The sequence below is a fragment of the Pongo pygmaeus genome, chromosome 2 (assembly GCF_028885625.2).
Source record: "Pongo pygmaeus isolate AG05252 chromosome 2, NHGRI_mPonPyg2-v2.0_pri, whole genome shotgun sequence".
Classification (NCBI taxonomy): Eukaryota; Metazoa; Chordata; class Mammalia; order Primates; family Hominidae; genus Pongo; species Pongo pygmaeus.
Genome location: NC_085930.1, coordinates 174,808,160 through 174,952,338, shown reverse-complemented (window position 1 = coordinate 174,952,338; position 144,179 = coordinate 174,808,160). Strand labels below are relative to the sequence as shown.

At 34.1% G+C, this 144,179-nt stretch overlaps 1 protein-coding gene and 1 long non-coding RNA gene across 7 annotated transcripts; one reads left to right on the top strand and one right to left on the bottom strand.

Annotated features, from left to right (window-relative positions):
* Positions 1-39,979: 39,979 nt before the first annotated feature.
* On the top strand, positions 39,980-108,744 carry BCHE (butyrylcholinesterase). 3 transcript variants are annotated; one of them, XM_054482534.2, is made up of 4 exons: positions 39,980-40,131; positions 46,397-47,921; positions 94,922-95,088; positions 107,715-108,744. In XM_054482534.2, the coding sequence occupies exons 1-4, from the start codon at positions 40,017-40,019 to the stop codon at positions 107,837-107,839; spliced, it is 1,932 nt and encodes a 643-aa protein (XP_054338509.2). In that variant the 5' UTR covers positions 39,980-40,016; the 3' UTR covers positions 107,840-108,744. The 3 variants fall into 3 exon arrangements, with proteins under 3 accessions (XP_054338509.2, XP_063518462.1, XP_063518463.1); XM_063662392.1 differs by lacking the exon at positions 107,715-108,744 and adding an exon at positions 102,503-103,855 and having other exon boundaries at positions 39,996-40,131; XM_063662393.1 differs by lacking the exons at positions 94,922-95,088; positions 107,715-108,744 and adding an exon at positions 78,025-79,081 and having other exon boundaries at positions 39,996-40,131.
* Positions 96,267-133,685, bottom strand: LOC129033667 (uncharacterized). 4 transcript variants are annotated; one of them, XR_008501648.2, is made up of 5 exons: positions 133,481-133,685; positions 130,577-130,627; positions 128,510-128,610; positions 109,507-109,634; positions 96,267-96,328 (listed from the first exon to the last, which is right to left on the bottom strand). It is a non-coding gene; the product is annotated as an uncharacterized LOC129033667 (long non-coding RNA). The 4 variants fall into 4 exon arrangements; XR_008501647.2 differs by having other exon boundaries at positions 109,507-109,612; XR_008501650.2 differs by having other exon boundaries at positions 109,507-109,588.
* Positions 133,686-144,179: the final 10,494 nt, after the last annotated feature.

Genomic DNA, 144,179 nt, shown 5'->3' with positions numbered 1-144,179 from the left:
AGTTCAGTAGAGATGATAAAAGGTGCACACAGAGAGCTGCAATACAGACAAGATTTGAAGAGGCTATGTGCTGTATAAAAGTTACAAAGAAAATGGTTTCAAACACTCCATTGTGACCGTCTTTGCAGGCATGTGAAGACATACAGCCGAGATAATGTAGGGATGTGTACAGGGTATCAATTTGCAGTAAGTTTTGGAGTTTTTTAATTCCAAAAATTTTGGAAATTTGCTGACAAAATGTTATTTTAAGTACTGCTGCATTATATAGATGCAGAGAAAGAGAAATAGTTAATATGTCAATGATGTATTCTTAAAGATCTAAAACTCAAATTCCTAAGTAATGACTCAGCCTTCACAATTACGACTTTTTAACATATGGATCGTTACTGACTTCATCTTATTTGATATGACAATTTTCTTTACATTCTGTGACAGCATTTGGCATTGTGGTTTTATTCAGAATGTATAACTCAAATATCTGACATCTTAATTTGGGGACATCTGTCAGTCTAAGCTAAAACTGATCATTGAATTTTTAGCAATAAAATATTTACAGCTTATAAGTGATAGAATGTAAAATAATCTCTGAAATAATTTAATCATTTTCTATAAATTATGTATTCATGTCATAAACAATATGCTATGTCAGCATGGACAGTACATAATAAACCTCTTTTTCTTATACATATTTACTACACAATAAAATGTATTACCCACAATTTTGTGTTGCAAGAATATACTTTTCCTCTTGTTGAATTGCAAGCAATTTTTTATCCTTCTTTAGTGAAACAAGATAAAATGGACCTTCCTCTTGGCTAATTCCCAACCATTCTATACTTCTATTACTATATGTACAATGTTTGATCCACAAATAAATATCTTGTGAATATTGCCAATAATATTTCTATGATTTTTTTCACCAACTCTCAAAACAGCACATTGTTGAAATTAACAATAGTAATGGTTGACAAAAATGCCATTAGGGATTCTCAAATAAATCAGAGGTTAAGAGTCTTTTAATTAACTACACGTCTCCTTTTCTTCCCATTTTCAGATCACTGCTTCAGTCAGCCACTTTTACTGACAGGAATGCGTTTTATTCCTTAGTTGTTTCATGTAGAGGGATAGTCAAATGACTGAGAATCATTGCATTATTATACATTAAACAGAATTTCATATTTAGTAAAAATAAGTCATTCTCTTCTGATGCCATAATATTTAGGCAATTTTCATAGACAAGAAAAGTCTACACAAATTATTTTTTTCCCATTCCAAAAGCTGGTCATATGGATGAAATAATCCTTTTTATTCATTCTTGGCCTTCGAAGTTACACTAAGCTCTTAGGAAAATGTAGATGCTGGAATTGTGTATTAAGAATTGAGTATGGTCAAAATATAATTATTGAATTAACATTGGACATACACATAGAAGGCATAGTGTGAGAACAAAATCTGCATTTTCCACTGACAATGATGTAAATGTTTCATGGCCCATATTTGGAGAAATATTGTCATGGAAGCTGCATAGGTCTTTGGATTAATACTGTTTGGTTTTGGACCCTGAGTCCGCCACTTTTTCAGATAAGCCAACTCAGGCATTACTTATTTAGTGTTGCTAAGTCTCAGTTAATTCAACTGCAAGCCAGGAATAATATGCTTTCTATTTCACAGAGTCGCAGTGAGGATGCATTGAGGCTATGCATGCAAAGCATTTGGCCCAGAGACTGGTACTAGGAAAGACTGATTAAGTTCTCTCGTCATCATCATCACCATCATCATAGGATCATCATGGTAAAACTCCATATTAAAAATATTTAAGGTATGAGAGATACAGCAGACCATGGCGGACAGCAAGCAGGACTAGATTGCAGCTCCAGACAGAGCAGTATGCAGAGGCTTGCATTGTGAATTTTAGCTCCAGATTGACTGCAAGAACAAACCAGCAACCCAGAGAGGACCCACAGACCCTCTGAAGGAAGCAGACTGCTCCTGCAAGACCAGGGAGACACCGCAAATACTGTGAGTGCCCCAACTGCAGAAGTGGGAAAGAGAGACCCTCCTTTCCTGAACACACACCCCCACCGGAGAAGTTAAAGGTCTGTTTACTGGAGACATTCCTGACTTTACCTGGAGCTGAGTCAAATTAGAGAGCCGAGCTGACTGAAATACAGGGGTGAAGGAGGCAGCAGGGTGGCCCTGGGAGTTCACTGAATCCCCATGGCCCATTCCTGCCTGCCTGGCACCACAGGGATCCATCAGGAGGGTGGCCAGAGGAGCAGGGGGTAAAACCATACTGGGAGAAGGACTTCCGCACCTGAACTTTGTAACAATTTGAGCAAGGAGAGAAGCCTCCTGGCCAGAACGCAGGGGAGGGTGCGAATCTGGCTTGCAGACTTCACAGGTGGGGGAAGAACTGAAGCCCTTTTCTTTTGCAGCTGGGAGGCGGAAAGCCTCGGAAAAGTTTTTAAGCCCACTCTCCGCCTGGAAACAGGCTGTGGGTGGCACCGTGGGAGTGAGACCAGCTCTTCAGTTTGCGTGGGAGCTGGGTGAGGCCTGTGATTGCCGGCTTTTCCCCTCTTCCCCGACAACCTGCATGACTCAGCAGGAGCAGCGGTAATCCTCCTAGGTACACAACTCTGGTGACCTGGGAATGTCACGCCATCCCCACAGCAGCCACAGCAAGACCCGCCCAAGGAGAGTCTGAACTCAGACACACCTAGCCCTGCCCCAACCTGATGGTCCTTCCCTACTCACCCTGGTACTGGAAGACAAAGGACATATAATCTGGGGAGTTCTAGGGCCCTGCGCACTGCTGGTCCCTCTCCACATTACTACAGCTCATGCTTTCTGGAAAGCGCCACCTCTTGGCAGGAGGTCAACCAGCACAAAAATAGAGCATTAAACCACCACAGCTAAGAACCCTCACAGAGCCAGCACCCTCTGCCACCCCCACCAGAACAGGTGCTGGTATCCATGGCTGAGAAACCCATAGACAGTTCACATCACAGGACTCTGTGCAGAAATCCCCAGCACCAGCCAGGAGCTGGGTAGGCTTGCTGGGTGGCTAGACCCAGAAGAGAGACAACAATCACTGCAGTTTGACTCACAGGAAGCCGCATCCATAGGAAAAGGAGGAGAGCACAACATCAAGGGGACACCCTATGAGACAAAAAAATCTGAACAACAGCCTTCAGCCCTAGACCTTCCCTCTGACAGAGCTACCCGAATGGGAAGGAACCAGAAAACCAACCTTGGTAATATGATAAAATAAGGATCATCAACACCCCCCAGAAATCACTCTAGTTCACCAGCAATGGATCTGAACCAAGAAGAAATCCCTGACATACCTGAAAAAGAATTCAGGAGGTTAGTTATTACGCTAATCAGGGAGGGACCAGAGAAAGGTGAAGCCCAGTGCAAGTAAATCCAAAAAATGATACAAGAAGTTAAGGGAGAAATAGTCAATGAAATAGATAGCTTAAAGAAAAAACAATCAACAATTCAGGAACCTTTGGACACAATTTTAGAAATGCAAAGCTTTGGAAAGTCTCAGCAATAGAATTGAACAAGTAGAAGAAAGAAATTCAGAGCTTGAAGACAAGGTTTTTGAACTAACCCAATCCAACAAAGACAAAGAAAAAAGAATAAGAAAATACGAACAAAGCCTCCAAGAAGTTTGGGATTATGTTAAATGACCATACCTAAGAATATTCGGTGTTTCTGAGGAAGAAGAGAATTCTAAAAGCTTGGAAAACATATTTTGGAGAATAATAAAGGAAAACTTCCCAGGTCTTGTGAGAGACCTAGATAGCCAAACACAAGAAGCACAAAGAACACCTGGGAAATTCATCACAAAAAGATCTTCAGCTAGGCACATTGTCATCTGGTTATCCAAAGTTAGGAAGAAGGAAAGAATCTTAAGAGCTGTAAGACAGAAGCACCAGGTAACCTATAAAGGAAAACCTATCAGATTAACAGCAGACTTCTCAGCAGAAACCCTCCAAGTTAGAAGGGATTGGGGCCCTATCTTCAACCACCTCAAACAAAACAATCTTCAGCCAATAATTTTGTATCCAGCAAAACTAAGTATCATATATAAAGGAAAGATACAGTCATTTTCAGACAAATGAAAACAGAGAATTCTCCATTTCCAAGCCACCACTACGAGAACTGCTAAAAGGAGCTCTAAATCTTCAAACAAATCCTGGAAACATCAAAACAGAATCTCTTTAAAGCATAAAGCACACAGGATCTATAAAACAAAGATACAAGTTAAAAGGCAAAAGCAAAAAAACAAAAAAACAAACAAACAAAAAAAACAATGAAGGCAACAAAAAGCATGATGAATGCAACGGTACCCCAAATTTCAATACTAACATTGACTATAAATGGCCTAAATGCTCCACTTAAAAGATACAGAACTGTAGAATAGTTAAGAACTCACCAACCAACTAGCTGCTGCTTTCAGGAGGCTCACCTAACACATAAGGACTCACATAAACTTAAAGTAAGGGAGTAGAAAAAGGCATTTCATGCAATTGGATACTGAAAGTGAAGAAGGGGTAGCTATTCTTATATCAGGCAAAACAAACTTTAAAACAACAGTGGTTAAAAGAGACAAAGAGGGACATTACATAATGGTGAAAGGCCTTGTCCAACAGCAAAATATCACAATCCTAAACATATATGCACCTAACACTGGAGCTCCCAAATTTATAAAACAATTACTAACAGACCTAAGGAATGAGATAGACAGCAACACAAAAATAGAGGGGGATTTCAATACTCCACTGACAGCATTAGAGAGGGCATCAAGACAGAAAGTCAACAATAACAACAAAAAAACAATGGATTTAAACTATACCTTGGAAGAAATGGACTTAACAGATATGTACAGAACACTTCATCCAACACCCGCAGAATGCTCATTCTATTCAACAGCCCATGGAACCTTCTCCAAGATATTCCATGTGACAGGCCATAAAATAAGCCTCAATAAATTTAAGAAATGTGAAATTATATCAAGCATTCTCTCACACCACAGTGGAATAAAACTGGAAATCAAATCCAAAAGCAACCCTCAAAACTATGAAAATACATGGAAATTAAGTAACCTGCTCTTGCATAAGCATTGGGTCAAAAACAAAATCAAGATGGAAATTAAAAAATTATTTGAGCTGAATGACAATAATGACAAAACCTATCAACACGTCTGGGATATAGCTAAGGCAGTGCTAAAAGGAAAGTTCATAGCTTTAAATGCCTACATCAAAAAGTCTGAAAGAGCAAAAACAGACAATCTAAGGTCACACCTCAAGGAACTAGAGAAACAAGAAGAAACCAAACCCAAATCCAGCAGAAGAAAGGAAATAATCAAGATCAGAGCAGAGAGAAACAAAATTGAAACAAACAAACAAACAAACAAAACAGTACAAAAGATAAATGAAACAAAAAGCTGGTTCTTTGAAAAGAAAAATAAGATTACTAGACCATTAGCAAGATTAACCAAGAAAAAATAGAGAAAATCCAAATAACCTCACTGAGATATGAAACAGGGGATATTACAACTGACACCACTGAAATACAAAAGATCATTCAAGGCTACTATGAACACCTTTACACACATAAACTAGAAAATCTAGAAGAGATGGATAAATTCCTGGAAAAATACAATCCTCCTAGCTTAAATCAGAAAGAATTAGATACCCTGAACAGCCGAATAGCAACCAGCGAGATTGAAATGGTAATTAAAAAATTACCACCACAGAAAAGTCCAGTACCAGACAGATTCACAGCAGAATTCTACCAGAAATTCAAAGAATTGGTACCAATTTTTTTTGACAATATTCCCCAAGAGAGAGAAAGAAGGAACCCTCCCTAATTCATTCTGTGAAGCCACCATCACCTAAATACCAAAACCAGGAAAAGACACAACCGAAAAAGAAAAATATAGACTGATATCCTTGATGAACATAGATGCTAAAAACATTAACAAAATAATAGCTAACTGAATCCAATAACATATCAAAAAGATAATCCACCATGGTCAAGTGAGTTTCATACCAAGGATGCAGGGATGCTTTAACATACACAAATAATTGTGATTCAACACATCAACAGATTAAAAACAAAAATCACACAATCATCTCAATAGATGCAGAAAAATCATTCAACAAAATCCAGCATCGCTTTATGATCAAAACCCTCAGCAAAATCGGCATACAAGGGTTATACCTTAATGTAATAAAAGCCATCTATTACAAACCCACGGCCAAAAAAGTACTGAATGGGGAAAAGTTAAAAGCATTCCCCCTGAGAATGGGAACAAGGCAAGGATGCCCTCTGTCACCACTCCTCTTCAATGTAGTACTGCAAGCCTTAGCCAGAGCAATCAGACAAGAGAAAGAGATAAACGGCATCCAAATCAGTAAAGAGAAAGTCAAACTGTCCCTGTTTGTTGATGATATGTTTATTTACGTTGAAAACCCTAAGGACTCCTCCAGAAAACTCCTAGAATGGATAAAAGAATTCAGCAAAGTTTCCAGATATGAGATTAATGTACACAAATCAGTAGCTCTTCTATACACCAACAGTGACCAAGCAGTGAATCAAATCAAGAACTCAACCCCTTTTATAATAGCTGCAAAAAAAATAATACTTAGGAATATTCAAAACAAAGGAGTCAAAAGACCTCTACAAGGAAAACTACAAAACACTGCTAAAATAAATCACAGATGACACAAACAAATGGAAACACATCCCATTCTCATGGATGGGTAGAATCAATATTGTGAAAATGACCATACTGCCAAAAGCAATCTACAAATTAAATGGACTCCCCATCAAAATACCACCATCATTCCTCACAAAGTTAGAAAAAACAATTCCAAAATTCATATAGAACCAAAAAAGAGCCCACATAGCCAAAGCAAGACTATGCAAAAAGAACAAATCTGAAGGCATCACACTACCTGATTTCAAACTATACTATAAGGCGACGGTCACCAAAACAGCATGGTACTGGTATAAAAATAGGCACATAGACCAATGGAACAGAATGGAGAACCCAGAAAAAAATCCAAATACTTACAGCCAACTGATCTTTGATGAAGGAAACAAAAACATGGAGAAAGGACACCCTTTTCAACAAATGATGCTGGGATAATTGGCTGGCCACATGTAGGAGAATGAAACTGGATCCTCATCTCTCACCTTGTACAAAAAATCAACTCAAGATGGATGAAGGACTTAAACCTAAGACCTGAAACTATAAAAATTCTAGAAGATAACATTAGAAAAACCCTTCTAGACAATGGCTTAGGCAAGGATTTCATGACCAAAAACCCAAAAGCAATTGCAATAAAAACAAGATAAATAGCTGGGACTTAATTAAACTAAAGAGCTTTTGCAAGGCAAAGGGAAGAGTCAGCAGAGTAAACAGACAACCCACAGAGAGGAAGAAAATCTTCACAATCTATAAATCTGACAGAGGACTAATATCCAGAATCTACAACAAACTCAAACAAATCAGTAAGAAAAAAAAAATCAATCCTGTTGAAAAGTGAGCTAAGGATATGAATAGACAATTCTCAAAAGAAGATATACAAATGGCCAACAAACATATGAAAAAAATGCTCAACATCACTAATGATCAGGGAAATGCAAATCAAAACGACAGTGCAATACCAGTTTACGCCTGTAAGAATGGCATAATCAAAAAATCAAAAAACAGTAGATGTTGGTGTGGATGGTTCTACACTGCTGGTGGAAATGTAAACTAGTACAGCCACTTTGAAAAACAGTGTGGAGATTCCTTAAAGAACTAAAAGTAGAACTACCATTTGATCCAGCAATCCCACTACTGAGTATCTACCCCAGAAAAAGAAGTCATTATTCAAAAAAGATACTTGCATACGCATGTTTATAGCAGCACAATTCACAATAGCAAAATCATGGAACCAACCCAAATGTCCATCAATCAACCAGTGGATAAAGAAACTCTGTTATGTATATATGATGGAATACTACTCAGCCATAAAAGGAATGAATTAACATTTGCAATGATCTGGATGAGATTACAGGCTATTATTCTAAGTGAAGTAATTCAGGAATGGAAAACTAAACATTGTATATTCTCACTGAAATGTGGGAGCTAAGTTATGAGACTCAAAGGCATAAGAATGATACAACGGACTTTGGGGACTTGTGGGGAAGAGTGGGAGGGGGCAAGGGATAAAACAACAAATATGGTGCAGCGTACACTCCTTGGTGATGGGTCCACCAGGTTCTCACAAATCTCCACTAAAGAACTTACTCATGTAACCAAATACCACCTATAACCCAATAACTTAGGGAAAAATATTTTTTTTAAAAAAAGATAAGAAATTTCTCTTAATGTTTTACTATTTATTTGATAATATACTATTTAAAATTTATTTAAATTTTCATAGTATTTACAATTACACTTGCTTTATTTGAGTTTTGTTTGGGGTAGATTATTTTGTTTCCCTAAGACATGAAATCTTTAAAGCTATTTTACTAAAGCAATTTGCATTTGATAGTTACAGAAGGCAGGTAAATGCCTAGGCAGAGAGAGGAGTACCTGGTGAAACCCCAGTCCAAGACAAAGACTGTTTAAAGCCTGAAAGCCAAGCTAAAAGTTAAATCCTCAGACCTGATTGAGAATTTGTCCTCCTGTTTGGCATGCTTTCCTCTGATTGATTTCCACCCTTCATCTATTTTACATATACCTGTCTTTTCCTAATTGGTTTTCTACACTGTCACACTCACCTTTGAGTGGCGTTTTCACTTTAGCCTTTTTGCATATTCACAAACCAACCAGCATGCACTCCCCATCCCGGGCCTATAAGAGCCCAGATTCTACCAGTAGAGAGAAGATGACCTGACTTTGGAGAAGAGACAACCTGACTTCGATGAAGACAATCTGCCCTTCCTATCCCCTCTCCAGCTCCCCTCTCCACTGAGAGCCATTTTCATTGCTCAGAAAATTCTCCACCTTCACCATCCTTCAACCATCCATGTGACCTTCTTCTTGGACACTGGATAAGAGCTTGGGACCCATTAAGTCTGGGTACACAGAAAGGCTGTCACACCGGCCCTTTTCCTTTTTCCTATGGAGGGTAGCCACCTCACATGATGGGGCAAGGGGTCAACTGAGCTGCTAACACATTGCTGTCCATGGATGGCAGAACTAAGGGAGCACTGCAACACCACCTCCGGGGCTTCGGTGTCGTGGGCACCCTCACTTGGGTGCCACTGCATTCCCCCAGAGGTTACATGCCTGGTCTGGCTGGGGTACCCACGCAGAGCTTGTTCCTATATTGGTGCCTGGATCCCACACCTGCTCAACTCATGTGCTTCCTCCTGTGAGAGGTTGAGCCCACAGGCCGGGTAGGGAGATGCCCCTCCAGGGAGTTCAGTGAAGGGGCTGAGAAAAATCCTCCATCACATTTTTATAAATGTTGCAGATTGCTAAGCCATTTTAGGAGAGGAAAAAAAATTAAATTATAACTGTCTGGAAAAATCCAGCTGAAATATCTAATGAGTGAGCAACTTATCTTTGTAAATAAATTTATATTTCCTTTCCTATGATAAAAGTAAACACTCCAAGGCTGGTAGAAGCTCTTCTACAAAAAGGACCCACATGTATAGCTCTTTACTCTCCTGCTATGCCACACATGAGGCCATTGAAAATTTAAAGAGGTACTCTGATTACTTAACTAAACTGTCTATGTCCAGCAATTCTGTCTAACAATAAGGAAAAAGCTATCTGAAACACCTAACTTAAACATAGGTCTTAGGGGAAATCTTTTGCCTTCAAATCAACAATGGGCAAATCGATGTTTAAGATTGATGTTTCATCCAGGGATATTGAAAGTAGGTGTTGTATTGCTTCTAGGGGTTTATTTGATTAAATGTTCTAGATATTCCACCCATTTTTTTTCACTCTTAGAGCATTTATTTTCACAACACATTCTCAGAAGTTAACACTCTTAAGGCAGAAGTAAGACATACACCCTCAGTTTCCCATGTGATTTGTGTGAAGGATGCTTTCTGAACTATACCCAACCCTGGAAATCCTGATATCCTTCTAAATTGGGTTTTCCACTACTTATATTTTTATCCTATGTCCTCAAAAATCATATTCTTTAAAGGACACTAGAGGCATCCTGAGGTGATGGAACAGCTTGATTGCCTGTTGGTTTTATGGTATATACATTGGTCAAAACTTATTAAACTATACAATTAAGATTATGCATAAATGCCCCATAAATAAATCTTCTTCAATTGAAAAAACCACATGGGTTGTGTTGGTATTGTTTATTTGCATTTTACGATAGACTTTTGCACTTGCCATTTATTTTTTATTAACAGAGACATAAAAATGTGCTCAATTCTTCTAGGTAAATCAAAAGGAATTAAGCTTGAAGTCTGGAATATGTAGCATCATTTTCACCTAGTAGCAGTATATTACTATTGCAAGATTGAGATTGACAAGAAATTTCAGCACAAAGCTGAAAACAGTGAAAAATCATGGTTTCACAATGATATAGCCATCTTTTAATCACTAGGGTTTCAGATTTCTTGTATTATCTCGGGACCAACGTCTGCTTTAATCTACAAAGAGTGTCTAGAGTTTAAAGAGGTCTAATAAACATTTTACATCACCCGAATGTTTCTAACAGATTGAGAAAAAAGGCAAAAAAGTACAAAATGTCAGTTTTATAAGCCTATCTTGATTGATAGAGTTAAGTGAGATCATGTGGGCTTGGTATCTGCTGAGCTTCCATCCAGGCCTGGCAGAACTCACCTGGGGAAGAGTTTAAGTCTGAAGAGCAAGTGCTCCTGTTTTGTTTTCTGTTTTACACTGGTTTGAGATGGAGATGGAAGAAGAAATAAAATCCCCGGTGTTTATATTGTTTGGTAGATTAGCTCTGTCAAATAGAAAAATGCATACCAACAGATTTTGTCCAATAACCAGGTAATTGCTTACATCTGTGTGGATAAAAGTAAGAAGTGGAGAAAGGGAGAAGTGTTTAGGGCACATTAAAATCCAAAGGATGGAGGTGGGTCATTTCCCATTTAAAAATAATTAGAAGTCGTATACTGAAAATATGTGAAATTAGAATATGATTTTAGGCATCACTGCCCTCTGTCCCTGACTTACATTATACAGATCACTATCATCAGATTTTAGTGACCTGCAAATACATCAAAATTGTCCTTTGCCGACTTAGATTTTGTTTTATGTTCATATACTACAAAAACATCAATATAAAAAATAAAATTTTAAAGCACATTCCTCAGGTACTGCTTAGTTAAAAGGCAAAGGTATTTGTCAATCCCTGAAATTTATTTCCCAGATCATATTCCAGCAGTATCACCTGCTGGAATTAGGGGCAAATGCAAGGCCAGGAGATTTCTGTATGTTTGATAGGATTATTATAGCTTGGAGGTCAGAAAGAGTAGGAACTGAAATCAGTCACAGAGGAGGACACTGAAGCCTGCTTATAGGTGCAGCATCTTACCAACAAAATTTCCAGGCCTCCTGTTACCTGTCCAAACACTCCAATAGCTTCTTATTTCACTCAGAGTAAAAGCCAAAGTTTTGTTTATGTCCTAGAAGGTCCTACATGATAAGGTCTTTCCTTACTTGTCTCTTCTCATCTATAACTACATACCCCTTGTTCAGTCTCCTCAGAAAACTTACCTCCTTTTTATTTCTCAGACACAGCAGATGTGACTCCATCTCAGGACACATCTGTACAGCTTATGCCTTCACTTTCTTCAATAATTTGTTTAAATGTCACTCTCTCAGTGAAGTCTATTTTATAGTTAACTCAATGCTTCTGAAACCCCTTGCCCTATTAGTTGTTTTCCATGGGACTTATCAACTGTCATTATTTAATGTACATATTTATTATATAAGAGTCTGATTCCCTTGACTAAAATACTAGACTCCACAAAAGAAAATGTTTCCATCTCTTTTATTGACTGCTATATTTGATGAATGAATGAGTAGCCTCACATTGGATGACTAAAGCAGAGGGCATTCAGGATTTCTTGATGCTGTAGGACACATCTTCTGTCTACCACAGTCTGTTACACTCCTGACACGTGCAGCCAGCTCACCACGTGGCAAGCATTATCTTCAAGAACAACCTCTTTCTTAGGGATTTTCCCAGAATAATACTCCAAAGACCTTGCTGCTTAGCTGTCTCTTTGATCCTTAACTATATGCCTCAGGACCGAACCTCAGTTTCGGTCCCTTCATGTTGATGTTGCTTTGGACTACCACTGAACTGCTCGCCCTTCCATCTAAGTCTCTCTATTGCATCCTTGCTCACCATTCATCCAGAATCACCTTCGCCATCCTTCCCAATGGAGAAGGAGCAGCCTGCAGCCTGCTTCACAAACATTTACATCTTTAAAATATGCAGCCCTCAGGGTATTAATTTGTCCCCTAGAATTTTGTACTTATAGCCAAGTCTGCATTTTTAAAAATATTCCAGATAAAATATGTAGAACATAAAGAGAAGAGTCTCCCTCCACTCCTGCCATTTCCTTCATTTTATCGTCTTATTTTCTCTGTTCGTCAGTTGATTTTCCTCTGCTTTCTGTTGAGTTACTTTCTGCTTGCCTTGGGGTCTCTCTTCCCAGACAGTATCCTGTGGGCCTATTTCCCATGCCATGCCTTTCTGTATTTGAAATTTCGGAAGCAGGTGTGGCGTGCAGGCATCTGAAACACATCATCTGCCAACTAGGTACACTGGGGAATACCGAGTGAAGGCCAGGGATGAACCTGGGAAGGGGCTTGAAGCCAGGGCTGAACTGACTCATGCTGCTAAGCTGTGTAATGGAAGTCAAAGAGCCAAGAAAAAGAGCCGGATATAAACTTTTCATCATATTGAGGTTTTAATTCTGGGAACAAGAGTGATTTATTTTTAAATACTAGAGTCATCATTTGCTAGTGATGTTAAAACTTCAAAGAAAGTTTTATTTCTGCTGTTTTCATCTAGGGCTGATAAAACCTGTTTTTATTGAATACATACACCCAACAAGCTCGGGTCTTCCTGAGGTTCACACCTTTGTGTAATAATCTCCCTTTGATTGTGGACAGGAGGTGTAACTTGCTTTTAATACATAGAATTTGGCAAAGGAAGGCGAAGGAATGTCACTCCTATGGATATATCATATTATATAAGACTCCATCTTGCTTTCAGACTGGCTCTAGGGACACTCCTTAGTGGCTTGATGAAGTAAACAGACATGTTAGGAAACCCAACATGACAAGGAAGGTAGACACCTGCCGGAATTGGGGGCAACTTACAACAGCTGTGGGTGATCTCTATCCACTACCCAGCCTGAAGCTGGGGCACTTAGTCATACAATTGTGAAGAAAAATGAATCTTGCCAAAAATTTGAGTGAGCTCGAAAATAGATCCTTTCTCAATCAAGCATCCAGATAAGACTGCAACCCTGGCAGACCTATGCTGCAACCTTATGAGATGCTAGGCACACAAAAAAGCTCAGCCTAACTCAGGCTCCTGACCCATAGAAACTGTGAAGCGATGAATCCTGGTTGTTTTTATCCTTCTATTTTTTTGGTTGGGATAATTTGTCACCAAGCAACAGAGAACTAAGACCTAGTGGCTTCTCGATGACAAAAAAAAAGAAAAAAGAAAAAAAAACATTAAAGGATACTATCATATCAATAGACCCAATAGGAGCCCTGAATTTTATCAGATGAGATCATTTTTCCTACTATTCCAACCACATTTGATTATACTAGGATAGAGCAACTGCCAGTTCCTAAACTAAGAGATGTTTTGACCTTAGTGATCACACTTAAAAATTGAACTGGACCAATTAGATTTTCTTTATGCAGTTGAAACTAAGAAATGTCCTATGTGTCTCACAGGTTTTTAGAAAGAGCATAAAATTTGAGTGTGCACGTGGATGTGTTTACTATAAAGTGCTGCTCTACCCACACATAAGATATTAATATTTCATTTTAGTTATGACTTTCAAAATAAAATGTACCTAAACGTCAGGTGTAGTCAACATAGATTTATAATTATCTCTTCCGGATTGTGTTGATGTTTCCATGTTAGATGGATTTTTTTTAAAAAAACCTTTGGTGATGTATCCATTTATATTATTCAACACTCTCAAGTAAGAGCTTTTTAAATCTTAACTTCTTTTCTGACGGAAGCGAAGACAGCATAGGGCTCCTGAATTTAGTAAAGTGCAAAAGTGTGCTAGTAGCAAAATGGTGTAGAAGGTACAGAAAAATAAATTTGTTAAATCATTTGAAATGTTTGGAGCAGTGCCTGGGACAAAGGAAGTGCTTGATATATGTTAGCCATGATTATTTTCATTGTGTTTATCACTCATTACCAGTGTCATTATTAGATATTTGGTGGGTGGGGATAGAGTTGAGTAAGAAGCAGTCCTCAATATTAAAGAGCTTGATAGGAAAGGCATAGTATTTTTTACAAAAAAACCAAGTGGTGTGTGGTAAAGTTTACTTCAAAAAAGGTTATAAATAAATACTGAACTCAGGTCAATGATATGCATGCCAAAGTATTTAGGGATAAAGTGTACTGAGGTCTGCAAATGACTTTGAAATGTATCAAAAAACTAAGATAGATTGATAAGTGGATGGATGGATAGCTATGGGATAAAACCAATATAGCAAAATGGTAATTGTAGAATCTAGGTGGTAGATATTAGGGTGTTCAGTATATAATTATTTCAACTTTTATATATGTTTGAGCCTTTTCATAATAAAATAGTAAGAATAGCATAAAAAGAAATTTGTAATTTTATTATGGTTTGTCTTGATGGAAATCCAAAATCAATTTACCTTAATAGCTGTCACATAGTGTATCTGATTTATTTATTGTTTTAAAATAGCAATTATTGAGTAGTACCTATTATGGAAGATGACAGGTGCCATTGCTAAAGAGGTGAATATTTTAAAATAAAGAGTGTAATTGGATTGTTTGTAACTCAAAGGTTAAATGCTTGAGGGGATGGATACCCCATTCTCCATGATGTGCTTATTTGACTTTGCATGCCTGTATCAAAACATCTCATGTACCCTATAAATATATACACCCACTATATACCCACAACATTAAAAAAAAAGTTAAAAAGGCAAAAAAGGGGTGAATAGGCACAGTACCTTTTGTCAAATATTTCACACCTATGAAAATATTATATAACCTTAAATATATATGATTCAACCATGATTAAAATTAATGATCCAATTAAAAGCCAAATATTTCAGCAATTAGTAAACAAGTAAATCCAGAAAGAAACTTTGATATTAGATCTAAAACTATAACATTACAGAAGACATTACAGTGGTCCCTCCATGTCAATCTATGTAGAACCCATGGCTATAGAGAACCAACTGTAAAAAACCTGAATATCAGTGGATTTTGGTATCTGCAAGGAGTCCTCGAATGAATCCCCTGAAGATACTGAAAGATGACTATAGTCTTTTTTTATAAAGAAAATAAATATTAGCAAATATCTACATACTAGTTGTCATCGTGAAAATCATCAGGAAGTTGAATTGTTTCAGATAATAAAATTGCTAAAGACCAATCCTAAATGATTAAAAGGTTTCCTTTCATAGTTCCAGAAATGTTTGACTTAAAAATTAGCTGGGCCTGGTGGCAGATGCCTGTAGTCCCAGCTACTCGGGAGGCTGAAGCAGGAGAATGGCGTGAACCCGGGAGGCGGAGCTTGCAGTGAGCCCAGATGGCGCCACAGCACTCCAGCCTGGGCGGCAGCAGAGCAAAACTCCGCCTCAAAAAAAAAAAAAAACAAACAAACTTTGAGGCTGGGCGCAGTGACTCACGCCTGTAATCCCAGAACTTTGGGAGGCCGAGGCGGGCGGATAACGAGGTCAGGAGATCGAGACCATCCTGGCTAACACAGTGAAACCCGGTCTTTACTAAAAATACAAAAAAAATTAGCCGGGCGTGGTGGCGGGCGCCTGTAGTCCCAGCTACTCAGGAGGCTGAGGCAGGAGAATGGCCTGAACCCGGGAGGTGGAGCTTGCAGTGAGCTGAGATTGCGCCACTGCACTCCAGCCTGGGAGACAGAGCGAGACTCCTTCCAAAAAGAAAGAAAAAAAAAAAGAACTTTGAATATATAAATGCTTGTTATAGGGAACTAAATGTGTTGGAATTTTGTTGTAGAAAATAATACTGATTCACTTAAATGAGTAAATTCTGCTACAGGAAGTTGTCTGGATTGAAATATGAAAATACAAACAAGTCACTCTGGGAGCACACAGGAAGGAGCCACCAGAAAATAACTGGAGGAGTAGGTGATGGTTCAGTTTTGTTTTGGAGAATGAGAATGAGTTGAAAATCAGAAAAGAAATAGCAGAAATAAGGACACAGAAGTGCAAAAGAATTTTATAAAGGGCTGATGTGTACCTTTATTGAAATACTTCATGTTAAGTCTATTCAAGAAGGTCCCTTTGAATGTTTGTGGCGCAAACCTCTTAGTTAATTACTTTTACTTAGTTTTAAGGGTCCCTTCTCCTTTCTAAATAGTTCTAAGGTTATGATCCTATTTAAATTTTATAACCAGCATGAAAAATTCTAGAAATTATAGATCCTTATTACCTAGGATCAATATAACATATGAAACTTATTATTTAACCCATACAGACATCTCATTCCATTTAATAGGGGAGTCATATACTCACTATATTTTTAGAATACACTTTGTAATGGCAATTTCATATATACTAAATTCTGTGAAGGGAGAGTGATGTGTAAGAAATACCGTGAAAGGAAATGTATAAATACCCAAAGAGTTCCCTCAGCAATGGAAATAGAACATTGAAAGTGCAATGTAAACACTAGTGTGAATGGGTAATTTTTTGTGTCAGCTTGGCTGGGCCATGGTTTGGTCAAACACTGTTCTGGATGTTTCTGTGAAAATGTTTATTGGATGAGATTAACATTTAAATCACTGGACACCAAGTAAGGCAGATGACCTTCATAATATGAGTGGGCCTCATTCAATCTCACTTGAAGGCCTGAATGGAACAAAGACTGACCTCTCCAGAGCAAGAAGGAATTCTGCCAGTAGACTATCATTGAATTTAGACTGTGTCTCCCCTGAGTCTCCAGCTTGGTGGCCAATCCTGAAAATTTTGGACATTCACTTCCAAAGGTACATGAGTTAATTCCTTAGAATAATTTTTTCTCTCTCTATCTCCGTGTGTGTGTGTGTGTGTGTGTGTGTGTATTCTATCTCCCTGAGTAATACAACTAGTTTTGTAACAGTGAACATTTAATCACTGTGAATAATAATTTCCCATCTCTAAAATAAGGGAGTTGGACTAGCTGACTTCAAATTTGCCTGCATCCAAATTGTCTGTGAACTACAATTTTAGGTCATTTTCTCAACAAACTGTGATATAGCAAAGCTTGGATGCACTGCGTTTTATTTCCAGTGTTAATCACTTATAATATGATCTTTAGTTCTAAAGGACAATAATTGTAATTACAAATAAATTGCAATAGGAAATTTTACATAGAAATTAAATAACCATATGTATTTACTATGTTTCTATGAAAATAAGTTTGTAACTATATGAGACCAGCACAAATGTTTAGAGATGGAATATTTTTCTCCCCAAAATATCACTTTGCTTATTTCTATGCATTTTTTCATGAACTGACCAGAACAACTGATACTTGGTTATCATTTTGGTTAAGAGTTATTTCTTTGATTGGAATTAAATTTATTTTCAAAGGTTTTTCCATGTTTACAACTTTATTTTGCTTTGAAAAGCTAATGATCTATGCAGAATTTTCATGCACATATCATCAAAAACATTTACAAAAAGACACAAAATAATTTATTTTTTCTGATAATCCATCCATGTTGGCAACTACATTTTTTAAGCAGATGGCACTATGATAAATTATCCAATATGTAGGAATCATGGCATGAATCTGGAAACTTTGCACAGATGCTTATAATGAGATGTTCATGATCACATACTACTTGTACATTCAGAGAATAACAGATCCTTCTGTTATGAAAGAAGCTTATGTGGTGAGTTTTTTTAGAAATGTTTAGTGGCACTGCTTTGGTTTAAGGATGATGTATTCCCCAGTGAATATATTTGTTACGTTTGGTGGTTTCAATCTTTAAGGTAAAATATTTCTAAGAGAAGATTTTGATGGAATGTATCAATTTAAAGTTTATTCATTTTTTTTTAAGGAAGCTGAAAATGCCCTGGGCTTAAAGGTGTTGACAAAACACCTTTTGTTTTGTCAACACCTTTAAGCCCAGGGTATTTTCTAGATCTCAATACAATTTTACTCCTTAACCACAGAGCTCTCCAGTCTATCATTTGAGAATAACTGCATTTTCTTACATGGAGAAAATATTACTTCAAGTGAAAAATAAATGGTGATATCAAGATATATGAATTGAGGTGCTATATCAATTCTCTAAATACAGGTTACAGAATAGGTAAAATGAACCACTCAGGAAAAAATAAAAGCTGTTATTCAAAGGAACAAGGCTAATCAAACTGGAGTTGTAAAGGACTTTAGATAATATAAATAGAGAGCTAGTGACTTGGAATCTTGAGTGATAATGCCCAAGGAAGTCAAATAAATCACATATAATACAAATACAAATAACTGGCAGAAACACAGATCATAATGGTATATTTCTCAGTTCTTTAATACTGAGATATTAAATCTCTACCATTTGAATGTCTGAGTCTCAATTCTGACATCAATGTTGTTCCTCTGATTTATGTATGGAGAAAGACACAAAGGTTCTAGCATATTTTAGGTCCTAGCTTATTTATATTACTCTCTGTTCTGTGTGTATGTCTCTCATTTACCACTCTGCTTACAAAAACACACTTTCCAAAAATTCAGTGGAAGAAGATATGAGACCATTTGGAACATGCACAAACATTTCTGAATGTTTTAATTTCATTGTATGCTTTATATTTTGATATTATAAATAACAATTCTCACCTATCTACATATTTATTATATTGGCAGTCATTATTGAACTTTAAGACTACAAACCACAGCTGATGAATTATAATCCAATTTATGTGCAACCTATCTTTCAGTTTTATATTTCAAAACTGAATTACAAACACTTTTTACCCAGGCACATTTGAGAGTTGCTTCAAGTGTGTATAAATTTGAATTTGGTTGATATATAATAAATTTGATGTCTCCATTTTATTAAAATTTCAATATATCTGAAACTTTTATTGAAATAAATGATGACAGCATTAAACACTAAAATTTAATAATTGTGTGATATTTTGATTCTTCTTATGTGGTCCTAGGTTGTCATATTTTTCTCATTAAGAAAAATATAATACACATTTTTTTTAACCATACCTTTGTAAATGTACCAAACAAAACAAATCGATACAAAAATGTGGAAACTTTTTCTTCCTTCAGTTTGTAGTTCGCATTAAATATACTCTGGTTTAGGAAAATTTTTTAAACATACAGGTATATTTATAAGGGTATGAATTAAATAGACATAGAGTGAATGAATAGTTTTCCCTATATTTCCTTTGTTTCTTTTGCTTATGTATTTACTTTTACATTTTTTTTAATTGTTCGGGATTGTATTTAGTAGCTATAAGAAAACAACAAAAGCACTCATGAATAATGAGGCCAACAGTTTTTAAAATGTGATCAGAGATGCCTCCATTTCCCTAAGACCCTTTCAGAGTTTTCATAAAGTCAAACTATTTTCCTAATACTAAGACCTTGTTTACCTTTTCACGTTTATTATCTGAAGAGTGTATAGTGAAGTTTTCCAGAGGCTGCACAACATGTGATATCACAACAGTTTGAACTCAGAAGTGGACATGAGAGTCCAGCTGTCTTTTATTAATGTAGATATTTAAAATAATTTTCAAAAATGTGAAACAACGACACTCTTTTGATTATACTGTTTGCTGATCTGAAAAAGAGTTATTTTATAAAAAAATATATTTATGTTAACACATAAGTTTATTACTGAATTAAATACATTAATCCATAAATATTTTTAATTTTTTTCTATTTTAAGATCTAATACTGTAAATACTAATAGGTATAGTTTATATTTTTAAAATATTTAAAATCCTCAATAATTTTTAAATATATAAAGGTGTCCAAAGTCTCAAAACTTTGAAAACTTCTGTCCTAGATCAATCTACAATTCCTGAGATTATTGCCATTTTCTCTACGAATATAAAAACTTAAAATGACTAGGAGCTCCTGTTTCTTTTTCTCTTATCCTATTCAGTGAAAATATATTAAGAATTTTAATAATCAAATTACTGTACTAAGCACTGGGGCTAAAAGGGTCCATAAAACCCCATGTCTATATCAGAAAAAAACAGTGTCCTGCAGCTAGTATATGCTAATCAATAAAGGGGTGCTACCCGCTTGTGATACTGTAGCATGTTTCAGACACAAAACATTGTTTACTGAATAGTGCTTTCAGTATTTTTACGTCAATTATTTTGCCTTAGCTATTCTTTAGCAGAAATGATAGCACTAAATCAAAGTTACTGCCTTCCTACACCTAAGATCCTAGTGCTTGAGTTGCACAAGTTCCAGTGTGCATCTGGGCAATACATGCTGCCTCAGGGAAACTTAAGATAGCAGGTATATAAAAAGAAAAAAAAGTCCTTACAATATAGGCTTTTTGAGGGTCTATTTTAAAGTCAAAACTTTTGATTTACATAATTTAGCTTTTGTAAGAGAATAAAATTGTATTAATTGGTTTTCACACTGCTGATAAAGACATACCTGAGCCTGGGCGGTATGCAAGGGAAAGAGGTTTAATGGAGAACTGACAGTTCCACATGGCTGGGGAAGCTTCACAACCATGTGGAAAGTGAAAGGCATGTCTCACATGGCGGCAGACAAGAGAAGAAGAAGGCTTGTGCAGGAAAACTCACTGTTAAAATGACCATCAGATGACCACCAGATCTCATAAGACTTACTGTTACAAGAACAGCACAGGAAAGACCTGCTTCCGTGATTCAGTTACCTCCCACTAGGTCCCTTCCACAACATGTAGGAATTCAAGATGAGATTTGGATGAGGACACAGCCAAACCATGTCAAAAATGTTCTCCAAAAGCAAAAGGGAAGTCACTTTAAATGGAAGGACATATGTTTATGTCACATCAATAACTGGAGAAATGATAAAGATGGGAAGCTTAGCCCCTAGAAGATATACCTCATCTGGTCTGAAATAGAGTTTAGAAGAAGACAATGAACCTGCAATAGTGAGTGCTGAAACTTGCAGAGACCATGTGTCAAGAAGCAAATACAGCATCATAAGCCTGGCAAGCATGAGCCCTACCACTCTCACTGAGCACCATGGAAGGCAAGCCAAGGCTTGAAGCATACCAGTTCTCACATAAGCACATGCCTTACATAAGCTGGATTGAGAAGTCATGTAGCTTATGCTTTTTATTGTTGTTTGGCAAGGTCTTCATCAACAATTTCCTGCAGGTTGCCTGTGAATCATCCCATGGAAGTGATTCTCACACATGCTGCAAGATTCTTCTGAGCTTTATTCAAAATTGCCAATGTGGACACTCCAATATTTACTTCTCGCACAATTGTAGGCCTTTTGAACATCGTAAGAGAATTCATGAACTTACAGTGATATACACAGGAAAGACCTTAGTGATTGCACTATGGAGTCCAGTCCCAAATCTGTTATTCATGAGGATATATATCCATATGGCAGACAGAATAATTACCAATCCCTATAATAAAAACCAGAAGCCTAGTTATTTGAGCTCAAGTTCATGATCTTTTAGGAAAACAAACATATATATACATGCACACCAAGGAAGAAACAGGTTTTTCAGGGAAAGTAAGAAAAGAAGAAAAAGAGGGACCTATAAAATAATCTGTAAATCTTCTTTCTTGGACTCTGAACTGTCACCATATTAAGCCTCTTTTCAGGTACAGAATGAACATATCCACAGCAACATCTTAAGCTCAAAGTGTTGTGGCCTAGAGAATATTTGAAAGGGGTGGAATTTATAGGAAAAGACCAGAGCCAGTATGAAGGCCAGAAAGAAAATTTGCAACTGGAAATATGGACACGAAATCACTTTTTCGAGGTCTTGGGAAATCAGAGAAGAATATCACACTGAATTTTGTTATTGTTTAAGATATGAGGACATCTCCATCACTCTTGAGCCAGATGTCATTGTGAGTCACAACAGGATAATGATGCACAATTGCTCAAAGAAAGCTCTGCCTGTGCTGGTGGCAAAGCCACTAATGAAGAAAATGTAAATTCATGGGCCCATCTCAGACCTAAAGAATCAGAAACTCTGAGGATGGAGGTCAGCAGTATTCTTTAATATGCCCATAAAGTAATTCTGAGGCACAATTATTTGAGAACTACAGTTTTAGGGAAATGCATAGTGCCCTCTAGTGTTCACATAGGATAATAAAAGTTAGTTTCCAGATTTTACCTAGCCAAATTTGGAGAGATGGCAAGTGGTAGAACAATCAAGTTTGATAATATTCAGCTTTCAACTTCTAGGATTAAATGGCACACTTACGTAAGAGTAAGTGTCTTTCCCAGGTAGGAAAAGTCTTACTGAGGTAGGATGAAATCGAGATTACATTTTATAGATAAAGCAATAGAATTCTATTCCTAATAACCTCGGTTGTACCCTGGCTTCCATACCTATTGAAATAATGGCATGCTTTGTATTAGAGCAAGGTCAAATACGGCCCAAATAAAGTATTTATTGTTCAATTTTTACTTTTAAGTTAGATGTCTTTTTTAGTTTACAGAAAGATAATAGGCATTGTTAATTTTCCCCCTACATTTTAGAAATTTCATTTCAAACATCTAGACGGAACTTAAAAATCTGAGCATGGCTCTTTGCCAAAGCCAAAGTGCATAGAGGACGTAATAGATAAATGATATCATGGCAGCTTTACTGTGACTTAGAAATGAAATAAATGTTTGAAAAGTGCTAGGAATATAAATATCCAGATATTTAAGTTCTTGAGATCTTTGATAAGGACCCAGGCCCCAAGTCTTGAATTGGGAAAAGATAAAATAAACCCATGGTAGGGAAAGGGGTGAGCTTAAAGAGAAGACCTTATACCTGAGGTACGTGATAACCAAGAAGACTAGAAATAGAGGCCTGACATGCACACGCAGAAGGAATGGCAAAAATGGTGCCACAAAGATCTCACAGCTTGCTTGAGGCATGCAAGAGCTGTAGAAATTCATTTTCTCTTTGGATGTGTGACAATACCAAGAGGACCTGTGACCTGCAAGACACCCCAAGTTAGAATCAGAGAAGAACAGAATCAGGTAAACTTGTGATCTGAGGCTGTTGGGGGCTACAGTCATCCTCAGTGAATGCCGGCCTGATAATCTAGAACCAGTTAGAACCAGGGGGCACTACCTGCAGCCACCACTTCACGACTGACGGCCAGTGCAAAGTTCAGTGAGGACAAGATGATGTGTATGGATAATACCTTTGATAAAGATTAAAATGCTTCACACTGAAGCAAGGCACTGAACTCCAGAAAGTCATGGCAGAAAGAGACCCTTTGAAGCAGAAAATAGCTCTCGTAGTGTGTTTCAACTTTATATTGACAGAATATTTAAGTGAAAACAACTATTTTAAACCAGAAGAGATCAAATTATGTTTAAGAAACAAGTGTAAGATCCACTCCTCTGCCACCACCATCAGCAAGAAAGTGTGTTCTGAGAGACAATGAGTTCAGTTATAGACAATAAATTTACATTTGCAGAGTTAAAATTATAGCTCAACACAGAAGGAGCCGTGATCCATGGACGTGTCTTTTCCAATGGTCTTCTTAGGTCTTCCAAGTAAAGCTCTTCTTGCAGCAAGTGAGGCACTTTGGTAACATTTCATATGAGTAGATCAATTTTCTATCCAAAGCAATATTATGTTTGAACTTAAGTAAATGCACATTCTTTATCAGGAACAATAGTTATCGGCAATTCATGCACTGCATAAAAGCAGCAATAAACTGCATTTGTTGAAATGGAATTTCTGCTATCATACTAGCATCTCTTCAAATGAATTTGAGAAGAAGCTACAACGATCAAGATGGCATATTATTTTTGAAAATCAATAGGACTTATTTACCACAGATAGTTGAGTAACCTGGCATATGTGTTTTTCAGCACTGACATCCATTCCAGGACATCAGATATATTGCACAGCCAAGATTTGAGTGCAAACAATCCAAGATATGCTACATAAAGTGATGCCAAATGTGATAATAAATGCCTTCTACAAAAACAAGGCTTACTCATAAAAGACATTCTTTGTGAACAGATAACTCATGCTGACAGCTTGTGAATTCCAGAATTCTTTAGGCAGTTTTTCTACTGCCTTTCTCTGTAGCCCAAGTTTGTAATGTTAACTGATCAGCACAAAAAGATAGTTAAGAATGCATTTTTAAAACAGAGTTTAGATAATTTGGTGTTTGCAATAGCATACAACAAAAAGATTTAATATATTATCTTCTACATGTGTAGACCGGCACAGAAATCTAAGCAGTAAAAAAAAAGATTCTAGCAAAACATGAATGTGCATATAATTGTTTGTTGCTTTATCCTTGGACAAAAGTTTCCAAAGAATATATGTTTTAAAATGCAGCCATAAATCTACTTAAAGTGCTTCTTTATTCAGGCTTGCAAACATAGCATTGTCTTTGTCAATTTATCTGTCGTCGGTTCTGGTAAGTGACATTGTTCTTGAGTAGTAATCAATTGATGTCTCTGTGCCATCTGGCATTCTGTTGCTAAGCACAGCTGCAACACTGCAAGGTGAAGTGTGAGTGGCAAGAAGCAGGGTTGATGTTCATTACTATGTAACATTCCAGACTACATAGTCAATAAATCCTTTCTGTGCCAGGCTGATGCCATGAACTGCTTTATCTTAACAGGTGATGAAATGCTTTGGTAATTTAAGAAAACATGATGAAAAGTAATCACGCTAATGGGATTTTGAAGATCTGTCTTTGTTTACAGAGTGATCTCACAAAAAGGATACTGTTTTTCTCCTCTTGAATATATATAAATCATTAATATCCATATCATTACACAAAAATATATTACTAAAAACTCTGAGTTCATATTTGTTTTCTGTCACGTAGACATATGTTATAGCATTTCTCATTGACTTCTTTTTACCATCAGTAGGGGTTTATGTAATTGGTCATTAAATATCTTAGAGTGAAAAGCTTGTGTTACTAATAAAAATACAGAGAAAACAGGCATATACCAGAAGTCTCCCAGACAAATGTACTTCAAGTCTTCGATTACAGAAATTGAGCCCCATTAAATATTGTAAAATTTAAGTAAAAACTTAAATTCTGATTAAAGTAGTTCTTAAAACATTGCCAATGATCTGCCTTCAAATTATAATAAATAATCAGCTGTTACTAAGATTGGGTGTGGTATATTAAAATTTTATACAAACCTTCCTCTAAGCAAAAACAGTAAGGTTTTGATTGGAGCCATGATTACTAATGCCTACGTGCACCTATGCATTCCATGAAGTCTCCCTTTGCCATTGTATTTCATGAACACAACCATCGGCATAATCACCTTGGGTAAGTGTCTAACTAATTCAGGAATATCTTTCTGAATTTGATGTTCCAGATTTTCTTTTGCCTTCCTTAGATAAAAGAGATATGCTCAATCTTCAGATAAATTGCTTCAATGAGTGCATCCAGTTGAAATAAAACTGGCTGAGAGAATACCCTGGGGAAAGGTACTGACAAATCCCTGTAATAGATAACCGCCTATAATAGATGAATTAATTCAAAAAATATCCCCAGTGATGAGTAGCATTTTTTAAGTGTGTTTTCTCTTTTTAACGATGAAATTCTTAGAGAAAGAGGCACACTGTACATTGAAAGAAGTTTTAAGAAAAAGAATAGACATATTTTATACTTCGTTAATATAGTCAAGGAAGTACCAAATTTTTATATAGTATATATTATGTGCCAGGAAATTTTCAAGGTGAATTTTATCTTTGTAAATTCACAAAATCAAACAAAATTAGGTCCCTTTTATAAATTTGAATATAGGAGTGTGACATAAGAAAATTAACACATAAGCAACAATGGGGTATTTACTCTAAGTGCATCCCTTTTGTTTTCTGTGACTACCTACCCCAGCCTTTTCAGATGTTTAATTGACCTAAGCACTGAGTACAACTTACACTTAAAATTATGCCTATATTTTTTAGGCAGATGAAAAGGAGGAAAAATAGAAATAGGACTAATCATTATTGGCACTACAATTTGTGCTTTAGGAAACAGAATATGCTTAGCAATAAAAATAAAAATATTGGCTGGGTGCGGTGACTCACACCTGTAATCCCAGCACTTTGGGAGGCCGAGGCAGGTGGATCACCTGAGGTCAGGAGTTCGAGACCAGCCTGGCTAACATGGTGAAAACCTAGCTCTGCTAAAAATACAAAATTAGCTGGGCATGGAGGTATGCACCTGCAATCCCAGCTACTCGAGAGGCTGAGGCAGGAGAATCGCTTGAACCCAGGAGGTGGAGGTTGCAGTGAGCCAAGATCGTGCCACTGCACTCCTGCCTGGGCAACAGAGTGGGACTACATCTCCAAAAAAAATAATAAAATAAAAATATTTTTCTGGTCATATATTTACAAACTATTGCCAATTATTTTAAAGTTAACTAAAGTCATACAAACATACATAGGATATAAACCATATTTTAAAATATATCATAATTCTTTTACATTAACTTTTAGGTACATGGATAAATAAATTGAGCAATATCCATTTTACTTATAAGAAGACACTTTTCCTTAATTAATGAAATTAACGGATGGAACTTTAAAAAATACTACACAATGGTAAATATTAATAGTTTTCTATACTATGCAAATTTTGCCTTTTCCTTGCTAACAAAATACAAATTCTGTTCAGGGTTGCAATATGGCAGACTACAAACACCTTCACTTTTTAGTTTCCTTTCATGGCCATGTACCTCCAGATTCTTTATGTAGGAAAAATAAAACCCATGCTGTCTTAAGCTAATACAAGTTGGTTTTCTGCTGCTTTTGTATAAGCCAAATTCTAATGGATGGATATATTATTAGGTTTTTTTTTTTTAAAAAAATGACATTTCATCTGGAAAAATAAAAAGGTCCAAAGTCAAGAAACAACAGATGTTGGAGAAATTGCAGAGAAAAAGGAACACTTAACACTGTTGGTGGGAGTTTAAATTAGTTCAACCGTTGTGGGAGACAGTGTGGTGATTCCTCAAAGATCTAGAGGCAGAAATACCATTTGACCCACCAATCCCATTACTGTGTTTATACCCAAAAGAATATGAATCATTCTATTATAAAAATATATGCATGTGTATGTTCATTGCAACACTATTCACAGTAGCAAAGACATAGAATCAACCCAAATGCCCATCAATGATAGACTGGATAAAGAAAATGTGGTATATATATACCATGGAGCACCATGCAGCCATAAAAAGGAATGAGATCACGTCCTTTACAGGGACATAAATGGAACTGGACACGATTATTAGCAAACTAAGGCAGGAACAGAAAATCAAACTTCATGGTCTCACTTATAAGTGGGAGCTGAGCAATAAGAACACATGAACATGAACACATTGTGGGGGAACAACACACACTGGGACCTTTTGGGGGAGCAGGGGAAGGGGGAGCATCTGGAAGAATAGCTAATGGGTGCTGGGCTTAATACCTAGGTGATGAGTTGATCTGTGCCACAAACCACTATGGCACACATTTACCTATGTAACAAACATGGACATACTGAGCATGTACCCCAGAAATTAAATAAAGGCTGAAGGAAAAAAGTTCATATTATTTGGTTACAAAAAAAAAAAAAAAAGAAAACCTCAACATAAAACATGCAGATCCAAATATAGTGTAATATATAAAAAAGAAAATATACAGTAGTAGAACACAAAATGGAGTCAACAAATTCATATTTTATAGTATGAAAGTATATAAAGAAGGGAGAATAATGATTAAATTAAGAATATAAAGGTATTTATACCTTTTAGTAACTTTAGTAATTTATAATTATTAAATTTTCTATTTCAAACTAGAGAGGGAAAATAATCACATACTATTATTTTAAATAAAAAACTATAATAGAAGAAAAATACATTAAGATTTAACTGAAATGGAATGGAATAATTTTTCAGAATATATAAATCAAATAAATGAACATTCAAAGAGACTTTAAATAATAAGTATACAATTATTAGAAAAAGAAAATAGCAAATGTGGTTGGGAGTATACAATATGGGGATTTATTCATTCAATAACTATTTAATGAACACCAGAGTTGCACTGTTAGGGCTGAGCACTAGTGGACTATGACTGGACATGGTCCTTCTTCTCATTTTAAAATCCGTAACTATGGGGAAAAAGACAAAACTAATAATGAACGTACAAATAAATTTAAAATTCAAAATTTTCTAAGGGCTATGGTGAGGAGTCAAGAGTCAACAAGTTCAATAAATAGTATAGATATATTACAAATATATTATCTCTCCATATATAGCAACCCTCCAAATATTATATTCATCCAAGCAAATGCATATGCATTGGTAAACAAAACAAAAATTAGTATGTACTTAAAATGTATTAAAAATACATCATGCCATTCCACATGCCAATGTTTTCTCTCAGCCTTTTGGTATTGATGTTTATCTTTGTTCTTTTTTTTTTTTTTTTTTGAGATGGAGTCTTGCTCTGGCGCCCAGGCTGGAGTGCAGTGGTGTGATCTCGGCTCACTGCAAGCTCCGCCTCGCATGTTCACGCCATTCTCCTGCCTCAGCCTCCCGAGTAGCTGGGACTACAGGCACCTGCCACCACGCCTAGGTAAATTTTTTTTTGTATTTTTAGTAGAGACGGAGTTTCACCATGTTAGCCAGGATGGTCTCGATCTCCTGACCTCATGATATGCCCGCCTTGGCCTCCCAAAGTGCTGGGATTACAGGCGTGAGCCACCACACCCGGCCTATCTTTATTCTTGATTATTACATGCTATTCTACTCTAGGACCATGAAAATTTTTCTAGTCATAATCTGGTCCTTCCTAGTATCTTTATATTATTAAAAAATTATAAAAATCTAGACTTTTTGCATGACTTTTGTGTATATGTGCATCAGTTTCATTAGTGTATATGCCTAGAATTTTGATTTTAGGGTTGATATATTCAATAATATTTTTAAAAATTTATACCAACATAAAATTCAGTAACATGTTTTCACATTCCTAGTTCCCTTCTGGGCTAATACTGAGCAATAACAGACATACAATTTGGACAACTTCTATTTGTGTGAATTGGCATCTAATTGTTTTTTAATTTTCATATCATCAGTGATTAGAAAAATTGAGATTTTTCATGTTGATTGGCCACTAGGCTTTCCATTTTGTGGACTGCTTGTTAGATCTTTTTATCATTTTTTTCTTTGAGTTGTCTTCTTATTTTTAATTTCTAGTTCTTTCTACATTGTGAGTATAGTTCTTTCTTGTTATATGCATCTTTCTGTCTTTGTGTATTTTTTAACTTTTTAAGCTTTTCTTAGTAATTTTAGAATTTTAATGATTCCAATTAAATGTTTCTCTATAATGGCCTTTTGTGTCTTATTTAGAAAAATTGCCTTTACCTGAATGCCATTGAAGTAGTCTCATGCTTTTTTAATTTTAAAATTTTGTTTTTCATACATAGGTCTTAAATTCATGCAGAAATATTTTTGTGTATGGTTTATAGTTAAAGCAGAAATTTAATCAAAATGCTTTCTATATAATGAACAATTGTTTCATTTCACTTGTTACATAGGTCATGTTCTAATATCCCTCTAATATACCATATAATATATCCTTATATACAACTGAGGATACAGAATCTCTATTCTCTTCTACAAGGTTATTTATCCTATCCAAATGCAATATACCCAAATGCTATGTAATTTTAATCATTGAAGTGCGTTATTAAATATATCTAATGAGAAAAAATAATTTTTCTTTATTTTTCTTCTCTAAAACTATATTGGCTATTTTGAGCTCATTACTTTTCAAAACTTTTCAAGTGAATTTTCAAGTTTGTTAAAAATTTTGAAGGGAATTTATTTGGAATTGTGTAACAAATAGAGACTGAACATCTAACAGGACTGAGATTTCCCATGTGTGAACAAGATATAGTTTTCTATTGGGGTAGAAGAGGTCATCTGTTGATGTATTTAATAAATATGTAAAATATTTATCATACAAAGTTTACGTTTTGTTATAATTATTCCCAGATACTTGATAGGAATATTTCAAAGAACTCAGTTCTTCTTTTGCTGCTCCCATTGTCATTCTCCCATCTTCTATTTTATTAATTTCTCTTCTCATTACTACAATTTCTAATGTTATATTGTCTCTTGGTTTTCTTTATCATTCTTTTCTTTAGATCTTGCATGGGATTCTTCACTGTTTACAATTTTGTTTCTTTTCCAACAAGCATTTACATCTATCAGTTTTCTTTTAACAATAATATTTATTCAGTTGCAAGTTACCATGGGTTTATATGTAGTGTTTTTGTTATACATTATTTTGTAATATCAATTTGATTCTTCTTTTTTAATCCAGAAATAGTTTATAAGTGATTTTCAACATGTATACTTCTGTGTTTTACAAAGATGTGAAAATTATAAAATATCTATAGGATAAGAGATGGGGTAGGTGATAAATGGAACTTTTGGCAATATCATAACAAGATTTCTGTGCATTACTCCATGTGATTTTTTTCCCCAAAACTTAATGAAATAGGCAAGACAGAAATGCATATTCTCTCTTGAGATCTCGTATTAGTCAGGGTTCTCCAGAGAAAGAGAACCAATAGGATATATAGAGATGGAGAAGATGTAATTTGTTATGGAAACTGGTTTTCATGGTTATGGAGGCTAATTCCCACAATATGCTATCTGCATGCTAGAGAGCCAGGAAAGCTGTTGGTGTAATTCAGTCCAAATCTGAAGGCCAGAGATCCAGAAGAACTGATCAATGTTGGAATTTCCAGTCCAATGTTGAAGGCTTGACAATTGAGTGGGGATGATATATGTCCAAGAATCAAGAACCAGGAGCAGAAGATGAGCAGAGGATGGGCAGAAGATGGATGTCCCAGCTCAAGAAGAGAGAGCAAATTCACTGTTTCTCTCCCTTCTTGTTCTCTAGGTGAGGTCTCAGGGGATTAGATGACACCTGCCCATATTGGTGAGAGCTACTCAGTCTACTGATTCAAATGCTGATCTCCTCTGGACAGACCAAGAAAAAAAAGTTTTCCCAGTTATTAGGGCATTCATTTGCTCAGTTAATTTGACACAATCATCACAGAGCTTTTCATGCCTTTTCTGTGACTACTGATTTAAATTTACAAAGTTAATGTAGACATAGTTTTAACAATTTGTCCATCAAAATCAGTTAGATGTGGTTGTCTATTTGCAGAAGAATACTTTGTGAGGCCTGCAAATAAGTTGTCCCTTCCAGTCATGTTTCTGGGGATTTGTAACACAAATCTTTATGTTTTATGTCATGTTGATCGTTTAAACAGAGCCAAAAATCTGACTTGAGAATGATGATACAGAAAAGGGCTAAAGTACCATTAATTGGGTTTAAGGAGGAAGTCAGAAATAAAACAATTACTTGGAGGCAGTAAATTATACTGATGTTTTTTCATGGCCAGCAAAATAAGCTTCTATGTATTTAGAAATACACCCTGAGTAAATCTCTTTTTTATGATAAAATCATGCTGTGAATATGATCATCAAATAAGAGCAGACTGAAAAACAATGTTAAGATACAGATTGTACTAAGACATATCAAGATTATTATTTGCCTAATTATATTTAGTAATTGCAGTCATATACTAGCAATACAGTGTTTAGCTAAATATCAGATTATTTGGCATTACATTGGTGATCCAAGTCCAAAACAAAGGTGAATCTCAGCACTTCACAATTTCTGCATTGTAGCTTTTGACTCTCGCCAAGAAATAAGATGTAAATTTTGGCATTTACAAAGCTATTCTGAAGTAATAAAACACAGTTTCAAAAAAAATAACAGAAAGACAGATATCTGGGAATATTGCAAAGATCATAAAGGGAAAGAAGACTGAAGACAAACATTGAGGCAGAGAAAAAGGTCTGAGAAGACAGCATCAGATGACCCTGGTTTTGAAGGTGAGACCCTGCTGTGGAGGGTGCCACTGGATGCTCTTCTTTAACTCTCATCTTAGAAATGACTACATGGCTCCAAAATGTGATCTTATGATGATCAAATTTATTTTATAAGAAGTTATTTTTACTTGAACATATTATATGCAAATTAGGAAACTTTTCAAATTATAGAAATGAAGAAATCATATAAAATGGTACAATTTTCTACCTCAGAAACATAACAGCATAACAATTTTATTTTTTTAATTAATTAACATATTTAATATTCAGCCACTTTATTTTATTAAATGAGACTGTACCATTTTATCCCTTGAAGCCCAACTCTGGATACTTTTGTATCCACTGTCTCTGTAGCACATGTACACACACACACACACACACATGCACACACACAGATACACAGAAACACACAAAAACCCACATACACATCTGCTCCAGAACTTTTAAAAAACAGTGTTGGTTTCTCCCAACAAGTTTGAAGATTCTCAGGAGAGATTTACACTTCACCACAAATATCTTTCTAGAAGTCTTTATTATGCTTCTACCTCCCCAAAACTTCTACTCTTACTAGAGTGTTTTCCCAAATTGCTCCTTTTTCTTTAATTTGTTATCTTTAGTCTTCTTCTCAATTTGTTTACTCCATTTCCCCTTAAAATCTCATTGCCTCAGTTTCTTCAAACTCCAACTTCTCTTTTCTTTTTATTCTTTTTTTGAGATGGAGTCTCACTCTGTCTCCCAGGCTGGAGTGCAGTGGTGCAATCTCGGCTCACTGCAAGCTTCGCCTCCCAGGTCCATGTCATTCTCCTGCCTCAGCCTCCAGAGCAGCTGGGACTACAGGCACCCGCCACCACACCCGGCTAATTTTTTGTATTTTTAGTAGAGACGGGGTTTCACCGTGTTAGCCGGGATGGTCTCGATCTCCTGACCTCGTAATCTGCCCGCCTCGGCCTCCCAAAGTGCTGGCTTTTTATTATTCTTAACTTGCTTTGACATGAAGTTTATATCATTTCAATAATGAAAATTTGGCAGCTCCTTCTCTTCCTGATTTTCTTAAATATAAGGTAAAATAAAAATAAATTGGTTCCATGATTTTGTATAAATATCTCTGCCAAATAATCTCAGCATAAAGTCATTTAATTTCTATTCTTCCAAATCTTTCTCTCTCTGTGTGTGTGTGTGTGTGTGTGTGTGTGTGTGTGTGTCTGTCTGTATACACGCATACCACAATGGGATTATATTTTTCCTAATGTTCTGCAGGCCACTTCTTCAAGAATTTTCACCTCAGTTATTTTTTTCTAAGCTAGTACCACCAAATTATTTAAATTTCCAAAATTTATCCCCCAAGAAACCCATTTCTGGTCATGAACCACATACTACATGTGAATATGTCTCTTGCATTTTGCCCAGGCTTTTATAGAACTTTACTTTCATTGTTTTGTTGAAATGACCAAGCCAGAATGTTCCACTTTCAGGAATTGTCTGGGTGCTCCATTGAGATACAATTTGTTTCTTTCATTTATTTTCTTTATTTCATATAAATATAAAGTTGAATTCATATCTTCAATGTGATAATAAAAGACTCAAATTAAAATTTTTAGATAGACTAGGTGATATTGTTTACCTAACATTTTATTGATTCTGCTGTTTGTGACATTAAAATTTACCCTTTGCTTTAGTTATAAAATTTGGATTGTAGCATGTGTGGTTTCTCAAGAATATCACCTATCCAGTTTTCCTTTAATCATACATCTAGTGATCTTAACACCAATTGTTAATTCTTAACTGAATGAGTATGTTCATCAAGGTTTGAAAATTTTTTTCTGCTGTGTTATTCCTTCTACATATATTAGTTGTCTTTCTTCTTTAAATTAGAGTTGTTCCATAATAACAGGGCTTTTCCTCACAAATAGTCTTGTATTCTATTACCAGATTGTTGACTGAATTCACTTATTATATTTACAGCCAGAGAAAAGGGAATGTTCATAGCTCTTACCAGAGCACTAAGGGATAAAGGACATTGGTACTGCAAATAACTGAAATAATTCAGAAAAAATAATTTGTAAATGCACATATTTTATTTTACGTATAAAGGAAGACATAATTGAAAATGGCTTAAAATATTAACACATGGTGAATCTGAGTAAATAGTATATAGAAGTTGTCTGCACTAATTTGAAAATTTCCATAAATTTAAAATTGTACAGAAATAAAAATTACTTTTAAACACCTGAAATATGGGTGGTAATAGTTATAAGCAAATAAATTAAAAATGGTACATTTTTATCAAATGAAATGACAAAAGAGAAGATATGTAATAATAAATTGCATTTTTGAGCATGAGAACAACATACACTTTCCTAGACATCTGGTGAGAGTATAAATTGCTGATGTTTTGTGAAGGTAGTTGGTTGATATGTCTTAGCCATAAAAGCATAGATAATCTTTTGAAGAATTCTGATTTAAGCAATTATTCCACAGAAAATAAGAAATATTTAAAAATATTTATAATTATTAAGTCCATTTTTATGTTACTATTTACAGGACAAATTTAAAATAGGCTTCATATACAATAAAAGCAAGTTAGATAAATTATATTGTACCTATACAAATAATTAATACATAGGCATATAAATGAAGTTAAAAAAATATTTCATAGCATTATTTTGGAAAAACTTAAGATAGGTTATATGAAAGTAGGCTACCAAAGACTATATATGATGTATTTCCAAATTAGCTTGAAGCAAAAGGTACGGTTGTGCATGAGAATAAGGAATAAAAAAAAGAAAAAGCATATATATATATGGTAGCACAAAAATGTCCTCAGTATCCAGGCTCCAGGACTTTTCCTCTTAGTGTATAGTTTGTGAACTTCCTCTATCAGCTTCACAGAGGACAGTAGTATAACGTCGTCCTCATGTCTACTGAAACCAAAGCCCAGGCATGTGGCCTAGAAATATGGATGTTTAAATAGCACTTTGATTAATTTGATAACGTGTTACTTTGCAATTTTTCTGAGAGTGAGACTCCAAGGATAGTCAAGGGTTTGAGAAGAGTAAATTTAAGCCAATTCAGTAAATTAGGCGATAAACAAAGAAGCTTGCTGTTTTTCTCTCTTTTTTTATGTTTTAAAACAATGAGTTTCTCCTTTTTTTGCTCAAGCCCTGAACAACTTAGTTCAGAATTTGTTTACTTACTTTGATTCTGCTGGCTTTGCCAATTCCATGAAAATCCACTTGGCACCACATTTCCTTAGAAGCTGTTGCTTTTTCTTGATTTTATTTCTGTTCTTAGAGTCTAATATTCTAGTGTCTAACCAAATTGTTGTTGTCTCTTTCCAAAACTCCTTTAACCAAACTATCTGTATCTTCATGTAAAAAGCACCACAGACCTCCCATCACTCACTCTCCCTTAACCCCAAAATATCTATGTGTTATCCCTTACAGATGTCACTTCCTGCAAGGCCTTCCATATTAGTTGCCACAACATCACTAAAGAATTTTATTACCTGTGGCGCTGGACCTATTTCTAATATCTATGGAGATATCCACCTTCAAACACCTGCCACATCCAGCTGTGAGGGTCTAGTCCCTGGGCTCTAGAGACATGTTCAGGTTAGTTCTGATTATAAGAACATTTCTCTTTTTTGCCAGAATTGCTGGAAAATTATTTCTATTCAACAGTCTGTGTAGGATTTCAGAAGATTGAATACATATATAAATATATATATACATACACACATACATATCAATATATATACACATATATATCAATATATATATACACACACATATATATATATACACACACACATATATATATACACACACACACATATATGTATATGTACTTTGTCCATGTCATATTCGGTTATTCCAATTCTGGGAAAATAAATTAAGAAAATAATTAAAAGATGCACTCAAATATCAATATACAAAATGCCTATTGTAATAATACATAAAAAAAGTCAGAAACTAACCTCAGTATCTGTATTATTTGGAGCAAGTTACTTAAACCCTTTGTGGCTATATTTTCTCAAATGTAAAATAGGGATAATAATAGTGTTTATTTTAAAGGTACTCATGAGTTTTAAATGAATTCATGTATTCAAAGTGGATAGAATAGTGCTTTCAAATAATATTTATTACCTAACATTATTATTATCATCATATAAGTAACAAGAGATACAATGAACCATAATATGCCCATATGATAGTATATCACACAGTAATCAAAATGTTTTAACGGGAAATTAATATCATAAGATAAAAAGCAAGAAGAATGGTGATAAGCCATTTGACTACCACTATATTTATCTATGTAACTATAACCACATACACATATTTTAAAAAATTAATTGGAATACACAAAATGATCTTTTCATTCTCTGTGATATGTAAAATGTAGAAATATACTTTTCTGGGCTGGATGCAGTGGCTCACACCTGTAATCTCAGCACTTTGGGAGGCCGAGGCGGGTGGAGCACCTGAGGTCAGGAATTCGAGACCAGCCTGGCCAACATAGTGAAATCCTGTGGCTACTAAAAATACAAAAATTAGCCAGATTTGGTGGTGGGTACCTGTAATCTCAGCTACTCAGGAGGCTGAGGCAGGAGAATTGCTTGAACCCAGGAGGCAGAGGTTGCAGTGAGCTAAGATCGTGCCACTGCACTCCAGCCTGGGCGACAAGAGTGAGACTCCATCTCAGGAAAAAAAAAAAATCTATCTATCTATCTATCTATCTATCTATCTATCTATCTATCTATCTATCATCTATCTATCTATCTATCTATCCTTACTTATACTTTTCTTTGTTATCCATATTCATTTCAGAGAATGCAGTGCTATTGTAAAAAAAAAATGAATAAAATTAATATAAGTTTAGAGCACTTTTTGGCATCAGTATGCCTAAGGAAAACTAATGTATAATACAGGATTAATGTTTTTCACACCGTCTCAAATCTTACTGAATGCTGCTATCTAGAAAACAGTGGTAACTGAGTTACAATGGGACCTTAAAAGCAAAAATCCACTGTGACTGGCTAACTGAAAGTGATCACAAAGCCAAGACCATAATGATTGTCCTACCCAAGCTTCAGCATTTATGGTTGCAAAATGTGAGCAGTTTAATGCCGTGTCAAGTGTCTTGTGGTATTTCATCAGTGTCGCTTACAAGGCATACTCAACATTTAACAGCAGGATCATTAACCATCCATGCTGTGATGTAATGGAATAGTACTTCCCTACTAACCCTGAAACAAGCTCACTGTGTGTGACCTACATCCTTCCGCTGGATGTGTGTGAGAAAATGATGACACCACAGAAGCAAAACAGCTGCTGTAAGTTGAGCCACAAGGAAGAAACTCTCAAGACAGGAAGAAGAAAGGCTTTAGAGGTGCATTAAAATAATGAATGAACTAATGTGGCATAGCTGTGAATTCATGTGAGGAAAAGAACTACAGGGACAGTAACAGAAGGTGGTTCTTTGAAGTAAAGACATTGAGCAGAAGAAAAATTGCCAACTTGTGTAATCAGTTGATGTTGCTAGTCAGCCAGTTTAAACATGCGTTAAAGATAAAGATCTGCTTGAAACCAATTATTTTATTGTTTGGCTTCCTGTTTAAAGTTGAAAATGAAATATGTATATATACATATGTGACATATTTTACATAGCAGTGAGTAGATGCAGGAAGCATGTAAAATGCTCTGCTGAATTCACTAACGACACAAAATATTCTTTAATAATTGCCGGGTTTGATAGGCTGACTGTATGCTAGCACAGGAAACAATGCAGTGGACTTGTGTTGGAGAGAAGAATTTTGACATTTGGATTTTTAAAAATCATGTATATTGAACCCATGAACTCTCATGTGGAACATCAGATTTACTATATTTTAAACAGAAATGCCATCACTATAAAAACCATCGCAAATTTGTCAATATACTTCCATTTAAAAAGCCTTTTCCTGCTTTTATTGATTTATTAATTAATTTTTTTTTTGAGACAGGATCTCACACTGTCATCTAGGATGAAGTGCAGTGACATAATCGTGGTTTGCAGCCTTGACCTCCTAGGCTCAGGTGATACTCTTACCTCAGCCACCTCCCAAGTAACTGGGAACGCAGGCGTGCACCACCATGCCTGACCCATTTTCTTGTAGAAATTGAGTTTTGCTATGTTGCCCAGACTTGTCTTGAGCTCCCAGACTGAAGCAACCTGCCCACTTAGGCCTCCCAAAATGTTAGGATTACAGTCATGAACCACTGTGCTCCATCTCCTTTTCCTCCTTTTTAGATAGATTATGTATTCTGTACCTTTTGTGTAACTAACTTGTTATTACATAAACTATATTCTAAATATATTATAAGTTATTGTGATCGTGATATTTATTATTGAATTAATACTGCCTAAGTAGCAATTTTCACAGAAAAGATAATTTTAAAAGACCAAAATGGTTATTCTCTAGGAAGCAGTTGACATGAAATAACAGACTAATACAGATTAAAATTCTGTTTTCCAACAGCTACTAGTGGTAAGAAATATAGTAAGCTTCTGATTTGTAGAAACCTTAGCTTTCTCATCTGATGAGGTGGTTAGTAATATTAACTCATATTTGTTGAAATAATATAAAATATTTAATATAAATTGTCAATTATAGTGACTGGCATAAGGTAGAATTACAACAAATGCCAATTATATTTGTTTGTTTGAAAATTTAACACTCTATTAAAAGGCAAAAAAAAGTGCTCACCTGCAAATATTAATACATGCCTTCTGTTTAGTCCATAGAGAGCCCAAAAGCAAGAGATTTAAAAGTGAAAGCTATCACTTACAGAAGATTAAGAATATATTGCATTGAGAAGATAGGGATTAAGGAGTTCATTAAAGGTTTTTTAAAAAATTATTTTCCTGAACATCATTTCAAGAAAGATAAGCGCCAAAGACATAAATATATTCTCCAGAGCATGTGCACTGCAAGTTGACAAATGTGGCTCTTTTATAGAGTTTGGTGAAGGTTATTCATTTTATTTTTCCTGTCTTGACCAGAAAATTGTGGCTTCTCATCATGTATGACTGCCTGCAGGGTCTTGTGAATAGGAAATTACCAATGCTGAAATTTGTATGACTTAAATAAGTGTTGAAGTGTGGGGGTTGAAAGGAGATACATATCAGAGACATCCATTCAGTTAATAGAACTAAGTTTTTGATTTACATAGCTTATATCTAGAGCATTCTGTTTCTTATTTTCTATTTTACTATCTTCTCTAACTACATAATTAGCACAGATTGAAGCTATAATGGATTTTGATAATAGCACTTCTTTAGAATGATGTATACATCTTTAAATCTTAAGACAAGCATAGGAAATATGTATATTCTTAAAAAAAGGAAATTATTTTTAAAGTTTAGTGTTAAAAGAAACATGCATTTTCTGTTACATTTCAGATTATTTTAGTTAAAGAGCCTTCTATGCTTTTTTCTTCATTCTTAGAAGACTACCTGCGATTGTAAAGCATGAATCCTGTAATACTTCTGTAAATGAATCACTATTGCATTTATACCATTAGCCTCTGAACAGATGTCAGAAAGTAAAGATTGGCTGCCTCTAGATCAAGTTGCTGCTGCCAACTCTCGCGAGCTTTGTCAGTAACAGTTGATTGTTACATTCAGTAACACTGAATGTCAGTGCAGTCCGATTTACAGGCTGGAGCAGAAGCTGCATCCTGCATTTCCCCGAAGTATTACATGATTTTCACTCCTTGCAAACTTTACTATCTTTGTTGCAGAGAATCGGGTAAGTTGCTCTGAATTTACATCTTCGTGTAGAGATCCAAGTTACTGTAAAGCTCATTCTGTGGGATGAGAGTGATCTCTTCACGTGTTTGTTGTGTCCCTTTGGTGCTCTGTGGGGAACAGTTACTGAAGCTCGCAAATGGGACAGAGGAAGTGAGCCAGCAGGCACATGCATCAAATCTTCCTATTATTCAGGGAACGCAGACTTTGTTTATTTAACTGCTGAGAAAATAATGAATTTATTCAACTCTGTATAAAGGACCATAGCACGTGTGGAATCACTGTGATATTCTTAGTGAGTTTCCTAAAAAAAAACATTTCATACTGGCTTACCCTTAAATGCATTGTTTATTGAATCTCTGTGTAATCTTTGATTAGTCTTACTTTTTTTTTCTTTTTAAATGGGATAAAGTTAGTAGTTAACTTATTTTTTCCTGAACAAAATACTTTTCTCAATCAACATTTTGTCACCTAAAACTTTAACAATTGGCAAATGAAAGGTCTGTTTATTTTATGTAAATAAAAACAAAACCTGTTTTCTAATTTGATTTACAGTGATTTATGAACATGTCCCCTTTGCCCTTTTTGTTCCCTTTTTATATGTTTGTTTAAATTGTAGCAAATATTTTACATTTGCTATTATTTTACTATTATAGAAATAGTAAGCAAGTATACTTTCTGCTCATCCTATAATCTTGTAAAACTATTATTTTGATACATCAGTTCCACTTTAACCAGAGAATTAAATATTAAGGATTATAAAATCTATCAATGATTAAAAGTAAACTGAAATGTGATTTCATTGTTTATGATTTCTATTTATTATATACTTTTATTTTATGAGTATGTCTTCTACATTTTTATGAATATATTTCATGATAATAAACTCAATTAGGAGCTCCTGTCACTAGTCTGTGTAATGCCTTCCTTAATATAAACTATCTCATAGTTACAATAAATACAATGACGGTTTACTTATATAAGTAGTTACTTTGTTTAAGGATAAGCATGAGCTTTTAAAGTGTGACTTTAACATTTGAATAAAAATCTTCAGAATTTTCTCTGGATATAAAATAAAGTAGCCTTTTGGATGCCAAATAAATTTCTAATTGGGTTATCAAAGTTCTGTTTTGTTCTCATAATCTTTTGTTGTTGTTGTTTGTTTGTATTGTCCTAGTTTTTTAATTGTAAAAATATGTTTGGGATGTATTCCATATTTCATTTTTATAAAACAGAAGCTAATAATAGCTAAATAAGTCACATCTTATCTATAAATTTGGTTCCTTCTTCGAGTCATTTCTTGATAAGTATAATATATATTTACATTGAATATTATCTTCATTTCGATGGTTTCTTGCCAGCATCTGCTCATTCTTACCAAAATTAGACGGTCCCAGATGTTAAGAGAATTGTAATTGAATAGATAGCAACCTAAGAAAAGATTTAATTTTCAAAGAAGACTCAAGAAATCGCTCTAATAAATGTTCAAATTATTCACACAATGAAGTTTGTAAATGTTCTTCCTAATTGAGGACAGATACACATCGTAAGTTTCTTATATCTAATGTAGTGTCTTCTATATGTATACATGCCTAAAGCATAGCTGAAGAATCCCTGAAAGACAGTGATGTAGTCTATTTATAATCAGACTTCCTCAATTCCCCACTTCACTTAGTCTGCAACAAAACAAGCTTTTTAAGTTTGATATAAAGACGTCGTTGTTCCAATTTCTTCAAATACATTTAAGAGCGCTTGTTCTAGACCATATTAATATTATCTAGATGGCTGTTTCTCTACCATTTTAAGAGGGTTTATTTCCAAGTAGAAATAAATATTTATTTAATTGTAACTTTTTAAAAGATAGGGAAATTATACACAGGGAAAATATTTTGAATATTTGCTTGAACATCTTTTAAAAATTCTTGGCTTGTCCATTATTTTGAAAATCTGATTGATATTCAAGTATCCCAAATAAATAGCTCTTTATACAAATTATTTTATCACACTCACATCTTATAATATAACATTTAGTATTTTTTGTTAAAATCAGCTAGGGAATTTTGATAGTACTTTCAAAATTGAATTAAAAATACAAAAAAAGATTAGTCACCTTTTTTATTTGAAAGTTATTGTTTTAACAGTTTAGCATTTTCAAAAATTGCCAGTAAATTTTCTTAATTCCAAACAAAAACTCAGTTCCTCAAAAACTCAAATTCCTCAAAAACTCAATTCCTCAAAAACTAGAATTGTCTCAATTCCAAACAAAAACTCCTGTCTTTATTTCCAATATTAAATACTATTTTGATAAGCAAATTGATCTAAATTCAGATACATAGCTGTACTTGTGAAAATGTGCCCCATGTTTATGATAATGTTTATGATACTATGTTCTCTCAGAATCATATGAGACAGTATCCAATTGCACCAGAATTTATTAAAAGAAAAATGATCAAACCTGCACGGTTGTGCACATGTACCCTAAAACTTAAAGTATAATAACAATAAAATTAAAAAAAAGAACAACGATAATGTTTTGTTGAATATCCTAATCATTAATAAAAATTTTGAGATATAGACTCAATATTTTTATTATGTTTTCATTTATTTCTCTTTTGATTGCTCAATTACATGATAAACATATTAAAATTTTTAAAGTCTTTTAAGGCAAAACTACAGAGTAGCATGTTAGAATAGATAATACCAGATTATAAAAAGGGCAAAGTGATGCTTATTTAAAAAATAAAGTACTGCAATTAAATATAAAAACATTAGCCTACGATACACTAACAGTGTGTGAACATCTGCATATTTTTATATTAAAGTACACATTAAATAATATGTCATATAACACTCTGCAACAATACATATGAATTGGCATTATATTGTCATTCTTGCAATGAATGCATACTTACAAGGATTGCTTTGATTGTTACCAATTACATTATTTGCAAGTTGATGACTCAGATATCAAGATATCATTATCAAAAAATTAAAGACTTTAATTCATACCATATTGTTATATAACAAGATCTACTCAGCATAAAATATAAATATAAACATAAAATAAATTTTGTATTAAATCAAGTTAAGTGACATGGGAAGATATTACAACCATTTAGATGTTATAGCAACTGTTTAACATAAACAATGAAACATCACATTTCATAATTACACAAAACACAAATACAGTTTTGTAGCAACTGTAGTACTTGCTTTGCAATAATATAAACTGTTTGTAGAACAAGTTTGAAAACTATCAGAGAACAAAATTTACTTCAATTTTGTGTTTGGTTTCTAAAGACAAACTAATATTCAAATAAAATCAAGGAAAAAAATAGATGATTTTTACATTAGACTTAGAACATTGACTGAGCTAGGCAAGAGGGAGAATGGGTACAACCAAGGATGATGCGATTAATTAATTAAATTGCAGCTTAGAACGAACCGCCCAATCAGCTTTGCACCTTATTCACTTTTTCTTCCCAGAGGATGTTTTCAAAAAAGAAAATAAAAAAATCATACTAGCACTTTGTTTTTCTCCAGATGCTCTCCTGCATTTATTAAAGAGAAAGGGATTAGCAGTTATCAGAAAGAAAAACGAACTGAAGCAGTAGTGCCTCTAAAACTTTGATTATGTCTGAAATGTTATTAGTGTCAGGTAACAGGAAACTTTAAGTCATTGTTATATTTTACTTATTTATTTACTGTGATTTATGATACAGTCATACAATACATAATGATGCTTCAATCAATAATGGTGGTCTTATACAATGATAATATAGTATTTTCACTGTACCTTTTCTATGTTTACATACACATACAGTTACCATTTTCTAACAATTGCCTACAGTATTCAGGAACATGTCGTACAGATTTGTAGCGTAGATGCAACAGCCTATACCATATAGCTTAAAGGTGTGGTAGGCTATGGCATCTAAGTTTGCGTGAGTACACTTATAATGTGTGCACAATGATTAAATCACCTAACAATGCATTTCTTAGACTGTATCCCTGTCAATAAATGGCATATGACAGGGATACATTATATAATAATACCTAAATTATATATAATAGCACCTAAATATCATGAATGTAGAAATGCTGCTAAAAATGTATTTTAATTATGTTTTATTGATCTTAGCACACATCTAATTGTACCAAACATAACTGAAAAAATAATCTTGTGGCTTGACTTTTTTAAAACCTTATTATTATATCAGTCATTTTATATGTAAATATATACGCATATACATATGAATATTGTTAGATATAGAAATAGATATATCCATTAAGTATCAAGCCCTGAACCAAATGCTCCAGACCATGGATTAATAAATTCAGATATTTATTGGGACAAAAAATACTTGTAGGTCACTAGATATCCTATGATCATTGGTAAATTAGGCTGATTTGAAATATGATATCCTAGGTTTGGGACATAGGCATTAGAATAGTTATTTATTCTCTTTCTTTGAGAAAATCTAAATTAAATAAACAAAGAAAAAACTAATACAAATGCTTAGTGTTTGTAGGATTCGTTTATTGGTTGTGTAGGTTGGATTACAGCAACCTAATTACAGCATGAGAAAAAATAAAGGGAAGACTTTGTACGTTAATGGATCTTTGTTATTATTATGTGAATGAGAATCAGTATTTGTAATTGACTATTTTAGTCAGGTTTCTTGTATTTATATAAACACATTAGTTCTTTTATGGCCGGGCGCGGTGGCTCATGCCTGTAATCCCAGCCCTTTGGGAGGCCGAGGCAGGCAGATCACTTGAGGTCAGGAGTTTGAGACCAGCCTGGCCAACATGGTAAAACCCCATCTCTACTAAAATACAAAAACTAGCTGGGTGTGGTGGCATACACCTGTAATCCCAGCTACTTGGGAGGCTGAGGCAGAAGAATCACTTGAGCCCAGGAGGCAGAGGTTGCAGTGAGCCGAGATCACACCACTGCACTCTAGCTTGGCGACAGAGTGAGACTCTATCTCAAAAAATAAAAGAGACATTAGTTCTTTTAAATGATATTTGCATCACATTTTGCTGTCCCTCTTTGTCACAGAGTTTCCAAATCTGATTTTTAATTTCTTTATTGAAAAGAAACTCACATCTGCATTATGAATTTCTGATAAAACTTAAATATCTTCTAATAGTCTATGTCATCCATTAAATATTATTTCATAAATGTCAAATACTTATGATTTTGTAGGTCACAAAGATTATTTTTGCTTCTGCCATGTGGCCCAATAGTTTCTAAGCTTTGATCCTCTAATTTCGGTCATTTTTTTCACTATAAAAAATACAAATAATTCTGACTGTGCTAACACATTTAGCTTCACTGGTTGCATATACTTTAATCTGTTAACAAATTGCTATAACAAATATTAATACATATCAAGTAATACTGAGTATAAAATTCCTCTTAAGCCACAATCTTCTCCCAGACATTATAAACTAGCCCCTGGTTCTCTCTGTCGACATTATAAATCTGGTAGAGAGTCCCTCATGTTTATTAAATTTTAGAGAAATTACCTGGAATATATCCTCAGCCTTCACTCTTTATTTTTTCCATAGCCCTTACTAGTGGTAGCATGTTTATTAGTTTTCACAATTTGTAGAATAAATGGTGACTACCATATATTTGTTACTTAATATTCTGTGAATAAATTGTCTAAATTCTCTTCAGTTTGTATAATAGGATTGTATAGAGGAAGATGTCACTTGGCAAAAGGGACTACAGAAAAGACAAGGAAAACAGAAAAGGACAATAATGACAATCTATTGATCCTTAAAAGTTCTTAACCTACTTAACAATTCTGCCAAGAACCAGCCAGCCATGATATTTCAGAGAATATATGAACTTGTATTTTCTCCTCTTACCAAGGCAGAAATTATATCTGATATAGGTAGACTACTGTTTACTGCTTTTTTGGTGGAGCTGTACATATAGTCAGAAGTAACATTAAATTTGACTAGGACAAACATTCTATTTAAAATACTAGCTCTTCCTTACAAAGATTTGACAATAAATATCCCTAAAATAAATATTTTAAATTTTCCATTCCACTATTTTTTTTCTAAATTGAAAACTAAAATATCTCTGTTTTCTATTTTTTCCTATGTAGGCCTTTACAGAAGCAGGTTTATTTGTTTTCATAATTTGTAGAATTACTAACTACTATATTTTAGGTAATTATCATCAATAAAGTATAATATGCTATATGCAGAAGGCTTATAAAACATTATACTTACCTCTCTTTCAGAAATCAATATGCGTAGCAAAGTCACAATCATATGCATCAGATTTCTCTTTTGGTTTCTTTTGCTCTGCATGCTTATTGGGAAGTCACATACTGAAGATGACATCATAATTGCAACAGAGAATGGAAAAGTCAGAGGGATGAACTTGACAGTTCTTGGTGGCACGGTAACAGCCTTTCTTGGAATTCCCTATGCACAGCCACCTCTTGGTAGACTTCGATTCAAAAAGCCACAGTCTCTGACCAAGTGGTCTGATATTTGGAATGCCACAAAATATGCAAATTCTTGCTATCAGAACATAGATCAAAGTTTTCCAGGCTTCCATGGATCAGAGATGTGGAACCCAAACACTGACCTCAGTGAAGACTGTTTATATCTAAATGTATGGATTCCAGCACCTAAACCAAAAAATGCCACTGTATTGATATGGATTTATGGTGGTGGTTTTCAAACTGGAACATCATCTTTACATGTTTATGATGGCAAGTTTCTGGCTCGGGTTGAAAGAGTTATTGTAGTGTCAATGAACTATAGGGTGGGTGCCCTAGGATTCTTAGTTTTACCAGGAAATCCTGAGGCTCCAGGGAACATGGGTTTATTTGATCAACAGTTGGCTCTTCAGTGGGTTCAAAAAAATATAGCAGCCTTTGGTGGAAATCCTAAAAGTGTAACTCTCTTTGGAGAAAGTGCAGGAGCAGCTTCAGTTAGCCTGCATTTGCTTTCTCCTGGAAGCCATTCATTGTTCACCAGAGCCATTCTGCAAAGTGGATCCTCTAATGCCCCTTGGGCGGTAATATCTCTTTATGAAGCTAGGAACAGAACGTTGACTTTAGCTAAATTGACTGGTTGCTCTAGAGAGAATGAGACTGAAATAATCAAGTGTCTTAGAAATAAAGATCCCCAAGAAATTCTTCTGAATGAAGCATTTGTTGTCCCCTATGGGACTCTTTTGTCAGTAAACTTTGGTCCGACCGTGGATGGTGATTTTCTCACTGACATGCCAGACATATTACTTGAACTTGGACAATTTAAAAAAACCCAGATTTTGGTGGGTGTTAATAAAGATGAAGGGACAGCTTTTTTAGTCTATGGTGCTCCTGGCTTCAGCAAAGATAACAATAGTATCATAACTAGAAAAGAATTTCAGGAAGGTTTAAAAATATTTTTTCCAGGAGTGAGTGAGTTTGGAAAGGAATCCATCCTTTTTCATTACACAGACTGGGTAGATGATCAGAGACCTGAAAACTACCGTGAGGCCTTGGATGATGTTGTTGGGGATTATAATATCATATGCCCTGCCTTGGAGTTCACCAAGAAGTTCTCAGAATGGGGAAATAATGCCTTTTTCTACTATTTTGAACACCGATCCTCCAAACTTCCGTGGCCAGAATGGATGGGAGTGATGCATGGCTATGAAATTGAATTTGTCTTTGGTTTACCTCTGGAAAGAAGAGATAATTACACAAAAGCTGAGGAAATTTTGAGTAGATCCCTAGTGAAACGTTGGGCAAATTTTGCAAAATATGGGTAAGTGCTGATTTTTGTCATTGTTCTCTGGCTTGGTTTGATCTGTTTTGCTTAGCTTTGCTTGGTCTCTGGGGTAGACTTTAGTATAAAGACACAGAAATGTTTTAATTATTTGTTCTATTCGTACGAAAGCTGATTTTATTTTTTCTTATGAAGTGCATTTCAACTCCGTGTGTCAGAGTGTTTAAAAGAAATCATCATCATAGAAATTTTATAAAAAATATCTTCTGATTTCATCTCCAAAATATTTCAAAGTATTTCAACAATGTTAGACAAAGTTTTTATAGAAAAAGATGCTTAGTTGGAGAACTAAAATTAATGTGAGAATACTTCTTAACCTGCAAGTTTACAACGTTCACAGATTTACGTCAGAGTAGGACTATTTCTTCCCAAGCTCTTCAGCTTGGTACCATGATACCTGATACATGAAGTAATATATCTCTGCTTAGGAAATTGAAGGGACATGATGGTGATGCAGTTGGCCCTCAGATTACCCAAAATACACAACATTTGCCATTGTATTGTTTGGTTTTTCTTTTTTCCTAATAGGCCTGATCAGATTTGAGGCAGCCTGTGTTTGACTGGGGCCATGAGGGTTTAGCTAAGCTGTTCTCCACCTGAGCAGTCTTATGGCTGACATTAGATAATCAGAGACATTACAAAAAACGTATTTCCCCCATATATTATAAGTATTGTGATATTGTGTCCCCAAGAGTCAGAAAAAATAACCATTTAGAATATATTTTCTAAATGTGTGTGTGTATCTATAGAAAATAAAGTAGTTTTTTTTTTCTCCCACTACATTTGTAAACCAAAATCACATTTTATACATGGGAGTAAATTGCACCAATGTGAATAATTTAAAAAAATAGAAATTTAGAAATTTATTTATACAAGAAGTGTTTACGTCAATCATAAGTTGACGGATGCAGTAATTCAGTCTATCACACTATCTTTTATAACTAAACAAAACGCTGACAGTTACATTATTGCTTTCAGGTGTTCTTTTCCACCCTCCATTTGGAATTCTTTGTATGTCATGTTACTGTATGTATGTTTCTACAATATCAATTGTACAATTCTTTTCAAAATCGTTTAATACTTATTCACTGTGGATAAAGTTATAATTCTTCCACCTAGCATTAAAAGGCCTCTATAATCTTGCTGCAACTCACATTACTCAGTAACACCAGGTTCTGGGTAAGCCAGTTATCTCACTAATACCAAAGATTCTGAGCTTAACTGAAGCTTAGAACTTTCTTCTCGCAGTGTGCCCTGTTTAGAACACCTACTTCTTTCCTCTTTAATGACCAAGTCCTACTTTTTTAAGGTCTTAATCTACTACACATCTCATGCAGCATTTCTTTAATTCCTAGAGTTGCAATTGCTTCAGACCTCTTGTTCACTCTCACAGAAGTTGACTGTAACTTGTCTATTTCCTCTTTCATTGTAAGCTGTTCTTCCTCAACCATACTAAACTACGTTCTTGAAACAGAATCTGTGGTTTTGATTTGATATTCATTGAAGTACTATGATGGGTATGTATCATATTTAACAAATATTTGGCTAATGATTGAACGAGAGCTGGTAAAAGATAGTATGAGTAAAAAATATTATATTGCCTTTTCAAGATATGTGGGTTATTATATTACCTGTAGCTGTAAAATATTTTATTCCTTCTCAACATCAGCATAAATTTCTGCTCAAGGAAAGAAGGATCAGCTTATTTTTAGAGGTATATTAGAATTACTTATATCTCATTCTGCTCTCTCCCTCGAGGCTTTATCCATATTACATCATTTATACATGTTTTTAATTCTTTCTTTAAATTCTAGGAACTGTAAATCATTTAAGGATTTAAGGATGATTTTTGAAATTATTGAAACCTAAAGTTTTCAAAGGACTTCATTTTTTTGCAGTTGCAATCATTAAGGAATTTATATTTTCTCATTTCACAATGGAGAACACAAAGAATCAGATGTGTTAAATGCCTTGTTTATGGCACCCATATAACAGACCGAAGAAGAAAATCTTTGACACTTAATAGGATTATTTAATAATTATTTAGTTAATTATTAATTAATTAATAAGGTTATTTAATATTAACCTTATAATGGGAAATAAATAAAAATTGACATTTTAATAATAATCATACATATATGTTATGGAGATCATAAGCTATAAACAGTTAAACTGTAAAGTAGTGTAGCAATAACAAGATGTTATTTTAGTAATTTTATTTGCAGACGATATTTGCACAGTTGAACAGAGGTAATAACATTATATATTTGTGTTAAGGGTTGATTTGATGTCAAGCATAATGTTAATATCCTGATGTTCATTATCTATTTTCAAAGTATACATGTGAATTAATATAGAAGTTTGAATAATTAAGTGAACTGCAGTGGAAACAAAGTTGATAACTGTTAGGTCTGGAAATCTATCCACGTCTTTCTGACCACAGACTTGATGTCCCAAATCTGTAATTTCCAAGGGCAAAGACTTTCCTCCTAGGCCCCTTTCTTTCTACCCACCAATGACATTTAACAATGTCTGGAAACCTTTTTGAGTGTCAGTACTAGGGATACAGATGATACCAGCAAGGTAAAGGCCCAGCATGCTGCTAAACACCCTGTAATGCACAGGGTGGCACTCCACAATGATATAGTTATTCATTCCAAAATGTAAATAACGCCAAGGTTGAGAAACTCTTCTAGTCTCTACTTCCTCAGAACTTCAAAATGTCTTATTAAGAAAGTAAAAGTAGAATTGGAACTGTAATCATCATTTAGGAAAATGAGTTTTCAAGTTCATGATTCATGAAATGTTTTAATAAATTCTTCTTAATTAGTAAATCTATGTCTACTATTTATAATCTTCATTGAAATATAATGTACATACTGTAAAAATATACATAATAAGCATAAAGATCAGTAAATTTTTACCAATATGTACAACTCCATAAAGATAAAGCATAATTCCATTGCCTCAGAACACAGTCCCCCCACCTCTTTGCAAACAGCCTTCTTACTCCCCATGTCCAGTCAATCACTGATTCTATTTTTATTACAGATTAGTTTTACTTTTTCTAGAGCTTTATATTCATGGTATCATAGCCTATATAATCTTGTGTCTCGCTTCTTTTGCTCAGCATAATAGAGTCGCAATTCATCTGTGTTGTATGTGTAAGTAGTTTATTTGTTATTCACTGCTAAGTACTATTTCCTGTGGATGATTGTACCACTACTTGTTTATCCATTCACTCATATGTTGTTTCCTTTTGGGGATATTATGACTAGCATTCTACAAATACTTTTCTGGAAGACTTTTGTCTTGTAGAAAATCTGTAGAAGATTTTTTTTCTCTTATTTTGAGTAAAAAGTGAGAGGAATTGCAGGAACATATATAAGCACATGCTTATTTTATTTTTTATTTTTTATTTTTATTTATTATTATTATACTTTAGGTATATCTCACAATGCTATCCCTCCCCCCTCCCCCCACCCCACAACAGTCCCCAGAGTGTGATGTTCCCCTTCCTGTGTCCATGTGTTCTCATTGTTCAATTCCCACCTATGAGTGAGAATATGCGGTGTTTGGTTTTTTGTTCTTGCGATAGTTTGCTCAGAATGATGATTTCCAATTTCATCCATGTCCCTACAAAGGACATGAACTCATCATTTTTTATGGCTGCATAGTATTTCATGGTGCATATGTGCCACATTTTCTTAATCCAGTCTATCATTGTTGGACATTTGGGTTGGTTCCAAGTCTTTGCTATTGTGAATAATGCCGCAATAAACATACGTGTGCATGTGTCTTCATAGCAGCATGATTTACAGTCCTTGGGTATATACCCAGTAATGGGATGGCTGGGTCAAATGGTACTTCTAGTTCTAGATCCCTGAGGAATTGCCACACTGAGTTCCACAATGGTTGAATTAGTTTACAGTCCCACCAACAGTGTAAAAGTGTTCCTATTTCTCCACATCCTCTCCAGCACCTGTTGTTTCCTGATTTTTTAATGATTGCCATTCTAACTGGTGTGAGATGGTATCTCATTGTGGTTTTGATTTGCATTTCTCTGATGGCCAGTGATGGTGAGCATTTTTTCATGTGTTTTTTGGCTGCATAAATGTCTTCTTTTGAGAAGTGTCTGTTCATGTCCTTCGCCTACTTTTTGATGGGGTTGTTTGTTTTTTTCTTGTAAATTTGTTTGAGTTCATTGTAGATTCTGGATATCAGCCCTTTGTCAGATGCGTAGGTTGCGAAAATTTTCTCCCATTTTGTAGGTTGCCTGTTCACTCTGATGGTAGTTTCTTTTGCTGTGCAGAAGCTCTTTAGTTTAATGAGATCCCATTTGTCAATTGTGGCTTTTGTTGCCATTGCTTTTGGTGTTTTAGACATGAAGTCCTTGCCCATGCCTATGTCCTGAATGGTAATGCCTAGGTTTTCTTCTAGGGTTTTTATGGTTTTAGGTCTAACATTTAAGTCTTTAATCCATCTTGAATTGATTTTTGTATAAGGTGTAAGGAAGGGATCCAGTTTCAGCTTTCTACATATGGCTAGCCAGTTTTCCCAGCACCATTTATTAAATAGGGAATCCTTTCCCCATTGCTTGTTTTTCTCAGGTTTGTCAAAGATCAGATAGTTGTAGATATGTGCCATTATTTCTGAGGGCTCTGTTCTGTTCCATTGATCTATATCTCTGTTTTGATACCAGTACCATGCTGTTTTGGTTACTGTAGCCTTGGAGTATAGTTTGAAGTCAGGTAGCTTGATGCCTCCAGCTTTGTTCTTTTGGCTTAGGATTGACTTGGAGATGCAGGCTCTTTTTTGGTTCCATATGAACTTTAAAGTAGTTTTTTCCAATTCTGTGAAGAAAGTCATTGGTAGCTTGATGGGGATGGCATTGAATCTGTAAATTACCTTGGGCAGTATGGCCATTTTCATGATATTGATTGTTCCTACCCATGAGCATGGAATGTTCTTCCATTTGTTTGTATCCTCTTTTATTTCATTGAGCAGTGGTTTGTAGTTCTCCTTGAAGAGGTCCTTCACGTCCCTTGTAAGTTGGATTCCTAGGTATTTTATTCTCTTTGAAGCAATTGTGAATGGGAGTTCACTCATGATTTGTCTCTCTGTTTGTCTGTTGTTGGTAAGAATGCTTGTGATTTTTGCACATTGATTTTGTATCCTGAGACTTTGCTGAAGTTGCTTATCAGCTTAAGGAGATTTTGGGCTGAGACAATTGGGTTTTCTAGATATACCATCATGTCGTCTGCGAACAGGGACAATTGACTTCCTCTTTTCTTAATTGAATACCCTTTATTTCCTTCTCCTGCCTAATTGCCCTGGCCAGAACTTCCAACACTATGTTGAATAAGAGTGGTGAGAGAGGGCATCCCTGACTTGTGCCAGTGTTGAAAGGGAATGCTTCCAGTTTTTGCCCATTCAGTATGATATTGGCTGTGGGTTTGTCATAGATAGCTCTTATTATTTTGAGATACGTCCCATCAATACCTAATTTATTGAGAGTTTTTAGCATGAAGGGTTGTTGAATTTTGTCAAAGGCTTTTTCTGCATCTATTGAGATAATCATGTGGTTTTTGTCTTTGGTTCTGTTTAAGCACATGCTTATTTTTTTAAAGAAACTGTTCAACTATTTTCCTTAGTTGAGAATTTTATACTCCCAAAAGCAATGATGTACCAGAGCCCCACTTATTTCACATCTTCAGCATCACTCGCAACTAATCAATGTTCAATTTTAGCTGTTCTTCTGGCTTTGTAATGACATCTCATTGTGCTTTTATTTTGTTTCTCTCTAATGGATATAGATGTGAGACATCTTTTCTTATACTTACTGGTCATTGGTATTTTTTCTATTTTGAAATGTTGAAGTCTTTTGCCAATTTTTAATTGGGTTTATCTCTCATTGACTTGTAAGAATTCCTATACTCATAGGTGGAAATTGAACAATGAGAACACATGGACACAGGAAGGGGAACATCACACATGGGGCCCTGTTGTGGGGTGGGGTGAGAGGGGAGGGATAGCATTAGGAGATATACCTGATGTTAAATGACAAGTTAACGGGTGCAGCACACCAACATGGCACATGTATACATGTGTAACTAACCTGCACATTGTGCACATGTACCCTAAAACTTAAAGTACAATAAGAAAAGATACATATCCTATGTATTTTCAATATTTTCTCCCAGTTTATATCTTACTTTGATTTTTGAAATGTTGAATTTCAATGAATCTCAGCTTATTAATTTATTTCCAGCTTATCCAATAAATATTTCCCTACACCAACATTTGTGAAGACTGTTTTTTTTTCTGTTTTCTTCTTGCTTTATGGTTTTAGCTTTTTAGTTTTGATTCATAATATATTTACTTTCATATCCATGAACTTTTAATGTAGGCATTGAGGTTCATTATTTCCCATATAAATATTCAGACATTACATCATTATTCTTTAGAAAAGACGCTTCTTTACTTACTAAATTACCTAGGCTACTTTCTTGAAAATCAACTGACCATGTATGTGTGGATATGAAGTAGTACATTTTATTCTGTCCTACTAAATGGTCTCATGTCTATTCTTATGCCAGTACTGGAGTGTCTTATATAGTATGTCTACACAGTATTTTTTTAATTGGAGAGTTTAAAGGAGTACACTGTGTTTTCACAAACAAAACTTTCTATTTGTAAAAAAACAGTTATGTCTATGTTAGTTTTGCATTTCCAAATAAAGATTAGAATCAGCTTCTCAGTTTTCACAAAAGCTGATTAGGCATTGAAATTATTGATTAATGTAAAGAGAATGTTCATATTAACATGACTGCTTTTAAATCCATGAATATAGTATACCTTTCCTTTTATTTTGTTATTTTTTAGTTTCTATAAATATTTAAAAGTTTTACATGTACAGTCCTTGGATATATTTAATTAAATTTATCCCTAAGAGTTTTATGTATTTTAAAATTTAGATTTTGCTAAGTATCTAAATATACGCTTGATTTTCTATGTCATGCAACCTTGCTAATTTCACTTATAAAGTTTGGTAGATTTATTAATATTTTTAATTTGGGGGTTAAATAAGCTATTTTCTGTGAATGATGGTAGACAGTTGGCTTCTTCCTTTTCAATATTTATATCTGTTGTTTTCTTGTTGATGATTTTGTTATTGCATTCTCTAGGATTGTTAGCACAATATTAAATAATAGATGTGAGAGCATATAGTTTCAAATCTTAGAGGGAATGAGTTCACCATTTTACTATTGTCTATATTAACTATAGTTTTGCCCTTCATCAAATTTAGGAAATTCTCCTCTATTCCTATTTCTTGAGAGTCTTTATTATAAATAGATATTAAATTGTGACAAACGCTCCTTCTGCTTCTATTGAAAGGACCATCATATTTTTGTTGCTTTGTTTTCTCATTAATTTTGTTAGTGTGGTGAATTATATTAAAACAATCTTGCATTCCTAGCATAAAAACAACTTTATCATAATATAGTGTCATTTTAATAGATTTTTATATTGTTTTCTAATAATATAATTTATTGATGTTTTCCTCTTATTCATGAAAAATGTTAAGTATACAATTTTATTTATTTTAATTTCTTTGTAAAGCTTTCATGTAAGAATAATCTTAGGCTGAGCATGGTGGCTCATGCCTGTAATCCCACCACTTTGGGAAGCAAAGGCAGGAGGATTGCTTGAAGCCCAAAGTTCAAGATTAGCCTGAGCAACAAAGTGAGAGAGTCCATCTCTACATTAGAAAAAAAAAGAAAAAAAAGTTGGTTGGGTATGGTGCCACACACCTGTAGCCTCAGCTACATGGGAGGCTGAGGCAGGAGGATCACTTGAGCCCAGGAATTCATGGCTGTAGTGGACTATGATCATGGCACTGCACTCTAGCCTGGGTGACAGAACAGATCTCATCTCTGAGAAAAAAAAATGTAGTAATCTTCCTTCTGCTTCAAGATTTTTTAGTTTGCAAACCATTGGAATTATTTAAGTCTTTAAATATTTAACATATTTCGTCAATGAAACCACTTAGATCTGGAGTTTTCCTTATGGGAAAATATCTTATTATAAATATAATACTTCATAGGATATAGAGCTATCTAGACATCTATTCCTTCTTGATTCAGTACTGATAGGTTATAGTTTTCAAGGATTATTTTTCCAGTTATTCCATTATCAATTGGCATTCCCCTTTTCTTAACTGTCGTAGGTTTGCATTGCCCATTATCCAGTTTCTGAAATTCATTGCCTTGTTTGTTCTGTCCAGTATTATAATTGTTTATGATGAGAAGGCTAATCTCACCTTATCATGGATGAAGGTGAAGGTCCAAAACTTTCCTCTCCATTGGTATTTTAAGGGCATCTTAACTTTTATAGATCTCATTCAGTTATATAAAACTCATTTTTCAGTTACTTTATACATTATCAAAGAGATATAAGATTTTTAAATTTGATTTCTTAGTAAAATTAAAGGTTATTTTGAGCTAGCACTAAAGGACATGCAAATTTGGTTTCTTCGGTTTCAGTGTTGTAAGATTTCTTACAAAATAGAAGTCATAATATAATTTAGGCCTTTGCTAACTGGAATTGCTACCTATATATATTTTACTTGCTTTTGTTCTTCCTCTAATGCTACCTGTAGAAATAAATTAAAATTTTACCTAAATAGCACACAGGTCTATATGTGCATTATGTCTTTTATATTATAATATATGTGAAAATATCAGTACAACATAATACGTTTACCAATCACCCATCCAAGAAATAACTTGATAGTGAAAAAAATTAAGTTAACCAGAACTTAATGAAATGTTGTCAATACTATCCCAGTGGTACAGAAAATTGGTGAAATTAAACTTGGGTTACAAAACCCCTCCAGCTTCTTTCTACTCTTGCAGATAATCTTTTCTTTATAATATCCTCCCTTGGTGCTATATTCATTCAGAGCTTCTTCAGTGTAAAATCTCAGAGAGAACCATTCACAGTGCAGTTACACAGCCTTCCAGATCATGTGTGATAGCCAATGTAATGTTCCCAGTGTCAATCTTTTTACAGATCCTTTGTATATGTAAACTTAGGCAAGCTACTTAAAATTCCCTGATATTTTTCTCTTATCTGTAAAATGGGAATATAAATATAACTCTCTCATTGCCATTAAAACTTGTCATTGACAGAAAATTGTATTCCACTTCTCTATTTAAAAAAATCAGTTCTTCCTCATGCTCTATTCTCATCTAAGATTAAACTTAGCTTCCGCGCCAAAAAAAGTACAATTGTTTAATTTCCTGACTCAAAACTACTTAATCAATTAAGCTTTCAAACAAATAAAGGTAAACTTCAATATTGAGACAATTTACTTGCTTCTATACTTTTTCATTCATTAATTCATTCATAGCCTCTTATTTATTTATCACTTATTTATTCTGAACCTCTCTGAAATGGTTAATATTTTCTAATGCTTTTTGCCAGGAATAAATGTTCTGACATGTCACTTTTATTTTGTCCTGTTTTGATATCATGAAATCACAAGCTACTTAACAAAGTAGTTTGAAAGTAACATCACAGCACACATGCTGCCATTCTCATATCATAATATTTTATTTTTTATTCCCTTACACTTTAAGGACATTTATCACAGAATGAGCAATTTATTAAACTTGAACAAAAATGTATTAATAAATTTTTCACCACTGAAGTTAACTGATCTGGAAAAAAGTAAATGAGAACAGTTCTTGATTTTTGTAATGGGGGGTGGGTAAGACAATTACACGCTAAGCCAAATGTTGTTAATACACAAGGTATTTTAAAATGATTGGGACAATTTGAAAATAGATATTCATCTTTTTACTAAATTTTAATTGTAATAATCAGAAATTGCAGATTTGACAGATTCCTAAAGGAATCAATTTTGTTTCTGATTTGAGATACACACAGTCACACTGAAGGAAGGGTGGCCATATAGATGTCCATAACATCATTAAAGTACCTGAAATACACTCCATAATTTGTTCTCTAATGCTTTTAATGTAATTTTAATTTAATATTTAGCATTTAATTTGTATATTTTTATATGACGCAATAAAAAATGGACTGAAATAACAGTATTTTAACATCACTTATTTCCCAAATGGGTATATTTTCTTTTTAATTGGAATCATTCCATGTTTTTAAATGACAACAGAAAAACTGGGGAAAGGTCAAAGAAATTATGGGTGGAGAAATCGTGCTACTTCATTCTAAATGTCTGTATAAGAATTTAGCATATATTTATACTTATTATATAGTATTTGTGGAAATCCCTTCACCAAGAAATTAATTTCCAAATTATAATTGAATTTACTTTTTGTTATATTTTTCAACTAATAAATATTATAGAACTTTACCACAATACAGTTCTTAGAGGTCTCTTCAATATATCAAAATAATATCAGTTAAAGATACTCTTAACATGAACAGTGTACTATCACAATGACAAGGTGTGAGGTATATGCATTCTATTATTAGAATTTAAAAGTGCTGAAATGATGAGACTATCTAACATTTTTTAAGTGAGAAAATTGTGTTCCATAGAAGAAAAGTGAATTGCAACTAATAGGTGACAGAACAATGATTAACTGTGACTCAAGGCTATTAACTTTCATTTCCTTGTATTACACATTCGCCAGGCTGCCTTCACCATGAATTCTTAAAAGCAGTCATTAAGTATGCTTACAAAATGCATTTGGTTGCAAACTTGTAATTTTAAGTGTTAGCATGCTTATACCTGCTTGGTTAATGTTATAGAGGTAAGGGCAGAGAACAGACTAAAATTAGACATCATGAGACTTAGAGGCAAGTTTAAGTTTGTGAGACTGTCATCTGACCACCTAGCCCAATTATTATCAGACTTATAATTATATTTTCTGACAGATAATAGTTCACATGGCTTCCAGAGTGAAGAGAAAAATTCTTACCCTCTGATTCTACAATTATTTGTGGTATATTATCATAATTAACCCAATGGAACATTTTCATAGCTTTAAAAGAGAATCAGGGCTTAAATCCCCTTGGATTTATTTTATTGCTATCATAACAGCATCAATGTTCTATCACTTTAAATCTTTTTTTCTCCTTAGAAATTAATTTAGGAGTTACTCAGAAAAGAATAAGGCAAAAATGCACTGTAGTATTCCTGTAACTTACCTTAATTTTAACAGAGAGAATATAAATGTAGGTTTAAAAAAAAATGGATACCCATTAGTGTAATGTATTTGAAAAGAAAGAATTGTGTTATGAGACAATTTAAAGTGTATATAAGATCACTTTCAGAACCATTTCAGAGTGCAGCAATATTTTACAATGAATGACAGTGGAATGAGATAGAGAAATCTGATATCCCCCAAAGGGGCAAATCTATAAAGAGAGCTATAAAACTGAGATATGTTTGATCAAATATTTCAGAATGCTCTCTCGCAGTGCAGCAGAAAAGAACTAATGCACTTTTAGTATAAAATGGCTCATTAAAACATGGAAAATCTCATTTATAGGATCGATTTACTTGGAAATAATCTGATTTGTTTTCTATGTTTCTGCACGTTTTTTAGTTGGAAAAAGTATAACATTCAGGCCACTTGTACATATTAAGTTCAGTCTAATATTAATAAATCTTTTTTTAGAAATCAAAGTAATAATTTCAGGAATGTACACATAGATGTAATGCTTCAAAAGACCTGTCAGAAATAATAGCTTAAATATTGCAAAGTAACAAAACATAGTAAATAAAATGTGAATTTAAATATTTTTCTGTATGGAGTTTTTTTGTTCCACGATCAGATATGACTCAGGCTAATGATTCTCTATTTATTGAATTTAGCAAAAACATAAGAACAGAAACACACCTAAAATATTTTTAAAACTACAAACACAGAAGACAAGGTTAACAGCATAAAATAATGGTAGCAGCAAAACAGATAGAGCCTAAAAAGAAATAAGTATGTTGATTAAAAACTATTTTGTGGTTAAAACTCTTCTCATTTTATAAACAATATAAAAATTAGTGTCACTTACTGGTGAATGCATTTATGAAGGAATGTACTTCCTAGAAAAGAATTGGAATGATAATTTTTTAAATTATAAACATTTTTAAGAGATGTAATACTATGTATTTTAATTACTTTTAATTCTAAAAATGTTGAAATAATCCCAGTTAGAAGTTGAAAACCTAGGCCGGGCACAGTGGCTCATGCCTGTAATCCCAGCACTTTGGGAGGCCGAAAGGGGAGGATCATCAGAGGTCAGGAGTTCGAGATCTGCCTGGCTAATACGGTGAAACCCCGTCTCTACTAAGAATACAAAAATTAGCTGGGTGTGGTGGTGCATGCCTTTAATCCCAGCAACTCGGGAAGCTAAGGCAGGAGAATCGTTTGAACCCAGGAGGCAGAGAATGCAGTGAGCCAAGATTGTGGCACTGCACTCCAGCCTGGGCAACAAGAGCAAAACTCTGTCTCAGGAAAAAAAAAAAAAAAAGTTGAAAACCTAAACACACAGTACTTAAGAATTATTTTTTTTTTTATTTTTTCACCTCCAAAGAAAAGGCCTTGACTTTTAATTGAATTTCCAACATAGCATGATGCATCAAAAGAGCATGGCATTAGAGGAAAATAGCTTGATTTTGAAGCCGTGTTTGCCACATAGTTGCCAAGTTAATTGTTCCCTCTATGTCTCTATTTCTCTAATAAAACCTTCCTCACATGGTTACTGTGAAAACTTGCCTAGTGAATAATACGTATATATGTATTTTATTGTAGATGCAAATAGATCTGGGTATACCTATGGATAAGTCTGTAAGCAACAACTAGATTGGTAATAGGATGGTATTGTTGTTGTCTTCACTAATGTCTCTTCCTCTGCTTCATGATCTTCTTCGTTTTGATAGCTTCCATTTACTAAATGTTTCATTAAGATCCAAGCAAGGGTCTAAATATTCCAGATAGACTTTGCATGTATTCTTTACAACCACTCTGTGTAAAATGCATTAATATCCCTATTTTACAAATAAAGCCACTGATGATTGGAAAGTTTAGGTCATACGACTAACATTTGTTTTTAATTTTTTACTTTTTGTGGGTTAATTTTTCCACCTGCATGTCTTGATTTTAAAATGTTATTTTAAATTATGGTACCTAAAATAATGCTTTAGTAGTCCTAAAATCAGAAAAACCATAGTTAAACATAAGAATATATTGTTGGCAGAAATATGTCTCATCCTCCTTATGAAGTTACCATTCTCATTATAGGAGGTAAACTTTATCCAAAAAGACATTTTATAATTTCTAATTTCAAAATCTATTTATTTATTTTTATAGCTTTATTATATGCTTTGTTTCATATTTTGTAATTATGTATTTATATAAAATGTGAAAAATAAATTTGATCATAACAATTTATCTGTAGCTGTAATTATAAAGCAGTATAAAATTTAATAAAACAAGATGCTTCTGATTCTTCAGCATTCCCTCAGATAGACATTTTTGAATGAAAGTCATGAGATTGTTTTCAAGGTACACTGCTTTTAAAATCACAAGTTATTAAACAATACTTTTCAGTATAAAATAATTATGGCCAGATTGATGAGTTTTAATAAATTATACCTGCTGCTATTTTCCTTCTTTAGATTGTAAGGCCCTTGAGGGTAAAGATTTTCTCTCTGTTCTCCATGCCTCACTGTTTTTTATTTGCTTTGTCATTGTCATCTTTGCCTATTTATGTTGTGTTTACTGCTGCATCCCTATTACCTCAATAATGCTTGATGCATGTGGGCTTTCAAATATATTTGTATCTTATCATGGTGAGAGTTCTGAAAAAACTATAAAACACAGAAGCATAGAGCAAGATGCAGATAGAATGTGTTATCATTTGTAAGGCAGTCACGAAAAGCTTCTGACAAAGTTCTATTAAAATAGAGGGACAGAGTAAATCATGTGAATATCTGGGGAAAAATTTTCCCAGAAGAGAGAACAACCTCTAACACTAAAGTATTTGGGATGTTGCAGGAACAGCAAGAAAGATAGTGAGGCCGGAATAGGTATGTGAAGGGGAAGTGATAAGAGGTAAGGTCAGAGAAGTACAAAGAACCAAGATATATGATTTGAAGCTTGGATGAGTTTCTGAAATCTTTCCTGAGTGAGACATTTAGTTATGAAATATTCAGGAATTTGAGTAGTATATTTTGGCTCAAACATTATAAAGAAATCTCTGACTGGTAGGCATACAAGAATGAAGTGTACAGAAGAACTAGGAGGTTATTACAGCAGTCCAGTTAAGAAATGATCATAGATTAGGTAAAAGTGGGAAAAAATGATCAGAATCAGGTTATACTTTGAAGGAAGGTCTGACAATATTTGCTGAGATATTGGATGTGGAATACGAGAGAATAAATTGAGACAAGGATACTATACTGCAAAATTTTTTATTTGAGCCACCAGAAGAGTAGAGGTAACATTTCCTGAGATATTGACAACTATTGGAGGATGTGGTTGGGAGAGTGAAATCAAAAGTGCTATTTCAGACATTTCATTTAAGGGACCTGTTTTTCCAGAAATATTTAAATTAAATTGTTTAATTTATATTTAAATTTTTATTGTGCCAAGACATCTAAAATTCAAGGGAGAAAAAGGGGCTATAAATTTGGTATCTAAAAGTATGAAGATGGTGTTTAAAGCTATGAGACAGGTTTATTTCACTTAATGGAAGTTTTAGATAAAACAAAGATATAAATTTGGTATCTAAAAGTACGAAGATGGTGTTTAAAGCTATGAGACAGGTTTATTTCACTTACGGAGGTTTTAGATAAAACACATATCTAAGCACCTCAAGGTTAGAGGGTGGGAGGAGGAAGAGAAAACTGTAGAGAGAGAATGGAGTAGCCAAATGAATTGGAAGGCAACTAGGAGAACATGATATCCACTCAAGACTAAATAAAGAGAATATTTCAGGAAAGGAGTATCCGTATAGAATACAGAATGAGTACAAAGAAAATTATGTGAAATTGTGTATGATTGTGGGTTTGGAAATGTGGACATATTGGTAGCAAATATATGGTGTTTTGATGGGATGGTGGGAACTAAAACCTTAACAGAGATGCAAATGAGAATGAGAAGAGAGGAATCAGTAATTGCAATTTGAGGCAACTCTTTCAAAGATCATTACTCTAAAGTGGATCAGGGAAGTCAACTCAGGGGATGGTTGGACAAGAGAGGGTAGAGGTGTTTTTTATTGACTTTGCCTTTTCATGGGGAATATTGCAACATGATTGTGAACTGGTGGGAATGGTATAGCAATTATAGAGATTAATCTGGTTTTGTGTAATCATCATCTCTATCTACTTAATTTTATTTACTTTCTTTATAGAAAACTATCCTTGTAAATACAATGCAAACCACTTGGTTAGAACTTAGATCATCAGTAATTAAGACTACGTGGATCTAAAATAAAAGGAATCAAGAGACAAGTAGCAAAGAGAAAAATAGACAACATCCTAGATATTCTGAACATTAAAAAAGTATGACAAATATTTCTTTGATATGTATTCCATAGAAAAGGTCATATTGAAACCTATTGATTTGTAGTGTGCCCTAAACTTTAAAAGAATTACTCATTGATTTTTTTTTTTTGATGAAAGACAAATCAGAAACAACAATTTTCTAAGAAGGCATAGGCAGAAGGCAAGTAATCTTACAATAGAACTGAGCGGTCACCGTCTAATTGCATGACAAGAAACCGGGGGAAAATAACTTCTCATAAGCAAGCTGGTATAAGTAGTCACAAAATATTGACCCTAGACCACAAAACATGTACGTGCTGCTCTCTGTGTGTCCTTGAACATTCATAGAAGTATTATGTAATGTCTAATAGAAAATTAATCTGTTAAAATATAATGAATATGTTGTAATAAAAATAATTGAGTCCTTAAAGAATATACTTCTTATGTAATATTTAAACAAGAATAATAATTTAGCCTATTGTATTGTCAGGATATTCTAAAGAAAGTACTGACCAGGTAGCCTTTGGAGTCATAATCTTATATCTATAATATTAAAAATTACATCAATTAAATTTATTAATTGCTAACATTTGCTAGCTCCCTGCTCAGGACTTCACTTTCATGGTTATAGCAATTCTCTAAAGAAGTATCATCATCCTCAACAGGTGTTGATAAGGATATGGAGGCTTACAGAGCTGAAGCTACTCAAAATTCCACAGCTATTAGTGAAAACCAGAACTCCAAATTGAACTTTGTGGTGTGATGGAGGAACCCAGATCCATCTTCCCTAAACTTTGCTCCCTCGCTATTAGAATTTTTGCAAACCACTAGGGAAGGAAAAGAGCAAAAATTCAATCTCCTTTGCCCTTAATGTTTTTTTTTTTTTATTTCTAAAATCAAAGTGTTAATACCTATCTCCTTGGCTGTTATGGAAATTTGAGAAACTGTATGTAATTATTCCAGATACATACTATAATTAATATTGCCAGATAAAATATAGGACATTCAGTTAAATGTGAAAATAAGCTAAACCAGGAATATATATATGTAATATACATTATTTTAAATATATAAGTATTACACTAATACTAACATATATTGGTATGAATATAATACTAATACTAATATGTATTATAAATCTAATCCTAATACTAATTTAATTATAAATATTTACTAATCCTAATATATATTATAAATATGATTTATAATTAAACATTAGTATAAATTAAAAATTAGTGTAAGTATAATACTAATTCTAATATATATTAGTATAAATATGATCCGTAAGTCTGATGGGACATAATTATACTAAACATTATTTGTATTTTAGTTGGAATTCACATTTAACTGGGTGTTTTGCTTTGTTTTCACTAAATCTGGTAAACCTAACGGCAAGTTAGGGACTACAGAGACTAGGAAGTAGCCCCAAGGAAAAAAATTTTGACAAAAGCTGAAAAGTATGTCAGACATAAGTTTAGAGAAGTTTAGCAAAGGGCCCAGGGGTTGGTAGACAGAAAAGCAATCAGGCCAGCAAGGGTTGGAGAATGGGGACTCTAGGGACAAGCTGCATTTCTAAGATTTGGCTGAATTCCTGAAGATTGGCTCTCGGCTAGGCAGGGCTCAGCATGCACGTTTCAGGTTTCCAGTAAGGATTAGTGAGCTGAGGAATGTAAGGATTAACATCATAAGAGCAAAAACTAAACTATTAACATTATGATTAAAATAAGCTTGCCTTCTCCTTTAACCTGAATCTCTAAAGCTATAACTATGTATTTGCATTTATTTTATTCTTTTTGGATTTTTCTTTCATTTTATCTTCTTAAAAAATGGAAACATCTGGGGAATAAATATTTCAAAGAAGGTAGTCATAAAAATTTTGAATCACATTAATGAACCCTGAAATAGAGAATGAGAGGAGAATAACATAAACCAGAAAACGTGTTATTTGCAAAACCTTAAACTAACTCTATTTGCAGCACTAGACTGCAATCTCAGATTTCATGTGCAAATTATTTATTACTAAATTTACTACTTACAATAATCTTATATACTTAGTATACAATTAATTCAGATATTGTAATATGAGGAATACTACCTATATTTGTTATAATGAAATCATTGCGGAAGTCAAAGAAACCTAACACTTATGAAAAATTACTAAATTTCTAGAACGTACAAATCCTAATCTTGTTTTCTCCATCAATTTTGGGGTCAGATAATCTGTTAGTTACTCAGACTTACATTAGAGTATGTGTAAATTAAGACTTTTTTTTTAATCTCTACCTTAAATTATAGGTGATAGCTGAACTGGTTGTTTTTTATCTTTTTAAATTTAATTACATTATTTATGTTCCTTTAGTACAGTGCAGATCATTTGTATATAAAGAATAAATAATATTAGAGTCAGATAAATGGCTATCTACTAAATATAAAATTAAACCTTATCTTTATAATTGTCCTTTGTTATCCTTGAAATTTCTACAGAAAATATGCTTTTAACTCATATATTTATTTTTATTGTGTTTCAACATTTTTTCCTTCTTTTCTGGACTAGAAAAGATTTTGAAGTAAAGGAATCAAAATGATAAGTTCAATCACAGTTGTAACACAGTATGCTTGTAATAAACTTTTCAATGAGATTTCAAAAAGAATAAATATTATTTTGTAGATAGCATTGACTTTACAAAATACTGGTAAACCAGAAGTTTGAACATACTTTAGATATAGACACATAATCAAATATCTACAAATGGAAAAGAATAAGATGATGAAAATGCAATATTTAGTAATTTTAGAATGAGAAATTATTTATTTAATAAGGAAGAAAATATAAAAGAGAATAAAATATGATTATTGTAAAATATTAAACGTAATGATTTGATTACTTAATACCTAAGCATAATATAAAAATTAGTACAGCAATAGAAAGATTTCAACTACATATTAAATTATCTTGTAAATTTTATTGGTAAGTAGCCTTATTTAATAGTATGATTCAGAGCACTGTTTATTATAATTTTGCAACTTCTGTTGCTAAATCCACAGTAGTCTCTCATTTTATGATTTTTTTTCTGGTAAAAAAGTTTTAAACAATTATCCTGATAGAAAAAAAAAAGGGACTCTCATGGAATGCTTCAGACCAAAAGTAATGATGATAGAGTAATTAGAAAAATGTAAAAATCCTATTACATTATGAAGGATATTGAACATTTCTAGTAGCTTTCAATGAGGACACAGAGAAAGAGGTATAGAAAAAAATTCTCGTAGAACTAATACTGGTGTAAAGTGCTATGGACCCCAGTCCTTTAATGTCTAGACTGTACTTTCATATCTGAGGGGGCATTTAAGGAAGCACCTCTCCAATACTCACACACAATTAGAGTATATGCATATTCACTGTATTATGCTTTCTTTGAGAGAATATTGAAACCTTTTTCGTTATGAGAAACTACCAGATTAAAATACAGCCCAAATAAATAACAATTATGCCACTGGCAATGAAAAACAAAATGGAAATTTTTATGTAAAACATATAACTCTTTTTTTGTTTTTCTGTTGTTCTACAGTAGTTGAGTTCTAAATACAAATAAGAGATAAATTTTCAAATGAAATAAAGATGTTATTATACAGAAAATTGGAAATGCCCATGCTAAATCCAGTTTAAGCATGAAACAGTCCGTTTGTTTGAAAGTACACTAAAATCATTTTATTGTTTCCTTATGTGTAACATGCAAAATAAATGGTTAGATTATCATGCCAATAAGAACAGATAATGTCTAAAATTATATAGAGAGTATAAATGTTGATAAATACTTGATAAACTATGTGATAAAGATTTGATAAAATACATGATAAACTCTTGTAGTGGGACCTCAAAAAAAAAATCAAAAGACTCATGAGATCCATTTTTCTTCCACTGATAGATTGATTCAAAGAAATAGTTGGATAAGGATATTATAGTATTTTTAGAACTTCCAAACTGTTCGGCTATTGATAAAATTGTATATCGTAGAGTTGGTACTAAAATATTGAGAATGCAAAAACATTTATGTATATAAACTTGTTTATTCCTGATGTAATTCAGGTGGTCCTCTGTCTGTTCTTGAAGGTCAGTATTCACAGTCTTTAGTATACAGCCTTCAGATACTTTGAGCTTGAACTAATCTACACTAAAAGGAATCTCTGGAGATTGAAAGATGAGAAGGACAGAAAGGAACGAAAGGAGGAAAAATAGTCAAAAGACTATATATGGTTTGAAATGGGCTTCTGTATCCAAGTCTTTCTGACACCGAAGCCCATTTCTTTTCACTAGACCACCTAGCCACCTTGTCACTCTAAATTTACTGTTTTGATTATTATTTCTTAATCCTCACTGGGCTCAGTACTTATTATTAATAATATTTCTGTGTTTAGGCTCTAACTCTATGCATTAGGAAGGTAAAACTATGGTTATCTGTGTATACTATCATCTTGCTCAGGAAATATTATTCTAAATTATTATATTGTTTTATTTGAAATTTACAAATTAAAAATATAATACTGAGAACAGAATTCCAAAAATAGAATTTTCTAAGAGCAAATCAAATTAATTTTTTCAGTTCAGTGTTTTTTGGTAGACACAGAGAATTCAGTTATTCCTAGAGCATTACCATTGTCTGTTCATGCAAAACCTCCCTTATGTTTAAAATAATTTTATTATTTTTTCATTTATCACACATTCTTGCATTTCACACACACACACTTACACTGCTCTCTTAGGCACATCTACATACAACTTGTTATCCATCCATGAATATGTAGGTAAGTATGTTTTCACTTTTTTATCAGCCTGGTTTCCTTAGGTATCAAATGGAAATTCAGATAGAAGAAGCCTTAAACCTGCACCTGCATATGTAGAGATCATTTCTAAATTTAACCCTTCTGTCAAGAGTCTAACTGCCTACAAAATGGAGAGATCTAATCTTCAATTTTAAATTCACCTACAATTTTACTTTTTCACTTCTGAGTAAGATAGTTTCAATTGTTGGGTTTTTATATTCTGCAAATTAAAATATAACATTGCTGCTCTTTTCATGACCAATTTTTTAAAATAAAGATTTCTTGCATCTTAAATATCAATTAGGTAATGCAGCTCTACTTTTATTATCACCGTGCAATAAATTTCAGTCAATTTAACTTATAACTCCAATAAGACGTAGAAGAAAAAGGATACTTCACTCCACTACGTATTTTAGTTAGAGTTGTAATATATTAATCTTGAGCCAAATCCTCTGTTCTTAAAAAAGTTCCCCATCAGTTTTATCAGCTGGATATGTCATGGTGTGTCCTTTGAGATGAAAGCACCACACCAGTTCTTCATTTAACCGTATACTAAAGACCAAAATATTTTGAAAGAAAATGAAACAGTAACAGCAAGCTTACCTCAAACACTGCTAAGGAAGCCAATGTTGAAAAACTTACCATTCATTTCAAATGGAGGAACTTAATTCTCCAGATAGCCCCAAAACAGAACTAAAGAACAGAATGCATCCCCACTCCCAGCAGCACTTCGACTAGTGGTGTTTGCTTTCATATTTCCTATCATGTTTATCATGCCTTCAGTAGATGATTTGGCTGGCACAATATCCTAGCCTAGCCTCAGTGTAGAAATCTGGCAATAAAATAACACATCCAAAGATAAAATAAGAACCAATGTTAAGTGATGAATCCATGCAAAGTACTCAGTGAATCTCTTAAAATACGCCTATCTGCACACACAGGAAGGAAATGGATGTGCTGGGACTCTGCATTCTTCTGGAACACCATATGTAATGTCTATTGAGATATTTTGAGTGGGCATAATCTTCCTAGCAGGGATAATATGGATAACTTTCATAGACACTTTCTGTGAACTAGAATCTGCTGCTAGAATATCACAACTTGAACAGAAGAATATCCTTACTTCACACTGGGTGTAACTGAAGATAACACAACTAATACTTGTTATCAGATATTTATATTTAAAAACTCAGCAAAAGATAGCCTATCTGAAACATACTACTTTGTCTACAAAATAAATCTCAACTCTGTAACTGATGTTAAAGAATTATTTTGATGTCTGTCACTTAGTAAGCATGACTAAGAATAGTAATTTTAATAGTAACTTATACTACCAATAATAATAAACATATAAAAGTTTCCTAGGCATGTGGAAAATTCTACTGACCCCTGTAAAATACTAATGAAAGAGTGGAAATAGGAGCATTTTCCCATAAACTATGATAAAATAATTCTTAGCATGATAATACTTTTTAAAAATTTGACCGTTAAAGAAATTTAACTAAGACAATGATGTACTAGACATCCTTAAAGTGAGCTGCTGCTATTACTGTAAGTTTAATCATTATAAAAGCCATGACACTTCTCTTAGAGGATTTGTGTACATTATCATTGGGGAGTCCTATATTATGAAAGCACATAACCCTTGTGTTATGAAAATGCATGGAAATTTGGGTGAATTATTAGAGTAAAATATACCTCACAAACATTTGCCTTATACACCTCTGATAAATTTGTGCAATGGATCTAAAAAGTTATACATGTAGGATTATATAGACATATACATAGTGAAAAATAACATTGTAATGCACATTGGATATAAAAAATTTAAAATCTGCTCATTCATCCTAAATGTTTAGTGCATAATAATAAAAACATTAAAAGTATACCATAAGTAAGTTTTATTCAGAATGCCATACAAAAAAAATACATGAACATTCAAATTTGGCAATAATGTAATGCTTTCACAAAAGCTGAAAACTCTCAAACATGTTTAAAATTTAAACCACATGGAAGTTGGGTTTAGCTATGGTTTTATACTTGGATTTAAATATGTTTGCTTATATTGGCTTAATTTTGCCCATCCAATCCCTCAAGAGGACCACATAAAATACAAATTAACACTTTTGCAATATAGAAACATGAAAGTCCATAACGGTTTTTTTCTTCCATAAGCTAAATACCAAATAACATTATAATATCCATTAAAAATTTAATAATATTTTGAGAAATACATACGGATCATTTACTTTTTAAATAAAGTAAGCATAGTCATTGGCTTTCTTACTTTTTAAACTTAACATAATATATAGAGTCAAAAGGGATAAAAACTGTAAGTATATTACTCCATAATTGATAGTTTTCTTTTTTCTTATGTTTTACTTTCTTAACTTATCCAGAGAGAAAATTGTATTTAGCATTTTTCTGCAGTATATGCCTGTGTTTTGTAGATATGAATGGCTCTTTAGAAGTACATTTATAGCAATCTAGATGTGATTCAAAATTAGTCTTTTTGAGTCTTAGCAGAAATAAAGTAACCACAGTACTTTTTTTTTTTGAAAAGGCTTTTTTTTTGAAAAGACAGGATCTTGCTCTGTCTCCCAGGCTGGGGTGCAGTGGTGCAATCACAGCTCTCACTGCAGCCTCAACCACCCAGAGCTCAAACAATCCTCTCAAAGTGCTGGGATTACAGGAATGAGCCACCTCACCAGATCTATACTCATAGAGTGTAAAATTAAATATCTATTTATTATGTTTATAAAAGACCAAATTGGTATTCAAGTAAAATACATTTTTAAAGATAATCTTACAACATCATAGATTATGTAGCATTTGTTCATAAAAGTGACTAAAGTATTACAAATTAAACATATCAACAGCTACTAAAAGGAATATGACTTTTTTATTATTTTCATATGGTATAGGTATCTGGTATGCAAAAATTAGGTATGTATTTGACATATTAAAATAAATCTTGAAATCTATTTTCCATCAGCATATATAAATTAATGGCTAGAATCTGTCACTGTTTTTCAATAGCTGGAGTTGAAACACTTAGCATTATTTAAAACAAGCAACATCGCGCCTGTAATCCCAGCACTTTGAGAGGCCGAGGCAGGCTGATCACGAGGTCAGGAGATCAAGACCATCCTGACTAACACGGTGAAACCCCGTCTCTACTAAAAAAAATACCAAAAATTAGCCAGGCGTGGTGGCGGGCACCTGTAGTCCCAGCTACTCAGGAGGCTGAGACAGGAGAATGGTGTGAACCCTTGAGGCGGAGTTTGCAGTGAGCTGAGATCGCGCCACTGCACTGCAGCCTGGGTGACAGAACGAGACTCTGTCTCAAAAAACAACAACAGCAACAAAAAAAAAACGAGCAACAATATACTAGGTTGTCAGTTTCCATTAAAGGAAATTCAAATAAACAAATGTTAAGCATAAAATTTTCACTATGAGTAAATAATTTTTGCATTAAAATACGTCAGCCAGGTGTAGTGGCTCATGCCTGTAATCTCAACATTATGGGAGGATCAGTTTGGTGGATCACTTGAGGTCAGGAGTCCAACACCAGCTTGGCCAACATAGTGAGACCCTGTCTCTACTAAAAATATTGTACAAAAAAAAATTGCCAAGGGTGGTGGCATGTTCCTGTAGTCCCAGGTACTCTGGAGGCTGAGGCAAGATAATTACTTGAAACTGGGAGGCAAAGGTTGCAGTGATGAGCCAAGATCATGCCACTGCACTCCAGCCTGGGTGACAGAATGAGACCCTGTCTCAAAAATAAATAAATAAAAATAAATAAATAAATAAATAAATCTCATAATAACATTTCTTTGTCTTTATCTCAATCATTATTAAGTAAATATCTGAGTGTATTATGCCGCTGATGGTAACTGGTTGTTGAAAACAACTATGTTTTAGGTATATTAAAGTATTATTTTATTCTAAATAGGGAGAACTTTATATTTCTTAAGGAAATTTATTAGACAAATAAGGTTCTAGAAAATATGACTTGATATTAAAAATGGCCTTTATCATGAGAGATCGCAGAAAAAGTAAAAATCATATTATGTCAGAAAGGTAGACAAACATTGTAATTCAATTATAATTTACCTCAATCTTCAAGGTTTTTGTACTGAACTTATAAAAAATACCAGTGCAAAAAATTTAAATGAATTAACATGAAGAACTCAGTGAAACATTTTCTTCAGTTTTGTCATCTTTTAGCTCTAAAATTAAAAAGGAAATGAAAATTAGATACCATTTACATTTCCTACTCCACTCCATCAACCCCCCAAAAAAGTAATAATTTCTTAAGGAAAATATGATCGATCATAGTTGTTTTAAAGTTAGAGATTTTGATTGTATTTATTTAACATAACCTCCTAAAGACACGGTGTCATGATTTATAATTGTTTCTATAAGATTATAGTGTTCTGGTCATGCTGTTTTCTTTCTCTAATTTAATAACTGAGTTTTGCATAATCATTCAACACTGTCATAAAGAGAACCAAATATGGCTATTAAACAATTAGAATAATACTTCATTTATGATTTGGCTATTATTTAGGCAGATTTAAAAAACTATATAATTATTATTATAAAGATGTGTTTACACCATTATTTGTGTATCTGATTCTAATCCCTTTTGGTTTTATCCAACATTATGAATGTAAATGATGATCATAAAGTATCTGATATTTCATATTAAATGTTACCTCACATCTGTATGATTTACTATAATCATTTCACAAATATTTATTGAGCACCAACTGTGAGCCAGGCACCGGGCTAGGTGCTATGGAGTCAGTATGAATATATTGTAGAGTAAAATGCAGGCCTACCATCACCGAGGTTACCACTTACTGCTGGCAGATAACAGCAAATAAGCAATTTATCAAACCACATAATGAGAACTATACTATGATTAACTACAGGCTTGGGAAATAAAACATAGGAGAACCTCAGTCCAGTCTTAGAAGCTTATAAAAACCTTTCTCAAAGAAATTAAAAGTTTTGGGGTAAGATGAAACAGTACAGGCAAAGACTGAGAGGTGATAGAGAAAGAGAAAGTAAAAAGGCAGGTGTGAGGAGACATGAATCTGGGGAGCTATGAAGAAACCAGATTGTACATTTGTAAACCAAGCTTGTTTTAGATTACATGCCAAGAGCACCATGTGAAAACTTTTTTTTTTTTTTTTTTTTTTTTTGTGAGGGGAGAATGCTATCAAATTTGAATTTTAGAAAAATCATTTTGTGTGCAGAAGAGAGAATGGCATAGAAGAGAGTAAGAAAGCTGACAGGGAGAATGAGAGGAGACACATTGTCGTTCCAGGGCAGCAATACAAATGGTCTACACTGGGGAGTAACTTTGGGAATGAAAAGACAAGCCAGAGGATGGATTTCAGATGTTCAGGGAACATTATCTATGAGCTCTGGTAATCAGGTAGATATGGAGAGTGTGTGAGAAGGAAGGAAAATCAATTAATGTTATTCAGTTTTCTTACTTAGCAATACCCAGGGCCATTTCATGAGTTAAGAACGTATGTAGGACTGAAAATTAAAGTAAGAAGAAATGTTTTAAAAACTAGAAAAAGAACTGTGTCATTTCTAAAGGCAAAGAAAGTAAGTTTAACAAAAATAAAAGTAAAAGATTGGTAAAGATTAAAAATATGATCTTTATGTTTAATGATTTAGGTTATTGCTATCATCCATCTGTGCTGTGTCTCAGATCTTACAGAATCATATGAAGAGACATGTGTTTCCATCTGCCTATGTGCATATGACTGTGCAAATATCATGCTAAATAATTAAAACATGTAACAAAACATTGTATGCCACTAAGAAACATGTTTTAAAGTCCTTCGGAAACAGGTTTGTGTAACCTAGCAGTAACCTTTAGTAACCTATGCTGAAATCTACACTAGTCAAACTAACACATTTTCTAAGCTTCTAAAGCCCTCAACTCTTCTTTTGCGATTTGCAATCTGGCAGCAAAACTAACTGCAGTTTCAATTTATGAACATGAACACTTCTTTTACCTTTTGGCTTTAACTGATGCCTGACTGATTGTGAAGATTCTATTCCATCTTCACCCCTCTCAAGTGATGACTTTTTTATTCTGCTCTTCATGTACCATAGAGCCATATATATGTATATATATCTACTAAGAGCTCGTTATTGTTTTCAAAACATTATTCCTCCTTCTTCCACAGAATAAACTCTCTTAAAGTAGATTCTACCAGATTATATCAGAGTATACCATTTACATTTTTTTCTTGCTGCATTCATCTGCTTAAAGCCTGCTGAATCTTACTCATCCATTGAAGACGTTTTAGCATCTAGCTTACTTTCTATCTACTAAAAATCTTGTAAACATTTTTAATTATCTCAGTGTTCATACAAATAAACTGTGCAATGCTTTAGCCTTTTTCTCTTAATCTTTCTCACCTGCAAGAATCACAACCTTGTTTATGTTTAAATATGTGATTGCTATCAAACAGCTTAATTAATGTGTCTGGATATAAACATGTATAAACACTATGTGAATAAATTCAAGACCTTTAACTCAGGAGATTCTTTAATGTTGCCTGGCATTAATGTCTCTAGCCAATTTATTCCCTCAACGCTTCTAAAGGATATTTATACCTGTTCTGTCTTCTCAAAACTCAAAAATTTCTTCTCCACTTGCACAGCTACAAACTTGCGTTTTACACACTCACATACAAGAAAACAAAACCCAAAATTAATCAGATCGCAAAATCAATTAACCTATCAAAAACCATGGCCAAGTCCTCTCTACCTCCCTCAAGTTGCAATGTCGATTATGCCAGTGTCCTCCCATCTAGACTTGCCGGTGGGATTCTCTAGAGCCCATCAACGTATGACTATGCAAGAATTTAGTTCTAAAAGTATTTTTCTTCTATTTTTAAAAAATCATTTTTGCCCTCCATTTAATTATTCATGTAGTTTTACTACTGTAAAAAAATATGTAATCTGAAAAAAAGACCTCACATTGTTTAATAGCTACTTTCCCATTTTCATATTCTTCTTGAAGCAAAACTCACTAATAATTTACCTCTACCAATTGCTCACTTTTATCCCCTCATTCTAAATTTAAACTATTTCACTATCCCATTATCTCATTCCAGCTATTCTCATATTGGTCTGTATTTCCATGTTGCCAAGTCACTTAATTATTTCTGAATCGTCTTAGCCTATCATCAGTATTTGATGTGTGTGTAGTCTCTCTCCTCCTTGAAGCATCTGTTTCAGTGGAGTCATGGAAACCCAGAAATCATCAGAGTTTTTTTTTTTTTTCTAACCTTTCTAGGCTTACCATTTTAGTCTCCTTTGTGATTTCTTCTCATGTCAAAATATTGTAACGTACTGCAGCTCAGTCCTTGGACCACTCTTTCCTGTACATGTTTATTCCATGGGTGATATCAGTCAGTTTTACTGCTTTAACTAACATCTGCATACTGATGACTTCCAGTTGTATCTGCAGCCCAGGTCTCTGACTAAACCCCTGTGCCTTATGTACATATCTACTTAAGTATTTAATATGCATTTCAAACTTTATATATTCTTAATTTACTTTTAACATTCTCCTCACATACTTCCCCACTTCAGTTAAAAAAAAAACTTCATTATTTCTCTTGCTTATGCCAAAAAATTCAAGATCAATATTGATCATCATTCTCCACAGCCACTTAATTAGTAAATGCTGTCAACTTGACCTTTAGAAAAATAACCAAACCAGAATTCTCTTTAAGAGTGTACATTGTTTATAATTATTAGGTCCATTACATATTTAGTAATTTAGAATAGTAAGAAATATAGTCTGGGAATTGGATGATATTAACAGATTATTGTTAAATAAATGTATTAAGTGTGACAGTGTTGTTTTGGCTCAGTAAGAATATGACTTTTTAGTTTTTTTTAGAAGTGCATACTAAATTTCTTAGTGTCTGTACTGCAGAATTAAGCAAGTGAATAGAATGAGTTAGAAACTCATTACAACTTCCTACACACTTAAAATTTTCCTTAGCATGTATTTACTTAACTGATTGCTCTTGCTCATCTTTCTCTCTTTCACCAAAATGTAAGCTCTAAAAAGATGGGACTTTTCATTTATTTTGTTTGCAATTATATTCCCAGTACCTACGACATTATTAGGCACACAATAGGTAGTCAATGAATAATTTTTGAATATACGAGTAATTATTTATTATATGGATTCTTCCCACCTTCCCAATCTCTAAATCTTCCCAGAGCTCAGTTCTTAGATCTCTCTTCTTCTCTTTTCCTGTACTCTTCCTTTAAAAAATATCATCCATTGGCCGGAGCAGTGGCTCATGCCTGTAATCCCAGCACTTTGGGAGGCCGGCAGGTGGATCACGAGGTCAGGAGATCGAGACCATCCTGGCTAAAACGGTGAAACCCCGTCTCTACTAAAAATACAAAAAATAAGCCGGGCTTGGTGGTGGGCACCTGTAGTCCTAGCTACTCAGGTGGCTGAGACAGGAGAATGGCGTGAACCCGGGAGGCGGAGCTTGCAGTGAGCCAAGATCGGGTCACTGCACTCCAACCTGGGCGACAAAGCAAGACTGTGTCTCAAAAAAACACAACAAAACAAAACAAAAAATCATTTATTTCTATGACATTAAACATCCTGTAAATGCTCATGAATGTATATCTCTGTAAATGTCTCCATTTACAAGTTACAAAAAAACAAAACAAAACATATTTTCCTATTTTGAAAATTTTTCCCCATTCCACATCAGCAAATTCTATCAGCTTGATCTTCAAAATGGATCTGAACGTAACTTAGGTCTCATTATCTTCAGAACTACAAGCCTAATCTGAGCCACCAAGGTATATTTTCTGGTTTACTACAATAGCCAGTCTCCCTGGTCCTGCCCTTTTCTCTCCATAGTTTATTCTCCTCCCTATGTTGGAGCCATCCTTTAAAAATATAAGCCAGATCTTAGCACTGCCTGGATAATAACTCTTCAGTGATTTTTTATTTTATCTTGAATAAAATCTTAATTTCTTATCATTATCTAAATGGGCCCATATGACAAATTATTTGACAATCTCTGATAAGATTATCTCTCTGCTCACTATACTCCAACTAACTTGGTCTCCTTGATATCACTTACTGCAAATCAATGGATAAATATTCTCTGATAATTTGAATAACTTCATGCAAATTCAACCAGCTTTTAGTAGCAGACTCCGGTTGCAAAGCCGGTGATTCCAAACCATGCAGCATACAGTTCTCACCTCAGAGTGTAATGTGCTATTGGAAACAAGCTGTGGACATTAATGAAATTACAGAACATAAAATGTTTGGGCTGGGGACAGTGAGGGTTAATATAGTTTGGTCCTGCAAAATTGAAGTGGGTAATAGCTAAACATAGGTGTATATGCAGTGTGTGTAATATTATGACTAGACCCCAGCAAGATATTGTGGATGAAAGAATGTGGAGAGACAGATATGAATCACCTTGTATAAGAATAATTAGAGGCAAAAACGGATACATTTGTCAAAATAGTGTATAGAGAACAGAAATTTGGGTAAAGTTATGTTTCGGGAACTCAGAATCTGAATGGTCGTTTGACTTTTTACTTTTTACAACCTTTAAGTAGTAAGGTCTTACTTGTTTCTGTAATACTAGGTCAACATAACAGTAATTTCTTTTTTTCTTTTTTCAGACGGAGTCTTGCTTTGTCGCCCAGGGGTTGGAGCGCAGTGGTGCTATCTCAGCTCACTGCAACCCCGCCTCCCAGGTTCAAACAATTCTCCCTCCTCAGCCTCTCGAGTAGTTGGGATTTCAGGCACCCACCACAACACCTGACTAATGTTTGTATTTTTAGTAGAGATGGGGTTTCTCCATGTTGGCCAGGCTGGTCTCGAACTCCTGACCTCAGGTGATCTGCCCACGTCGCCCTCCCAAAGCGCTGGGATTACAGGTGTGAGTCGCCATACCCGGCCAAAATAACAGTAATTTTAAAGGTAGAAAGGGGACATATATATCTTTATTACAATCTCTGGTTGGAAAATTTTAAAGTCCTGAAAATCAGTCTGGTACCATCTGCTACATGGATGTGTCTACTAATTACCAAAATTTGTCCTCATTCTAATTTTTCTTTCCATTGAGAATCATTGATTTATAGTGTTAAAAGAAAATACTTTGGGAAAACTAAATTTAACAGAGGTTATTTGAGCAAGTAATGATTCATGAATTGGGCAGCACTCAAAAACAGAAGAAGATTCAGAGACCTATTCCCAACAGCTTATGACCGGCTAAAATGGTAGTAGCAAAACAGGTACAGCCTAAAAATAAATAAGTACTTTGATTAAAAACTATTTTGTGGCTAAAACTCTTATCATTGTATAAACAATATAAAAAAATAGTGTGACTTACTGGTAAACGCATGCCTGGAAGAATGCACTTCCTAGAAAAGAATTGGAATGATGATTTTTAAAATTATAAACATTTTTAAAAATGTAATACTATTTATTTTAATTACTTTTAATTAAATTTTTAAAAATGCTTTTTATTACTTTCAAAAAATATTGAAATAATTCAGGTTAGACTTTAAAAACTGAAACACACACTTAAGTATGAATTTCTTGGGTTTTTTCACCTCCAAAGAAAACGCCTTGACTCTTACTTGAATTTCCAACATAACATGATGCACCAAAAAGAGCATGTCACTAGAGGAAAATAGCTGGATTTTGAAGCCATGTTTGGCACATAGTTGCAAAGTTAATTGTTCCCTCTATTTCTCTGTTTCTCTAATAAAACCTGCCTCACATGGTTATTGTGAAAACTTGCCCAGTGAGTAATATGTATATATGTATTTTATTGTAGATGCAAATAGGTCTGGGTGTATGTATGGATGAGTCTGTAAGCAACAGCTAGATTGATAATAGGATGGTATTGTAGCTGTCTTCATTAAAGTCCCTTCCTCTGCTTCATGATCTTCTTCTTCCTTTTGATAGTTTCCATTTATTAAAAGTTTCATTAAGATCCAAGCAGGGTTCTAAGTATTCCACATAGATTTTGCATGTATTCTTTACAAACACTCTGTGTAAAATGCATCAATATCCCTATTTTACAAATAAAGCAACCGATGATTGGAAAGTTTAGGTCACACAACTTTCTTTTAATATTTTAATTTTTGTGGGTTACTTTTTCCACCTGTGTGTCTTGATTGTAAAATATTATTTTAAATTATGGTACCTAAAATAATACCTTAGGAGTCCTAAAATCAGAAAAACAATAGTTAAACATAAGATGAATATACTATTGGCAGGAATACTTCTCATCTTTCTTATAAAGTTACCATGCTCGGTGTAGTAAGTAAACATTATCCAAAAAGACAGTTTTTTAATTTCTAATTTCAAAATCTTTCTATTTATTTATCTTTATAATGTATATTATATGCTTTGTTCCATATTTCATAATGATGTACTTATATAAAATGCAAAAAACAAATTTGATCATAACAATATTCTGTAGCTGTAATTATAAAGCAGTATAAAATTTAATAAAACAAGATGCTTCTGATTCTTCAGCATTCCCTCAGATAGACATTTTTGAATGAAAGTCCTGAGATTGTTTCCAAGGTACACTTAAATTGTAAGTTATTAAATAATAGTTTTCAATGTAAAATAATTATCCTTGCGGTTTTCATCATGGCATATCCGCCTTGGACATAAGAAACAAAATCCTGTGACTGACTTAGCTGCAATTAGCAAGTCATTCAGAAATCACATTCATCACTGTCATTTCAGAAGAGTCTAGAAGGAATTGCTTGTGCTATATTTAGCATGCATGAGAGCTGTAAAGTCCAGTCTGTTCATCTTTCTCATGTTTCTGTTTGTTTGCAAAAGCTAGAAAGCTGTAGCCAAGAAGGGCAGGAAGGAAGGTTGGCTTTCAACACCCTTCTTCAGTTCAGCTGAGAACTCCTTTCTATGACTCAATAGCCAGTTCCAAATTACCACATTTTAAAAAAAATTTGGTTATCTTGCTTATGTTTTCTTCATAGATGATATTACTACCTTAATTCATATCTATTAATCAACTTATTTATTATTAATCTCCAATCATTAAACTGATGGATCTCAGCGATCAGTGACTTACAGGTTCTGTTTACTGTTGTATCCATTGCCCACATTCCTAGCACATGTCAGGCAATAAAATTCAATTATTGAATAACAAACAGCTTCCTGAAAAAAAGTCAGTTCAGTTTCTTTATTGTGGATTTTTTAAAAATCAACAGACTACTGGGCCTCATATGCTATTTCTCCAGATAAGAGTAATCTCATTTTTTTCACAATGAAGAGGTTATCTTTAGTCTTGAGGTCTATCTATACAGAGAGTAGCAGTAGTGAATACATCTGATGTCAAGTACAATTAAAATTATGTCATAGGGAGAATTTAAATTTATTCTATAGGAAAAGCAGAGAAACCCTGGGTAAAATTTATGGGGATATTTTTGAGCTTAGTATTATATTTGGTATTAATAAAGACATATTTGTCTTTGAGAAAAAAAATAAAAACAGCCCTGGGGCCTGGAATTCTAGTAGGGCCTGAATGCAGGTCTGTTTTTCCAACTAGATTTAGTAACAAATAAAGTTGTCAGGGATTGGAATGACCTTGTCCAGATTGTGACACATATTCCATTATTAAAAGTGAAAAAACAGAAGTTAGAATAGCTTTGTGCAGATATACTAGAGAGAATAAAACACTGAATGGAAGATTAGACAATATTACTTCAAGATAACTTTAAATTCTTTTAAAGGGCCTAATATTATTTTTGATTAAAAAAAAGTATTCAAGTAACAGAAAAAAAATTTTGGAGGAAAAAGTACCCAGAAAAGTATTACCTGAAATAATTTAAGCATAGAAATCTTTGATTATAAAATACTTCTGATTGCACGCTGATAAAATAAAGTACTTCCATGAGAAATAATTGAAGACTAAATGGGACATTGTAACACTTTCAAATAGTAGAAAATATGGATGGGCTATTTTTAACTTACTAATGATCAGTAAAATAATTGGGAAAAAAGAATTATGGAAAAATAACATGGCATTTTGTATGGTAGGTAGCACACATATCTTTATTGTTACCTCTCTAATATTAATATAGATTTGAAATTATTTTGGTTAAAGTTTTCACCAATTACTTAAGTATCTGAAATGGATTATTAAAGTGAAATAAGATTATTTTGTGTCTATCAACATTTTAATCGTTACAAATTCAATGTTCAATGCTCACTTTGAAAAATTCATTAAGCATGATTTAGGCTCGAGTCTGTATGTATGTTTATGGTAACAAAACTGACTTACAATGTTTATTTGTTGTGCTGACAGCTTCCTCCATAAATAGTGTCATTGCTGTCTATGCACCTTAATGTGGCACATTTGGTTGTTTCATCTTACTTTCCCTATATACAACATCTTTTATGTAGATGTACGAATAAAATTAAATACACATAGATATATTTAAAATTTTGGCTTCACTAAATTCATTACATTACCTAAAATCCCCTCTTTGCATATTAGACACTGTGTATATTAATACATAAAATGACACTAGGTTCAACACCTTAAAATTTTTAACCTAAATTCACTACTAGGCAGGAGTGTAGGTTCATAAAAGGAAGTTCAACTAAAGTAACGTCAGCTTTTCTAAAGCAGGAAGAATATGTAAAGCAATTATATTCTCATGATTCCAAGACGAGATCTATGCCATTTGGAAGGAAACACAACGCTAAATAGAGACAAAATATTTTGAAAATTGGATAGGATTTTTGTAAAGATTTCAAATAAAATAGAGAAAATATTTTAACTTAAAAGTTGAAAAATGTTTTATTTATCAAAGTTTACTAAGTTATCTGTAAGATGATATAGATAAATGTTTTGAATAAGCAGTAAAGAAATAAGGAGATGAGATAGTCACCCACAGCTAGATATTATCCTAAAAACTGTATTATTTGTAATTCTATCATTGAAAATGAAATTTGTTTATATTCCATTTGTATCTCTGTATGCAACTATATACTCTAGTTTTTTTTTTATTATTTGTTTGTTTTGTTTTGTCTTAGAAAAACTGCATGAGAAGACTGCTTTCTTCTTTTTTGTTCAGACGGGGAGCTCACTATGTTGCCCAGGCATATCTGGAACCCTAGGGCTCAAGCAATCCTTCTAACTCAGCCCAGCCTCCCAAGTAGCTGGGATTATAAGTATACACCACAACACTCAGCAAAATTGCTTTTTATTAGAAAACAGTAATATCAATTTTTTTAACGTTAATGTTGAGGTACTTAGTTGAAATCATGAAAACACCAGATTTATGTTTTTGACATTGTAGGCTTTGAGATTTGAAAATTCACCTACCTCAGCCATTCGAGTTGTGTGATATTGGACAATCTCAGCTTCCTTATCTATATAATCTGAATAATAAAATTGCCTCTTTCAAAGAATTATAGTGAATGTTAACTGAGTTTTTGCATAAGAAGTGCTTAGTTCAGTGTCTAATAGATACAAAATTTCTAACAGATGTTTTTTAAAGTATATTCTTCTTAAATTTACTCATATACCTCTGAAACAGATCTCAAACAACCTCAAAATATCTTAGCCAATATCCACACCCGTTTTTTAGAAGAGAAAATACACACACACACACTTTGATTTTTCGTTTGAAAAGATACACTGTAGTTTCAAGTGTATGCAGTACAATTCTAATCACTTTAAAGGTTCTTTCTAATACAATTAGTCTAATGGTTTACTTATTTAGGTAAAACCTTTACCAAACAGCCTTTTATCAAACACTGACTCTATGCAAGGCTACAAGAGTCAACAAAACAGACATGTTGTCTGCTATTATGGAGCCTTAAAGTCTAATGGAGGTGATTAGTTAAAAATAGGGACCTCCAGTGAATAGTGATATAAAGTCAATAACTTTGAATTCAAGAATAATTATTTGATATGCTGAAACTACCCGTTAAAGAAAACATCACAGTTAAGTTTTTGTATAATTTTCTTGGAGTATTATTTCTCAAGTCTTTTCTAATATTTAAGTATTCATTTAAAATCAAGCTATTTTAAGATTTGTATATGCTACTACAAAACTAAGTTTCCAGGATATTTTTTGGCAATTCTAGGCTCATTCCTGAAACTGTGGGCTTGCTGCCATCAATTTTATGGCACAGACTAAAGCAAACAGACATGAATAAGAGCAAAACCGATAGAATTTGGAAGACTCAAAAAAGAAGCCAATTTGTTTCAAGTTTGAGATTATTTTCTTATCTATAATTAATGCAAAGTCTGCCCTCTTATTAAAATAAGTGTTCTAAGTGCCATTATTTGAAAGTACATTTGAGCTTTCTACAGATCATTAGGCTGTCACTCCTCTGGGATTCATACGATCACATCCAAATGATAACAGTTGCTTTGCTGTCGTTAGAAAATGAAAATGGGTACAAACATAATGCATCTTCACATTTACAAATTAGGGAAGACATCTGGATGCACTTGCTCAGCTAATGAATAAAGGGAAAAATGGAAGAATAAAGGAAGGAATGAAGGAAGAAAGGAGAGACTGGAGGGAGGGAGGGAGGAAGGAAGGAAGGAAAGAAGGAAGGAAAAGAAGGAAGGAAGGGAAAGAAAAAGTTTCTGATTTTCTTTAATATGATTTAGTATTCAGCTCAATTCATTTTCTGAAGTTGGAGGAGGCTAAACATTGCCTCGTATCTCCTTTTTAACTCGCCAGCTAATTATGCAAACCTTTATATCCAAACAATGCAGAGGAAAGAAGACAGAATAATCTTCCAGACCATGAAAGCTTTGTTCATCCATCATACCAACAGTGTACTAAAGATCTTAGAGATCTTTTGTGTGGCAACTCTTTGCCCTTTCAGCTGATGAATAACTGAAGATGTGCAATACAAAGAAATTACTAAAAGAGAACTGTGCACTGGGAATCAATTTGTTTTCATGACTCTATCCAACTACTTTAGTGAAGTATTTAGGAGAGTGGGTTAAGTACACAAGCCTCTTTTAAATACTTATTAAGATTAAAATGTTCACATAATATATAAAAATATGCTTTAAGTGGGCACTTGATTCCCAGTTAGAAATTTAGGATTAAAAAAACACACTACATCTCAGCAACGGTGAAAATACGTGAAGATTTTGATTTGGATTAAAAAGAAAAAAATATTTCTGTGTGCTTAAGGCATTTTTTACTCGATTTTATTTCTTGAACAGAACAGAGCTTAACAATACTGATTGACAACATGAACAAGGCTCTTCATTAGGATCTAGTAATGAAACAAATGATTAGAGTAAAGTAAGACTTCTGGTACCAGAAATCACTCAAGATGTCTCACCTTATATGCAGGATTCAGTTTTACATTTTTATGTGTGTTTTTATTTCCCCTTCAAACCAAATGTTTCTTTCTTACTTATGAGGCATCCACTTTGATAACACATGTCAAGCTATATTATATAATAATTGGTCTTTGTTTATTGCTAGTGATGAAACCTCATCCCATATTTTTGCATGCCTCCATTTACTACAGCTGTTAATTTTTCTTAAAGTTTGAAAATTATGTGCAGCTAATATGTCATCTTCCTAGTATTTATTTAACTGAAGTGTAATTTGTTCCTCTTTATTAGTGCTGAATGAAAATAAGTCTTTTTTATTTCCTAGAAAGTTCAGCACATTGAAATGGTTTGCCTTTGATCAAATTTGTGTAAAGGATCATACAGATTATATATTTCCTGTGGGGTTCTTCTCTTCTCCTCTCCTCTCCCTTTCTCTTCCCTTCTTTTTTCTCATAAAAACCTATATCCAAATTCTCTGTGAAGCTGAGAATGTATTCCAATCCACAAGTCAGGAATGATGAAACAGTAAAAGTTTAATAAGCCACTTGGCCATGGACTCTTATAGCACAGTATATTTAGATACAAGAAATCATCCTTAGTTAATTTATGAATTTTTGCAAATTTCTAAGGTATGCTATTATAATCCTGTCCCTCTAGGTACCTTGATTCCTGCCCAAAAATAACAAACCTTATTATTTGACAAAGAAAAAAACTGAACAAACTATAATTAATCTAGGGAATTGTTCTTTGGTAATTATTTTTCTCATTTCTACCGTTAGCAATAGAAATATCTGGAGATGGGAGGAAGCAACTAATAAAAATGAACTAGATTGAGATATTTGCATTAAATATAATCTAAATTGCAAATAATCCTCTTACATTCTCTATGCACAGCTGCATTATTATACAGTTCACATTGCTTTAGTAACTAATTTTTTCTGCCTTTATTACATCTTCCAGAAAACAAAAAGAGTAGTTATAAAGACCTTCCTAACAAACTATAGTAAGTCAAGATGGAGAATATAAGTGGGCCTTGGAAAATCTGAGTTAGATTTTAGTTTGTGAACAGGCTTAAGAGAAAGTCATCTATATAATGACTCCTCATCAGCAGATGAAGGACGTTGAAGTCAAACGTTTTGCTATCTCACGACGCTTGAAGAATCAGTGTGAGTTTTCTATAAATGTGAGTTTTAGAAGATTAATATTTTAAGACATTTTTCTTTAACTTAACACATGAGAAAAGATGAATTTCTTTTTTAATAAAGTGGAAAGTTTTATTTTAGAACTGATACTGAATTGATCCAAGATACATCCAAAGTTCCAAAAGCTATTCACTTAATTCTTACTGCAAAAAGCATTTTTTTCAGTGTATATTTTCCTGGGTTTATGATAGGCACTGGACATGAAAAAATAGACAAGACTGATTTTCTCTGAAGCTCAAAATATAATTTTTAATTTACATAATTTGGCATTGTTACAGTGTTTCATTTGTATGTTATAATATAAAATAAAATTTTATATAAATGATATTTGTTCAGTTATTTTGGGTATTTCTAATATTCAAGTTGCAGAATACAGAGACACAAACACACAGACACGCACACACACACATTTGTCTGCTCTATAGGCTGAAAGCTTGTGTGCTTCCAAAATTCATATGTTGAAATCCTAACTCCCAATGTGATGATATTAGGTATTAGGAGGTTGGGCCTTGGGAAAGTGATTAGGTGATGAGGGCAGAGCCCTCATGAGTGAGATTAGTGCTCTTATATCAGAGACCTCAAATAGCTCCCTTCTCCCTTCTACTATGTGAGGACACAGCAAAAAAGACTGCTGTCTATGAACCAAGAAGTAAACTCTCTCATCAGACACCAAAGTTGCCAGTGCCTTGATTTTGAATTTCCCAGCTTCCAGAATATGAGACACCAATTTCTGTTGTCTGTAAGCTATCCAATTTATGGTACTCTGTTATATCATCTATGATAGCTCATGTATATGTGTAAGTATGCAAAGAAAAAATACTTACATGTTTCTTGTATCTTTAAAGATTCATCTTAGAAGCTTGTAGAAAACCATGAAATAAAAGGTTTTATAAAACTAACAAATTACCTAGGACATTGCCTTGTGGATTAAAATGGAGCCAGTGTGATTAAATTACTGGTAATGCATTCGCCGATTAATACTAAGTTGCTGTAATAAAATTCAGTGGATATTAAACTCATTTTATTTGGGTATATAGTTAAGAATAAAAACTATAATTAATTTATTTAATTTAAGCAATCTGTGTATTTTTTTTTTTTTTTTGAGATGGAGTGTCACTCCATCGCCCAGGCTGGAGTGCAGTGGCACAATCTTGGCTCACTGCAACCTCTGCCTCCCAAGTTCAAGCAATTCTCCTCCTCAGCCGTCCGAGTAGCTGGGACTACAGGTGCACACCATCACACCCCGCTATTTTTTTGTATTTTTAGTAGAGACGGGGTTTCACCATATAGGTAAGGCTGGTCTCAAACTCCTTACCCCACGTGATCCACCAGCCTTGGCCTCCCAAAGTGCTGGGATTACAGGCGTGAACATGGTAAAAAATAGTTTGCATGTGAGACACTGAAAAGTTGTCCCAGGGTGTCTGATTGCCACAACAAATAGTTATTGGAAGCAGAATTTCACATTATTTGGTTTGGAATACTGTGTTTCTTAAAAATACAGAAATTGTCATTTGTGAACTATTTTCCTTGTGGTAGTAGTTTTTAAATGTGGACATTTACTGTGAAGGACGAAGAGGTAACCACACATCAGTTGTGATGTTTCTTACTTATTTTACTCATATTTCTTGCCTGCACACTATGAGTCAGGCACAATTTCAGGTTGTGAACAAAGCAATCAAATGACAGTTTGAATGAGACTTACCCTCTCATGAGAAAAAAGGAAAAAGGACAGCTAAAGTACATAGAACAATATGAAGTGATAAACACTGACTACTTCAATTTGTTTCCTGAGGAAGGTCTGTCTGAAGAGACGGTAGGTCAAGAATAGGACAAGGAGCTATGCTTTGGGGAAATATAGGCGTTGTATATCCTATGAATTGGTATAGTGCATTATGTATATTTTATAATATTATAGCTGTATTGAAATTTGTAAATTGAGTAACATTGTTAGTGTAGCTGGGAGAACATTACATTAAAGAGCTTAAGACCTAAAGCAATAAAATTGCTAGAAGAAAACATATGGAAAACACTTTAGGACGTTGATGTAGGCAAAGATGTTATGGCTAAGACTGTAAAAGCACAGGTAACAAAAGCAAATTTAGACAAATGGAACTGTATTAAACTAAAAAAATCTTCTTCACAGCAAAGGAAACAATCAACAGAGAAAAGGGACAACCTCCAGACTGAGAAAAAGTATTTGCAAATCAATAAAAGACATTGTTTATAGGAAAAGTAAGATGAAACAACCAAATGTACCACTTTAAGGTGCCCAGACAGCAATGATAGCACTTTTTGGAGGAAGACATCAGCACAACAAACATTTTAAATCAGTTTTTATTGCAATACACATACATACAGAATTGAGCCCATATCATGTTTAATGAATTTTTCAAAGTGAGTATCTAAGAACACTGAATTTGTAACCATTAAAATAGTGATACATACAAAATAATCTATTTTATCTTAGTAATCGATTTCAGATTCTTAATTAATTGGTGAAAACCTTTGACCAAAATAATTTCAAATCTATATTAATATTAGAGAGGTAACAATAAAGATATGCTTGCTACCTTCCACATATAATGGCATCTTGTTTTTCAATAATTCTTTTCTCCCAATTATTTTACTAATCATTACTAAGTAAAAATATCCCATTCATGTCTTCTATTATTTGAGCTTTATGATGTCACAATTCAGCCCTCAAATATTTCTCATGGAAGCACTTTATTTTATTAGCATATAATCAGAAGTATTTCATAATCAAAGATTTTTTATTCTTAAATTGTTTCAGTTAACTCTTTTCCGGGTAATTTTTCCTAAAAGAAAATTTTCTGTTGCTTAGATTATTTTTATCAAAAGTAATATTATGCCCTTTAAATGAATTTGAAGTTTCCTTGAAGTAATATTGTCTAATCTCCTATTCAGTACAAAGCTATTCTAACTTTTGTTATTTTTCACTTTTAATCATAGAATGTGTGTCACATTCTAGGCAAGGTCATTCCAATACAAAATACACGTTGAATAAGAACTTGTGGATCTAATTGAAATGCAGAGATTCTATCAGTAAAATCAAGAGTAACTACAAATTTCCAACTGCCTACTTACCATCTCCATTTGGATGTAAAATTTAACACGTGAACTTAACATGTGAACTCTTTATTTTATTTTATTTTATTTATTTTATTTTATTTTATTTTATTTTATTTTATTTTTTGAGATGGAGCCTTGCTCCATAACCCAGGGTGGAGTCAGTGGCGAGATCTCAGCTCACGACAACCTCTGTCTCCCAGGTTCAAGCCATTCTCCTGCCTCAGCCTCCCAAGTAGCTGGGATCACAGGCATGACCACATTCGGGTAATTTTTGTATTTTCAGTAGAGATGGGGTTTCACCATGTTGGTCACTCTGGTCTCTAACTCCTGACCTCAAGTGATCTGCCTGCCTTGGCCTCCCAAAGTGCTGGGATTACAAGCGTGAGCCATCATGCCCAGCCGTGAACTCTTGATATTGCATTCCAGACATGCTCTTCTTGCAGTCTTTCCTATCTCAGCAATGTCAACTACATTCATTCTTCCAGTTTCTCAGGCCAGAATCTTTGGAGTCAACCTTGCCTGCTCCTTTCCTCTTTATATCTAATCTATCTGCCTAGTAATGGCTCTACCTACAAAATACATGTAAGATCTGACTATTTCAATTTCTGCCACTACCTCTCTAGTTCAAGCAACCATCACTTCTCACCTAAATTATTTTAGTAGCCTCCTAATTGGTCACCTTGAACCATCGGTAGTTATTCCCAGCACTACAGACAGTTGATCTTTTAAACAATGTAAATTACATCTTATTCTTTCCTTCCCCACCTCCCCGCAAGATGGAGTCTTGCTCTGTCACCCAGTCTGCAGTGCCATGGCATGATCTCGGCTCATTGCAACCTCCACCTCCCGGGTTCAAGCCATTCTCCTGCCTCAGCCTCCCAAGTAGCTGGGATTACAGGCGCCCGCTATCGCTCCTGGCTAATTTTTGTATTTTTATTAAAGACGGGGTTTCACCATGTTGGCCAGGCTGGTGTTGAACTTCTGACCTCATGACCTGCCCACTTCTGCCTCCCAAAGTGCTAGGATTACAGGTGTGAGCCACCGTGCCTGGTCAATCTTGTTCTTTCTTCGTGCAAACCCTCCAATTCCTCCCTCTCTTACTCTGGGTAGGCACAAAATGCTTTCAAAGACATACATGGCACTAAATAATGTGACCTTACTGTCCCCTCTCCAACCTCACCTCCTACACTCACTCCCTTGCTCCCTCCACTCTAGTCACACTGTCCCCGCTGCTTTCCTTGGAAAACTCTAAGCACATGTTTTTCTCATGATCTTTGTTTTCCATCCCTTCTGCTGAAATACTATATCCCCAAACAACTGTTTGGCTCATCCCTTTTCTCCTCAAGTCTTCACTTCATTTTCTATTAAATATTACAAAGCTCCCTTACCCAGAGTTAGAGAAAGTCAAGTTTAATCTTCCAGTCTGCTAAATTGGTCCAAAATTTCTCACACCAGTCAGAAGTTTAGGGTCCGTAGGGCTACCCTCACTTCAGACTAGCTGTTTACAAATATGGAGTCCCTGTGGACTCCGTCAGATTTTATAACTCACAAGAGCTATTCGCAGAACTCAGGAAAGCCCTGTAATTACAATTACAGTTTTCTTATAGCAAAAAGATATAAATTAGAACCAGCTGAGGAATGAGACACATAGAGCATCTTGGATTTAGAATGTTCCAAATGCAAAACTTCTTTGTCCTCAGAGATCTATTATCTTCATGACATCTATTGTGCCTGTGTACTTATGGAGTATTGCCAATCTAAGAAGCTCACCTGAGCTTTGTATCTCTAGTTTTTATTGGGATTTTGTTATTATATATAGGCATGATCGATTGAATCATTGCTTGCATGGTTAAAATCAATCTTCAGCTGCTTCCCCTCCATGGAGGTCAGTATGATATCACATGGCTAAAAGTCTCAACCCTCTAATCACATGGATGGTCTTTCTGGCAGGGCCAGTCCCTACCCTAAGATGATCAGTGTGGCCATCCCCACCCTGAGTCATTTCATGAGCATAAGTTATTAGATACTCACCATAAGGCATCATGTTAGCATAAGCTATCATGCATAGCATGAGATTCCAAGTGTTTAGAGATTACATTGTGAGAACCAGAGACAAAGGACAATCACATGTTTTATTACGGACTCCCTCATCATTCCCCCCGCCACGCACACACTGATACTTACTCACCTGCCATTTCTATTTATCCCCATTCCTCATTTTATTATCACTAGCACCTAGTGTCATCTAACATATTACATCATTTCTTTATTGATGTTATTTATTGTCTTTCTCATCAAATAAAAATGGCAAGATAAAGGAATTTCTATTTTGTATTTGTTGAATCTCTTATCACTCAAATAATACCTGATCTAGTACACACTTTAAAAATATTGGTTGAACGAATGAATGAATCTGTTTTCTAAATTTAGGTCTTCTTATAGCCCTTCTATTCCTTATTTTAAAATAGAATTTCATTTAAGTGACATGGAATGGAAACTATAAATATTTTAACATTTTAAAACTTAATATATTTTCCTCAAACCTCTTATGACAGTGAAAGATTTCATCTAGACTTTTAATATATAACTATTAACTATAGCTTCATTTTACTAGATTTTTAAAGCTAATTAAAATATATTCTCTCAAAAATTACTATAGCTTACTTAGAAATAACTGTCTCTGAATTCCTAAGGATAATTTTAATTCTCGTTTTAGGCTTAGGTAGGCAACACTAGGATTCTATAATTCCAAGAATACTTTATTTTTGAAGCTGGATGCATAATTTTTCTTCATATCAGGGCATGCTGAATCAATTGATGTCTTTTTCTTTAATCTGTTCATAAAATGAGTTATCAACTATGTACTCAAATATCAATGACAAGCAAGTAATTTTCTGTAACACAGATGTAAAAAAATATATATTCTGCTTTTTGTTGTTGTTAAATTAGCTATGTCTTAAAACCTTTCAAACCTACATATAAAGAAAATTCTAATGGATGATCTGTAGAGCATTTTGGTATACCACAAAGTAGAAAAAGAACCTGATACTAAAAATAGAGCACATACAACTTCATGGAAAATTTTAGTTATTACTATTTTGAAGTATTTATTTTGTGACGAGAACAAAAAATTCTTTGAGAAATAGCAAAGTCAAGATGTTTAAATTTATCTTATAATTTTGAAATAAAAATAGGTAGTGTTTTGGAATTGTGTATGGTGGAAATATGTTGTATTTCACAAAGTTTTTAATTGATACAGACAGAATTGTCTCTCTTGTTATTTTGTAAGTCTTTGGAGATTTCTTCAAATTATAGAATAAAATACTTCATCACTTCAATAGCTATTTCAATCTTTTGAAAACTGTATCTGCATCTATAGGCAAAGGAATTTTATTATCTCTAAATTACAATTTGGTATGTAATGAGTTATTTCATAGGACAAAGTTTGTTAAATGAACACTCACTGGCAGTGTCATTAGTGCTTTGCTCTTGAACTCAAGTACGAGTCAGCTCTGTTTAAGTCGCCATTCACAGAAGACAGAAATGAATGCGCAGTTAAAATGGTGCCATAAGTAAATTAGAGCAGAATTAGAAGAAAAGTGGGCAATTTAGGAACATAAGAATTGCTGTACTGAATCAGACCATCGGTTCTCCTGGTTTAATATCCAGCCTCCAGCAGCTGTACTTGTTAGTTTCTACAGCTTTAAAAGAAAGAAAAAAGACTACATAATTTACCTAGACAAATGTGTCATCTGTGATCTGGAGAAATTTTCTTCTTGACCTCTCTCAAATAATACCCTAAAGCAGGAGGTTTCAATCCTGTTATGATATTGGTTTTGCTTGAATAGCTCTGATTATTAATAATTCTTATTAAATTATCCAATTCCTCCATAAAATAAACTAGTACATCAAGAAACTATTTGCCTCTAAAGCTCCTGAATTCATGGTTGAACATGTCTGCATCTCTGATAAAATATGAATTTATGGTGCATATTCAATATAAGTTCTTGATGGCAAAAATCTGCCCCTTGATAATCATACTGGATGAATGTTTACTTCTCCTTCCAAATTCTACTGGACTTAGAGACTTTGGCCAAACAAAGCAAAACAAAACAAACTTAGATCTGCTCATACTACTCCAAAATTTCTATCTATTAATAATATACAGAAGGTATCTGAATGATGAAGGATTTTTTGTGTTGAACTTTTAGAAAAGTTCAACCAGAGTTTTTCTTATATGATTTAGCATAAGGTAGAATAAGAGCAAGGAATGAATTACTTATCTTTGTCACTTTAATCTTTTGTTTATGTTAGAAAAGGCTGAAAAACTTTATAGTTTCTTGATTATTCTAAATACTGCCTTCAGATCAATATTTCTAAAAGATTATGCTCACACTAGCCATTTAGTCAAAAGTTCCTCAAGAGTAGTAAATGCCTACAAGTTCGATTTCAAACAATTTTCCAGGGCTGTTAGACCTTAATGTGACAACACTAATATCCTAAGTCCATAAAGTCAATGGTATCTCCTTCTATCCTAGAATTCAACAAAACTAGTTTTTTCATCATTATTTGAACTAAGAAGTAGATTAATCATTAATGTCTATGTTAATTCTATCCCTTTTTCTAGCTTTCCCAACTTTCCTTTCTAGCTCAGGTCCTTATTTCCTGTCTTTCAGCCAGATTCCCATTCCATCAGGTAATTTCCTTTCAAGCATGTAATGACTGCTCCCTCTTCTGAACAATTTGTGGCCCTTCTTTTAGACTTCCTTTATGCTATCTTATGTTGTAGTTCTTTGTTTCCCTGGGTTTTCTTGCTTATAAATTCCCTAAGGAAAACTTTGTGTTTCATATTTATATTTCTAGAGGCTAGATCTGTGTCTAACTCATACTAATAACATAAAGATATATTATAAGGAAATCTACAGATGTAGTGACTGTGTAGAGTCACTTTTAAAAAACTCTGAGTTTGTGTGACCTTGGCATTAATATATTATTGAGTGCTATAAAGGTATAAATGAGCTCAACACTGTAGATATTGAAAAGATAGAGTCGACAGTTATTCATTTTCAAATCACAACTATAAGCATGGGAAACATCATAAAAAGATAATATGAAAGTTTTGAATGAGTTTAGACACATAAAATTGGAAAATAAAAGAATTCCAAGCAAAAGTAACAGCTGGAGCAAAGAGAAGAAATGAAAAAAGGAGGGATTTACTGGGGAACTCTACCTAATTCTCTAATTCCTATTGGCTGGGTTTATAAAAAGAATATCTGAAAATAAATTTGGAAATGTGGGTGGTACCATGTTCATTAACCTTAATATGAAACCACTGAAGAATTATTGAAAGATTTTTAATTAGTAAACAGATCTATGAAATGTTAGATAAACTTAAAAGTGGGACTGAAAGAAGTTTCCTGGAGTAATGAGATTATTACATAATAAGATTTGTAATTAAACTTGGTCTTAAACTCAGGCAGTATTAATAAGAGTATATAGAAAGAAATAGATGCAAAAGATGAGTAGATGATATGATTCCTTATTGTGAAATTTTTGGGCCTAGGATAAGGGAAGATAATGAAACAAAAGTAACACCACCCTTTGAGCACGTTTAAGTGTGAATGAAGATATATTTTATTGAAATAAAAAATTTCTTCTTCCAATATGTTAAGCAGAAATGCAGATAAAAAATTCAACTTTAAATTTTAATTCTTACAATTTTAAATAACATAGTGGTTCTCAGTACTAAAACCACTAAGCCCAGTTCACTTATATTTCATATCATCAATATATGCCCACATTTTTTCTGTCTTAAACTCTTTAAAGCTCTTGTGAACAGTGTTAGAAAACAATATTCTTTTTAATCTAACAATGATTTCAATTTTACCATAATGTCTCTATTTTATTATTTAGGAATCCAAATGGGACTCAGAACAATAGCACAAGATGGCCTGTCTTCAAAAGCACTGAACAAAAATATCTAACCTTGAATACAGAGTCAACAAGAATAATGACGAAACTACGTGCTCAACAATGCCGATTCTGGACATTATTTTTTCCAAAAGTCTTGGAAATGACAGGTGTGTGTGTTTTTAGTGTTTGGTTATTTAATTGATGATGGGTTATGTAAAAAAGGGATGAAGTATACTCTCCAAGGCATGGTGATGGAGTTACTATATGTATCTTTGACTTTAAAATAACTTGATTTAATGAATACATTATTTTTAAGACTTTCTTCTATCAAGTTTAGATATGTTTTGAACCCTTACTATATGACCAGTACTTTAGTAGTTAAATAAAGAAAACTAAAATATAAATTTCACCGTGTGGAAATACAAAATAGAAAAACGAAACTAAAATAGAGCCGTACTTGTTATTCAGAAAATCTTTGTGGAATTAATTAATGGACAAAGAAATAAATATATCAAATAATCATAATGTATAGAACTAAAAAATAAATATGCATAAATTGGTAAAAACAGATTTATTGATAAGTAATAGAACCTTGATTTAAATGGAGAAAAATCTCCAAAGTTTACATATTTAAAAACACAATAAAAAAATTTCTAAATATTCTGAACTTGGAAATATTTATCTAAGAGCACACACACACATTACATAATGTAATATTATATAATATTACATAATGTAAACAAATAGTTATTTAGTTAACTAGTCTTAAGAAAGTGATTGATGAGAAATAGGTAAGGAAATACTATGAAAATTTGTTCAGAGTATTATCTCAATATTCATTATTAAGAAAATATTTCAATCCACTTGAGTGATCAAACATGTGTCACCTTAGTTTGATCTTCTCTGACAAATATGACATATATCCAACTCACTGTCTAGTTTTTAAAATGTCAGCTGTGTATAATCCATGTGGTTCCTTAAGTATACTTTCTAAAAGTAATTGGTTTTCAGCCATCGGACATATTGCTGGTCAAGTCCTTCAGAGTTTGCTATTCTGTTCATCATGACGCTCTGTAATTTTCAGGCTGTATATTAGGTATCATAATACAGAGATGTTTTCCATTTCTTGTTTAGATAAGTTGGGGGCTAGTTTCAGCAAATATGGGCATCTCAGAGCTGTATTTGATTGTTTAATTTGCCTTTTGATTATCAGACGTTACCCACAAAAATTATAATTATGTACTCCATCTGCTTGGGAAATGTTTCTGATATACCAGTGCTCTGTGTATTACCAAATGTTCTGTGACATAATATATAACCAGAGATGGGATTCTGCTTCTCTTGGCAGAGCAACAGTACCATCCTTGTGTCCTCCGGGTGTAAATAACGATGAGGTAACTCATTAATCTGCCAAGAGACCCAAAGAGATACTATCATTTATCATATCACATACTATATATTATTAATCTTTATTTAAAATATTTTTATATGAGAAGGTTATAACTTGAGATAAAATGAGTGAGTTATTTTAAGTGACTTATTTATTATAAGCCAAGCTGAGCCCTTCTGGTTAAATCACGTGTGATCTATTGCAATTTATGTGATGATACAATAAAATTTGAATATCAGCATTTTTAAAAACTATCCTTCACAAATTTCTATTTCCAAATACTTACCTGCCAGAAAGCAGATTAAATAAACAACCTCCAAAGTTTTTGCCAGCTGCTGCTATTTTCCATACAATGTTAAACAAATTCCTAGCTTGTGTAACGCTGAGCTCTATGGAAATACCTACCTAGCTGTGGTCTAGGACCACGCTTAAGGTTAGGTTCAGTGTGTCTTGAAAATATAATTTTGTATTATACCATTTTTTCTAATTAATTCCCCCATAATAAGGTTTTCATATTAGATATATTTTATAATTTTGAAGTAAATGCATGATACAATTATCGTAACGTATTCATTAGTAATAAAAATGTTACATTTGAACAAAATCAGTTTGAAGTTACAAGGATTTAGGTTTTATAAATAAATAGTGTGGACAGATTAAAAAGATTAAGGGCCCATGTTCTTGCCATACCTTATATTTTTCAAGTCACAAAACTTCAAATATTTTAATCTTTAATGTTTTGAGAATGTGTTATTCAGATGACCTGGGCTAAAGTTTTTGGAATTTTTTTTAAAGCAACTCTATATGTAAAGAAAAATTTCAAAGAATAACTACTAGCTGGCTTTCTTAAAAGGAAAAATGTTTACCTCACTCAAGATGGAAGCCTAATAACCTTTGTAAGTACCACCTCAGCAGTAGTTTACATTTGAGCAATAAATGTTCTCAAATAAAATGATTCTTAAGACTTGTTTAAACACACAAATTCTAACACTTAACTTTCAGACCATACTTCAGCACATGGCTATGCTGTTATTGCATACACCTGAAAGAAATAAAATTCACAATATTTATTTCAAATGTTATCAAATTCAGATTTCCACAAGGATATAACTATTCAATATTACAATCTCATACCTGTTTGAAAAAAGAAAAGGAAGTAGAAAAATGACCCATTGTCAAGGATAATAATATTTTTTCAGTAAAAGTGGAAGAGTAAATTTATTTAAAGAACAAAAGTCCCTCATATTATCTTAATGAAGGAAAAAAGTTAGATCCAATAATTCCTCCATTGACCTTTGAATAAATTGTGCTTACCAACGCTAAAAAGCACGTGTAAATTTAAGGGCCAAAATACCCTTTGAACTGGTTACTTTGAGAATCATTTACTACTATTTGCTAATCAGTTAGCAAGACTGGCAGTCAAGGATGAGGGAGTGCAAAGGTGATTTGGAGAAAATAATGCAACTAGTTTATTGTCTTAATATGCCTGAATTATCAATTCCTCATTAAAAGCGAAACAAAACAAATAAACAAGTGGCTTTGAATAACTTAATAATCAAGTTAAATTAACTGTTCCACTTTAAACTACATGAAGTCTTCACAAAGCCTAGCCTAAGTTTATACTAGTTCACTCTATGATCTTACCCCATACTCAAAATTACAACAGAACAATTAATGATTGAGATTTATTGCATAAAGAAGTATGCATTCCATGATAAGTTTAATAACTGATCAAAAACAGAAAAATAATAATGTGATGGAGACAGAAGAGATTTTCAGTGAACACTCAAATACATGAAGAATGATGTTGTTGTTTCTTAATTATGATGGCAGACTTAATTAAATATCAGTATAATCTCTTCTATCTTCACCTCCACTAGCAATTGTGGGTGAATTCACCTTTGCATTCTCTTCTGCTAGGGTCTGAATGTTTGTGTCCCCCTAAAGTTCATATGTTGACATCCTAACCACTAATGTGCTGGTATTAGAAGGTGAATTATTGGGGGAGGTGATGAGTTCATGGAGAAAAAGCCCATTTAAAAGGGATTAATGCTCTAAAAAAAAAAAAAAAAAAAAAATCCTGAGGGAACTCCCCCATTCCTCCATGTGAGAACATAGCAATGAGACTGCCATCTATGAACCAGAAAGCAGGTCCTCATCAGACAACAGTCTACTGTTGCTTGATCTTAGATGGAAGTCTAATCTGCTGGAAAGCCTCCTCAGTTGTGTAAAATAAATTTCTGTTATATATAAACTAACCAGTGTATGATGTTTTGTTATGGCAGTCTGAGTGGACTAAAATATTTTCTAATTCCTTAGACTTTGTTAAATAGACTTAGCTCTGGTGAAAATTTACTCAGTGTCCTTTTCGGCTAGACAAAAAACAACAACCACACAAAAAAACCTATAATTATTATTTTCATAGGAAAGAAAACGACTTTTTTTTAAATGAGACAATACATGCAAAACAAAGATCACAAAGAAGTGAACTGAAAAAGTTATGCCAATATGTTTATAAATTTACTATTTCACAAATTGCCTTCCACGACTATTCCCTTCTCTTTACCCTGTGAGGCATTAAAAAAAAATTGATTCCCATCTTTTCTATCTCCCCAAAACCCACACACAAAGCAAGTTGTCTCTGTTTTACAATCAAAACAAGACTTGGTGACATTTGAAATAATTTTAAAGTACTGAAATCACTCATATTACCGAGTTGGTTAAAAAAGATATTATTATCGATTTAAAATTGGGCATAGAAAGCTGAAGAATAAAAATATAACAAATTAATAGGTCATATGTATCAAGGTGAATATATATGTGATATATTCATATTTATATAGAGAGCCTCTAACCTTTTATTAGATTTATGTCATATTAATATGCTTTGAAAATTTATACTAAAATTGCTAGCCTAGGTATAAAGTACTATCCTTTTTCCAAGGAATACTCAGGTCAACAATATGAGTTGTTACATTTACTTAAGCATATTGTATCATACAAATTCACATTTTCTGTGTGTGTTTATCATTCATCCATTAGGCAATTATTTTTAGAAAATAAAAACTTTATTATTTATTATTTTTCATACCACATAAAAATTTATAATCTGCCAGATTTTAACTGTTTTATGTATACTGAGCCATTTGGTCTTTTGCAGAATTTTATTTTTTTATTTTACTTTAAGTTCTGGGATACATGTGTAGAACGTGCAGGTTTGTTACATAGGTATACGTGTGTCATGGCGGTTTGTTGAGCCTATCAACCTGTCATCTAGGTTTTAAGCCCCGCATGCACTAGCTATATGTCCTAATGCTCTCCCTCCCCTCACCCTCCACCCCCGACTGGCCCCAGTGTGTATCGTTCCCCTCCCTGTGTCCATGTGTTCTCATTGTTCAGCTCCCACTTATAAGTGAGAACACGCAGTGTTTGGTTTTCTGTTCCTGTGTTAGTTGTGTTAGTTTGCTGATGATGGTGGCTTCCATGTTCATCCATGACCCTGCAAAGGACATTATCTCATAGCTTTTTATGACTGCATAGTATTCCATGGTATATATGTACCACATTTTCTTTATCCAGTCTATCATTGATAGGCTTTTGGGTTGGTTTCATGTCTTTGCTATTGTAAATAGTGCTGCAATAAACATACATGTGCATGGGCTTTATTTATTTATTTATTTTTTTGAGATGAAGTTTCACTCTTGTTGCCTAGGCTGGAGTGCAATGACATGATCTTGGCTCACCACAACCTCTGTGTCCTGGGTTCAAGCGATTTTCCTGCCTCAGCCTCCTGAGTAGCTAGGATTACAAGCATATGCCACCACATCCTGCTAATTTTGTATTTTTAGTATAGACGGGGTTTCTCCACGTTGGTCAGGCTGATCTCCAACCCCCGACCTCAGGTGGTCCGCCTACCTCAGCCTCCCAAAGTGCAGGGATTACAGGCATGAGCCACTGCACCTGGTGGTGCATGGGTTTTTATAGTTGGATAATTTATATTCCTTTGGGTATACACCCATTAATGGGATTGCTGGGTCAAATGGTATTTCTGGTTCTAGATCCTTGAGGAATTGCCACACTGTCTTCCACAATGGTTGAACTAATTTACATTCCCACCAATAGTGTAAAAACATTCCTATTTCTCCACAGCCTCACCAGCATCTATTGTTTCTTGACTTTATAATAATTGCCTTTCTGACTGGTGTGAGATGGCATCTCATTGTGGTTTTGATTTTTATTTATCTAATGATCAGTGATGTTGAGCTTTTTTTCATATGTTTGTTGGTCATATAAATGTCTTCTTTTGAGAAGTGTCTGTTCGTATTATGTGCCCACTTTTTGATGGGGTTGTTTGCTTTTCTCTTATAAATTTGTTTAAATTCCTTTTAGATTCTGGATATTAGACCTTTGTCAGATGGATAGATTGCAAAAATGTTCTCTCATTCTGTAGGTTGCCTGTTCACTCTGATGATAGTTTATTTTGCTGTGCAGAAGCTCTTTAGTTTAATTATACCCTATTTGTCAGTTTTGGCTTTGGCTGCAATTGCTTTTGGGATTTTCGTCATGAAGTCTTTGCCCATGCCTTGGTCCTGAATGGTACTGCTTAGGTTTTCTTCTAGAATTGTTATTGTTTGAGGTTTTACCATCAAGTCTTTAATCCATCTTGAGTTAATCTTTGTACAAAGTGCAAGGAAGGGGTCCAGTTTCAGTTTTCTGCATATGGCTAACCAGTTTTCCCAGCACCATTTATTAGACAGGGAATCTTTTCTCCATTGCTTGTTTTTTCAGGTTTGTCAAAGAACAAATTGTTGTAGATGTGTGGTGTTATTTCTGAGGTTTCTGTTCTGTGTCATTGGTCTATATGTCTCTTTTGGTACTAATACCATGCTGTTTTGGTTACTGTAGCCTTGTAGTATAGTTTGAAGTCAGGTAGCGTGATACCTACAGCTTTGTTCTTTTTGCTTAAGATTGTTTTGGCTATGCAGGCTCTTTTTTGGTTCCATATTAGATTTAAAGTAGATTTTTCTAATTCTGTGAAGAAAGTCAATGGTAGCTTAATGGGAATAGCATTGAATCTATAAATTCATTTGGCCAGTATGGCCATTTTCACAATATTGATTCTTCCTATCCATGAGGATGAAATGTTTTTCCATTTGTTTGTGTACTCTTAGTTCTTTAAGCAGTGGTTGTAGTTCTCCTTGAAGAGGTCTTTCACATCCTTTGTTAGCTGTGTTCCCACATATTTTATTCTCTTTGTAGTAATTGTGAATGGAGTTCATTTATGGTTTGGCTCTCTGCTTGTCTATTACTGGTGTATAGGAATGCTTGTGATTTCTGCACATTGATTTTGTATCCTGAGACTGCTGAATTTGCTTATCAGCTTCAGGAGGTTTTGGGCTGAGACGATGGGGTTTTCCAAACATAGAATCATGTTGTCTACAAACAAAGACAACTTGATTTCCTTTCTTTTTATTTGAATACACTTTCTTTCTCTTGTCTGATTGCCTTGGCCAGAACTCACAATACTATATTGAATAGGAGTGGTGAGAGAGGGCATCCTTGTCTTGTGCCGGTTTTCAAAGGGAATGCTTCCAGCTTTTGCTCATTTAATATGATATTGGCTATGGGTTTGTCATAAATAGCTCTTATTATTTTGAGATATGTTCCTTCAATACCTAGTTTATTGAGAATTTTTAACATGAGGGGATGTTGAATTTCATCGAAGGCCATTTCCCTTGCTGAATTTTCAAACAGTTTCTTTTCCTACAGAGTGGAAAATGCACTTGCATCCGTAGTACGAGATTAATATGTTGTCAAAATTACAATGAGTATGAGTAATACTGGTATAATCCCCTCTCCAAAACACCACTTAACATTTTTGTTAAAGCCAACATAAGTATTTTGTGGGTGGGGAGGGCGACTGGTTTGCAAAATATTTATTAATGAAGATTAATGTGAAATGTTCCTAATAGCAATTACCCACAAAAATATAAAAAATTGAAAGAGAAAAAAATTCTAAATAGACATTTGTGGTGGTTTTAAATGGGTTATCTTTCCTAGGTAGTTGACAGTTAACTAGTTTCTGAATGTTTTTCAGGACATCTTATCAGATGTATAACAAGATACCTAATAGAAATATAATTTATCTTTTAAAAAATCTTTTTTGTCAACTAATTTGGTAACATTTACAGAGCCTATATGCTGCTGCTGTGAGCCAGGAACTGCACTAGCAGCTAGAGCTGCACAGATGAAAATGACAGGGTCTGCTTACTCACAGTGAAGTGGAGTCAGGGCCCAGGACCATGGAAAGCTTTTAAGAAGAGAAGATACCTGCACTGAATCTCAATATGAAGGCAAAGTGGAGAGAAGCCAGATAAGCAGGAACCAGAGATGAAGTGTCTTGTGCATCATGCTAAGGAATTTAAATTATATCCTAAGTAAAGCCATTTAGTAATTTTAAATGAGAAACTGACATGTTCTGGTTATTGATTCATAAATGTATAAGCTTTTACTATATTCAGGAGTTTTTTTTTTTTACCTTTGTCTTCTTAGAGTCTAGACTTTAAGAATATTATATGGCATCAACATAATAATTTCATTTCTGAGGTAGGGTCTTTCTTCCAAATAGCTGCTTTTGTTTGCTAGTTCATTCGCATCAGGAATATATTCACTTATCTTAATTTATTTTATTTTATTTATGCTTTAAAAATTATTCTAAACTTGCTTTTTCTTGTTTTAGTGTAAAAGTATTTACTAGTAAATTTGCCTCTGAATGCAAATTTGGAAATATCATCTATGTTTGCATAAACAGTTGACTCTGGAAAAACAACCTGGGGGTTAGGGGCACCAACCCCTGGACAGTTGAAAATCTGTCTGTAACTCTTGAATCCCCCAAAATTTAACTACTGATTAAGTTGACTAATTAAGCCTACTTGACTGGACCTTACCAATAACATAAACATTTGATTAACATATTTTATGAATAATATTTGTATTATATGCTATATTATTATAATAAAGTAAGCTAGTGTAAAGAAAATGAAAATCATAAGAGAGAAAATATATTTACTATTTATTGAGCGGAAGTTGATCATCACAAAGGTTTTCATACTTGTCATCTTCACATTGAGTAGGCTGAGGAGTAGGAGGAGGGGAAATGGAGCTGTTGGTCTTGCTGTCTCTGGAGTGACAGTGGTGGAAGAAAATCCACATATAAGTGGACTTGTGCAGTTCAGACTCATGTTGTTCAAGGTCAACTGTGTGTATATTTTTTACCTTTTCTTTTAAACATTTGTACTTGCAAATTTGCTTTGCCCTTGCACACAGAGATCTGCTTTGGAGAAACTTGTTTTTAATATCTCTATACATATGTGTACATTATAAATATTGAGAAACTATCTTAAGTATTAGATAATCTTTTTAGCTGATATGTCTATTTGATCATTCAAAATCTTGACATAAATTTTTATTTTGTAAACATAGATAATACAGTTCCCTATTTTACATATTTATATATTTATTAAATACAAATTTTATAAGCTTTATTGGGGGTGATAAGTAATGTAACAACACATTATTTTTAACACATTATTTTTCTTTGGCAAAAAGTAAATTATCTGTCTCTAAGGTTACATATGTTTTAAATCAACTATATTCTTACTACATAGTTATATGACTAAGGTCCTCAATGTCCTTATTTATTTATGCTCCATTTTTATTTAAGAAATAATAAAGATGCATGAAATTCTACAAGAATGAAGATATTTCTCTGAAAAATAGTCATGAGAATTGTAAGCTTTATTAATATTGAAGATTTAAAATCCTATTAATATATACTTATTTACTCATTTATTTTTTGGCCTTGATTTTTACCATGCCTGCTATACATTTGCCAACTCTAATTTTTTTCTTTTATTTACATTTCTGCTATATATTTGCCCTTGTTCTTTTATTTTCACTTCTCTGTAATACTGTATTTCACACGTATTATTTAAATGCCATCAGCTGAGGTCAATGGATAAATACTATGTGACCTATTGTTGATATTATGAATTAAGACACTTTTTATACATATTATTATATAGTATGATCATTGTAGTATGAATAAAGAGGACTTTATATTTACTCTCTACATAAGAATCTGGAAAGGTCAATCAATTGATTCATTTTTCTTTATAAAATATAATTAAAGCCATAATATATTATGGTAATCTTTCCATTATGTTCACAGTGTCCAAAACACAAAATGTTACCACTATAAAGAAGAAAAAATAATAATAAAACTCTTTCTACAAGTTAGGGTTCTTTATTTCTAAAATTAATTTTTATCTTCTTTAAAGAAAATGTCACATCAATATTTGACCTGTGAATTTAGTATCAAGCCTCCACTTTCTTTTTCTCTTTTCTACACATTTCCTTTTCTCCTCTCATTCAGAATTTGATTATTTTTTCCCTTTCTCATAAAAAATATTTACACTTAGAGAATGACAATCAACCTTGCTATTTTCATTATATTTGTGGACTTTCAGACACCATGAGGCATGAAAAGAAACATTGGTGGCAGCATTATTCTTCCTTTGTATCTCTGAATTCATACAAAATATATATTGATCCCCTTCACAATAAGTACATTGGGTTAGAAGCCTGCATTTTGGTTGAGGTTACAATTCTAAGAAACTTACATTGTTTGAGCATTATGACTGTTCTACAATATAATTATGTTTTAATTAATCAATTGTAAAGCAAATACATTGTCTACCATAAAGGTCTTTATTCCCTCAAATTTTAAATAAGTTAAAATTTGCTAATCAAGTTTAATCCTTGTTTATAATGTGCCAGCCCTAAATTTTTTATTGTGATGTTCCAGCCATTTAAGTTACATGGTTTTTAATCATGAATATTGCTGATGTTGATAATAATGTGAAAATTGACTTGTGACTAGATTTTGTCTTCTTAGTAATAAACAAGCCAATATGAAATAAGACGACAAAAGAAAGAGAGGAGGACTAAGAAAAGGAGAGGAAAGAGGAAAACGTTTAATTTTGAATTTGATTTATTTCAAACTCAATATTTTATTTACTCATTATGGTGTATTCGCTTTCTCTGGATTTCATTAAGAAATAATTAAATGTTTCATATTTTATTGTCTCAATCAATGCCCTCTATTTCTAAAGCAGATTTAGATTTATAGAGCATTGGTGAACTAAAAAGCATTTCAAAATACTAAATTGTATAGACATTTGATTAAGACACACAGGAAAAAATGTAAATTTATGTAAATCAGTGAATTTGGTATTATTCCATGAACAAGAAAGGAAAATCAGATCTAGGACTCTTTCTATAAGGATTAAAATTCATGGTCTAAATTTTAAATTACCAAAAATTTATTTATCAAGAAAATTTTTTTCTGGACTTTAGAGTTTTTATTTTACATAAGTAATATTTAAAACAACATTTTGTTATTTTTTAAAAGACCATAAAAATGGATGATTTGATATGATATTTAACATCTTTCTTCCACATCTAATCTTTTTTGACCCTTTATAGAAGTTCTATTATTCACAAAAAAATTGTGATTATAGTGACAGTGAAACATTTTATGTAAACTTTCAAATATTTTTCCAATGTCCAAGCATTGTGAACATTTCAAACCTAAATATATCCTAAATTACAAGGGATATTGTAATGTCTATACAAATGTTTAAATATTTTTATTTTTGTACTAGCTTAAAAGTAGTCACTAAATTTTCTCCTCCAAAGTAACATCTTACAAAGTTTAATTAATTTCAAAGATTTCTAACTGAAAAGTATATATTAAAAGAGTTGCCAGTCCCTATTTTCAGTATACATGAAATTACTTAAAATTTTTTGTTGGTTTAATGACTGTAGCTTAGCATTCTAAAAGTTTAAAAAGTAAGAAAACCACAGTTATATATAATGCTTATTATGCCTTTATACCAGGAACAGAAATATATGTCTTAAAAAATTGTAATTTAATAGTTTTTACTGTTCACAATCTGTATTTTTTAACAATACACTTCCAAATAAATCAGAATCTCAAAGTTGTTGAAGTATATAGACCATTTGTGGTTCACTGCCTCACACTATTCCTGCCTACATGCTCCTTTCTCCTAACACATGCATATACTTTGCAAACTACTTGAAAGCAGGAATTATCTTAATCATCTTTCTATTTTACAACACAATTAATAAACTGCTTTCACGGTAAGTGGCTGAAACAATGACTTAACATTGTTTCCTATTAAAATGTATTGGCCAGGGATGGTGGCTCATGACTATTCCCAGCACTTTGGGAGGCCGAGGTGGGCGAATCACCTGAGGTCAGGAGGTCGGGACCAGCCTGGCCAACCAACATGGTGAAACCCCATCTCTATCAAAAATACAAAAATTAGCCAAACATGGTGGTGCACGCACCTGTAATCCCAGCTACTTGGGAGTCTGAGGAGGGAGAATCTCTTGAACCCAGGAGGCGGAGGTTGCAGTGAGCCAAGATGGTGCCATTGCACTCCAGCCTGGGTGGCAAGAGTGAACTCTGTCTCAAAAATAAATAAATAAATAAAATAAAACATTGTATTATAATAAGGGAAAAATCCATGTGGAATGATAATTACAAAGTTATCCTTATGCATTAATAAATACAGTATGCCCTTTGTATTTGCGGGTTACACATCCATGGATTTAACCAACCATGAGTCAAAACATTTGATAAATAAATGCATCTATACTAAACATATACAGACCTTTTTTTCTTATCATTATTCCCTAAACAATATAATATAATAAACATTTACACAGCGCTTTCATTATATTAGGTATGAATTATCTGGGGATATGCATGGCTTATGTGAAAATGTTATGTTATTTTACATTAGGGACTTGAGTATGAGAGGATTTTGGTATCCCTGAGAGGTCCTAGAACCAACTCCCCACAAATACTAAGGATGACTGTATTAATATATAATTTTCATCAGAAATAATTATCTGTTATATAACTATATATGTAAATGAGACCATTAAATGAAATTTGTGTTATTTTAAAGCAGGTCAAGAAAAAAACATAATATCCACATATCCTCCTGAAAACTAAAGAAAATATATGTAATGTAATTATACATAATACAATATATAAACTCATTTTCCATTTTATATGTTATATATTATATAAATTATATATGTATTATTTGCATTTTCACATAATCTGTAAAGATTTTATTAAAATCTCTTTTCAGGCAGAGAGAGCTAATAACAAATAATAAACAATAAATAAAGAAAATAATGCTGTACAGTGTAGTTAGAGAAAATGGCTTTTGTATTCGAAATTATTTTTCAGTTAATGAAACAGATAAAAATTTAGATTAATACAACTTATTCCATATTTTACAGGAAATATTGATGAAGCAGAATGGGAGTGGAAAGCAGGATTCCATCGCTGGAACAATTACATGATGGACTGGAAAAATCAATTTAACGATTACACTAGCAAGAAAGAAAGTTGTGTGGGTCGCTAATTAATAGATTTACCCTTTATAGAACGTATTTTCCTTTAGATCAAGGCAAAAATATCAGGGGCTTTTTTACACACCTACTAAGAAAGTTATTATGTAGCTGAAACAAAAATGCCAGAAGGATAATATTGATTCCTCACATCTTTAACTTAGTATTTTACCTAGCATTTTAAAACCCAAATGGCTAGAACGTGTTTAATTAAATTTCACAATATAAAGTTCTACAATTAATTATATGCATATTAAAACAATGGCCTGCTTCAATTTCTTTCTTTCCTTAATAAATTTTTCCCCCCAAAATTATCAGTTCTCTGCTTTTAGTCACGTGTATTTTCATTACCACTCGTAAAAAGGTATCTTTTTTAAATGAATTAAATTTTGAAGCACTGTACACCATAGTTTACAATATTATGTTTCCTAATTAAAATAAGAATTGAATGTCAATAGGAGATATTAAAATAAGCACAGAAAATCGTTGGTCTCTTTGTTTTTTATATAAAGGCAAGAAAGAATCTTAAAATGAGAGGCTCAGCCACTTTAAAACACCTTATAATAGAAACAGAATGCTGCTACCAAGAAACAAAATATAAAATAATGTAATTATTTATGTAATGCCTTCAAATTATATTCTTCATTTGACTCTTTCTCTGCCTCACCTCCTCTATCCTCAAATCGCCACAAACATGTACATATGTGAATTACCTTTCTGTAATTCAAACGTTTTTAAAAAGTGGATGCATAGAAGTCTAAAGTTAGGTTGTGTACCATCTGGGACAGGGCAACCCTTGCCTGGACCCAGAAATATTAACATATTAATAGGAAAATTGTTCAATTCCAGAAGAGAAATGGTTGTACTTTCTGTAGACAAACTGTCTTATTTTTGCAATTAAAAAAATTACAGAGCTGCATTTATTAGCATGCTTGGCAAGGGAGCACATGCCATTGAATAAATTCACTGAGTAGTTTACTAAAGGAGAGAAGTCAGAGTATTTTAAGTTCCAGAACAAAGGAGTGTATATTATTTATGCTAATTAAGCATTGAAAATTTGCCTTCAGGATAGGACAAATTGAATGTATAGGTCTGTATACTGATGGTTAAAGCATGTCCTATTGTTTCTTTGTTTTTTTGTTTTGTTCTGTTTTATTTTGTTTTTTTGAGACGAAGTCTCCCTCTGTCACCCAGGCTGGAGTGCAATGGCACAATCTCAGCTCACTGCAACTTCTCCTCCCAGGTTCAAGCAATTCTCCTGCCTCAGCCTCCCAAATAGCTGGGATTACAGGTGTGTGCCACCATGCCAGGCTAATTTTTGTATTTTTAGTAGAGACGGTGTTTCACCATGTTGGCCATGCTGGTCTTGAACTCCTGACCTCAAGTTATCCACCTGCCTTGACCTCCCAAAGTGCTGGGATTACAGGCATGAGCCACTGCGCCTGGCCGCACGCCCCATTGTTTATTGGTCAAAAAGTGTCTATAGTTAGATACAGTATGGGTCTGCCGTCTTCACTCAGCCACTCAAAGTTCATAGTACCCTAGATACAGTTATAATAAGAGCCAAGTCAGTGTTTATATTACTTATGAGTTGTTGTAAATAAAGATATTTGCTTTATAGCTTCTCCCTCATTCTGAGAAAAAACAACCACACACAGGATAGATGGGTTATTAGACTCACCATCTTTGTTTCAGGTGTCATTCTTTCCGGATTCCACTGTGTTTTTCTCAATCACTTAAGTCTCCTTTTGATGTAGAATACTCTGATATATAAAACAGGATGACACCTGTTCAACACCATTAAAGACCCTTTAAAAATATACTTGTTAAGATTAATCATTAGGAAAACAACAAATGTTCACAGAACATCTTTAAACTGCTTGATATAACAAGTCCTAGTCATATAAAAAGATCCCATGAACTGCTTTGTCCCATATTGGACAACCAATTGGTGTGCTCTTGAATTATATCTAGACATTCCTTGACTTATTGTAAAGCATTTAGCCAAATGCAACAAGAAGTGTTAGCCAGCACATAAACCTCTCCATGTTTGTTCTATAAAAAGCTAACATGAATCTACTTTTCCCAGCACTGTTGCAGAAATGTAGGTTAAGGTTATAACAACAACAACAACAACAACAAACCCACAAAAAAAGTTGCTTAACAGAATCTATGTGAATTTGTTTACTGATATCACCACTTAAAGGTCAGTTTAGAGGGAGGAATATAATTCAGGGACTCCCAAGTGATGGTAGAAACATGGAAGTCAGTAACTTCGGCTTCTCCTTGGTACTTCAGTGGGCACATAGATGACAAAAAGTTTGGTGAATTTAAACATTAACAGTGTATAAGTATTAAAACACCAAATGGAATAAAACCCTTCCCACAGGGCAGACTGTGGTGAGATGTTATCTTAGCATAAATACACAAAGCCACAGGAGCTATTACCTAATTTTGATAAACCTTTTAGGTATATTTCTCCAAAGTGTGAGAGAAAATTAGCTCTAAGTTTAGAAAAGAACAAATGTAGTAAGTCCAACCAGTATCAGGGCATTTAGCCCAATCGGTTTTTTAAGTATTGGAAAGTAATTATTCTTTATCATTTGGTATTTATGTAGTATTGTAAGATTAACATGACAAGTCACATTCCTTAAAAAAATTACAGCTAGTTGTGTTTTTCCAGAAATTGGCTACTGATTATTATTAGCATGAAGAGCATATTAGTCCATTCTTGCACTACTATAAAGAAATATGTACGACTGGGTAATTTATAAAGAAAAGAGGTTTAATTGGCTCACAGTTCCACAAGCTGTACAGGAAGAATGATGGCTTCTGGAAAGGAGGCAGAAAATTTTCAATCATGGTGGAAAGTAAAGGGGAAGCAGGCACGTCTTACATGGATGGAGCAGGAGGAAGAGAGAACAAGGGGCAAGTGCCACACATTTTTAAATAACTAGATTTTGTGTGAAATCACTCACTATACAGCAGCAAGGGGGATGTTACTAAATCATTTACAAGAACTCCACTCCCACGATCCAGTCACCTCCCACCAGGCCTCACTCCCAACACTGGGGATTACAATTTCACATGAGATTTGGGTGGGCACACAGATCCAAACAATATTGAAGAGAATAATTTTTAAAGTTAAGGTAATTAATTTCTGGCCAATCCAAAACTAAATTTCATAGATAAATTTTAACATAATTTTAATTATGATATTTATGAATAATATTCTAATAAACAGAACTTTCCTGACATTGCTGAAGAGGGGTGAAAAACTCAATACTTAGTACGATTTCTTGTTGTAGCTGTAGTCATACTGGATTCAATATTCTCTATAATGTAAACAGTTTGTTTTAAAATGAGACGATCAAGATAAAAATAGGGTTTATTTTTTGACTAAATATACTTAATGTAAATGTAAATCAGAAGCACTATTTATCAACACTATCTTGGTGATACCTTCAGACTGTAAAAGAATAAAGCTGGGACACCAGTTTTATAAATGTATACACGCATATATACATGTATACTTACATAAATTTATACATACAGGAGCCTGTTGATGTCCAACATGTGATTACAGTGATGAAAATTGCATTTTATTTTTAAGGAGCCATTCAATAAATGTCTCCACAAGAAGGAAAAAAGAAGGATATTTTGAATCCTAGAAAAGGACAGTCTGTGGTGATCATATGGAGGTCATCTAATTAAGCATTAAAAAGTAATGTAAAATAATATAAAATATTTATATACATATATAATTTTAAAATTAAAATATATAATATAACATATATTAGGGCCAGTTGTCATTTTTGTCATTTTCAACTGCAGCTGTAACTGGAAAACATTTCTTTTTACAAATTAATTGAATAAAAAATTGTATTACATTGTCAGTAATTGAGTAAAAAATATTATCAACAAAAATAGGAAGGCATTACTGTTTTACTGGAGGAAGAAATAATAAAAATATCTATATAGCCACACTGAAATTTAATAGTATATCCAAAAGTAAACAGTATCTATAATTCAGAGTTTTTTGAAAAGTGAGAGAGTGAGTGAGAAATTTTCCTCTACAGTTAGCCATTAGCCCCAGATTCAATGAGGTTAACTTATCTTGACCTGTCTTTCATCTGGTTAAAAATCACCCCATTAGAGTTTGCAGTAGAAAGAGGAGGCAGAGCAAGACGGCAGAACAGAAGCTACTACAGGATCATCCCCCGCCCCCACAAAAACACCAATTTAACAACTGTCTACACAACAAAAGCACCTTCACGAGAACCAAAAATGAGGTGAGTTCTCACAGTACCTGGCTTTAGTTTTGTTTAACTAATAAAGACTCTGAAGAGGTAGAAAAAACAGTCTTGAATCGAGACACCACTCCTCCCCCACTCCTTAGCAGCTGTGATGTGGTGTGGGGAACATTTCTGTGCACTGGAGTAGGGAGAGTGTAGCAATTGTGAGGCATTGAACTCAGTGCTGTTCTGTTATAGCAGAAAGGAAAAGCAGTTAAAACCTATCTGATGCCTGTCCACAGAGGGAGCAAACAAGCCCTAGCCAGAGGAGACTTGCTGATTCCAATAGTCAGAATTTGAGTTCCTGCAAGCCTCACCATCACAAGCTAAAGAGCTCTCGTGCCTCAAATAAACTTGAAAGGCAGTTTAGGCCACAAGAACTGCAACTCCTAGGAAAGTTCTAGTACTGAACTGGGTCAAGAGACAGTGAACTTGGTTGCTTGGGGGTTGAGAGGGCAGCTAAAGGAGAGCTAGCGAGCTAGCATCACCTCTCCCCTAACCTCAGGCTGCACAGTTTATAGCTCCAAAAGATATCCTTTCCTTCTGCTTCAGGAGAGGAGAGGCAAGAACAGGGAGGACTTTGTCTTTCATCTTGAATACCAGCTCAGTCACAGCAGGATAGGGCGTAGGTCAGAGTCATAAGGCTGCCTTTCCAGGGCCTATCTTCTGGACAACAGTTTCAGACACACCCTGGGCCAGAAGAGAACCCGCTGACTTGAAGGGAAGGACCAAGTCCTGGTGGCATACATCACCTGATAACTGAAAAGTCCTTGGGCACTGAATAACCAGGAGCAATACTCAGGTACTATGTCGAGGGCCTTGGGTGAGACTCTGAGACTTGCTGGCTTCAAATGAGACTCAGCACATTCCCAGTTGTGGTGGCTATGGAGAGAGCCTACTTATGTTTGAGAAAAGCACAGGGAAAAGTAAAGGAGATTTTTGTCTTGCACCTTAGGTACCAGCTCAGCCACCGGGGACTAAAGCACCAAGAAGGCTCTTGGAATACCTGATTCTAAGCCTTGGCTCTCAGGTGGTGATGCTGGACCTGCCCTCTGTTAGAGGGGAGCCTACTGCCCTAAAAAGTGAATGCTAGATGAGGCGGAACTCAGCACAAGCTGACTGAAGAACCCTTTGGGCCTTAAAGGAACATCAGCAATAGTCCCCATAGTCCTATGGTGGCGATGGCCACAGGTTCAGGCTCCTCTGCATCGTAAATTGAAGGAAGAAGTGAAAATAAACTCTCTCTTGTGGTTTGAGTGCAAGCTCATCCACAATACAATAGAACAAGTGGTCAAATTCTAAGGTTTTTGACTCTAGTCCTTGTCTCCTGCACAACACCTGTGGACTTGCCCAGGGCCCAGGAAAGCTTGCCACTCTAAAAGGAAAAACACAGACCTGAATAGTTCTTGTGGAGGCCCAGGGCCTTGAGTGAACATAGGCAGTTGCCAGGGAGTGATTACAGCCGGCCTTGGGTAAGATCCAGTACTGTGCTGGATTCAGGTTTGACCCAGTGCTGTCATAGTGGTGGTGGCCACAGGGGTGTGTCACTCCACCCCTAGCATCAGGGGGCTCAGAACACGAGAGGAAAAATTCTGTTTGTTTTGGAGAAAGTAAGGAAAGAGAATGTGACGCTCTTCCTGGTAATCCAGATAATCCTCCAGGATCTTGTCCAAGACCATTAATGTGGTATGCTATGGGTCTATAAGAACCACAATGTTGCTGAGCTTGCGGTGCACTCTAAAGCAAATACAGCTTAGATCACAATACCTAAGTCATTTCAAATATCTGGAAAGCCTTCTTATGACAAACAGGTACAAATAAGCCTAGACTGCAAAGATTACAATAAATATTCAAGTCTTCAGTGCAGACACAATTGAACATCTCAAGTATCAAAATAATCCAGGACAACATAACATCACCAAATGAATTAAATGAGGCAGCAGGAACTACTCCCAAAGAAACAGAGATATGTGACATTTCAGACAGAATTCAAAATAGCTTTGTTGAAGAAACTCAAAGAAATTCAAGATAATACAGAGAAGGAACTCAGAATTCTATCAGATAAATTTAACAAGGACTGAAATGATTAAAAAGAACCAAGCAGAAATTCTGGAGCTAAAAAATGCAGGTGGCATATTGAAAATGCATCAGAGTTGGCTGAGCACGGTGGCTCATGCCTGTAATCCCAGTACTTTGGGAAGCCGAGGCGGGTGGATCATGAGTTCAGGAGTTCAAGACCAGCCTGGCCAAGGTAGTGAAACCTCATCTCTACTAAAAATACAAAAATTAGCTGGGCACGGTGGCAGGCACCTGTAATCCCAGCTACTGAGGAGGCTGAGGCAGGAGAATCACTTGAACCCGGGCGGCACAGGTTGCAATGAGCTGAGATCATGCCACTGCATTCCAGCCTAGGCAACAGAGTGAGACTCTGTCCAAAAGAAAAGAAAATGCATCAGAGTCTTTGAATAGCAGAACAAGAAATTAGTGAGCTTAAAGACAGATTATTTAAAAATACACAGTCAGAGGAAACAAAAGGAAAGAGAAGAAAGCAATAAACCATGCCTACAGAACCTAGAAAATAGCCTCAAAGGGGCAAATCTAAGACTTATTGTCCTTAAAGAGAAACTAAAGACAGAGATAGAAGCAGAAAGTTTATTCAAAGGGATAATAACAGAGAACTCCCCAAACCTAGAAAAAGATAGCAAAATCCAAGTACAAGAAGACTTTAGAACACCAAGCAGATTTAACCCAAAGAAGTCTACCTCAAGGCATTTAATAATCAAACTTCCGAAGGCCAAGGATAAAGAAAGGATAAAAAAGCAGCAAAAAAAAAAAAAAAAAACCACAAAAAAACCTTATATTGGAGCTCCAATACATCTGGCAGCAGACTTTTCAGTAGATACCTTACAGACCAGGAGAGAGTGGCATGACATAAAGTGCTGAAGGTAAAAAAAAAAAGAAGTTTTAGCCTAGAATAGTATATCCGACAAAAATATCCTTCAAACGTGAAGGAGAAATAGACTTCCTCAAACAACAACAACAAAAAGCCAAGGGATTTCACCAACAGCAGACCTGTCCTATAAGAAATGGTAAAGGGAGTACTTCAACCAGAAAGTAAAAGACTTTAATGAACAATAAGTAATCACCTGGGGGTACAAAACTTACTGGTAATAGTGAGTACACAGAAAAACACAAAATACTATAACAATGTAACTGTTGTGTGTAAACTATTCTTATTCTAAGTAGAAAGTCTAAACAATGATCCAATAAAAATAACTACAAAACTTCTCAAACATAGAGCAATAAGATATAAATAGAAACAACAAAAAGTTACAAAGTGTGGGAACAAAATTAAGGCATAGAGCTTTCATTAGTTTGCTTTTTACTTGTTTGTTTATGCATACAGTGTTAAATTGTTATCAGCTTAAAATAGTGGATTATAAAATAGTATTCACAATCCTTATGGTAAACTCAAACCAGAAAACATACAATGGACTCATAAAAAATAAAAAGCAAGAAACTAAATCATATTACCACAGAAAATCACCTTCACAAAAAGGAAGACTGGAGAAAAAGAAAGAAAAAGGAGAAGACCACAAGAAAAAAAATAAAGTAACAAGAATAAATTTTTACTTATCTTTAATAACATTGAATGCAAATGGATTAAACTCGCCATTCAAGAGATATAGACTAGCTGGATGGATTAAAGAAAACAAGACTCGTTGAGCTGCTGCCTACAAGAAACACATTTTACTTAAAAGACAAAAATAAATGGAAAATAAATGATTGGAATAACATATTTCATGCCAGCGGAAACCAAAAGAGAGCATGAGTCACTACACTTATATCAGATAAAATAGATTTGAAGAGCAAAATATAAGAAAAGACAAAGTCGATATATAATTATAAAGGGTCAATTCAGCAAGAGGATATAACAAATGCAACTTTCTATGCACTCAACATAGGAGCACCCTGATATATAAAGCAAATATGATTAGAGCTAAAGAGAGAGATAGACCCACATACAATAATGGTTGAAGACTTCAACACCCTACCTTCAGTATTGAACAGATCTTTCAGACAGAAAATCAACAAAGAAACATTGGGCTTAATGTGCACTATAGGCCAAATGGACATAATACACATTTACGGAACATTTCATCCAAGAGCTGCAGAATACACATTCTTTTCCTCAGCACATGGATTATTCCCAATGAAAGATCTTAAGTTATGTCATAAAACAAGTCTTAAAACATTCAACAAATTGAAGTAATATCAAGCATCTTTGACCACAATGAAATAAAACTAGAAATCATTAACAAGAGGAGTTTTGGAAACTATAAATACATGGAAATTAAATAATGTGCTCCTCAATGATCAGTGGATCAATGAAGAAATTAAAAAGAAAATTGAAAAATTTGATAATGGAAACATGACATATCAAAATCTATGGGATGCAGTGAAAGCAGTACTAAGAGGAAAGTTTGTAGCTATAAGTGCCTACATCAAAAAGAAAAGCTTCAAATAAACAACTTAACAATGCATCTTAAAGAACTAGAAAAGCAAGAGCAACCAAACCCCAAATTAGTACGAGAAAATAAATCATAAAGATCAGAGCAGAAATGAATAAAATTGAAATGAAAACAATACAAAAGACCACTGAAACAAAAAGTTGATTTTTTTGAAAATTATGAACAAAATTGACATAACTATAGCCAGACTAAGTTAGAAAAAAAGAGGGAAGATACAAATAAATAAAATCTGAGATGAAAAATGAGATATTAAAACTGATACTGAAGAATTTCAAAGGATCATTAGTGGCTACTATGAGCAATTATACACCAATAAATTGGAAAATTTAGATGAAATAGACAAATCCCTAGGCACATATTACTTACCAAGATTGAACTGTGAAGTAATCCAAAACCTGACCAATAAAAAGTAATGGGGTTGAAGCCACAATAAAAACTATCCCAAGAAAGAAAAGCCCAGGAACTGACAGCTTCACTGCTGAATTCTACCAAACATTTAAATGAGAAATAATAGCAATCTTATGCAAACCATTCTAAAAAAAAAAAAAAAAAAGAAGGTAGAATACTTCAATCTTATTCAACAAGGCCAGTAATACCCCGATACCAAAACCAGACAAAACAATAAACAAACAAAAAAAAAAGAAAGAAAGAAAAAGAAAGAAGAAAGAAAGAAAGGAAGAGAAAGGAAGGAAGGAAGGAAGGAAAGAAGGAAGAAAGAAAGAAAAGAAAGAAAGAAAGACTGACTTCAGGCCAATATCTCTGATGAATATTGATGCAAAAATCCTCAATAAAATACTAGCAAACCAAAACCAACAATACATTAAATAAACTACTTATAATTCCCAAGTGGGATTTATTCCTGAGATGCAAGGATGGTTTAACATACAAAAATAAATAAGTGTGATACATCATATGAATAGAATAAAATACAAAATCAATATCATTATTTGAATTGATACTGAAAAACCATTTGATAAAGTTTAGCATCCCTTCATGATAAAAACCCTCAAAAATAGGGTTTAGGAAGAACACACCTGAATTACATAAAATTGCAAAACACAAAATTTTCATACAAAAATCAGTAGCATTTCTATATGCCAACAGTGAACGATCTGAAAAAAAATCAAAAAGTAATCACATTTTCAATAGCCACAAATAATATTAAATACCTAGGAAGTAACATAACCAAATAAGTGAAAGATATCAATAACAAAAACTATAAAACACTGATGAAATAAAGGAGATACTAAAAATGGAAAAATATTCCATGTTCATGGATTAGAAGCATCAGTATTCTTAAAATGTCCATAATATCCAAAGCAATCTACAGATTCAATGCAATCCTTATCAAAATAGCAATGACATTCTTCACAGAAATAGAATAAAGAACCCCCAAATTTTGTGGAGCCACAAAACATCCAGAATAACAAAAACTATCCTAACAAAAAAGTTCAAAACTGGAGGAATCATATTACCTGACTTCCCAAAGCAAACTACAGTGCTTTAGTAACCAAAATAGCAAGGTACTGGCATAAAAACTAATGGAACAAAACAGAGAACCCAGAAACAAATCCACAGGCCTAAAGTGAACTCATTTTCAACCAAGATGTCAATAACATCCACTGGGAAAAAGACAGTCTCTTCAAGAAATAGTGTTGGGAAAACTGGATACTCATATGCAGAATAATAAAACTGGACTCCTATGTCCAACAATATACAAAAATCATATCAAAATCTAAAGACTTAAATCTAAGCAAGACCTCAACCTATGAACCTACTACAAGAAAACATTGGAGAAATGCTCCAGGACATTGGTCCTGGCAAAAATTTCTTGAGGAATACTCCACAAGCACAGGCAACCAAAACAAAAATAGAAAAATGGGATAACATCAGGTTAAAAAGCTTATTCACAGCAAAAGAAACAATTTACCAAGTGAAGAGACAACCCACAGAATGGGAGAAAACATTTGCAAGTTACCCATATGACAAGGGATTAATAATAAGAATATATAAGGAGCACAAACAATTATATAGGAAAAAATCTAATAATCCAATCAAAAAATTGGCAAAAGATTTGAATTGACATTTCTCAAAAGAAGTCATACAAATATCAAGGAGCATATAAGAAGGTGCTTAACACCATTGATCATCAGAGAAATGCAAATCAAAATTACAATGAGATATCATCTCGCCCCAGTTAAAATGGCTTATATCCAAAAGAGAGGCAATAATAAATGTTGGCAAGGATGTGGAGAAAAGGGAACCCTCATACACTGTTGGTGGGAATTTAAATTAGTACAACCACTATGGAGAACATTTTGGAGGTTTCTCAAAAAACTAAAGAATTACCACATGATCCAGCAATCTCACTGCTGAGCATTTACCCATAAGAAAAGAAATTAGTATATCAAAAACATATCTGCATTTCTATATTTGTTGCAGCACTGTTCACAATAGTCAGGATTTGGAAGCAACCTAACCGTAAGCGATAGATGAATAGATGAAGAAAATGTGGTACATACAGACAAGAAAATACTATTTAGCCATAAAAAGAATGAGACCCTGGCATTTATAAGAACATGGATGGAATTGGAGAGGTAAACATTACATGTTCCCACTTATTTGTAGAATCTTAAGATAACACAATTGAACTTGTGGAGGGAGAGAGAAGGATGGTTACCAGAGGCTGGGAAGGTAGTGGGGCTTGTGTTGGGGGGGATGTGTGGATGATTAATGGGTACCAAAAAATAGTCAGAATGAACAATACCTACTATTTGATAGCACAACAGGTTGACTGTAGTCAATAATAATTTAATTATACATTTTAAATATCTGAAAGACTATAATTGGATTATTTGTAACACAAAGGATAAGTGCTTGAGGGAATGAATACCTTATTCTCCACAATATGATTATAATGTATTGCATGCTTATATCAAAACATCTCATATACCCTATAAATGTATATCTACTATGTATCCACAAAAATTCAAAATAAAAAATTTAAATTAAAAAATAAAATAGAGTTACCAATAAGTGAGATAATAAGTCAACAAAAGTGGCATAATGTTTTAGAGCTGAATCCTAATACAAATAGATACACATATGAAACAGGATATTTCCCTGGCCCCTTCATGGTCAGGAACTGGGGTGCATGGGCATCAGCAGGGGTGAACACCACTCACTCACTTCTCCACCCATTACAGGATGGGGAGTGCAGGTGAGCAGGTGCAGGAGCCAAGGCTAGAGTTTTGGGAATCAGTAATAGCAAAATCCATACTAGCCCCACAAAAGTATCTAGGAGAGGGTGCCCATGACCCCTGAAGCCCCTAAGGAAGTGTTACTGTGCCCTTTTAGCTTTGCCATCTGCAGATGGCTTAACAGCTCAGTGGAGAGTCAGTGTGACAGCATTTTGCACCCGTACTTATGGCACCTGAGTTCTTGTTCAGAGTGCAGGAGAAATGAGGTTGCATGAACGAGTTGAAAATGGTTAATGCAAGGGGTTTTATTGCCAATGAAAGCAGCTCTCAGTTGGAAGGGAGCTAAAAAGGGGACAGGGCGGGAAGGTGTCACTGCCCTGAAGTCCTCTCTGAAGCTACACCTTCAAGCTGACCCTCTGAAGTCAAGCCACTTCTTTCCAACATCCAGCCATAGTCTCAAATGTCCAGCTACTTCGCCTTTCTCTGCCATCTGAGTCTAGGGTTTTTATGGGCACCAGATGGGGGTGGGACCAGGCCATAAATGGTTTTGGAAAAGGCAGCATTCAAGCAGGAAGACGGGGATATAAGTTCTCACTTTAGGTCATGGTGTCAGGCTTTTCGGCTTGAGGATGCGGCCCTTGCTTGGGGCCCACACTCTTCTGGCAAGAATTTCTCTGCCTCATGTCCCTATCACATACAGCACAAAAGAAACTCATATATCTCACCAAAAGAATGCTTATTTCTCTTTCATAAATTACCCAATTTCTTAGTTTAATACTTTACTGTTACTCTAAAGGCAAAAAACCCCAACTTTTAAAAGCAGTTAGCTTTCACTGCCTTGATAGTATGAGATTCATCTCTGGATATCTAGTTGATACTAAGTGCTTGCACAATGTTTCCATAAGTGTGTTTGGTGCTTATTAAGTGGACGAATGGAATAATATATGAAAGAGTTTCATTCTACTATGTGGGAAGAAAATTTCATTGTGAATCTTTGGGAAGCCAGGAGCACATATGAGGAACCAAGGAAGAGGAGGAAAGCAAGGAGAAGGTGGAGGAAGAGGAAGAGGAGAAGATGGAAGAGAATGAGGAGTAGTGGGTAGTGAAAAGGAGAAGAGACATCACTGCAGCCACTTGTAACTGAGTTTCTCCAAATGAGCTGTCTAGGCATTTGAGAGTTTCAGCATGGAAGAGGTAATAGATAGGGAAATGGAGATACATACAATGAGTAATTTTATGTAGATTTATGGGGCATTTAACTCAGTGATTCCTAACTTTCAACCTTAACTATACTTTAGAATCCCTGGAGATAAATGTGGCCTGCTGCACACTCAGCCAAGTAAATTAGAATGTCTGGGAAGAGAGCCTAGATATCAGTATTTTTTTAAAGTTTCCCAGGTGACTCTGTTTCATTTTTCTGTGACAGCACTATTTTATTACAACAGGTTTAAGGGCAAGGCTTTCTCCAGAGAGGCAAGTATAGGTCCTAGATCAGTAGTTTCGAAAATGTGTTACATATTAGAATCAGCTGGGAAGTTATTAAAAATTCCAATATTCATGCCACACCTTATCCTAATTAAATCACAATGTGAGAGTGGGAGTCAGGCATCAGTATTTTTTAATGATCACTAGTTGGTCCCAATATGCAAGGAAGTTTGGGAACCAATGACCCATTCTAGATAGTTAATTTAAAGAACTGGGGGAATATCCATATTGCTAGAGTACTCACAAGCACATAGATATAAAACCTGCAATTTTATGCTAGAAAGAAATGAACTTGTTAGTGAACTAATTGTTTCTCTCTGAACAAAGAAATGTATAGGGTTTACTGATTATTTAGAATACATTTGTAGTGTAGCCTTTTTTTCATGACTTATTCACTAAAAAGTTATATTTTTAGATGGGCCCAGTGATTCACACCTGTAATCCCAGCACTTTTGGAGGCTGAGGCAGGTGGATCACTTGAGGCCAGGAGTTTGAGATCAGCCTGGCCAAAATGGCAAAGCCCTGTCTCTACCAAAAAATACAAAAATTAGCCAGGCATGGTGGTGCATGCCTGTAATTTCTGCTACTAGGGTGGTGAGGCAGGAGAATCACTTGAACCTGGGAGGTGGAGGTTGCAGTGATCCAATTGCAGCAAAAGATTTTTAAAAACATAAAAGAATGTTACTAATATATCTCAACCAATTTATGTATGAAATACAAATTCAAAATTATTAGCCTTGACCAAGATAGCCTTAACTTTCTTCAGCATGACTAAAGTTTAGTCAGGTTTTGTTTTTTTTTTTCCCCTGGCCGTAGGCCTTGACTTCTCTTTTCTTAAAGCAGTTAGTTGCTGTAGAAAACTTGCAATTTTTTTGTATCTGCCCCTTTGAAACATAAAGAAATCTTCTTCCAGCCTCTTACCAATTTTATAATCCAGGATATTATGGTTTTCTCAAGGACTGGGGAAATAATCACTTTAATATGTTAACATCAAGAGATAGTGTTTCCATTCTCCCAATGTAAGTATGAAGGCAAAAACCTAACTTCAATGGGCACCAATTTCCAAACACAGAAGGCCCAATCACTGTGAAAAACATTCGCAAACTCAGGAATTACTCAATGTGCTCTGCACATCTCACTGATTAACCCTCTTCTAATGCCCTCTAGTACTTTCCCACTAGCTCACCTCAGCACTTAAAAACCATGTTTTTTTGTTTCAATAAAATTGAGTTAAGTCTTTCTCCCCTATTGAAATAGTCTTAAATAAAGTCTTCCTTGTCTGTTTAACTTTATCTGGTGCATTTTTTACTTTGACAGTAACCAAAATCCAACACTTCTTAAAGTGCCTAGGGTACATTCTAAATTTTACCGATTTTCTATTACCATATCAGGAGAACAAAAATATGTGCCTACAGCAGAATTCCTTTAGAAATAGTGATTCCCTTGACAATCTAATGAAGTGAGTAGCAGAGCCTGAATTTATAAGAAGTCTTGAATACCTACTTTTTGTGTAATCTTTTGCTAATATCTTTTAGACCCCAGGCAGATAGTAATTTGCATACCTGTGTTAATCTCAAGTTGTTGGCATTTGCATTTTTAGTGTTTATTAATGTTGTCAGAGTTTTATTTCCTTCTTCTTCCCTTCTATATCAAATTTAAGTTTTCATGGTTATGCTGTTTTCCTTACAGAATGACTCTGAACAAATTAATTACTTTATTTCATATAAAGGGTTTCTTTTCTTTCTTTTTCCATTAATGCAAAGGAATAACTACAGAGCTTGAGTCATAGTATAAAAGTCACTGGTGATTTAAAGGATTACACTTACATCTGTAATGCAAATTTTCATTATATCTTAGGCCTTTGGGAACAGGCCCTGGAAAATAACATTCTGCCAGAAAAAGAGTTATCAGGAAGCTAAAATAACATGTTTTTGAGATACTGACTTGCAAAGACCCCCTTCAAAGGCACTGTGTATAATTATATATTTGTAAATTTATATTATTTTTCTTAAAGTGGTTCCCTAAAGAGTCTGAGTTTCAGGATGTGTAAAACTTGGTTTTTCTCTTGTTTTTCAACACATCAATAGGAATTTGTCTTTAGTTTATAGTCTCAGATACAAAGCAACATTTCTAGTCCTAGAGGGTGCTTCCTCTCCCGTTGCTCTTAAAGACATCTCTCCCTGGTTTTCTTTTGTTGAAATGTGCTATCTTTGTTTTACAACATTGTAATATGATAATTTTGAAGTTACTATCTTTGTGCAAGGTAATAAGTGAATGAAAATCTCAAATGCTAACATCTGCTGTGGCATTTCAATATTAAACTAAATGTGCGCATAATATTCTCTTTAGTAAGTGAATTAACATTTTCACATAACCGTGAAAGATAAAATTTTAATAATCTCCCTTGGAGTTGTCTCTTTGAAGTCACGTGCAAAATATTAAATGAGAATTCTAACAGAACACTATTCCTTCTCTCTTTTCAGATTTTGTAAGCTCTCAAAGATAGGAAGTTAGTACCACGCCCTTCCTCGCAGTTCATAGTATAACAGCCAGCTAGAGAGGTAGCCATTTAATTATAGTGTAATGAAGGTGACCAAGGAAAGCCTCAAATTCCAAATAATTTAAGGTTCTTGATTAGCAGTTTGCACCGGTATATAAAATTCTACCGTTTTGCATGCATTCTTCATTGCCTGAAAAACATTCTAACTTTTCTAACTTTGTCTACTACCTTTTATAACTGTTTATTCAACCTCTTTTTTAACCGCCACTATCCCTTGAAAGGAGAAAAACTCAAACTATTATATGCTAAACTCCTAATGAAAAGTATTTGATGGATCATATCACTATTATCACTGCAATGCATAAGGTGTCAATTTCAGTAAAATAAGTCTAGCTTGGATCCCATCTAAAGATATTCAATGGTGGAATCTTTTGAGACATTTTTCCATTTAGGGTGCTCCTACTGAACAGATTTTAAAAGAAGCCTTACAGAAGGACTCCTTGGTACCATATAAGAGGACAGGTATCCTAGGTCCTCTATCTTCAAAACAATTTGATGGTTGTATATTCATGTTCCAATTAATTATCCTCTATTTTTCTTTTTCATTAGTCTGTAGAAAATGTTACTAAGATATGTCCTTATTTTAAAAATATGTGTTCATTAAAAAAATCTTAGAAATATGAAAAAATGGAATTATACTGATTAGAGATAACCTCTATTTTTATGACATATTCCCACAGGCATGTATTAATGAATGTTTATATTTTGTAAAACTGCATACATATATATTATATATACATATCAAAATATTTCTCTGGATATACTGGGATATATATATATATTTTTTTATTTACAATTTAGCAGCTATTATTATTATTGTCCATGTACAGTTTTAGGCACTTGTGATATGACAGTGTTCAAAGTAGAAAAATCTTCTCTCATGGAATTCACATTCTACTGGTATAGGATACACAATGAAACAATAAACAAGAAACAGTAAAATTGCATAATGTGAGGGCCATGAATAAAATATAGCAGAGTAAGAAAATAGAGATGTACAATCGGGCAAAGTCTGTTTGATAACAGATGATATGTCAGCCAAACCTGAAGGAAATGAGGCAGCAAACCATGCAAAAATCTTGGGGAACATCAGTTCCAAGAGAAGAAATGAATGAGAAGGCTCTAGGGAGGCTTCTCCTCATATATTGTGTTTAGAAAATTGCAAGGAGGCATACTGCTGGAGATAACAAGGGAGGCTAGTAGGAGATGAGGATAAGAAGTGGAGAGGGGGCAGTTAGGAAGCCATTACAGGGCTTTGAGCAGATGAGCAACAGGATCAGAATTAGATGTGACTTCAGAAGGGTCACTCTGGCTCCTTGGAGACTAGCAGGGTAAGTGTGTGATTGGAGGAAGTTATTTAACTATTCTAGACAAGAGAGGATGGTGTGGCCTAACCAAGGTCATAGCTTTGAGAAATGGCAGGTATTATATTTACATTTCTAAGCAACAGCTAATACGATTTGCCAAAAGACAAAGGAATAGACAGCTAATAAGATTTTCTGCCTAAATAACTTGTTGAATAGAGTGATTACTTCCTAAGACTGAGAAAACCATCAGTTCAGCAGGTCTAAATAGAGAAACAACAAGAATTTGTTTCAGGTCATGTTAACTTGCAGTTTCTTATTAGATATCTATAATATCACTTTGTTTAATGAGAGTGGAGTTGAGGGGAGATGTCTGTATTAGTGATAGAAATCAGGGAGTCTCCAACACAAAGATGGTATATAAAGCCATAGGACTGAAAGAGGCTACCTAGAGATTGTGTGCAAACCTGGACTGAGCAGAGCTGGCACTCCAGGACCAAGACTCAGTTTTATGGCATAAAATTCAAAGCAATGGCATCAAGCTGTTCTTCTGAAGTCATGCTGCTTCTCTCTGAGTCAAACCACAGTCTCGGACGTCCAGCTGCTTCTCCCCTTCTCCCCATCTCTGTTCTGAACCCAGTCGGGTCAGGGGTTTTTATGGGTACAGGATGGGGGAAGTAGGGTGGGCCATGGGTGGTTTTAAAAAAGGCCACATTCCAGCATGAAAACAAGAACGCATATTCTCAATTTGAGCCACAGGGTCCCAGGCTTGAGGGTGGGGCTTTGCCAGGGACTCAGCACTTTTCTGCCTGGAATTTCTCTGCCTTCCATCTGTATCATTATTACTACCATCATTATTTTACTTTACCTTAACAATTTTTATTTTGCATTTCATATATGCTTTCTTATTTCAACTTAATCTTTCCTTACAATTCACTGTTACAGTTTTATAAATGCAGAAATATTCCATTAATTATTTGAAAATAAATTCTTATATATTAATAAATATTTTTTAAAAAATCCAAATACTTCTGTACTAAAAGAATTTCAGAAGTAGGTTATCTTTGGTTATATTCATTCCTTTTAAATAAAGGATTTTTTCATAGGCCTATACTAACACACTATTATAAAGGTTGAGATGAGTTTTGGCAAAAATTGTTGGGGCTTCTTGGTCAAACTCTCCAGGCACAGGCAAAGGAAGAAGAGAAAGACTATATTTAATATGACTAATTTATCAATGTCGAAATCCAATATCTTGTAGTGTTTAAAGGAATTCCAGTGGAGTGCCCTCCCACAGAGGAGATATTTATATGGATTCTAGAGAGTTCTTTCTCAAAATAGGTCAGAGAGACAGAAAATTGCCTTAGCGATGCTACATTTCATTTTGGTTTTTATTGTGTTTTTTTTTATTTTATTTCATTTTATTTCAACCTCAGATGAACATGGTCGTTGAGATCACCATCAAGGTCTGTTTGCTCTTTGCCTAACTCCCTTTTCAGTAACAGGAAAATTATTAATTTAAATGGTGGATTCCAAAAGCTTCTGACTGCAGTGGTATAGATTTTTTAAATCTTAAAAATGTGAAGTGACATAGGTTGAGATTATGTGTGACTTGGTGCAGAAATTCCTGTCTTGGAAAAAGTAATATAACCTGTATATCCTCAAAAAGTTTAGATAAATCAATGTGTCAGAGGTCTTACATCAGAATCTCAAAGGGCAATACCCCCCACAAAGAAGTAAGTAATGTGGCTACATTGGTATAAACAGGTAATCATAATACTGGTATTAATTGTTCTATTAAAAGAGGCATCCAAAAATACATGTTAGCACAATCACATAATAGTTACAAGAATTCTAAAACTATTTTTACTGAATCACATTACCCCGGTTTTCAGTTCAACTAGTACTTCTACCAAGGATTTTATTTCTTTGTAATAGACAGAATAACTCTGATATATTTTATTATAACGTGCTTATATGTTCAGTAGCATTTAAGTATTGCCTTTATTATTCATTGAAATATTTTTTAATTAAGAGTTAAGAGGCATAGTTCTAACCCTGAGTTGGAATAAATCAATTCTTTTTTCTCTAATGTATTCAAATGCCTCTTCTTTTTATTATCTTAAGATAGCATTGGTTGATGAAGGTCAAGTTGAACAAGCGGGACCACTAAGCTAAGAGATTTTAAGACGTATACCTAAATATAAAAGTGTATTGTGAATATAATAATTTATTTCAATAGTAAAGTTAGGAAATGTTAAAGTCTTAATTTAATAATACCCTAAAAAAATTTCTGTCTCACACAATGTTTCTGTAAAATGTTGGTCATAGAACTCAACACAAATTTGGAAACTGGCAAAAGATGTACAGGAAAATACTGGGGTGAAAAAGGAAATAGGAAAATAAATGGTGAACACAAAAAAACACACAGTAGAAAAAGAAAAATGATTTAAAGGAGCAGATATAAATTGTGACCAAATATGTTGTTATTCAATAAGAAAATAATAATGCAACAAGAAGTGACATAAATCAGCAACTCAAAGCCCAGAAATAAGAATTCAGGAAAGAGGTAGTAGATTCCAGTGACAATGCATGAGTTAGCAGAACACAGGAAAGACGCAGAAGAAAAAAATAATAATCTCTCAGTTGTGGAGTCAACATTAGGGACAACACAAATTAGAAAAACCATGAATAAAAATAGAATGAAAATACAACAGGACTGAAAAGTAAACTAAATAAAATAAAAGGAGAAAAGTATTTTTAAAAAACAGATAAAACATGTAAGAAATATTTTTAAAGAAAATCCAATAAAATCCGCACACTAAAATCTGAAAACCGAAATTGCAGGACAAAAAAATAAAATAAATTAAAGATGTAATTAAAGAAAAAAGTGTATTAAATGAAACTTTTGTTTGTAAGTTAAAAAAGAGCATTATTTCTCAAGGAGAAAAAAGTGTTAGAATAGTACATATATTTTAGAAACTCTACTAAGCTTTAAAAAACTCTACTTTATTAGAAAAAGATTAGAAAACAACCTAAGTGTCTACCAGTAAAAAAAGAATTCAAGTTAATTTGATTTACTCATAAAATGAAGTATCATACAGCAGTTAGATGAGGTAACTCTTTATGTGCTAATATGAAAAAAATCTCCATGATTTTTCTTAAATTAGAACAAATCAATGTACATAGTATTATATATGTATTACGATTTCTATTTAAAAAAACAATATGCATGATATATATGCTTGAAAATGAATAGATTATCTCTAGAGGCACACATTTAAAAAGTATAACATAACGACAAATACCTGTGGGTAGCAAACAGGATGGCCGTGATACAGACATAAGACTGAGAATGATTTCTCATGTTCTCGTGCCTTTTATACTTTGTAGCATGTGTATATATTACCTATTCAAAACAAATAATGAATTTTAACTTTAAAACGGCTGCCAAACCTGTTTAATTTTTCTCAGGGGAAAAATTACGATAACAACTGAATATCCACACTGTTCCTTTTGGCAGGTGTTTTTCAGCATTTTAATAGATAATGCTAAATATTTCCTTCCAACATGTTAATGCCTTCAAATACTTGGAATAGCACTTTACTGCTAACTAATCCTGAAGGACCCACGAAGACAGAGGTACTTAAAATTATACATTTGGCAAGGGTTTCGCTAAAGTTTCCCAATAATTGGTAACATTTACAGGGAAATATGCCTCTTCCATGCTCTGTGGTACAGAACTCTGGGATCTCAACCAAGGCATTGGTTCTTTCACAAGAAAGAAAAATAATCAATAAGACCCTTAAATACAAATACAATTTATATTCTTCAATTTACATAATGGAATGTTAACATGATAACTATGGTTTTCTTCCATCAATATCTGAATCTGTGTATACCCTAGGTAGTTGGAATGCAAACAAAATAGACATGAGGACCTGCCTAAAGCCCATGTCATTTCCCCACTTCAATAAGAGGCACCAAAATTTTGGTGTCATAACCACACCCAGACAGAATTCCTTTAACCTTCATGCTACTCGCATAGATTCCTTTCTTTTTTCCATTAACATATAAGGGGAAGTAATAACAAAGAGCAAAAAAACGAGAATAACATGCCCAGTCAGGTTCTTTATCAGATTCTCAGATCTGTTTTCTGATCAAGATAGATGTATCTCTCTGTAGAATTTTCACCATAGAGGCTTCTGTATTTTATGAATAAAGGAAGTATGACTGTTACACAAAAGATATTATATTTGCCTTTTTTTATACAGCAAGTCTTTCTCAGTAAAGAAAGTGGTGCCTTGTTTTACATTCTGGCTCACGTTTCTTATTTCCATTTCCGACTGCAGCACTCAGAAAGAGCTTACTTAGAAAGGCACTGTGATAGCATATGCCTAGAGGACATCCTTAGGTTGAGGGGTCAGGAGTCAATAACACTTAAATCTGAGATGAAGATGCCAATAATGAGACTGTCATGCAAAGACCTGAGGAAGAGCCTTCTAGGCTAGTGCAAAAACACCAAGACAAAAATAAGCTTATTGTGTTTTAAGAAAAAATTGGAATTTAGAAAAAATAGAAAATCCACAGGAGATGAAGTTGAATCATGTAGGGTCTTATAAGAGCATTAGGCCTTGTTATTTTATTTTAAGTTCAGTGGAGAGATATTGGAAGGATAATGAGCATGGTAGTAACATGATCTGACATAGATTCAAAAAGATCACTGTGACTCTATGTGACAAATAGATTCTTGGGAAAGGTAGCCCTAGCAGAAACAGGGAGACCAATAAAAAGGCTATTGAAATAGTCCATATAGGAAATGACTTGGGCTGAAATAATTGTGGCTTGAAAGAGAATAGTAGTAGTTAAGTTTCAGATAAGAGAAATAAAATATACTTTGAAGGTGAAATCATCAAAGATTTTTAATGTATTAAATATGGAGTGTGAAGGAAATGAGTACTTGAGAATGACTAAGATTTTTGGTTTGATTAACTGCATATTGTGGTGGATATTGTGGTGAGATGAGATAGGGAAGCTGAGATGGGGAAGCTCAGGAAGTGGAATAAATCTGCTAGCTGAGTGTGTAATTCAAGTGCTGTGTTCTGGACATGCTTATAATTTGCATTGCTTATATTAAAATAAAACTCATACTTTTTAGGATAAATTATTAGATCTTCAATTTTGATCCAGAATCTCTCTCCAACCACCTCCCTAGTTAATCCCAATAAAGATACATAAATCCTATCTTCTAAAACCAACTGCTATTTTGTTTTCCTTTGAATTACTAACATCTGCATACTTTCCTAATGAAATATTACACATCCTGTATAGTAAGCATATATCAGTTTCTTTCTGCAGCTTTCCATGACACTTACCAGGCACAATTGCTTCTCTCTAGGAGCAGTCTTTCACTTTATCTATACGTTCTAATAGAAGGTATGAAGAGTGAGTCAGTATTTAATTCATATAAAAATTTCTGGAAACTAGCTCAGCTAGTTTCATACAAGCAAACTTTTCTATGGACTAATGCTGAAAAATAGCTCACAAGCAGTATTTTCAGTTCCACCACATATAAGAATAGTAATCACTCTTCCTAGATACATCTTCAAGCAGGAAGGTCAAAGGTATAGTTGGAAAACCAAAGGTATGATTTGAAAACTACTAGCAAAAATATGACTTTTCTCAAAGCAAATCTTTTATAAGTATCTTTCTATTTTTGTTGTAAAACATTTCATTTTGGTTGAAGAAGTTAAAGTAGTATCTTCAACTTTTCTCAGTTCCCACTATTTTGCTAGTAGTAGATATTGTATGAAAGAACATAACTACTTCCATTCTAAATTTACATATTTGTAATTAAACCACAACATTTTTTCTCAACTTGCAGATATGGGTCAAGAATCTAATAGTAATTCAAAAACTAAGAGGCAGTGGGTTTGGCTCAACTGTGGGACCTATTTCAGAGAAGGATGAGTGCCAACTAAATGAGTATGTGCTCTCCCTCTGATTCTTTTTACAACTATAGGAGTCTGCCAAAAATCTGTATATTGCTGGCAGGCAAGCAAAGCCAATCCAAGCACCTGTGTTGCAAAACTCAGCAATTGTTTGATTGCCACTACTGATCCATCTGTGAGACTGGTACTTGCCACATGTCAGATGACTCACATGAAGTGAATTGGAAGGGAAATTCCATTAGATAAGAAGGACAGCAAAATTAATATACAATTTGTTCTTTGTGATTGAAAAAAACCGATAGAAAGTGAGGATTTTACAAATATCAGAATAGATTAGTAATGGCTGTTATGTGACAAAAGGAAAACTTTTAGTTTAAAAAGAAACTAAAAAAGATTCTATAGTTTGAGGAACATAGCCTTTGCTTTCATTAATGCCTTGTTACACACAATTGGATTACCAGAATCACTAGTCCAGTAAAGAGGTAAAAGAATGATGTCTTACCAAACAACCCAAAACATTAGGTGAGTTTTATTAATTTAGATTCTTAAGTAACAAAATTTTCATTAACCAAGACTCAATAAAAATCTTTTTGAGTCAGAACTTGTCTGAGCTGAAAATACCAATATTACATTATCAATGAAAAGCCACTTAATAAAAATATAAATGTAAAATATTTATGGGAAAATGTTAAAACTTATTTTAAAGGCTTTTCTTGTACATTTTTGTCTGCCAATATCCTAACAATGTATAAATTAAAAATAATATACAACAGCAACTGCCACTTAGATTTGCTGAGCACGTGCCAGATGAGGTGCTACAAGTATTTTATTTTAAGCCTCTTAAAGCTGTTAAAGTTAGAAAACTGGGGCTCAGAGAAGTTACCTATCTCCACTGTTCAACAAAATGACCTATTTAACCTGTTTTAAAGTAAGTTTTATTTCTCTTTATCTTTTTTTTCTGGCACTATTCATAGTGGTACTTATCAAATAGTACTTAATAAACATTTCAATCTCTAAGCTATGGAGACAGTACAATCCAATAATACTATATTATAAACTACATGTACAATATTCTACTAGCTGAGAAAATCAATAGAACACAAAATACCCATGGAATAGGTCAATGAGAAATATGAAGGATAAAAACAAATATTTGTCACAATAAAGTTCAGATGAAAAATGATAAATTTGCATGTTAAGAAGCAAAGTTTCTGGCCAAATCAATTAAATGACAAAGATAATAAATGCTTCCCATATATTTGCTTTAGTCTCTTCAACTTTTAAAAGGGCATTTATTAAAACAAATCTGTAAAAATTTATCCTAAATATCTCAGTGTAGTGAGTACACAGATAATTTATATTTCAGAATTTTGCTCGTCTGTATTTTAAAATACCTACCTATTCACAGTGAAATAAAAAAACTGAAAGGCACATTTAAGATTACCTACTAAAACAATTATCAAGGTATACATTGAACTAGATATCTGAAGTTAAATTAATTTAAAGCAATGTAAAATACTATCATGAAACTAGTAAGAACAGATTCTTCTAAATTCTCAAGTGCATAGAAATATTCACTGAGAATGCATTCTTCATGTTAAATTGTGCTGATTAAAAAGGTGTTCATGTTTTCTAACATTTCATTAGAATAATTTTCATATAGAAATGTTGAAATAATTTTACACTAAAAATTCATATATACACTGTCAACTCTGCAATTAACATGTAATATATTTACTTTTATCAGATATCTCTTCATCTTGATATATCTGAACATGGCTCTAAGGAACGATTTATTTTATTTTTGATGCATTTCAAAGAAATGTACAGACATCAGTCTATGTATTTTTGAAATGAGAGAGTTCCCCTGACCCCTTCATGGGACTTGTGAACAGGGTGGCTCATTTACTCAGCCCATAGCTCACAGCCCCTCACAGGAGGGGAAGCACGCAGGTGAAAGGGTACAGCAGCTGGGGTGAGTGCCTTTGGGCACTGGCAGGAAGGAACCCCGTGCTGGCCCTGCGGCAACATCTAGTGTTGCCTGATGCCTTGGAGGAAGTGTTATAGTGCACTCTCTTAGCTTTGCTGTCTGTGGAAGGCTAAGTGTTTAACAGCTCAGTGTGACAGCTCTCTGTATTCGGAGCTCTTGTTCAGCGTCCAGGAAGAATCAGATTGCACAAACGAATTGAAGATGGTAAATGCAGGGGATTTTATTGCTCATAAAAGTGGCTCTCACTGGGATGGAGAGCTGGAAAGGGAATGGAGCGGGAAAGTGGTCTCCCCCTGAAGTTTGGCCATCCCCCACCAAACTCTTCCCCAAATTCTTACCGTCAAGCTGTCCCCCTGAAGTCAAGCTGCTTCTCTCTCTGACATCTGGCTTTTTCTCTTCTCTTCTTCTCTGCCACCCCACCACTCTGCCAATGGAGCCTGGAGTTTTTATGGGTACAGGATGGGGGAAGGGCAGGCCAAAAACAGCATTCAAGTGGGAAAACAAGAATTCATGTTCTCACTTTGGGCCTTGGTCCCAGGACTGAGGGTGTGGCCGTCGCTGGGGTCCACCCTCTTCTACCCAGTATTTCCCTGCCTCCTGTCCGTATCATTTACACATACTTCAACATGCATATTATTAACTAGAGTTCAATATTTGTTTTCAGTGATTTTGTCATTGTTGTTTTTGAGGTAAATTGCACATCAAGTTAAATGCATAAATCTTTAGTGCTGCTTTCAATGAATCCTGACAAATGCATCTAGATGTTAGTTTAATATGGACTTAAGCTCATCTTCTCGTTATTTTCTCAATGTCTTTCTAGTTTGGTGGATTGAGGGCTATAAATAAAAGGCATACAATCAACATTAATAAATGACATTTTATGAGCACTTTCTCAATATATATCTAGAATTCTAATATGTAAGCACAAGAAACAAATGCAAATGGATCAAAATCTTTTCTGCCTAAGCAGCAAAGAAATTTACTAAAAATGTTTTGAGTTTACATGTTTGCAGTAAAGAACATTGAAAAGATGGTACTAGGAAGCTAGAAGAGTCAGACTTTGACAAGTGGAAGCCAAAACCATGGTAATAACTAGGATGATTAAACCTGGTCAGGGAAGACACAGTGTAACAGATACCGAATACTGCCACAGATGCCATCATTAGCTGGAATAAGTTCATTCTGAAACAGCTAGCTGAGCTGCCATGGCCCACCACCAAAATGAGTTTACTCTGTTTCTATTCATAACTCTACATTGTGATGCACAGTCCTCGGTGGATTCTTCTTATTGGTCCACCTACATTATATGTATTATGGAAACTCTAACTGTAAGAATTTAGCAATTTTTTAACTTCTATAGTGCATGAAGGAGTTTAGCATCCCAACAAGAACCATAAAGAAAGAAATTTTCTAAATATTGAACGGACGTTCATACGATTAGCACCAAAAAATTACAAGTATTCAGTAAACATGCATAATTTTATTTTTCTGCTAAACAATCCTATAAAGTCATAACTAGGGGTTATAGAGAAAAGAGAAAAGTACTTTTGTTATTATCACACACCACTCAGCGCAATGCTTCTGACAGCAGAGTCTCCAGCAGACACCAGTTATGTGTCCTGTAATTCAGTTTTGACATGGAGATATTTGTCACCTATACTTCTGACCTATCAGCTATAAATTGGAGTTCTCAAAACTATCTTCTTGAGTTTGACTGATTTGGCATGATGGCTCCCAGAACTCAGTGAAATGTTTACTAGTTTAATAAAGAAGGATATAATAAAGGTTACATATGAATAGCCAGATGAAGAAATACACAGGGCACAGTATGAAAGCGTCCCAAACACAGGAGCTTCTGTTCCCATGTGGTTGGGGTGAGACACTCTTCTGTCATGCAGATGTATTTGTCAATCTAGAAACTCTCTGAACACCATGTTTCAAAGATTTTTTTGAGGCTTCATCACGTAGGCATGATTGATTATTAACTACTTTTCTAGCTATTCTCCTCTCTCTAGAGAATGGGGAGCTCCAAGCTTCTCATCATGGCTTGGTCTTTCTGGTAACAAACCCCCATCCAAGAGCCCACCAAGATTTGCTTCATTTGAAGAAGATATGCTCTTATTATCCAGGAAATTCCAAGGGACTCAGAAGCTCTGTGCAGGAATTTGGGAGGTTAAAGACCAAACATTAGATAAAAAGATCCTGCTTAGCACATCTATCATTCAGAAAATTATAGGTTTTAGGAGCTCTGTGCCAAGGACTGGGGGCAGAGACCAATATATATGTATATATATTATTATTTCACACAGGGCCATCAAATATTCTTTTTTTTTTATTTTTTATTTTTTTTATTTTTTTTTATCTTTTTTTATTATTATTATTATTATACTTTAGGTTTTATGGTACATGTGTGCAATGTGCAGGTAAGTTACATATGTATACATGTGCCATGCTAGTGCGCTGCACCCACCAACTCGTCATCTAGCATTAGGTATATCTCTCAATGCTATCCCTCCCCCCTCCCCCCACCCCACAACAGTCCCCGAAGTGTGATGTTCCCCTTCCTGTGTCCATGTGTTCTCATTGTTCAATTCCCACCTATGAGTGAGAATATGCGGTGTTTGGTTTTTTGTTCTTGCGATAGTTTACTGAGAATGATGATTTCCAATTTCATCCATGTCAAATATTCTTATCTTATGGATGAAGGAAACTTATTTAGACAGCTAATGCTTTGCGAATTTGTTCTGGTTTAAATGGTGAGTTCCTGTCAAATTAGAACAGTAAGACCTCTCCATCTGGACACTGTAGAAGGGATGTGAAACCTGTTGAGGTTAGACTAGGGATGGTGTAGGCCAAATAGTTCCTGAGCAAGGATTCTAGACATTTAATCTCTATTATGACACTCCTCTACAATAAAGGAGTCTAAACTTGAAAGCTAAAGGCAGCTTTTTTCATCTACCAGAGGAAGCTGGTCATCAGTAAGACTGAACAGGCCCAGGTAATAATTGGAGAGAAAACACTGATGACAATCATTTCGGCAGATCCACTTATTTTCCTGAGTCCTGGCCACATGATGCCCTCATGAACTATGAATTATCCTTATTTTCTACTCTAGTCATAAATTGTCCTTTTAGGCCAGGAGTGGTGGCTCACATCTGTAATCCCAGCACTTTCAGAGGCTGAGGCAGGCAGATCACTTGAGGCCAGGAGTTCAAGACTAACCTGGCCAACATGGTGAAACCCCATCTCTAATAAAAAAAAACAAAAAAAATTAGCCAGACATGATGGCACACGCCTTTAATTAGAACTGTGCAGGAGACTGAGGCAGGAATCGCTTCAATGTGGGAGGTGGAGGTTGCAGTGAGACAAGATGGGGCCACTGCACTCCAGCCTGGGCAACAGAGTGATAGTCCGTCTCAAAAAAAAAAAAAAAAAGAAAAGAAAGAAAGAAATCCTTTTGATTAAGCAATTCCCAGTGGGTTTGTTATTTGCCAGTTTGGGTTATAATCATTACATTAAATATTGCTAGAGAATCCTGATCTTAAACCTCCCTTTACCCTACATTGCAGAAATATATCTGAATTTATTAAATGTGGACCTCAACATATTTCAACAATAATCTTTCATGTAATTAATACTAAATGTATTCCCTTCTTAATAAATAATGCCATAGAATAATTACTTTGTTTTAAAGCAAGGAATACCTGCTTGTACTTTTAGAAGTAGATGTGAGCTCAAAAAAGAAGCAAGAAGTACAGAAGAACCATCTCTTCTTCATTTAAATTATTATCCATTTTATCTTCTCTACCCTGTTTCTATAAAACATTAATAAGGCTGTATATCTAAGCTCTTATGTCATTGTAACTGTACGTAGCTTTTGGACTCTACAAAAGATTGACTCCAAATATGGCATTTTCTTGCTACAAGTAATGTGCATAGAAGAGGCAATAACTTATCTCTGCAAGCTCTCATCCTATAATAATTTATTCCAAGACCTTGGCAGCTCATACGTCAAGCACTATTAATAGAAAACTGTGCAAGTAGTGTAGGTGGCACTTTCAGTTTAGTAATGCTGTAGTTAATTTCTTTAATTTATAAAGTATTTATAAATCTCATCTTTGCAGAGCTGCTGAAACCTTGTAGGCAGAAACCAGTTATCTCCTTATCTCAGAGCCTTCCAAATTCTATCAACTCCTGTAGCCTGAATGATCACTTACATTCCTCCTACTAATTCCATGTGTGATCCTCCCACCATCGATCACTGTATTTTATGAAATAGCTGTTTATATTTATGGCTCATAATTAAGAATTATTTTGTTATTCCAATTACTCTACAGCAGTTTTTTTTCCTCTTTATTTACAGAGGATGTGAGGGCTTGCTACCATCCAGATTCCTAGGCTCTATCCCACCACTGTCAGCAGAACTTTCAGCTTTTACCTTTATAACTTCCCTATGTTTATGTGATACTGGTATAACCATATCAGCCTTATCATGCTCAAGGTTGGCATAGTATAACTTCTTTCATCTGCTTGTTTTCAACTATACTGTGTTCTAATAAAATACTATTTATAGACGTAAGTAGGAATTTCACATAATTTTTCACATCATACAATATTTTCCTCTTTTGATTTTTTTCATAATAATTTAAAATGTAAAAAACCACACTCAGCTTGTGGGTCATCCAAAAACAGTCAGTGCGCTGAGTTTAGCCCCTAGACCAGTGTTTGCCAACCTCACTCTAAAACACAAAATAAAGTTGCTGATATTGCAAATGTTTAATTTAATATTTATAGTTTATTTTTATTTGCTTAATTGATACTTATTCTCTAAATCAGGCAAGGCACTGCAGAATTGTAAAAGTAAAGAAGTAACTCAGGCAGGATTCTAAAATTTCAACAGAAGAAATAATACATACAAATATATAGATAATCCAGTACTGGATGTGGTGAGTGACAAAAGGGTATTGTATAGAACACTGGGCAGTGATTTGAGGTTTAGTTGAGATAGAATTTTCATGCTATAAAACGCACGGATAAATGTGTAGCCTGAGGTGCTTGACAAATTTGTAGACCTGCAAAACCACCATCCCAATCAAAACCAAACAAAATTTGCATTACCCTGAGAAAATATTGTTTGTTCCTTTAGAGTTAAACCCCTATCAAGAGCAACCACTATTGGGATTTCCCTCAGATTAAATAAATATTTGATGTTCTAGAAAGTTACGTAAATAAAATTGTACAGTGTGTTCCTCAAACAATTGTGGATTTATTTAGTTTTCCCTTTTAGCTCTGCCTGTTATTGCTTCATGTTTTGTTGAAGTTCTGTTATTCAGTACATACAAAATTTAATATTTTTAGGCCCTTTTGTTAAATGAACTTATATCATTAAGATGGTCCTAATATCTGATATTAACCCATGTCTTGAAACCTACTTTGTCTGGTATTAGCACAGCAATATCAGCTTTATTACTCTCTGTATTTACATAGTATGTCTTTTCTCATGTTTTTACTTTCAACTTTCCTGTGTTTGCAAAGTTAAAATGCATCTCTTGTAAACTGCCTTTAAATGAGTTTGCCTTATTTATTCAATTTGCGAATCTCTGACTCCTAATTGGATCAATAAGTCTACTTATAATAACATAATTGTCGATATGTTTGGGTTTAATTAGACTCTCTTGTTATTTGTCTTCTATTTTTTATCTCTGTACTTTGTCTCATTTTTCCTCCTTATTTTGCTTTATTTTAAAATAATAGACTATTTTTATCGTTCCATTTTACCTCCTAAATGGAATTTTATTAACTCTTTCAGTTAGTCTTATCATGTTTATTTTAGAAATTATAATATGCTTCCTTAACTTTTAATCTATCTTGAATTAATACCTACCACTTCACAGAAAATGCAAGAACTTTATAGGTCAGAATTGTTTTCATTCTCACTTTCTTTAACCTGATTAACTTCCTGTAGTGGCTCTTAGATTGCTGGTCAGTTAGTAACAAATTCTTGTGGGCTTTTTAATCTAAAGTTTTTCTATGTCACCTTCATTTTGAAGGATACTTTTACTATTAAAATATTCAAGGTAGATGGGTTTGTTTCTCACTTTTGAAAGTACTTTTAATATATCATTTCATTGCTTTCTGACTTTCATTACTTCTGGTGAGAAATGTTTATTGTTTTTTCACTGCATGCATTATCTTACTTTTTTTTTTTTTACTAGCTCCTTTAAGATGCTTTCTTCTATTTGACAGTTTTTACTTGTTTTATTTTTTGACAGTTTTTAATTGTGCCTTCATTCAATTTAACTCATTAAAAATATACTTGTTTTGAGCGGGCAAGGTGCCTTACGCCTGTAATCCCAGAACTTTGGGAGGCCAAGGCGGGTGGATCACCTGAGGTCAGGAGTTTGAGACCAGCCTGGCCAACATAGTAAAACCCTTTCTCTATTAAAAAAAAAAAAAAAAAAAAAATTAGCCAAGCATTGTGGCAGGCACCTGTAATCCCAGCTACTTGGGAGGCTGAGATACGAGAATTGCTTGAACCCAGAAGGTGGAGGTTGCAGTGAGCTGAGATGGCACCATTGCACTCCAGCCCGGGCAACAAGAGTGAAACTCCATCTCAAAAAAAAAAAAAAAATATATATATATATATATAGTTGTTTTAAAGATTCTATAAATAAAGTGACCTCCCCGCCCACTAATGTGGGATATAGGTCACCCATCAGCATGTTACTTACTTATATTTTTAAAGCAGTATTTCTTATAGAAATTGTACCGATCACACAGTAGTTACAATAATGTCACATATAATGATGCATACAATTTCAATGAAACAAGCCAGTTAAGAATTTACATAACCTACAAATATACATGTTAAAAGTTAGCCAAGTAGACAGATGCAAGCAGCGGAGAGAGCAGGTGACAGGAACTTGAGTGATCAGTAGAGGGCCCAGATGTAAGGAATCTTGTTTTCCCTTCTTTTACAGTAAACAGCTTTCACTAACATACACACGTATTCCATACACATCTAAACACACAAGAGTAGGTTGTGACCTGCTACACATACAGTCAAAAGTGGTGTAACTGTGCTCTTCCTGTGATATTCCCCCCAAAATGGTAAATAGTGAACCCCATGCAAGTTTCTTTATGTCTTATTATTAGTAGTTTGACTACGTAGTGACCCTCACATGGTTTTTATTTTATTTATTTGAGTTTTCTTTCTTCTTAAATGTGTGAGTAAATGTTTTTAAAAATTTTTGAAAATTTTAGCCAGTGTCAATATTTTTCCCATTTTCTCCCCTCCTTTTTGGAAATCATGTACTTTAGGCTTCTTGTTATTATCCTCTAATTCATTCGGGCTCTGTACATTTCTTTCAATTTTTCTATTTGTGTTTATTGGTCAAGGCTCTCTGGAAAGACAAAACCAGTAGGGTAAAGAGAGAGAGAGCTCTTCTCAAATTTCTTCGTCAACAATTTTCTAATTATGTTTGTTCCAAATTCCTGATCATCTAGCCAAACCATTGGTTACAACCCATGAATTGGTATATAATCACATATCTGGCCATGCTTCCTTCCAAGCAAGGTACACTGCCAGGGGCACTGACCAAAGACTTCCTATCCACTGAAAAGGCTCTCTTTCACCATTGTCCTTCAGAAAGTTCCCAGAAAGAGGCTGTAGTGCTGCAGCTGTCCATTTTTGGGTGGTGCCTGAACATTGTAAAGAACCATACATAAACCAGGCCTTAGTCTTTTCTTCCTCTGTCGTCTGATCATAGGATACTCCCTATAAGGCCTAGGTGCAGCCTGGGAGAGAAGGTAGTGTAGTTCGGGTAGGAACCATTGGCATTTGGGCCATTTCTTCATATAACTTACTTGTATCTTCAGGACCTGCTCAAACCCAATCACATACATGCCATTTACATTTGATGATTAAATGATACTGTGCTCACCCAAGTTTATGGCTTGGTGAGTCACATAACACTCAGTTTATAACAGGAAACTCAGGTTGCCTGGTAACCTGGTGGTCCGTGGTTAAGTGTTTAGTTTCTACTGAGGCCCTGCCTCTCAAAAGGAGAGTAGTTACTGGCAAATAATGAGGGCCTTGCTCCAAAATCCTAGAGGCCTGTCCTGCAATTTATCTATAGAGATTTGCTAGAGGGTCCAAACAGCATCCTTATCTGCCAGTGATACTTAAAACATCACTGAATCTGCTGGATCACATGGCCCAAATGGCAGAGCAGCTTGCACAGCAACCTGGACCTGTTGCAGAGCCCTCTTCTGTTCTGTACTCTAGCCAAAACTGGAAGTTCTTCTGCTCAGTCAGTAAATGGGCCAGAGCAACACATACAAAGGAGAAATGTGTTGCCTTCAAAATCCAAATAGGCCCACTAGGCAGGTGCCTCTTACTTGGTTGTAGAGGGGGCCAAATGTGACAACTTAACCTTCACCTTAGAATATACATACCTTCTAAAGTGGCATGCCCCACACCACTGAACCCCTAGAAATTTCAGTGAAATTGATAGCCCCTGAATTTTAGTCAGATTTTTTTCCCAGCCTCTGACATGCAAATGTATTACTAGTTAAAGTCCATAGTGATTGCTACTTTTTGCTCATTATGTTCAATCAGCCTAATGGCATCAATTTAATGAACTAGTGTGAAATCCTGTGGAAGGGAAAAAATGATCAAGATCCCTGTTAACTAAATTATAATAGGGCTGGAGAATTAATATACCTCTAGGGGAGGACAGTGAAGGGGTATTGCTGGCCATGCCAGATGAGAGAAAACTGCTTCTGGTGGATCTTACAGACAGGTATGGAGGAAAAAACAAACAAACAAACAAACAAAACATTTGCCAGACCAATAATTGCATTCCAGGTACCAAGAGATACGTTAATTTGCTCAAGCAATGAAACCACAACTGGTACAGAGCTGCAATTAGAGTCGTTACTTGGTTAAACTCTTGATAATCATGCCATTCTTCAGAATCCATCTGTCTTTGGCACAAGCCAAATAGGAGATGGAATGGAGAAGTGGTGGGAATCCCAACCCCTGCACCTTTCAAGTTCTTAATGGTAGCGCTAATCTCTGCAATCTCTCCAGGAATGCAGTATTGCTTTTGGTTTACTATTTTACTAGGTAGCGGAAGCTCTAATGGCTTCTATTTGGCTTTTCACAACATAATAACCCTCATCCCACAGGTTAGGGAACAATTGTAGGAACACTGACAGCTGCTTAGTAGATCTATCACAATTATGCATTTTGAAATTGGTTAAATAAACATTGTACACACAATGAGTCATACCTGAGCTAAAACTCCATTGATCACCTGCCCTTTATAGCCCCCTATTCTGACTTGTGTACTATCAAAAATTTCTTCCTCTAGGGGACTCACCCTCTCCTTCATTTAAGGGACTGTGGCTTGGAAAACTTGCTCAAGTCAGGGGATTGTTTGAGGGGCTATGATTCTTCATTTTTATGATTTGAGTTAGACTTTTGTTCATTTGACTTAAAGGTTGCTGCTTACACAGATCAAGTAAGGATTTAATGGGTTTTCTATCTATTTCACTATTTAGGAGCACTGTGAGTAACTTGCCAGTGCCAGAAGTCTATGAGTCAATCTTTTCTAATTGTGGCTTTGCCTCTGCTGTTCATTATGCTAACTATGCCCACCTTGCATTTGGCAGGCTGCCACTTGGTTGCTGACACTCTGGTATACAATTATTCACATTGCATTTAAGTTTTCCAATTGAGTGACTTCAGTTCTCACTGTAACTCTGGCCTAAGGAGAATAGCAATCATAGAGTTCTGGGGTTCCCCTCAGAAATCTAATTTTTTAAGTATTGGTGAAAGGTATGCCTTTTGGAGCTTCCCAGGGTGGGTAAGTAGGTTTTAAGTGAAAAGTTTATTCTTTCATTCCAATCTCCCTAAGCCTTTTAAATATCTTTCTCTATGTTAAATCAAAGGAGATTGTGTATCTTCACCTTGCTCATAGTACGCCATTTTTTTCATCCATGTTTTAGCCAATTAACCAACCAATCAAACAAATAAACTGTTAGCATCTTTTCTAATGACTTGAGCTGCAACATTAAATGCAGAATTCTTGCTTAGTGGGCCCATTTCAATTAATTCAGCCTGGTCCAACTTTATGTTCCTTCCACTATTATTTCACACTTGTAATATCCATTTCCACACATGTTCCCCATATTTCTGCTTGCATAAATTAGAAAACTCAAGTGTTTATTTTCAGGTGTTAGGCACTTCTTCATAAGTCACACTTTGTATTTCACTTTTAGGAACCTGCTGGGACTTGAATCTAGTTATAGATAGAGAAGCAAACAGGGATGTGAGTGGGTCCTGAGGAAAATCAGCATTATCTTTCTTGACAACTGCCTTAGGGGAGGCCCTTACTATTTCCTCAGGCAACATAGGTATAATCCCAAAAGACAGATGTGGAAAGGCTGATATCATTGTGTATGTGGAAGTTATTCCTGCTGTGGGTAGGGAGGCCACTTTCACTGCTTAAAAAAAAAAGCCATCAGAATTTAGGAGTTTAATGTTCCGAGCTTCATCAGGGTCTTTTCACATCTCCTCATCCCAACTTATAAGATACCACTTTTTTTCCAACCAATGCCCTCTCTTGAATAGTAGACACTTGCTAGGCTAAGAGCTTAATTTTCATTGTCATTCTGCCAATTGCATGATTAAGGCTTATTTTGACCTGTGGCTACAGGAAAAGAGATTCTCTCTTAGGACACATAGAAGCTTTTAGGCTATTGATGTGATGGGAAATTCGATTATCTAAGCTGCCCTTTTTTTTCATCACTTTGAGGAACGACATTAGAAACAACTAAAATCATTATATTCCTTAGTTTTTAATAAATGTTTGAAAGTTCCATTTACAGAGTCATCAAATTCCTTGCCACTTACAAGTGGTTTTTAGGTATCCAATGCAGGTATTTTGTGTATTTCTATTAACAGGCATGCCACAGATTATCAGTACCATTGGAAGTAGATTTTTTTTTTGCATTTTAAAGTCTAATAAG

Bases quoted from the DNA above. Each gene is read 5' to 3' on its own strand.
- BCHE (XM_054482534.2), top strand. From the start codon at position 40,017: ATGTCAGTGCAGTCCGATTTACAGGCTGGAGCAGAAGCTGCATCCTGC. The intron at 40,132-46,396 runs GTAAGTTGCTCT...CCTCTCTTTCAG, and splicing joins TCTTTGTTGCAGAGAATCGG to AAATCAATATGCGTAGCAAA. The intron at 95,089-107,714 runs GTGTGTGTGTTT...CATATTTTACAG, and splicing joins AAAAGTCTTGGAAATGACAG to GAAATATTGATGAAGCAGAA.